The sequence below is a fragment of the Gossypium hirsutum genome, chromosome A04, assembly GCF_007990345.1.
Source record: "Gossypium hirsutum isolate 1008001.06 chromosome A04, Gossypium_hirsutum_v2.1, whole genome shotgun sequence".
Classification (NCBI taxonomy): Eukaryota; Viridiplantae; Streptophyta; class Magnoliopsida; order Malvales; family Malvaceae; genus Gossypium; species Gossypium hirsutum.
Window position 1 is genome coordinate 80,692,733 of NC_053427.1, and position 144,179 is coordinate 80,836,911.

The window sequence follows — 144,179 nt, forward strand, 5'->3', positions numbered from 1 at the left end:
GCTATGTCTATTTACAATCAAATGATAATACTGTAACAGACTAAACTAATTAGTTAACTAATACAACTAATTAGTAACCATTTAACAATTTCTCAATAAACTAGTAACCAATAACAACACGTGATGTAATAAACTACAACAATGATTAAGTCAATTGTTTGGAGGTAAAGAAATAGTTGTTTCCTTATTTCCAAATAACTTGAGTTTTTTTTTATACAATACCTAATTGTCCATAACCTCTATCCAACCCTTACACAGAATGATAAATACAGTTCAGCGTGCTTGAATCTACGTTCTTCTGCATTGAAAATAATATTGATGCCATTCGAGATAACACTTATTTGACCCAAATAACTTAAGTTTATATATAAGATATTATGCTTTGTATATATTATTACTTAAAAAGTAATAAAATTTACTCATTTGTTAGCTTTTTTTCCTAGAAAATTCAAATCTTGTTTTTTTTTTATGGTGTTCAAAATTTCTGATACTGTTTTCTTTTACACATCAACTTAGGGTCTGTTTGATTGGCAGTAAAATGTTTTCCGTAAAATGATTTCTGGAAAATGTTTTACTTTTCTGTAAAATGACTTACTGGAAAATATTTTCTGGTGTTTGATTGAATCTGTGTAAAATATTTTCCGCTGTTTGACAGATTTCCTGAAAATATTTTCCGGAAAAGTTATTTTTTACATATATTAATATATATTAATAATTTTTTATATTTTAAATTGTTTTTACATATATTGCAATGATTTATTTATAATAATACTCAATAATAAGCTACAATATTGATCGTTATAAATTGAAAAAATATTATCCACAATGAGTACTAGTAAGAATATTGAATAATTATAAATTGCTTCGAAACCATAATGAGTACTAGAAATAATATTATCCAAATACATAATTAGTAGTACACCACATAATAACAACATTGTCCAAGTGCATAATATTACACCACATAAAAGTATCAATATCTTCAACCCTGAGAAAATTTTTGAAGCCAAATTTTTCTATGCTTCTTATCCAAAAAAGTACCTCACACCAGTCCAAGCAATCAATTGCTTTAACCCTCTTAGCCTCCTCTTTTAATATCATTTTTGCACCTATAAAAGCTCTCCACATAACCAATGGTTCCCAACTAAGACCAGAACTTTTTTCAAGGACATTTCTAACAATAACAGGTTCACCTCGCATCCAATGAGTTTGAAAATGCTGAATGCTATTGTCTTCCAACTGCATTACATTCGGGCAGTACACAAAATTGTCATGACTTTTCTCTCTATGAGCTGCCTGCCTTACTTCAAAGTTTTTTGCTTCATTTCCTGCAGAGCAGGTGGTTTGACACAAAGAACAGCCTTGAGAAAACTCGATATCAGGTAACTGAAAATTAATGGTGAGCTCCTCAGCACTCTGAATCAGTTGCTCAACTGAATTAGTTTCAAATAAGCGTCTCAGTGAAAGTGTCTCACGACCACAACCACCCTTTCCATTTGGAGGACAAGGAATCCTACCATCTTCCTCAGCTCTCCAATCATTTCTTGCTGCCACTGCAGGAATCTGGTCATCTGAACCCATAGCTCGACTATTTACTCTTTTAGCAGACAGCTGGTGAGAAGATTTTGCTTCATTCCCTCCAGGCTGAGACCCTTTTCTAAGTTCATGACAGCATGATATACATAGATCATATAAACAATCAGGGCAGCTTCTATGGAAATTGACAATGGATGTATTGCAATTGTCACTGTCAAGGAAGGAAACATTCATAGTCATTATAGTAGGAAAAACAATAGCCATGTCTGCAAATTATTAATAACAATAAAAATCCCTTTTGCATATCTTTAGATGCAATTTCATAACCACATGATAATATACACGATAGTAGAAGACAACAAGATCCATCACGGTTGATGCATATCATTAACAATATACAACCCATTACTAAGTACTACAAAGAAAAGATCAACTAATAAGAGTTAAGTTTCTTAATGGTGTGAATTGGTTTTGATTTTCACAACAAAATATAAGGTAAGCTTTATGAATCAGTCTCATCAAATCGGCACTATCCTAGGATAACCCTTTTTCACATCTTCCTACTAGTTTAAATATAAGATAAGCACACAGATTAATATGGTAAAGAATGTAAGCTGTTTCCAAGTAACTAATATGACATGAGATTTTCAATTTAGGGGCAAAAACGTAACATAACATAACAAAAACCACAAGTTTCTCCTTGGTATCAAAGAGCATGAGGTGATACCAATACACTCGATCATCATCATCTATCACTGATACCATTATGTCCTGTTCTGTCAATTGCACACCTATGGCAAAGGAAGGCATACATCACTTAGCATTTCGAAGCATCATCTAGTATAAAAACCAAAACTTACAAAAACCAGACATATCACATTACAGTACCATGTATACTGGCTTCCACCTCTAGTTCAGCATGTTGCTCCTGTTGTATATGTCGAAGCAGAGGCAGAATTCCATGTAGCAAATAAAGCAACTTCTGCAGTTTAATATTTGTATCTGCTACCTCATGCTCATCCTGTCAAATTTGATAATTTTTCACCTCCAAAATGAAATTCAGAACACGAACAATCAGTTAGACCCAAAATACTAATCTTCTGGCCTTATTCGATCCAATCTGAATCACATCCATGCAAACCCAAAAGATAAAAAGAAAATCCTACCCAAAATCAATAATAATGCCAAGAAAAGCAATCATTTCTTTTTCTTTTTAATAACAAACTCAAAATGAATTAAACAACGCTGAATAGAACCGAAGCATCATCAAAGACGTGAAATCAAACCCAGAAATCTAAAATAAGTTACCATAATCAAATGCAATAATGAATCAAATAAATCACTGATAAATCAAACATTTAGCAAAGAAGCTAAACCAGCTAAACAAACAAGTGATGCTAAACAGACAAATTATGAACATCAACGAGTAAACAAAGAGTTTACCTTAAATACGAATTTGTTGGCGATTCGGGAATAAACAAACCCTTGATTTTCTGGAACTGGAACTGGGTGGAGGACCGGAGGTAGACCGGAGGTGGATCGATGGAGGACGGAGGTAGCTTGATGCCTTGATTTTGGATTTGGGAAAAAAAATGGAGGAGGGGAGATAGGGTTAGGGAAGACTGTCGGCAGTAAAACAAAACAATAATGTTGTGGATACAGTAAAATTAGCAACAATAGCAGAGGAGATGAGGCAGAGATGATGAGGAGCTATGGAAATGGTTTCAACGGTGAGAAGATGAGCTGTGGAAAATGTCTTACCGATTTCTAAGGGGTAAGACATTTTCCGGAAATATAGGGTTGATTTTCCCGTGTTTTGGAATTGATTTTCCAAAAGGAAATCATTTTCCTCCAATCAAACACCGGAAAATGGGGAAAACCATTTCCGGAAAATCATTTCCCCCTATCAAACAGACCCTTAGATTTCGTTTACCATTGAAATTTAAAAATATTTTTTAACTTCAAACCAAGATTTTAAATCAAAAGAAATAGTAGATAACCAAACCAAAAAGTTGAAAATTTGAGGTTTAGGATAAAATCACTTTCTAAGTATGATTATATCTAAAATAAACTATTTTATCCATTTAAAATTACTCTTGGAAAGCAATGATGAACATTATCAAAATTTTGAAAGAACACTAATGTAACAAGGTTGTTTAGTTTGAGAAAAGCAAGTTGATGTAATTAGGCGCTGACAAAGAAGAGAACATTGATGACGAACTCAACGCTTCAAAGTTGACCAAAACAATCTTTCCAGCCTCATCCTGACTGCTAACTATTTTTTGTATATAATTAGACTTTGACATGCCCAACTTTTGCTGACATGATTAAGCCTTAACGGGAAGAGACCATAAAAAAACAAACAAATCTTCATGGATTAAGATTATTAAATTCTACTTTACCGTTGGAGAAAAATGGAATAAGGGTTGAAAATTTAGAATTTAAGGATAATTTAATTAAAAAAATGGACACGCCTTGAGTTGAGTATTCCTAAGAGAAAACGATTCCAAGGTATCTGTTCTAATTGGGAAAAAGAATCGAATAAAAATTCTAAACCACACCTTCCTTGGAAATTAATGCAAGATTTCAAAAAAATTATTATTACAAGTAAAATGAAGAAAATGCCAGGCTTAGGTTTGGTGGTGATTGGTGAAGGGTCCAGAAGCTGACGTCAGCATGCCTCTCAGCACGGTCAGAGACCACTCGCCTTGAATCCCTAAATCCCCCTGATTTATCCACGTGCCATCATTTTCTCTCCCGCGTCGTACATCTATCCGTTAACCCTAAACTTTCTCTCTCTCTCTCCTCCCAATTACTCTCTCCTCTCTGTAACTCTTCTCCTCGAAGAAGAAGAGAAAGAGGAGGAAAAGAAAAAAGCTTAGATAGATATTCAAAAAGAAAGGAGAAAAAACAGTTATAAAGAAGGGTAAGAAGGAAAGTCAACATTTGTAAAATGGGGAAACTTCTCTGTGATCCAACCGCCGTTGCGGAGACATTTCAAACGTCTTCTCCGACGGTCACTTGGAGGGAGCCTAACGCCGCCACTCTTGAAGCCGTTGATCTAGTTGACCAGACCCTCACGGCGGCAGCCGGCACTACCTGGGACGACGTGATTGGCCTAGAGGACCAACAGAGACGGCATCTCTCGAAGCTTCACGCCAAGGGGGTGCTTTGGAAGCACCCTAGCGAGCACGGGTCCTCGGTGGTGTTCAGGCTGTCGCATGGAGGCGATGTGTCCACGGACGGGAACTGCCTGTTCACAGCCTCGAAAAAGGCCATGGCGCGTGAGGTCGACGCGCGTGATTTGAGGAAGCGGACAGTGAAGCGGTTCTTGGAGGATCTTGGATCTGCTAAAGAAGAAGAGAGGCAGATGATAAATGAGGTGATTAAGAATATGTACTCTCCAGATCTGAGAAACGGGTGGGGGGTTCATGTGGTTCAAGAAGTTAAGTTGTTAGCCAAAAAGGACGAGCGCGTTGCCTTGGACTCTGCCATTGAAGAGCTCGTTCAGCTTGGAATGCAAAGGTTTTTTTTCTTTTCTTTTCTAATCTTGGATCTATTTGTCTGATTCTAGTTTTTGGTTGAGATCTATTTACATTTTTTCCCAAGAAAAATGTAGGAAAAGTTAGAACGAGATTTTTTTTTAAAATTTATTCTTTTCATAGTGAAAGTTTAATGTTGATCATAGGCTAGGAGATTTATGTTAATATATACTATTTACATCTGTCTTTGAACGAAAAAGCAAAAAAAAAAAAAATCTCATAACTAGCTGCAGTTTATATTTTACAGCGTTAAATTGACCTTGGAAATGTTTATTTGAAATTATTTTATCAATGCTTTGTTTGATATGTTTTCTTGTCTGATTGAAGAGAATTGGTAGCCGAATCTATTTACAAAGAGAGATGCATTCCTGTGAATGATGGCTCGAGCTGGGCCAAATACATGTCGATATCTGGTTCACCTGATGATGAATATGATATCGTCACTTTGCAATATACTGAGGAGGGTTTATTATCTGTAGATGAGAATAGAGAAGGTCGTGCTGCTGCATTCGGGGATGACATTGCCATCGAATGTCTTGCAACGGAGTTCAATCGAGAGATATATGTAGTAAGTTTGAAGCTTGGTTTATATAAGTATATGGTTGTTTGGATTTTTCTGATTTGCTACTTTTAGGATGTGCTTGGTTGGGTGGAAAAGTAGAAGCATGGGAAGAAAGAAAGGAAAAGTGAGAAGAAAATAAAGTTGGATTGTGCTTGGTTGGGAAGAAAAATGAGAGGGAAGAAAATAAGAAAGATGACCATTTTCCATCCTAATTCATAAAAATCAATCATTCCAAATTGGAACAATGAGAGGAGAGAAAATGAGAGAGATTGTATGTTAGTTCAAAATTATGTATTTTTCAAATGCTTTATTTTATTTCCTTCCATTTTTCGCTTCTACCAAACAATGGATGAAAAGAATTTTTTTTCCATTTTTCATCTATCCTACCAAGCACACTTATGGAAAGAAAAATTATGTTTTTTATCCTAGTTTTCTATCTCTTGAATTTTCCGTCCTTTCAATTTTTTTCCACTCTACCAACCAAAGCCTTAATGTCTTCAAAGCATTATATTGTTTGGTTGGTACTTTCATAGTCTTTTGTATCATCACGTTGGCTGTGTATTGCATTTAATGCAGCAGTGTCCTATGAATTTTGAGACTAAGATGCTAATGGGGTATCAACTCTTAGTTTGGATTGAAGCTCATTCATTATATCAACTTATTCATTACAGGTGCAAGCACATGGATCAGATGCTATGGTTGACGAAGACAATTGTGTTTTCTTCCTTCCGCATCGTCCAAGAAGTGAAATATGCGAACCTCCCTTCTTTTTGTTTATGAAAGGAACAGGTATTGGATTTATCTTGCTTGCCAAATGAAAGACTTTTTCTCATCAGCTTGCAAGTTTGTGTTCCTAAATTTCGCCTAATGTGTCAGGTTGGTGTGGTGCTGGCGCTGATCATTACGAACCATTAATTGCCCATGCTTCTTCACTTGTTTCTTCCGAGAAGGTTGCTCTCATACTGGGGCAATGAGTTGAGTCCTACAGTTTTGCGGCGGCGTAGAGATTTAAAGTAGAAGTAGTTCATTATTTTCCCCATTATTCGGCGTGCAATGTAATGTAGTTCTCGCAATCCTTTTGTAGGGGAATTTCATTGCATTGCATTGCGCACAGCATAGCATAGCAATCTCCTTTGTTTTTTTTTTTTCCTTTTTTGGGGGTTAACATTATCTAGAACTGGGAATCCACTGACATTGAGTTTGCAGGTATGATTGAGGCCTGCAGTTTGAGAAAGTGTTAGTGGTTTTTGTAGTGATTCTGTTTTGAATATGCCGGCTTCTGTTGTGTTGTTGTGGTTGAGTTATGTAGTAGTTGGCGGCAGTTGGTGCTATTTTGTCCAAGCTGGAATAGTACCTGCCAGCCTTGTTGTATCCTACACCTGGACTTTGTTGGATTTTGCCCCTTCAATCCTCCAATTCCAAATGACCTTATTTTCGTTCAATTTTCGAATTGATCATTTTTTTTACTTCGATTAAATGAAGTCAAGGAGGTGTTTTGCATAGAAGTACATCAAGTTTTGCCAAAAATAGAGCGTTTTGATCGAAGAATGTTTATTCCCTCTGCTAATAGAATTATTTCCATTTAGATTAGTCATCTTATAATTGGCATTGTTAAGTCTTTTTGTCTGCTAATAGATATTTATTTGGTTGAAATAATATATTATCAGTAATACTTTTTACTAATGATCGAGGATGAAAAAAAGACTTAAATTTTGCTGATTCAGTTCTAGCTTTGTTGGCTCCGATGATCATAGACAATGTCGAACTTTCGTAACTAATAGTAAAGGGTAAACTACCTCCAAGGAAATTTGAGTAAGTTTTACACAAAAAGTTGCAAAATGGAAAGTTTTTATTTTAGTCATTAGGTTGTTGTTAAGTATTTTTTCAAAAGTTCAGTCGATGAACTCCAAACGACGAGTAATGGCTTGACAATTGGTATGGTGAAATAATATTTATTGACAAGTAGAATATACATTAGAAGATCCAAGTTGATTTGGTGATTGCCAAGTTGATTTGGCGATTGACATTAAAGATCGGAGTAGAAAAAAATTGTTTGGATTTTAGTTTACAAATTTGTGATATTTAAAGTCGTTTCATGTAGAAGAGAAGTAGGAAAGGAAAGCTTTCAATTGGTGCCAATATTGTGAATGGAGAAGGTCATACGACAACAACTGGTTACGATAAGGAGAGGTTAGGGTTTAAAACAAAATGATTGTTACTTGGCTGAAAACTCCTTAAAAACTTTAAAACAAAGTAATTTAGGTTAAACCAATTGATTAAAGGATAAAAAAAGCTAAATCATTTTTCCTAGTGATTAAAATAGAACTTTCAATTAGTTCAATGGTCATTTGTAACATTTTGAAGTTGAGTGACCAAGATATAAACTTACTAATAGTTTAATAACCTTGAAGGTAGTTTACTAATTAAATAACGAAAAATTTGCTTCCATAAGTAAATAAGAATAGCTGGAATATTAGTTGAGTGAATATGTAAAATTTGATTCAATAAATTTTTTATTTTAATTACAATTATAAAGCAATTCGAGTGAAAATAAATCATTAAAAGAATTGAATTGTTTATTCAATAAATTACTCAACTCCAACAAGCTAACCAAGATAAATCTGAAAGAGAACTCATACATATACGACTCAAACATAAAACCTCTAAAGTCATGTAATTTGTCGCAAATCTCTCATTATCATGTAAAATTGCTAAAGAAATAAGTGGCATCAAGATTATAAACATTTCTAGATCTAAACACATGTTATCGATTCAAGGAAAAGTTGTTGAGTTCCAAAAATAAAATCTTACATTCCAAACATCTCCTAAATGCTAATAGCTTAACCCTGGGCGTAACTAAGAGTTAAAATACAACTTTATATATTAACGTAAAGTTTTATAATTTTTTTAAGTCCTATTTGAAGGATCACATTTGAATTTAAAATTTTAATGGTTAAAATGCACATTGAATTAAGTTAAAACTTCGCATTTCTTAAAGGGATTAAGGGAACAAATTGTCATTTGAGGCTTCCCTAGCTTATGTATATGGGTAACTTACAGTAGAAGTCCTTGTACTATACCTAAAATGCATTTTAGTCCTCGATTTGAAAAATGGACAAGCCAATCCATATACATAAATAACGCAAAATAGTCCCTTCATAAATTTGTTGATAAATGCTTATTCGGAGCAAATTTTCCCTTAATCTTTCCACTTTTATTCAATTTGGCTCGTATTTTTTTTATTTGGAGCAAAATGACCCTAAACTTTTCATTTCTGATATGTATCTATTTTGACTTATATTGTCATGTCAACAAATAATTTAAAAATTATAAAATTCTATAATATATATTCAAAGTAAAAATAAAAAATATAATTTAATCTTCAAAATTTCAATAAAAATTTTAAAAATTAAAAATTAAAAATATAATTTAATCTTCAAAATTTCAATAAAAATTTTAAAAATTCTTAGGAATGCATAAGAATTAATTTAAAAATTTCAAAAAACTATATATAAAAAATCTTCTAGATTAAAAAAAAAATTGAAACTTAAAGGCTAACCTAATTATTTATATTTTACTTCATATTTTTCATAAAAATACATTAAAATTATAAAAAAAAATTCATTGTTTTTGATTTCGAAGAGCTTCCTTTCATAATATTTGCATGTGTCAAGGGGTGGCAGGTGCATAGTTTTCGCTGGTTAGCGACATTTTACTGACGATTTATTCACCACATCAGTAAGATCATGGCTCTCATTACCAACCTTTTGAAGAAGGAAGTTCCAATGCAATGAAGATGCAAAAAGAATTGTCAACCTCATTAAGGAGAAGCTGACTAGCGCCCTAGTCTTAGCTTTTCCTAGTTTTGAACAAGTTCTTGAGTAGGAATTGGATCAGTGCTTTCACGGAAAGTGACCAAATAGCTTTCTTTAATGAAAAGTTGACCCATGCTCATTAGAAGCGATCTACTTATCACAAGGAGCTTTATGCAGTTATAAGAGTTTTAAAGCATTGGGTTGGGAATATTTTGTAATTGGTAAAGAGTTTGTTCTAGATGGATCACTTTTTTTTGGAAAAGTTGAGAGTGGAGAACAAAGTATCAAAATATGTTGGCATATTGGATGCTATACATGCCAGATTGCGAACGGCTAGACTCAGAATACTGGTCTTTGCACTCCTTTCCAGTCCCTGAGCATATCTCTGAAGATTTGTCTATGGACTATCATGAACTTGTGAGTTATGGATTTAGTTTTTGTTGTGGTGGATCGTTTTTTGATGATGTCACATTTCAGTCCTTGTAAGAAAACTACAGATGCATCTAATGTTGCTCACCTATTTTCCAAAGAGATTATTAGATTGCATAGAGTCCCTAAGTCAATTATTTTAGATAGGGATACATGATTCCTTAATTACTTTTAGATGTCTCTTTAGAAATCTTTGATTCATCTTTGAAGTTTAGCAGCATTGCTCATCCACATGCTGATGGGCAAACTGAAGTTGTGAATCATACGTTGGGCAATCTTATTTGTAGCATATGTGGAGATAAGCCTAAACAATGGGATTTTGCTTTGTTCCAAGCTGAGTTTACATACAATAGTACTGTTCGCAGAGCAACTGAGAAATTCACCTTTTCCATTGTCTATGTCTAATGCCCTCAACATGCTTTGGACTTAATGCAACCTCCACACGTCCTAGGATCAAGCATAGTTGCAATCCATATGAGCGAAACAAGTACATGATATACAAGAAAAGGTCACAAAGACTTGAAAAGACCAATGCTAAATAATGTTGTTGCTGATAAGCATAAACGTTTGCAAACTTTTTTGAAGAGACAAGTATGGAAGAAAGAAGGGTGGTTGCTATGGAGGTCGATTCACTCGACTGGGGCGGAGAGTCGGAGGTTATGGATAGTAGTGGAGAAGAGAATGTAAAGGCTAAGGACTGAAAACGTGTTGGCAGATTGTAAGCTTAGTATTCTTGAAGGGTGGATCTTTTCTTCATCGCGTGGATCTTTTCTTCATCGCTCTTGGAAGTATTTATAAGTAGAGATCACGTGTAAGATGATTTTAATGCGTTGGACTTGCCATCTAACCATCATTACATAGCGTGTGGGGGGATCCCTTTCAATTTTACTCCACAATTTCTAATAAAGAAAAACTTTTCAACATCACATAATGAAATTTACTACATTCAATTAACTAAAGAAACAAATCTTTAAAAGCATATAGTGATAATTAAGGTGATTTGCATTATTAGTGCTCAAGAAATTAATTCAAAAAATATTGATAACATATTACGTACTAGTATATATTAAAATATTAATATCAAAAAATACATTTTTAACAAATAACCATCTAGAAATATTTTTGATATTTTTGTCCCTAACAAATATTACTACTTCGATTTAGGAATCCCAATAATTTTTACTTTAACAAAAAAATTATATGAACTCTAACAAAATTTTTAATTCCTAGATTTGAGTTCTCCCATTGCTTGTGCCTAAATTAGTGTTGATTGTAACACCTCAAACTCGGCTTAGATGTTAAGGTCGGATTATGAAGGTTAAAACATTCATAAAAATATTATCAATTAACTTATGTGAAGACTTAGTTATATTTCCAAAGCAATAAAGTTATTTAATTTATCAAAACACAAGTATTCAGAAGATCTCGTGTAAGCACTTTAACAAAAACCTTGTTTTATTAATTTTATAAAAATAGTCCCGAATGTATAACCAATTGAGTTGTGTAACATCGTATTTAATTTCAAAACCTTGCAGCGGAAAAACACTTTAACAATTCTTATCTCTTAAAATCATAGAGTCGTTGATTTCAAAACTCCACATCTAAACTCCATGAACTTGTCTCAGCACCAATTGGTCCGAACCTTGAACCACGTGTAACAGCCTGTTTTTTATGGTTGATCGGAACAGTGGTTTCGGGGCCACCAAATCCGAACGAGTAGGTTGGTAAATATTATATTTAATATTTACGAGTTAATTGTGATTTTAAAATTGTTTTTGATATTGTGATTTTTGTTTTATAAGCGATTTATTAAGTTCAAGTGGTATGACCCTAAGGTCAAGTGGGTTTAGAAAATGCGGTATCGGGACCTTGTTTCTATAAACCGAGTCGTAAATATTTTTATAAATATTTACGTAGTGGAAATAAGATGGTATTAAAGTTTCGTTGAAAAATTTTATCGTTTCGATAGTTAATTAAACAAAAAGGACTAAATTGTGTAAAGTGCAAAAGTTGTGTTCTATAACCTAAAGGTATTAAATAGATATAGAACTTAGAAGTAGAAGTCCTTATTTGGTAATTAGCCCAATTAAAGAGATAGTGAGATATGATGGCTTGGCATTTGGTGTAATAAATAAAGTGTATAAAGGTTAATATTGTAAATTGGTTAAAAATAATAATAAAATGAATATAATAAAAGAATCAAGGTGTCATCTTTTTCATTCTCTTTTTACCAGCCGAATATGAAGGCTTGAGAAGCCATGGAAGAAGCTTCCAACTTTCAGCTAATGCATGGTAGGCATTTCTAGTCCCGTTTTTAATTATTTTTATATTTTCGGGATCGTTGTTGCTTAATCTATCTAATGAGAGGACTATTTTGCAAAAATATTGAATAGTTTGATATTTCCATTGATGAGTATAATAGGGCTTTGAAGTTTAATGGAAGAATATGAGTCATTGTTGATAGTTAAACACATTTTGTTAAGTGAATTTTTGTGAAATTGACAATTAAGGGCTAAATTGATAAATGTGAAAACTTTGTGGTTAAAATTTCAAATAAATGAAATGTGTGGGCTTCTAGAGACACTAGTGATATTCACCTATAGTAGAATTTTACTCAATTTCGTGAATTTGCATTTTTATGGTATAGGGGCTAAATTGTAAAGAAGTTGAAATATTAGGGGCAAAACTATAATTTTGCCATAAAGTGAATTATGGACTGTTTTGATGCCATGAACATTTGGCTAAGCTTAATTATGGTTAAAAATGGTTAATTTGCATGTTTTGAGCTCAGGGACTAAAATGTATAAAAGTAAAACTTTAGGGGTAATTTTGTAAAAATGAAAAAAATGACCAAATTGTATGAAATGAGGTGTTTTAATGTCTAAATTAATATACTGAATGAAATTATTAATTTAGATCAAGATCGGGTGGAAAATCGAGAAAATGAGAAAATTACCAAAATGCCCCTGAACTTTGGTATCTCTACAATTTAGCCAGGTAAGTTCCTATGCAATAAGCATTGTTAAATTGATATTTCCAATGCTTTAATATTGTATAAATTGTATATACGTGAATATTTTAATGTCTGACGACATATCGACAAAATGTGGCACTTAGTGTGCGGGGCAATCAAATATGGTACTCAGTGTACGAAATATTGAGAACGACACTTAGTGTGCGAGGTATTGAGAATGACACTTAGTGTGCAAAATATCGAATGATTCAAAGGGAAATTATAAATTGTGACTGAATGATTAAATAGAGCAAAGTGAACAGGTATACATGCTATATTATATGAATTGTTTATGAGACGACTTTATAATGGTGATATTTGGGCTTTAAGCCTAGCAAGCTTTAAGCTGGTGAATAATATTATCGGGTTTAAAACCTAGCAGGCTAAATGCCGGTGATTTGATAAAAGTCTAAGACTATGAGACCTTGTGTTAAATCGGCAATTGAATTTGTTCAATGCATTAAGTTGGCCAGGTATGTGATATATTCTTATGCATGTTAGATCGATTGGAATTGAATCATGAATGTGAAATGAGAAGCATAGGTGAAAATGCCTATGTCATATATGTGAGTAAGGGCAAAACCATCGTAAATTATCGATAAGGGTGGACTATGTGCGGAATCATCTTATAATTGCTAATTTGAACGGTTGTGTACTTATCATTGAGCATGATGTATTGTATTGAGATTATGCTTGAGTGAAATTATAGATATGTGATGAAATTGATTGGTGATATACATGTTTAAATAATGTGAATGCAAAGAATGTGTGAAAGAGTAAATTTGTAATAAATCTGCTTGGGAGAGCAGCAGTAACGTGATTTTGGAAAATCACCATAAATTGTTGGAGTTGAGTTAGAAGCTGAATAAATTATGTAATTAAAGCTTAATGAGTCTAGTTTCTTATAAAAGAAACCGTGTAAGCAAAAGAATTTCTGATAATGAGATATTTGAAGTGGCGTGGGATAGAGTCAAATGACTTCGGGGTCCCCTGTTCTGTTTTTGGAAAATCATTATAATTTGTACAAAAATGGTTATAAGATAAAATTTATATGCTTAGACTCCTTAATGAGTCTAGTTTCAAATGAAATCAAATAGAACATATTTTGAATTATGTATGAGAAATTTGATTCGAAGTGAAGAGTGGTCAGATTAGTTAAACAGTGAAACAGGGGAAACTTTAAGAAAAATCTGGTATTGATTGGCCAAACCTAAAATTCTAAAAATTTTATGGATGGAAGATTACAAGTGCGGAATAACAGAGTCTCGTGATTGAAAGATTAGTATTGTGATCAGATAAGAGAATGAGTCCGCAAGTGAAGACAGTAATAGAAAAGATATTGGATCGTGTTGAAGGCCATTTGTAATATGCAAAGTCACTGTTAAAACAAAAGTTGAATTAAATGAAACCAAATATTCAGGTATGATATCTAAAGAATATATTAACTGGAAGTTCTTCCGAATTGGCCTCCGTTAGTGTTGGGATAATGAGAAATTAGTGATGTCAGAGATAGACAGTAGAATCATATTTGAATTATAAAGATATTTGAGCACATCAATTATAGTCGAATGGTTTACGAGAACTCTTTTGGGTATTCTATGTGTTCAATTATCCTCAGAGGTATGTGAAGCTATATTTTTTCAGATGAAATTCTTATCATATGAGAACATTATCTATATATATTGATATATGAAAGCATTGTTGGGCTGTTCGGGTTACAATCAGCATTATTATATCTTTCTCTGGTATTCTATTTCATTTTATTGAAAGAAAAGATCGACAATTAAATCTGTGTGATATTGGTATTCTGCTCCTACTGGTTGTTGATCTGCTTAGTATACATGAAGATTATATTGTTTCTGTTACTGTTGATTCCGGTGCATATAAGTGATGCTTTACTTCTGGATTTTCTCTGAAACATCATTGAGATATCTGTCATCTGATATGGGTGCTTTCTTAAAAAAGATTAGTATAGTGATATATTCGAGAATTACAGTATCTCTGCTTTCTTATGATTCTATATGGTTATCTGTGAAAAATATCTATTGAATGACTGTAACTATATTTCAATTTCTCTTATGGTCAAAATGCATTATTGATAATTGGGACATTATATATCTATACGGTTGAGATGTCAGCCTTATTATGGCACTATGATTTTAAATTATCTGATGGTTGTGGCTTCAGTATGGTTCAAAGCTTCGTTGATTAATAATTGAAAAGTTATTACTTGACAGTCGAGATCGATTCAGTTGTCTAGTTTGATTAGATTAATTGCTTGAAGGATTAATCGAGTTACTTGTATCTGAATCTATCCACAGGGTGGAAATAAAGTTTGAATGTTCACGGATAAATAGATGAATATTCTGAATGCATGATTCATATTCTAAAAGATATGATACAGAATTATATCCATCAGAATGATTTTATTGAGAAATGTTCTTATAGATCGCGATTGGGAAGTCTGAATGATGTGATAATTATCAATAAAGTGGTAAACAGTTGAAGAAATTGTTAATTGAAGCGTCAGTTCTCAGGTGAAGAGTTATTCGACACAAGAATTAAAGATGGTTTGAACTGTTGAAAGATTATGAGTCAGCGATTGATTATCAATCTGGACAAATGATTATAGTCTTTGGGTTCTGAGCGAGAATCTTTATGTGTTTTACGGCCGATAATCATGTGATTAATCTTATCAAATGATGAGTAGTTATTGGCTGAGTTAGAAACTAAATTGATGTTTAATTAGCAAAATTGATGAGTAGTTTAAAAGGGTATAACGTAAATTGATTTCTGATTTAGAATTTCAGATTGGAACCTACAATTGTTCGTTATGTCGAGATAGAGTTCGTGTATTGAGAAATCCAGAGATTTTACAACAATTGTGACATCTAGCACAGTGGTAATTATCTGTCCGTACGGGGAGTACTAAAAGAGTGCTAGTTTTCATTGTTCAAATGGAGACACGAGGATTATATCGTGTTATTAAAATAAACTACTATGAGCTTTGGGTATGGAATTACTTTGTAACACTGTGTTCTAGAACTTGAAAGCAACCGAGAAAGACATTTATTGTTGGTTAAGTTTGCATATAATAATAGTTATGAGATGAATGTTAAGATAGCATTGTATGAGTGTGGTATGGTTGCAATTATTGAACTTTGTTGTATTGAATTGAATTTTTATAAAAAGAATTTCGGGGTTGATGTGATTGGAAAGACTGAAGGGAAATGAAAGTAATTCATGACCGTCTAAAAACAGTTTCAGATTTGCAGAAAATATATGTGGGCTTGATGCGTAAAAGAATTGAATTTTTAATTAGAAAATTGAGTATTTGTAAAGGTATTATAGTGGGAATAGAATTTCTAAATTTAGCTATAAAGAGAAGTTGAGTTCGCAGTTCATCGGATTGAATGAGATTATTATCAAAACTTGAGAAGACCCGTAATGTGTTTTTTATATATATGATGTGATGATACAAATAAGATCCTTTATCTATAGTATCTCTTATAGAAGTAGAAACTCAACTTGTTATGATGTATAGCAAAGAGCAGAACATAATCTTAGCTCATGAGATTGAAAAGTTGAGAAATCTGAGGCTAGATGAGAAATTGTTGAGGTTGGTGAATGAAAATCACTAATTTATTCTCTGGCAAGATTTTCGGGGACGAAAATCCCTAACGGGGGAGAGTTGTAACAGCCCGTTTTTTTAGGGTTGATCAAAACAGTGATTTTGGGGCCACCAAATCTGAACGAATAGGTTGGTAAATATTATATTTAATATTTACGAGTTAATTGTGATTTTAAAATTGTTTTTGATATTGTGATTTTTGTTTTATAAGCGATTTATTAAGTTCAAGTGGTATGACCCTAAGGTCAAGTGGGTTTAGAAAATGAGGTATCGGGACCTTGTTTCTATAAACCGAGTCGTAAATATTTTTATAAATATTTACGTAGTGGAAATAAGATGGTATTAAAGTTTCGTTGAAAAATTTTATCGTTTCGATAGTTAATTAAACAAAAAGGACTAAATTGTGTAAAGTGCAAAAGTTGTGTTCTATAACTAAAGGTATTAAATAGATATAGAACTTAAAAGTAGAAGTCCTTATTTGGTAATTAGCCCATTAAAGAGATAGTGGGATATGATGGCTTGGCATTTGGTGTAATAAATAAAGTGTATAAAGGTTAATATTGTAAATTGGTTAAAAATAATAATAAAATGAATATAATAAAAGAATCAAGGTGTCATCTTTTTCATTCTCTTTTTACCAGCCGAATATGAAGGCTTGAGAAGCCATGGAAGAAGCTTCCAACTTTCAGCTAATGCATGGTAGGCATTTCTAGTCCCGTTTTTAATTATTTTTATATTTTCGGGATCGTTGTTGCTTAATCTATCTAATGAGGGGACTATTTTGCAAAACCATTGAATAGTTTGATATTGCCATTGATGAGTATAATAGGGCTTTGAAGTTTAATGGAAGAATATGAGTCATTGTTGATAGTTAAACACTTTTTGTTAAGTGAATTTTTGTAAAATTGACAATTAAGGGCTAAATTGATAAATGTGAAAACTTTGTGGTTAAAATGTCAAATAAATGAAATTTGTGGGCTTCTAGAGACACTAGTGATATTCGTATATAGTAGAATTTTACTCAATTTCATGAATTTGCATTTTTATGGTATAGGGACTAAATTGTAAAGAAGTTGAAATATTAGGGGCAAAACTATAATTTTGCCATAAAGTGAATTATGGACTGTTTTGATACCATGAACATTTGGCTAAGCTTAATTATGGTTAAAAATGGTTAATTTGCATGTTTTGAGCTCAGGGACTAAAATGAATAAAAGTAAAACTTTAGGGGTAATTTTGTAAAAATGAAAAAAATGACCAAATTGTATGAAATGAGGTGTTTTAATGTCTAAATTAATATACCGAATGAAATTATTAATTTAGATCAAGATCGGGTGGAAAATCGAGAAAATGAAAAAATTACCAAAATGCCCCTGAACTTTGGTATCTCTACAATTTAGCCAGGTAAGTTCCTATGCAATAAGCATTGTTAAATTGATGTTTCTAATGCTTTAATATTGTATAAATTGTATATACGTGAATATTTTAATGTTTGACGACATATCGACAAAATGTGGCACTTAGTGTGCAAGGCAATCAAATATGGTACTCAGTGTACGAAATATTGAGAATGGCACTTATTGTGTGAGGTATTGAGAATGACACTTAGTGTGCAAAATATCGAATGATTCAAAGGGAAATTATAAATTGTGATTGAATGATTAAATAGAGCAAAGTGAACAGGTATACATGCTATATTATATGAATTGTTTATGAGACGACTTTATAATGGTGATATTTGGGCTTTAAGCCTAGCAAGCTTTAAGCTGGTGAATAATATTATCGGGTTTAAAACCTAGCAGGCTAAATGCCGGTGATTTGATAAAAGTCTAAGACTATGAGACCTTGTGTTAAATCGGCAATTGAATTTGTTCAATGCATTAAGTTGGCCAGGTATGTGATATATTCTTATGCATGTTAGATCGATTGGAATTGAATCATGAATGTGAAATGAGAAGCATAGGTGAAAATGCCTATGTCATATATGTGAGTAAGGGCAAAACCATCGTAAATTATCGATAAGGGTGGACTATGTGCGGAATCATCTTATAATTGCTAATTTGAACGGTTGTGTGCTTATCATTGAGCATGATGTATTGTATTGAGATTATGCTTGAGTGAAATTATAGATATGTGATGAAATTGATTGGTGATATACATGTTTAAATAATGTGAATGTAAAGAATGTGTGAAAGAGTAAATTTGTAATAAATCTGCTTGGGAAAGCAGCAGTAACGCGATTTTGGAAAATCACCATAAATTGTTGAAGTTGAGTTAGAAGCTAAATAAATTATGTAATTAAAGCTTAATGAGTCTAGTTTCTTATAAAAGAAACCGTGTAAGCAAAAGAATTTCTGATAATGAGATATTTGAAGTGGCGTGGGATAGAGTCAAATGACTTCGGGGTCCCCTGTTCTGTTTTTAGAAAATCATTATAATTTGTAAAAAAATGGTTATAAGATAAAATTTATATTCTTAGACTCCTTAATGAGTCTAGTTTCAAATGAAATCAAATAGAACATATTTTTAATTCTGTACAATGAGAAATTTGATTCGTAGTGAGGAGTGGTCGGATTAGTCAAATAGTGAAACAGGGGAAACTTTAAGAAAAATCTGGTATTGATTGGCCAAACCTAAAATTCTGAAAATTTTATGGATGGAAGATATATGAGTTTATTTTCATGGAAAAGTAACGGCAATTGATTTGGAGTTTTGTAGCTCTAGTTATAAATAATTTAGTGACTATTGCTCAGGAAGACAACTTGTAGTGAAATTGTGATTATGTTGTAAACATTGATAAAACTTATTAATGAGTTGCTTATTGTTTTCTTATGAACTTACTAAGCGTAAAGCTTACTCCCCTTTTTTTTTCCCATATTCCCTAGGGTTTCCAGGTTAGCTCGGGTTGGAGGCCGTCAGAGATATTATCACATTGTCAAGTCTACGCTATCGGCGTAAGTAAATCTTAGTGTTTCGAGTCTATGGCATGTATAGGGTTGTAAAGTTGAGTAAGTAAATGATATAAGACTAAGATATTGGTAAATATTTAATAATGCCTCATGAATATTTTGGGCCTTGTAAGCCCGATTAAAGGATAATATACGTGTGTATGAAAAGTTTAAAATTGATCAAAAATTTTTACGGTCTGGTTTTATATAAATGGATGAGTTTAAATCTGGTAGCACCTCGAACCCTGTTCCGGCGAGGGATACGGGCGAAGGGTGTTACACCACGTGTGTTTGGTTGTACTGCATATGTACACCAGGTTACAGGCAAGTTAGATCCACGAGCTGTCCGTTGCATATTGGTTGGGTATACAGATTTCAAGAAGGGATATCGGTGCTATAATCGTAATGAAAACAAAATGTATGTAACCCGAGTTGTTACATTCATCGAAGATGTTCCTTTTTTTGGTGGTCATGAATGCTCTCTTCAGGGGGAGACAACACTTAATTTAGATGAAGATAACAAAAACAAGCAATAATTAATATACAACCAGATGTTGAAATTTCAAATATCAATACAAATCCTGAGAATGTTGATGACACTTATGAGAATTAAGATAGTACAATTTCCCAAGTCTCACTAACAGCCATAGAAATTCCGAATGTGTCTCCTTAGGTAACATCATAACCTTCATCACCTTTAATACATGATTCAACTCTTTTTAAAATGGAACCAATATATCTAATTAGGATAAATAGAGGAATTCAAAAAATTCAATATGATCCCAATTTTAAAGCTAAGACTAAATACCCGATTAACAATTACATCTCCTTTCATTGTTTGTCAAAGTCTCGTGCACTTATTATAAATAAGTTATCTATTGTATCTATTCCAAGTAATGTGCAGGAAGCTTTGATGGATTCAAAATTAAAGAAAGCTATGAATGATGAAATGGAAGCATTACAGAAGAATCATACATGGGAACTTGTATCGCTGCCCTTAGGGAAGAAAACGTTAGGGTGCAAATGGATTTTTACAGTCAAACTCAATCCCAATGGAATCATAGATCGCTACAAGGCAAGACTTGTTGCTAAAGAGTATACACAAAAATATGGAATTGATTATGGGGACACATTTGCTCCTATAGCAAAAATAAATACCATACGAGTTCTCATTTCCATAATTGCAAATCAAGACTGGCTGCTGTGATAGTTTGATGTTAAAAATGCAATTCTTAATGGAACTTTGGAAGAAGTATATATGGATCCTCCTCTAGGCATAAATTGTGATGGCAAAGTATGCAAGCTAAAAAGGGCCTTATGTAACACCCCACACTCGAGTCCTACACCGGGACGGGGCACGAGGCGTTACCTCACTTAGCATATGCATTCTAACTTTTTCGAATCATCAAGACTTGACCAAATTTAAAACTTTTTCAAACTTATTTAAAATTCCTTAACATAGGCCCATGAGGCCTCAAATGTCCATCTGAAACTATTTAGGACCAGTTCGGGTCCTTAACCAACTTTAGAAAAATAATCCTTGAAAAAGGGCACACACCCGTGTGGATAGGCAATACGCCCGTGTGGGACTTGAACATGGTCGTGCTGATGGCCCGTGTGGCACACACGGCCTAAGCACCTAGGGACACGTCCTTGTCCCATACCCGTGTAGATTTATTTTTCAAATTGAACCTACAGGGGTTTTCACATGGCTTAGCACACGCCCGTGTCCATGGCCCGTATCCCTCACACAGTCGCGACACGGCCATGTCTCAGCCTGTGTTCGAAAACCTTGACATTCTGTTTCTGACGTCAGCAATCCTTAAGGGTCATACGACCAAGGCACATGCCCGTGTACTAGGCCGTTCCCTTCACACGGCTGAGACACACGGTCATGTCTCTGCCCGTGTGTTTACTACCTTGCATACTGACTTGAAATTTTTACGTGCAGGGGACACACGACCGGACAACACGCCCACGGAGCTGGCCATGTGTCACACACGGCCTAGATACACTTCCGTGTGTCTACCCGTGTGGACAATATGAGGCTATCTACCAAGCCTTTTACCACATTGAAACATAATCTAATGCCAACCAACATATCAAAATCTAACTTAATATGATTTCTCAACCAAACAACCATAGCTAAGGCTTATGTACATTTCAAATATTCAAACATGCCATCAATTTCACATTCATGAAAGACTATTTTGCATTCATTTACTAACTTTTAATATTAGCCATTTTTCATGGCCTTATACAAAATGAATCGAATGCTAAGTTAAGCCATTACATTTGGCCAATTAACAATGACACAAAACTTAAAAGTCTAAGTTTCTATACATGCCATATTCAAAATGATAAGTCTAATTATATTGAGTGCTTTAGCTGATAGTGTGATTGATGTCTTCGATGTTTGTTGATCCTCAAACTAGCTAGGCAACACTATAAGAAAATGGAAAAGAGAAGTAGTAAACATAAAGCTTAGTAAGTTGCATGAAATAAAAATAATAACAACCTTACCATTCATCATCATACTCATAGTACTAGAGTAGGCATAAGCACAACTTACTCGTCACTAACCAATACAATTCACATATCATATATATATATTGAGCTCACTTCTCATACATTTCAAATAGGTACTTGTACCACTAACAACATGGTTATACTTTTCTCGTTTAATTGAAATTGTAACTCTCATTGTTGAACCATTTGGAATGCTATCGGATATTCATTAAGCCTCAAACATAGGGTGTAATGCCGATGCCATGTCCTAGACATGGTCTTACACTGACTATCGAAATCGAGGCCGACACCATGTCTTAGGCATGGTCTTACACTGGCTCTCACATCTACGTGACGATGCCATGTCCCAGACATGGTCTTACACTGACACATCTCGTAGCCGATGCATGTCCCATACATGTCCCATACATGTCTTACACTGGCTTACATCGCGAGGCAGATGCATGTCCCAGACATGTCTTACACTACCTCTCGTCTCAATGCCAATGCCATGTCCCAGACATGGTCTTACAATGGCTCTCATAATGTGGCCAATGCATGTCCCAGACATGTCTTACACTAACGCACAAATGACCCAAATGTCATGGCATGAATATCCGATTTGTTCCTAAGGTTCATACGGGAGTTCTACTATCTCAAAATTCATCATACATAATCATTTCCAAAAACAAGCAATTTATGCTATATCAATTCAAACACATATAATAACAATGTAGTTGTATTATTTACATACAACTTACCTCGGATTACAAACTATAGACGACTAGCTCGGCTTAGTCCCCTTGCTTCACTTTTCCTCGGTCTATTCCCAGATTTTGTAATTCTTGATTTAAGATGATAGAAATTCATTCATCTCATTAGAAAATTACTCTAGACACTCGAAAATTCATAATTGGGCAAAATAATCGTTTTACCCCTAGCTTTCACAAAATGACCATTTTACCCCTAGGTCCGAAAATCAATTTTTATCACATTTTCTCACTAAACAAGCCTAGACGATTACTTTTTATACTAGAATAAGCCCAAAATTCTCATTATTTCACACATTTACCACCTATTTTACAACTTATGCAAAATGGTCCTTAGTTAGGGTTTTCATGAAAACTACTTCACAAAAGTTGTTTATTACACTACCATAGCTCATTTTCTTACATAAAATTTCAGAAAACAAAATGAACACACTAATGGTAGATCCCTATACTTTCAACCATTTTTGCAAAATAGTCCCCTCATTTGAAAGCTTATGTTACAAGGGTTCTAAAAGTACAAAAATCATCAAGAAAAACCATCAGGATCACTTACTTGTAGAGAGATTAAATGGCTAAAATTTTCAAGCTTCAAAACCATCCTATGGCTGATATTTTCGGTCAAGAAGAAGATGGGAAAGGGATGATATCATCCTATGTTTATTTTATTTTCTTTTTTTGTCAAATAAGTCACCAACTTCACCTAACATTTGACTAAGTTAAAATCCTTGTCTCATGGCCGGACAAGCACTATTTTAGGGCCTAATTTCACTTTAAAGACCCTGATTTATGATACATGGCAATTTAATTCCCTTAGCTATCAAATTAAGACTTTTGTACTTTATGCGATTTAGTACTTTTTGCAATTAAGCTCTCAAATGCTAAAATTAATTCACCAAATTTTTCATGCACTATAATATACATGTTATTAGTCTAAAATAATAATAAAATAATTTCTCCGACTTCAAATTGGTGGTCCTGAAACTACTGTTCTGACTAGGCCCAAAATCGGGCTGTTACACCTTATATGGATTGAAGCAATCCCCTCGAGCATGATTTGGAAGGCTCTTAACTTTCATGAAGAAGATTGGGTACAAACAAAGTGATGCCGGTCATACTCTCTTAGTAAAACAAGAGTTTAAAAAGGTGACTGCTCTTGTTGTGTATATTGACGATATGATTGTTACAGGAAATGACTCAAATGAGATAGCTACCCTACAAGAAAGCCTTGCGACTGATTTTGAACTTAAAGATCTTGGGCACTTGAAATATTTCTTAGGCATTGACGTTGCAAGATCGACCAAGGGAATCTCTCTTTACCAATGAAAGTATGTGCTAGATTTACTTGCAGAAACTAGGATGCTTAACTGTAAACCTGTTGAAACTCTCATTGAGATGAACCACAAGTTAGCCATTTAACAAGGCAAAACTCCAACTAACAAGGACAGGTATCAAAGATTAGTAGGGAGGTATACTTATCACATGCGTGTCCTGACATTGCATATGCGGTAAGTATTGTGAGCCAATTAATGCATGCACCAAGTGAAGATCATATAAAGGCTATTTATCGGATTCAGTGATACCTAAAATCTTCTCCAAGAAAAGGATTATTTTTTGCTAAAAATAGAGATTAAGAAATCAAGGGATATACAGATACGGATTGGGTTGGAAGCCAAACTAATCGAAAATCTACATCGGGGTATTTTATGTTTGTTGGAAGTAACTTGGTTACATGGCGAAGTAAAAAACAAAAGGTTGTAGCAAGATCAAGTGCAGAGGTAGAATTTCGTGGAATGGCATAAGGTATCTATGAATTGCTATGGATAAAATGTGTTTTACATGATCTTGGTATGTCTCTATCAAAATCTATGAAGTTATTATGCGATAATAAGGCAACCAAAGTAATTGCAAATAATCCTGTTCAGCATGATAGAACTAAACATGTGGAAGTTGATCGACACTTCATCAAAGACCATCTTGACAAAGGAACAATTAGTCTTCCATTTGTGACATCAAAAGAACAACTAGCAGATGTTCTAACAAAGGCTGTATCTGGAAAAGATTTTCAAAGCTCACTTAACAAGTTGGGAATGATTGACATATATTCACCAACTTGAGGAGGGGTGTTGGCATGAGCAATCTAAGGGAGAAAAATTTGTTATCAGCTTTGACAGATTGTGTAAATAATTTGTTTACTTATTTGTAATATAGTATCTTGTTGTATAACAATTAGTATAAAGATGTAGATTGTAATTGCTTGAAGAAACACATAGAATTATTCTTTAGTATCTTTTTCTATAAAGAGATCATAGCTTTCTAATTTTTTTAAAAAATCCATTTTTATATACTCTCATAGAAATAATATCAGGAATTTTATCTTTTTCCAATTGCATATAGAATCGAGAATGACTTATGTTTAAAAATTTATTTATTTTCATAATAGATTGTTTGAGTTTATTTTAAAAAAAATACATATCTATTATTATTATTTTAAAAGCTTTCAACACAATAATATAAATTGATAGAAGTTATAGTGTTTGATAATTTAGATGCTTCAATAAATTTTAATACCCACAAACTAAAACTAGAGTAGACGGTTATTTTCTCACTAAAGAAAATCAAAGGATGACATGATGATAAAAATTCCTATAGGATTTAGGTATTTGAAAAGATGAAAGTTAAAGGAGGTGAAAAATATGACTCTTTTTTTTTTTCAACAACATAAAGATACAAGCTATAAATAAAATTAAAAAGAATGCATGGCAAAAATGAAAAGTATGAAAACAAAATTTTAATTATTAAATCCCTTTGCATTTTTTAATTTTTTGACAAGTACTTCTACAAGTTAAATTTATTCAATTAGCCCTCAAAACTTTTCATTCTTTCAATTATTTGAAATTATAACATTACAATTATTGCGTTAGTCATTTCACATAATAACTTTATATTGAAGTTTTTTGAATTTGTATGGAAAAATATTTTTTTAATTTCGCATAATATAATACTAATTATTGTATTAGTATCTTAATTGTATTTTCACAAAAATAATATTATATATTAATATGATCATTTAACTTACAACATATTCATAAATCTATATAACTTTAAACATTCAATTACATTATTTTTAACTTTAATCTTAATGTATTTTATTTACATAAATTACATTAATATTTTATATATACAACCTATCTAATCAGCGAACAAAAATATAAATTAACTAATAATATAATATACAATGAAATGGCAGTCCTTTTCACAAATATCGATGGATGGTTCCATGTTATTATGTGATTTAAAATAGGGATGAGTAAAATTCGATTCAACTCGAAAAAATAAAAAAAAGTTTGAATTTTGAGTTAAACGAATCGAGTTATTCAAGTTAATCGAGTTATTCGAGTCAACTCAATTTTTTTTTTGAATTTCGAGTTCGAATCGAGTTGAGTTTCGAATTCGAATAACTCGAATAATTTGAATAATTCGAATATCAAACTATAATATTTTACATTTTTACCCCAAACTCCTAAACCTTTTTACTTTTTCTTCAAAACTTTTACTCCTTCCTACTTTCCCCCAAAACTTTTACTCCCCTCCCATCCCAACCCCCCAATCTACCCAAAATCCATTTCCTACTAAAATTTTACTCTCCCATTTACTTTTTCTCAAAATTTTACTCCCAAAAACCCTCAAAACTTTTTATTTTTCCTCCAATTTTTTACTCCCTCTCACTTTCCCCCTAAAATTTTTACTTCCTTCCCATCCCACCTCCCATCTACCTCAAATCCATCCCCCCACCCCCCCAAAATTTTTTTAATATTTTTCCTCCAAAATTTTACTCCCCCTATTTACTTTCCCTCAAATTTTTATTCCCCAAAACTTTTTATTTTCCCCTAAACATTTACTTCTCACCCTTGACTCTCAAATAAAAAATCAAAATTTTATCCAAAAAAAAATCACTAAATATAAATAGTAATAATATTATTTATATCTACTATTTATATTATTAAATTAAATTTCAAATATTGTATTATTTATATTATTGAATTTTTTAGTCATATTGAATATTATATTAAAATTGAATTATTAATTATGCCATTAAATATTCATGTTAAAATTTTATATTGGTATCAATTTCACATTTTATCTTTAAAATAACTTTTATTAAAAAAATCAAATTTTTACATTTAATATATTTTTTAATTCCAAAATACATAGTGACAAGAATTTGAAGATAATTGAAATAGCTAAGCAAGCAAAGAAGCTAACCCGTATATAAAATATTAATAAATAAATTATGAGGTGATGAAAGTTAATAAAAATTTTGATTAAGGTGGACAAATTTTATTACGATGGGTGACAGTGGTTACAAGGACCCAAAATTATTTTTTAAAATTTAACTCGAACAAATATATTCAATTCGATTCGATTTGAATTCCATCTCACTCGACTTGATTTGAGAAAATTTCAAATCAAATTAGGATGATAAAATATGATTCGTCAACTCGATCAACTTGAAATATTTTCATTCGATTCGATCGAACGCTCACCCCTCAAAATGGTTCCATGTTTGTTCATGATTGCAAATAAAAAGAGATAGAACCCAAAATTCCTCTTTCACGTCGACTCCATTTCTTTAGTTTTAGATTTGGATTTTTTTTTCGACATATTTGATTTTTTTAATAGTATAGAGATTAGATCGATACATTTAATAATAGACAGACTAATTTGATCCAATCCCGATAATACAAGGACCTTCTAAGTACTTAACCTTTTCCTTACATGGTTTTGTCATTTTTTTAATAAACTCACACACGACTAACTAAAATTTAAGTATAATACTAAATTTAATCCGTAATAGTTATCTCTTTTTATCACTTTAGTTTTAATTCTTTTTTTAACACTTCGACTCTCAACTTTTAAAATTTAGTAAAATTATGTTTTTCTAAATGGAACTAGATCGTGAAAATTTTAACTTTTAAAATTTAGTAAAATTATGTTTTTCTAAATGGAACTAGATCGTGAAAATTTTAACATTTCTGTGGTAACTCATATGACTATTCACGTGTGCATAAAAATTCAGAAAAATATAAGATTATAAAGAAGTCATTAAATTTTTAAATATCATAAAAAAAATTCTAAAAATTATTCATGCCAACAATAAAGTACACGTAGTTGTTACACGAGCAACCACATTGTTATTAAAATTTTAACAGTTTAATCATTTTTCATTTCAAAACAAAGTAATTTGATTAAAACTTAAACTTAAACTGAGAGCCCAAGTTATCTAAAAAAAAAGTTCCAAGATCAAAATGATAAAATGAGTCAACTTTTAAAAACTAAATTTATCATGCATAAAATTTATCTTTGCATTTGCCAAAAACTCAATCAATCTTTTTATCAGAGTTTTCACATTTCATTGAGTAAAAGATTAAAAAATTTTAGGTACTGGTACTTCCTCCTATGTTGTTGCCTTAAGGGATTGAAACTGGAATTAGGAATTCAATTAAGGAATCAAATTAGGATCAAAATGTAAAATTCTTTTTTTTCCTATCTCTATCCCGATGAGCCGAAACTAAAACTTTTATTCTTTGTTGAGTAATAGTTCGAGTAAGTATTGAATGAGCCCCAAAAGCTTGATGCAAATAAACTTTCTATAGTAGAACCAAAAAAGAAATCCTTAGCTGTAAGAAAAAAACTTAGATTAATTTCATAATTGAGTTGTATCCTACCTTAATTGGATCTAATTTCTTTACTGGGGTTTGAAGGAAACATTTCTAGTTGATGCTGCTCACTTGAACTGACTCAATGTGGGTACAGATTCATGTAGCAGCATATGCTGCTTTGGTTTAGATAGTAAAACACACCACACTAATTTATCCACAAATAAAAGAAAAGATGGATCATTAGCTTTCATTCTGATCTATACATTAAAGCAGCATTAAATTCCCTTTCAATTCCCACAAGGAAAGGGTTAAGTAGACCTCAAAATCTCCTTGGGAAACAAACTTAAACAGAATAGCTAATTAATTAGAAAAACTAGCTAATGTATATGACAAAAATGATAAAAGATCTTGGATCATAATACATGGTTAATTATTTGATTAGGCATCTAGTTATCTGATACTATTAGTCAGAATTAGAGCCAAAGAGCTCCGGCCTCCTTGAGAAGTGGTACCAAGGATCCATTAATATGGGAAGCCATGACCCGGTCCATAGCACCTATCAGCTTCCCACCAATAAAAACAATAGGAACAGTCTGTGAGTTGCCAAGAAGTGTGGTGAGTGCCATCTCCATCTCTTTCCCTCTAGGGTCTTGGTCCAGCTCGTACACGGTTGGGTTCACCCCCATTCCACAGAACAGCCTCTTGGCAGCATGGCACATGCAGCAGCTGCTCACACTGAATATCACCACTGCGCTCTCTGAGGCCAGCTTCACCACCCTCTCCATTGGGTCCGACCCCATGCTCCTCAAGCTCATTGGCAAGTAGCAGCCCCAAGAATCACCCTCACAATACATTCTTTCTTAAGAAATAAAAAGCAACTAATTCAAAGGCAGTGATGAAGTTAAGTTAGTGAAAGCTTGTGGAGAGGAGGTTGGTAATGGGGTAAGGAAGTGATGTGAAAGCATTTTATAAGGGGTCGGTGGTGGGGAGGGCATGGTAGTAAATAAAAGTGGGGTTTGTCCGTTGTTGTCGCACCGCGTGCGTGAAGGGTCTCGTGGGATTTGCTTTAAAAGGATTTTTGTCTGCAGCATGAGGAGAGGACAACAATACAAAATAAAATCCTAGAGGAAGCTTTAGTGGAAACATAGGTGTCAGTTGTGGAAGGCGGCTAGGGGTAATTTGTTACGCCATTTACCTATGAGTTTAAAGACAAATAATGCTTTCTTTTTGTTTTTTTGGGCTTTGGTAAATCACACATTTGTATTAAAAGCAGACCCTTGTTCCATTCAGGCCAAAACTGAAGGGTTATTCTCGCATGGACGGCTTGTTTCGTCCTTGTTGTCGGGGGACCTTGAGTTGAGATTAAACTTTTGGTTTTTTGTGACATGACGCGACCCTTGGGGCGCATGTTTAGCCTTCTTCTTAGTTTTTGTGTGGAGTGAGTGACTCTCAAACATAACAAACCAACATGTTGATGTGTTCAGTCTTGGAGATGATGTTTTGATCATCCATGTTTTCTTGGATTTGTTGCTTGACCTCCTTCCTTGTATCCCCTTTTCCTATGAAAAGGGCTGTGTAGCATTGTACCCTCTTAAAGTATTCGGTCATGGTCAAACCAGAATTTCTTTTAATAATAAAAAAGAAAAAGTAGTACTAAATTGTTAATTTGTTTACTTTTGCTTAGCTAATTAGTTTCTTTTCTGGTCAGTTGCAAATTACGTGGTTTAACGTAAGATTTGCTGTCGCTGTTACATAGAAAATTGAAAAATACCAAGGCATATGATCTAACTTCCAATTTCTCCAAAGCAAAAGCAAAAGCAAACACACACATGTATATATATATATTAGTAGCACCAAAGAACAAAGTTTGCCCTACTTTCTCCATTGGGGGCCATTTTCCCAACTTGGTACGATGTACCAAACAAAAATACTTCAAACATTTTACATGTAAATGATATAGGATGTTTTTTTTAGCTAAAAGCAACAATAATATGCTCTATTACCTTTTCAATTCTTATGCAATGTCCTAATCTACTTTAGGACAAAGGTGGTCATCACTATATGGAACTAAGATTATATAGTTTCATATCAAATTATTACAACTTTGTAGCAGTCACCATCCATGCTTTCTAAAATCAGTTAAAACTTGAGGCGAAATGCCCATAGCTTGTGCGAAAACATTGTAGAGATTTGAAAAAGTTGGGGCAATAATTATAGGTACATATGTGTGTGAGTGTTGTAGATTCCACACTAGCTATATAGTGGGAAATTGGGAATAGTAACTCACAAGTTGAATAAATTAGCAAATATTAATGAGACTACATTTGTTGGGATGTTAGAAATATTAAACCGACTGAACCGATCATGTTGATGAATTAGGTACAAATTTCATGTTTGGAAGGAAAGAAATCAAAGGGAGTAACAGTGAAAGGGTGGAGAGGGAATTAAGGGGGGGGGGGCCATCTCAAGTACACAAATAACTTGTGTTGTTTTTACTGTATAACATTGCATTAATTGCGTAAAACAGTAGAGTTGGAGAGTATGTATATATATTTATATATATATGCATGGTATAAAAGAACGAGAGTGACTGTGAGGCAAGGATCAAATGTTCACCTAAAGGCAAGACACGGTGGCAGCAGTTGCTTTTTAGTGAAAGGAAAGAATAAAAAGTAGCAAAGTTGAGGCGTGACCTGCACCCACAGGCCTTACAGGGACGGCGGGTACGGTTTAGCGCCGAATACCGGCTAAATATCAGGATCCCTTTTTTTGTGGGTCGGGTAGATCCAACTACATACATGACCAATTTTTTGCTGCTATGTCGCTCTAGTCTTTCTTTTCTCACGCTCATATTATCAAACTCAATTCTATACTATTTTTCCTCAGTCTCTTTTAAGTTAGGGTTAATTCCACTATACCTCTCTTCTAATCTATTGTTCAGGTTTTAGATTATTAGTATCATATTAATTAGGTCATTCTATCAACTTGGATGATAAATACTAACTTGAATATGATGTGAAGCATATTAAAACACACTGGCTAAATTTTAAGTACTTTGAGCCTTTCACATGGAAAACCTGGATTTTATATATTAAACTGACCATTCACCATGCATGGTGATGGAGGTGGGAAGGTTGAGGCAAGTTTGATGGCTATTGTTCGATGGACGTGGGGAAATAAAGATAGGGTGGGGCTGTGTGATAAGAAGGGAGTATGATTAGTTTTTCACTTTTGCTGCTATTTCTGCAGTGGTTTATGGTTGTTGCACTCATGTTCCGAAACTGTCAGCCATGCGAGGGGCTTTGAGGTGGCATGAGTTTACATATTTAATGCTCAAGCTGAGGACTAAACTGATCAAAAGACCTGGGTGATATGATAGGTATACATTAAGGATTCAATTAAAACGTTTTAAAGTTTAGAGATCAATTTAAAATCTGGACTTAGTTTAGGGATATGTAACACAATTGACCCTTTTAATTAATTATTCCTTTTCCTTTATATGGTTGACCTTCACCCACGCATGCTGAGCAGAATCCCAGCGCTTCTTTCTGGAATTAAGCTGGTTATTAGACAAAAGATAAACTTGGTACAGTAATTTTCACTGTTTCGAAAAAGGAAAAGGCAGAGTTTTTGAAGAGTCTGGAAGTTGATTTACAGCTTTAACATACAACTGGGTGTGGGCACTGTGTTTATTCGATGATGCGATAGTGGGATATTGCTTTTGCTAGAGACGGATTCAGAGTATATTGGACTTTTTTCACAGAGTAGATAGGTGCTCTGATTCTTCCTTAAGAAATTACACATCAAGTGAAATAGACAGGAACGTGACTATAATATAAATCGTAACATATCCACTTTTATATATTTTATACAATTTTCATATATTAAGGTTGCCAAGGAACAAACTTTAACCATTTCTGTTTAGTTTAATCTGTTATTTAATCTGTTAGAGAAGAGTTTAATGTGTATTATTGTATTAAATTCAACTTTTTATAAATAAAATTTTTATTCAATTAAAGTGTAGATCATCATTTCTCTTAATTTAATATTTAGATTCCGTTTGTTTCATAGAAAATGACTTTCGGAAAACGATTTTTGGAATTGACTTACTTTTCTAAAAAATCTAATATTTTCTATTGTTTGGATAAATCTGTGTAAAATATTTTCTATTATTTCGCAGATTTCTTGAAAATATTTTATAAAAGTTGTTTTCAATGAAATAAATATACATTTAAGATTTATGGTAAAGAATATAAATGAAGTAGTGAATTTATTACAAAGTGATGTTAAGGTGAAATTATAGTAAATAATGAATATTTATGATGTTAAGGATTAAATTGTAAACTTTGTAAAATTTATAATTGAAACAAGAGAAGTGATATGCATGAAAATTTGTTATGTTAAATAAGATATTATAATGAATTATTTGATTAAAGTGCTTATATGGTAAAAAATAAATTACATGGCAATGGTACTAAATTGAAAATTGCACAAAAGATTAAGTGTGAAACAATTTAATATGTAAATAATGAAATTATGATAAAAGTTTAATGACCTTGTTATGAAATGATGAAATATGCATAAAGTATTGTAAAAGTGAAATTGTGGAAAAATATGGAATTTTTATGATAATAAGGACTAAATTGTTAAACTTGAAAAAAATATGTGGATGAAATAATAGAAATGAAATACACAGAAATTTGACATGTGAGATATTGAGATAAATTATATGATTAAAATGTAACAAAAAAGAAAATTGATTTAATATGATTAATTATTGAATATTGAATTTTTATGACAAAAGGGACTAAATTGAAAAGCTATGAAAGTTTATAAGAAAATATTTGATGTAGTAGAGAATGCAACATCTCGATGCTTTGACGTAATATTCGTGTCGGGTATTAGGGTGTTATAGTGAACAGCGTCTTATTAGTTTAGAAGATGTGTTAATATTTTTTTGATAAGATATTTTATAAGAATAATGGGGTAATTTTATGTTAACCGAAAAAACTTTTACTTTGACCATCCTATTTTATATAAAACAAACATCGGAAAATGTTGAAAAATATTTTCTATAAAAGCTTTTATGTTGAAACAAATAGAACTTTAATTTTTTTTAATGTTTTTGGTACATATTACAATACTTCAGTTGCACAAGGTGTTAATAGGGATGGCCCATACTTTAAGGGGTGTGAAAAACTTTTAGATTGGGAATGACTCACACCATATATGGTACGAAGAATTGTTAGATCAATAGCTTGATAGAGTTTTGAGATGGAATTTTGATAGAATAAAGATCATATGGATGACTCACCCTTTTCCCCTAGTACTAAGGGAGTATTTATAGAGGAGGGTGGTTGGGTGTGGACCTCAACCATTGAGTTTCTTATTCTTTATGCGTAGCTGGAAGGTGAAAGATGTTAAGGTGAAAGATGTTAACTAAGTGGTATGGTTGGAGTTGATCTAAAGGGATTGAATGAGACACTTGTCACACCTAGAAATGATATGTTGTCAGATGTTATTAGACACTCTTCATATATCTTTTAAGTATTGTATGGATCCACTTGAAATGATGAGATATTTAGGTGAAGAAGAGTATTACTTTCTTGGCAAGGTCATGAGAACAAGCTTTTTCATGCTTTATTTAGTCATTGACTGATCTAGTAAGAGGGTTGTAGGGTGAGGGTATAACAATTGCCCGAAAACAAAGAATAGGTTATGAAAGGACTTGGCTTGAGTTGATTTATTGGTGAGGATTATTGGACTCTTGACGAGGCTTGAGAGAGTATTTGAAGTCCCAACCATTACACCTTTGAATTGATTGCCTTCAGAAGTGTGCTTGCCCTTGATTGAAGGTTTTTAGAATATACATCATTTCTTTTTACCGTCATTTCATGTGGGATGTCGGTTTGCTTTCCTACCAAGCACTTATAAATGGGTCATTTGTAGGGCCTTCAAGAGCAGTGATCTTTTTCATTTCTTCTTCTATCTCTAGGCATTTCCTTTTCCTGAAAAGTTCTTTTTCTTTTCTGTGTTTGTTTTTCAAGGGTGTAAGTTCTTATCTTGATCTGCTTGAAGCACTGGGGTATTTCTCTTACTTTCCTACCATTGACTTTTTAGAAAGTCTCTTTGTCATCCTTTCCATGAGACTTTGGGGGGAATGACATGGGGCGTGCACCACTATTCTGAAAATTCATTTCTTGCATCCATCGGTCTTTGTTAGAGACAAGTTCTTGTTAGGGAAGAAGAGTCAAGAAAGCATGTTGATCAAATTAATTTGATAATTAACTAAACCTAGTCTATTCAATCAATTTTGAATCTACTATGCCACTAGACACATTAATCTCACTCTAATAATGTTTTTAAAAAAAAATCCAAATTCAAAACCAAAGAATCGATTCTGATAAACACTCATTTTCCATCGCATGAGCTCTAGAACCCAATAATCCAAAACAGAGCAATGGAAACACCCCTCACCAGAATAATATTAACGTATCAGCTTTACCCGCTCAAATTACCAGAAAAAAGTTAAATTTCATTACCATAAAAAATGCAAATAAATTGCACACTCAAATCCATACAATCCAAATCTGGCTGCCTCTTAATGACCATCCATTGCAACTCTACTTATCAAGTAGGCTATTACAAAATTTCTCTTAAAATGTTAAAAACACCCTATTATGAACAATAATGTCTCTAGCTAGTTTAATTCGCAAAACAGAAAAAGAAAATTGTTATAATATTCCAAAACTTATCTCATGGTAGTTCACAATAAATGGCTCTAGCTTGTTGAGCAGGCACGATGATCATCTTCATCTTCTAGGAGCCATTGATGCCGTATTTCCTTCAAAAAGTTGTTCAATCAACTCCTCGATGTCTTCTGGTTGATACTTTATATATTTCCCTGCTTGTTTATTGTTATCTAAGTACGACTTGAATCTCCCCAAGAATGACCTATATGCTGGAATCACCACGGATGATATCGAAACTCTAAGCTCCGATCTAAGCTTTCCGTCACTTACGATCCAACTGCTCTGCGTCTTGAGGATTTCGTCAAATATGGTGTTGAAGTTCTTGAACCTTTCTTTCAATATAGGCTTTGACACCTTCCCATTAACTTGAACACCCTCATGGCTAATACATTGCAACACATTGCTCCATGTTTCTCTTTGGTACGTCTTATGGTACCGCCTTAACTCGGATGTTCGTTTCCGTGACCAAGAAGGACCCATCATTTCATAGATCTCAGCTGACTCCTTGATCTTTTGCAGAATGTATCTTCCATTATTCATTAAGAAAACTAAGCGTAATGCCGGGTTCCTGTATAGCTTTGATTTCATCTCGATGTTGGCATCTAACAGATCCATGACCATCATTAACTTTAATGCGAAAGGGGAGAGTGGGGGGCACCGGTCGTCGTCTTCGGTGACGTCCTTAGACTCCTGCTCCACAACTTTCTGCCTGGGAGATCCCTGCACCTTGTCTTGCTTTTGAAATACTTGCTCTAGTGTGTCCTTGTACTCACAAGCATATTTTAGATAATTCATTGTGTAGCGAGTCAAGGGGTGAACTGCACCGCCTGCCACTGGGATTCTGCCTGCATTGTCATTCTTGATTGAATTCTCAAGCTGAGAGAAAATGCTCACCACGGCTCCACCGATCCTGCATTGAGCCATCGATGTCTCAGACATGAATTCCTCAGCCGATGAGTCGTTAACGATATCCAGATTCGCCAAATCGCGCAATGTCTCGTATATGTCCAAAAACTTGAATAGTTTCTCCGTGGAGTATCGTCTGGGCCACACCAAAGCATTCGGAAAATTAAGAAGCCTTATGCTCAAGGATGTTGCGAGATCGCAGAACAATCTCTGAGCAGTTAAACGATTTTCCGAAAATACAGAATCGCAAAGGTTGCTTTCGGCGGAGAAGAGATTGGTGGTGTAAAATTTCATAATGTGAATCCAATTATCAATCTCTCCTTCGAGCGATTCCCAGCTCATCTTTTGAACATCGTCCACATTGATGTTCTCGTAGCATTGCTTGCTAAACTCAACATCCAATGATTTTAGCCTAAGACCACCATAAACAGTGCAACATTCAGCCTCGTACCCTGCAAAGATCATTGCAGTGGCGATTTGGTTCATGACATGGATCGATTGGGACGAAAAATACGGGAACTCATCCTCCGGCTTCGAGCTGCCTTGGGATCCATCCGTATTGGGAGATTTAGGATCGACATTCGGATCGCCAGTGCGTTTAGGATTGTCGAGAAGAGCACGAAACTCGCATTCGAATAACAACATGGCACGAAAGTGAGCGGAGCTGGCTCGATTCAAGCAAGAAATTGCAGCTAAATCAGATGGGAATTCATCAAGATTATTTACGATCAAGGAAAGACGCCTCACAGCTTCGAAAAAAGAGTTGTCTTCGTCGATATTTAGGCCAAACTTGGCAGCGGGTTCCTTCTGTTCATAGAGAGCAATCCTGGAATCAACTAGCTCCTGCAATGGGTCAATACACTTGACAAATTTATTCTCACCAGGAACCAACTTTTGGATGAATTGGTCAACCTCTTCCAGGGTCTGATCTAGGTTAAAACCAGCTGGTTTCGATGCTTTTTCATTCTCATCAACAATCTCCAATTTGAAACTATCGTCCTTCTCCATTATTATTTTACTTTGTTTGTGGAATTTGAGAAGATGAGAGAGGGGTTCAACAAAAAAGAAAATATAACGTAAAAAGCGATGTTAGATTGATTGAACATGTTTCCGTTACGTAGAACCGTTGGTTTTTGGAAGGTAGCAGTTAGTCGTTGACCTCACAACTTTCAATTTTGGATTCTTTTATTTTTGTCTTGTTATATCATCATTTTTAATTATTACATCCAACCCACTACTTAAATTCACAATACCTCGTTATAATAAATATAAAATAATCCAAATGTTTTATTCAATTATTGTTAAATTGATTCAAATAGTAATGAATTTTAATCTAATAGGTACTTGTTCACTTGTTTGTAAGAATATTCAAAAAGTAAAATTGCTTTCATTGTTTTCAAAATCAGATTTAAAATCAATTGAAATATTAATTCGGATTAGATTAATTGACTTGCAAATTAATTAAATCTTTTTATATTTATTCAATTAAACCAGACAAACTAAACAAATTAATAATTGATAATCTATCTTGTTTAACTTCTAAAACCCTTGATCGGCCAAAACTCTTATAAATAGGTCTAGTTGATAGCTTTTTGAAAAGGATAGTGAGTTTTGAAGGTGGTAGAGAAAAATTAATTTCGTCTTCGAAGGGTGTTTAAATACCGATTAACATGCAATTCAAAACATGTATGTACTTATATACTCACATGATAGTAATATTTGGCATCATAGAAAAGGATATATATATAAAAGTAGTAAGGTTAGAATGATGCCCCATGGTTTTATTCCTAAGAATACTACATTTGTTTTTTAAGGTTTTGAAGAAGGTTAAAGGTGGTCCTATTATAGGAAACGAACCTTGAGAAATTGGTCTATCAAACAAGATATCGTTGAACTGGGCACATTGGTCGCTATTAATTAGTGTTAGGGGTGAGCAAAATTCTATCTGATTCGAAAAAAATTGAATTTCGAGTTTTGAGTTTGAGTCGAGTTGAATTTTACAATTTGAATAACTAGAATAATTCAAATATTAGATTAATGTAAATACCCCTTTGGTCCCTGTCGATTTTGAAAATTAGCAAATTAGTCACTCTCTAAAAAAAATACAGAATAATTCAAAATAATTTTTAAAATTCAACATATTTATAAAAATTCCAAATTTTATATATTTTTAAAAATTATACAAGATTTTTAATACTTCTAAATAATATATAAAGAAAGTTAAAATTTTTAAAAATTTCTAAAATAATAATTTAGGGGACTGAAATAAGTTAATTAATGATTCAAGTTTATCATACTAAAGCATCTTATTATTATTATTATTTTGCTTTGAAAAAAGTTTTCAAATATATATAGTTTAAAATTTATATGTTGTAATATGGAATTAGTTATATTGTAATAAGATTTTGATTTGACATGTTTAATTTTTTAATTTAACTCAAACAATTTCACTCGATTCGAAAAATTTTTAACAAGAGTTTAGATGATAAAATATGACTCGTCAACTTGATTAATTCGAAATTTTTTTCACTCGATTAGATCGAATGCTCACTCCTAATTGGCGTTGCAATGTGTCTTTTAAATCTTGGGAACGTTTCAACCAAAACAATCATTTAAGGATAAAGATTATTAATGATAGATTGATTAATGTCTTCAGGGAAGCAAATAGCATAATGAAAGTTGGTGTTGATAGAAGTGGGGTTAAATTTTCCTATTAGTCCCTATAATTTGTAAAAATTGTGTATTTAGTTTATGTATTTTAATTTTATATTTTTATATTTTATTTTTTATTCAATTTAGTCCTTAAATTCAAAATAACCATAACTTTCAATTTTAAACATCAGTTTAAAATCTGATTTTATAAACATTTATTAGGGTCCCTATACTTTCTATTCCTACCAAAATTTCATAACAATTTTTCATTTTATTCACTTTAGTCCCTATGTACGAAACTAACAATTAAACGTTACAATCTAGCCCTTTTCATAATCTAAGCTTACAATCTATCTATTTCAAACTAGATTCTTCAAGAAATCAACAATGGCAACTTTCAAAAACTTTAACAGTTTTACAAATTGGTACATGGGCTAGCTAAATCATGCTCTCATAACCTCAAATACATTAAAAAAAAATTCAAGAAAAGGACTTCAAATTACCTCAAAATGTATGGTCGAAAGTTTTGAAACTAAAAACCCTTTTCTCGTTAGATTTCTAAGGTTGGACGGTAGGGAAGAAGAAAAAAGATGACAACATTTCACTACTTCATCCTTTTTATACTTGGATTAAATATTAATTAACTAAGAATTAACCTTAGTTAATTAATTAAACCTTAATTACCATTAGCCAAATTAGTGGAGATTAACATCATCATCCACTATCTTATGTTGAAAAATGATTTATTTACCACTGTAGAAATTTGGCTAATTGCAATTTAAGTCCCTAAGTCTTTGGCCAATTAAAAATTTATAGTGATTGGACTTTTACAATTTAGTCCCTACACCTAAATTAACTATTTAATTGATAAAATTGATGGACGAAACATGAATATACTTTTCCTAACTCCGTAAATATTCATATTTGATATTTACGGATTCGGTAAACAAAAATGGGGTTCCAAAACCACATTTTCTGGTATCACTAAAAATTGGGTTGTTACAATTGCTCATTGGCACTGTTCATAAATTGCCTAAAGAATCTCCCCCTTTTAAAAATTTTTTGAACAAAACCATAACATGAGAACATATAGAAGAAAAGATACAAAAGCTCCTCCTAAGTAACCCCCCTTAATAAATCATTCATAACTATTAGCATAATAAAGCAAATAAATCATTAATGTTGTTAAAGAGATGAACGTATTAATAATCAAAGTACTTTAATTTATATTATAGCAAGATGAATTGAAAAAAAAATTCACCAAAATAATAAGCAAAGAAATCAATGTTCATAAAAAACATCCCAGATAAAAATAATAAAGTTTATAGATAAAAAATAATTGAAAAACACTAATAGTAGGAAAAAAAAACAACTTCAACAGCTTCGAGCTTTAGTCCCCTTTTTTGTTCAATAATTCTACCAAAGAGCTACTGAAGTTTCTTAGCCAAAAAATCATTCCCCAGGGCCTTAGCTCGACGCTCATTGGCAATTTCCTAATACTTTATTTTGTCCAATCATTTCAATACTTTTTTCTAATGTGGTATATGTGTTATTTTTTGTCTAATTTGGTACTTGTATTTGATAAAAAATTATTTTTTTTGTACCCAATGGTAATGGTGTTAACTTTTTAGTGTTCAAGTTGGATTTTAGGGTTGACTTGATGAAATTTAATTACTAATATTATTATGTCTGAATCTAGGGAAATTGTATTATTTTAGGGTACATCAATGGCAAGAAGAGAAAGCTCTTATTAAGGAACAAAATGATTAAGAAAGCACTGGAAAAATCTTAAGTAATAACTAAAGAAAGAGTTCGACGTGGTATTAACAAAAGAGGAAAGTCCATGGTACCGAAAATCTCATTAGAAGTGGTTGACTGAAGGGAACAGAAACACCCATTTCTTCCATAGTAACAATATTAATCATAGAAAAATCAACTCGATAAGGTGTTGAAGACTAGTGATAATATTTGGTGTGTTGACCAAGAAAGGTTGAAATGGTTGACGTTGGATTTTTATTTTAACCCTTTTTTTTATGGATCAATATGTTGTTAGCATCTATACTACTCGTGGTTCATGTTACAAAATTTATGAGGATGAGCTTAAAGGCTTATACACCACGATCAGCGGTAATGAAGTTAAAAATTTTGTACTTGATATGATGCCTTTAAAGGCATCAAGAATTGATGGCATGCATGCTTTCGTCACCAAAAAAATTGGAATCTAATCGACAGTAATTAATTGCTTCTCTCTCTCTCTCTCTCTCTCTCTCTCTCTCTCTCTCTCTCTCTCTCTCTCTCTCTCTCTCCGTACTCGTGAACGAATAGAGAGAGATATAAAGATCAACACTCGAGAAATAAAATAAAATGTAATTATCTCATCTTTACTGCAAGTGTGACAGGTCTATTGTAATATTTGTAGTGTTGCAATGGAAAACTAGAGTATTCCAAGGATCGAACCCAAGAGAATCGTGGATTGAACAACTTCTAAATAACATGTGTGTAAAAATAAAGTGTCTAAACAAATAATCCCAAAAAGCTATATTACGACAATTCATAAAATCAAGAAAAATTAATCTACTTTACTATCTAGCTAGCAAGGACTAAATTGTAAAACATGTAAAATTACGAAATTAACAATTAAATGACAAAAGGTGGTTGGTTGAAATTGATGTGGTTCACTAATCCTTGAATTAGGGATCCAAATCATTTAAACTTCCAGAATGGCTCCATTTTACCTCTCTGTCTCCACTTTACCAAGTTAGACAAATTTATCCGGATTATCTCTTGATCTCACCGGATCCAAATCGATAGTATTGAGAAATGTTGCTTATCGACCACAATCACACTTTGACATTTTTAACTTCCATGGCTGGCTTTGGAATAAGGGACACTTGTTCTCTATTAGGTTAGCTTATGAGTCCTTGAACAACAAAAGTGTTTCGACAATTGATAAACACTGGAAGTTTCTATGGAAGTATCAAGGTCTACAAAGAGTCAAGAATTTTCTATGCCAATAGATTACATCAACACTTAGATGATGATCCATCGTGTAGCCAATATGGTGATCAACTCGAAGATATATACCACATATTGAAGAAATATTTTCTCGTGACTGCTTTATAGCTAAGGCTTGTGAAGCATAACAAGATGCATAAATTCATGGAATTGGTGATGCATGAGTGAATTGACGTAAACATCTATCTCCAATCCTACATATTTGTGATGGAGGAAAACAATTGGGATTAGGGTTATGGAGCATTATCGAACAATCAGAATTGTTATAAAGGATCATAATTGTTAGCTTGGACAATTTGTAACACCTCTAACCCATCTTCGTCGCCGGATTATAGTTACAGAATTAGAAAAACGTTTAACATAAAATCATCTCTATAAAATCATTTAACATTAATAAAATAAACCTCATTAAAAACCAATCAGACATATGCATTTGGGCCTTAAATCGAGCCTTCAAGGCCCTAAAAATAGTTTAGAAACAATTCGGGACTAATTTGAAACAAATCAGAATATTTAGTAAAAAGTTACAAAACTTGGAAACAGGGATTACACAGCCATGTGACATAGCCCAGGCCATGAAACAATCGAATAAAGAGACACACGTCAGTGTTACAGCCCGTGTAACTTACTGAGTTGGGTCACATGGCCGTGTCGTAGGCCGTGTGCCAGACCGTGTAACTCTCTGACTTGTAACACACGACCATGTCGTAGACCGTGTAGCACACTGATTTAATGTACTAAAATTTACAAGTGACACACAATCGTGTATCCAGACCATGTATGTCACATGGCTGTGTGACAACCTATGTCCCAGGCCGTGTGATATATATTTTGACCCTAAAAAATGTCATTTTAAGGCCAAAACACACCTAATCAACCATCCCGTTTGTGCACACGTTCAATAGACCTAAGCATAATTCAAACACTCATACACATACCATTTCAAACATCCTATTTCATCTAACCAATATGCTATTCAAAGGTACCACATTTATACCAAAACATTATTAATCAAATCAAAGAATTATAGCTACATTTCAAGCACAAAACCTAGTTCCTTTAACTACCAAAGGACATCAAATATAGCCATACACACACCATCATAGACATACCAAAAGGATCATAGATTACAAGTGACTAAAAATGGCCAAAATGACCTAACTTGTCAAGGCATTAAAGTCTATCAACCAAACATGAACATCAAAAGCAAATGCATACCAAATTGATCATTACAGATTCAAAAACTACTGAATTGGTTGCTAGATCGTGTGATAGATCTCTGAAAAGCTTCCAACCGGATGAGCTTCCGATAATCTATGAAATAAAGGAAAGTAACTAAGTAAGCAACTAGTGTCACGGAGCTAGACCTTTCATCTCGCAATCCGTGCGGCCTCAAGAAATTTGCACGTCCAAACTTGCCTAAGTTAGCCTTTACACCCAAAAATGAGGATTCCTTAAGAACTCCTCCCAAGGCACCAATTTGTATAGCAGAAGCGTTTGCGCCAAAAGAATCTAAAAGTAAGCAAAAGAAAGCCAAAGAAAGAATGCACACAAGGTGTTTGAGTAAATGCCCAAGAATTCTATTACTCTTAAGAATTCAACATACAATGGATGGTTTACAAATTAGGGGGATGCTCTCTATTTATAGTTAAGCTCCCCCAAAACCGATGGTCAAGATATATTTACATCGACGGACGAGTTTAAGGGATTTACAAGATATGCCTTATCAAATATAATCTAATCTTTACAAGATATGATTCTCTCTATCTTTTAAGATTAGTTACCGAAAATAGCCTAAGTTGTCATATCTTCGCTGTTGGGCCACCCAGGCTTCAATCTGACAAGCTTCTCCAGCAATTCTTTGAATCAGGCCAGTTCTTGTGGGCTGAATGATCCCCATCTAATCGATCGACCTCCATGGGGTGCCTCTTGTGCCATGGTTACGGGCTTAAAACTTTGGCCCGTGACACTAGTGCTTAGTAAGCTCATATAAACTCAATCATAACTTACCATTTCTTTAGCATAATTTATAGAATAAGCATAATATCATTACCAAGACCATAAGCTTAGTAAAATCCTACACTAGCACCATCAGACTGACAAGTTAGTAAGTTCATCCATGATACATATGAGTTCAATCACATCATAAGTAGATTTCATATACACATCATTTAACTCATCAACTTTTTCTTAAGATCATGAACCATTTCAATTGTATACATACCATGTCATTTCCTTTACTTACCCATTGAACCATCTAGAATCACATTTGGTACTCGGGAATGCTAAAACATAGTTGCCTTTACATATAAACGTAACATTTCCTTTTTAATAGTGCTCACATGAGCTGTGACATGGGCCTACTCACACAAGTTGAGGGTCAAAATGTTAGCTACACGATGCTGCTTACACGAGCTATGATAAATCTGCAACAAATGTAGGACCTTAGCCATCGGTAGCACTGTAACACCCTTTAGCATCTATTTTCACAATTCAAGCATTCATCATTCAATCTCAATCATTTTGTCCCTATAACGAGCCTATGAGACCCTAAACATACTTTGGGAGTGGTTCGGGACTAAACCCATAGCTTAAGAAATTTTTATGAAACTTATAAAATTTTTCACAAAACAGGGGACAAATGCCCGTGTGGCCCGGCTGTGTCTCTCACATGGCAGTAGACACGCCCGTGCCACAGGCTGTGTGGACATTCGAAATGAGAGCACATGGTCGTGTCCCAGCCTGTGTCCAACCCTGTGTAAATCTCTGACTTGGGTCACACGACCAACACACACGCCCGTGTGCCCTAAAAATGGCCATACACGCCCGTGTGACAAGCCGTGTGTTAGGCCGTGCCAAACCTGTAGGGTGTACTGACTTATGCCACACAACCAAGTCACACATCGGTGTGTAAGGCCGTATGGAGCATACTGACTTGATTTTAATTTCAACACCAAGGGATACACGGCTGAGACACACGCCCGTGTCTCTGCCCATGTAGACAAAAATAGGTAATTTACTAGGCCAATTTGCCACCCAAATTTGTGCATACCTACGTCACACCAATTGGTACCAATACAATGCATAAATAAGCATTCAATCTACTTCAACCAAGCATTATTTTTTCCATTTCAATATCAACAATTACAAGGCTCATCATACCACAATATACAATTCAAATACATATCAAATTTTACCCTTTTCATTCATCAATATGGTTATTTTCAAACATGTATCAAATTACATGAACTCATAACCATACTAATTACCAATTCATCAACCATTTGATATTCACCATATCTATTTTCAACAAGCACCAAATACCATCATAACTAGCATTTATAAGGCAATTACAAAACTCAAACAAAGGTTATTTGCACACTTATATACATCATTAAATTCAACATTATAAGCCAACTCACATTGCTATATATATACATACGAAACCTAATATTTACAAGCCAACACAAATGGCCAAAAGATATATACCAAAAAGACCAAGTTCCTATACATGCCATATACTTAAAATAAAAAAGTTCATAGGTACCAAGTGATAGATGGATAGTGTGAAGCGGACTCCGACGAATCTCTGAATCCGAGCTAGCTTTGAAATCACTATAAAACATAGAAAGAAATAAACAAAGTAAACTTTATAGCTTAGTAAGCTTATATGAAATAAATTCGATATAATTATAAACACATAGATTATAAGTACATGAATTTACATCAACTAACAAACCTTTCAATTACTCTTTCACAAAACTATATACTTTCTTCACCAATTCTTTGTTTCTAAGCTAATATGGTTTACGCACATACTTGTACCATCTCGTACCAATTCCTTTCTCAACTACATCATTCATTAACCCGGTGAACCATTCAGAATAGAAGTCGGATACTCAAGAGTCTCACACACTAAGTACCTATACCATGGCCCGAAGCCAAATTAAGGTAACTTATATCCGAACTACTGATATCATGGCCCAAAGCCAAATTAGCCGATATTCATGGCCCAAAGCCAATCAATATAACTCGCACCCGAAGTAGTAATATCATGGCTTGTAGCCAAATCAATGTTCCCTAATGACATGTCACTAGTATCCTAAACTATTCTTAAGGTTCAACCAGGACTTTGAATGTCGAATTACCATTGAGTCATTATCAACTCATCCGACGTCTCGTATTCACAACTTATACAATATCAAAGCATTTAAAATTCACTTATAATAAAATTTAACACATAAAAACTTACCTCGAATGTGAAAACGACAAAATAAGTCAATTAGTTGATAACTTTAGTTTTCCCCTGATCTAGATCCGAATTCTGCTTTTCTTGATCTAAATGTATTCAAAATTAACTTATTTAATAATCTCTCTATTCGATTTAATCCAAAAAGCACATTTAAGCACATTTACACATTTGCCCCTAATGTTTCACCACTTTTATAATTTAGTCATTATTTCATAAAAACACAAATTAATGAAATTCAATGCTAACCCATGCTAGCCAATTTACAAATTAGTCCCTATTCGTTCATATTTTCCATTTATTTCACATTTTAAGCAAAAAGTTTCAACATTTCACAATTTAATCCCTAATTTGCATTTTCACTAAAAATCAATATCTCACAACCAACATTCATAATCTATCAAGAAACTTCAAAATACATGCGTATTCATCAATTAAAACATTAAAAATCTTTAACAATTTTGCAAAATAGTCTCTGGGCTGGCTAGACCTAGCTGCAACGATATCAAAAACATAGAAATCATTAAAAAGGGACAAAATCGGACTTACAATTGAGCTTCAAGATGGCCGAACCCTAGAAAGCTCCCTTGGTTCTTTATTTTCTTGAATTTTTTATGGAATGAAGAAAATATGATGATGAATTACTATTTCTTTTATTTTAACTTAAGTTAGTTTACAAATTAACATATCAACCTTGGCTTAAAACATTAAATATCTCTTAATATAGGCCCATAATTGTCCACTCAAAATTATAATGGTCTAATTACCACTTAAGGACCTTAAATTTAAGGTTCTATAGCTATTAGACACCTTTAGCTATTAGAACTGAAGTTTTACGCTGATACGTGATATTCATGACAGGTTTTAAATATTTATAATGAATCGTTCTTGAAACTAACTATTATCACGATGAATGCAAGTGTACCTATCGAATAGTAGTATAGCTTTAGCAAGACCGGATTATCGAACCCAAAGGAACTAAAAGTACTAATATTAACTTTCTTTTTATTATCTAGCTTAAAAAAATAAAAGGGTTTTGTTTATCTAACTAATTAACTAAACTAAGAAATCACAGAAAAGAAATTTAGGGAAAATAATTTTTGGAAAACTCGATTGATTAAGACAATACCTAAAGAAAAATCCACCTAGACTTTACTTGTTATTTGACGCTGAATCGAACGATTTATTCATTCAACTTGTTCCGTAGAGATCCCTAAGTTATATTATTATCTTTATCTAGACTAACAATGTCTAACCCTAGTTTGCATAATTGAAATCTCTTTCTAATTAACGCCCTAGAGTTGCATTAACTCGATCTATGGATCCCCTTATTAGGTTTCACCCTAATTCGGTAAAATCTTGTCACCCTATCTCTAGGCGCGCAACCAAATCCCTTTAATTATGACAAATTTACTCTTAGATAGGTTCTATTCCTCCTCTGAATAAAAGCTTAACTTGAATCAGTATCCTGAAATATCAAAACAAGAATTAAGAACACATAATTAAGAACAAGTCAAATATTTATCATACAATTCAGATAATAATAACAAGATCCGTCTTAGGTTTCATCCCCCTTAGGTATTTAGGGGTTTTAGTTCATAACTAAAAAGTTAAACATCTTAGAAGAATAATGAATACAAAATATAAAGAAAAACCCAAAACTCCTGAAGGGAAATTGAGGGGAGATCCTCAGTCTTGATGATGAATCCGGCTTCTGAGATGGATCAATCGGCTTTCCTTTCGCAGTTCCCTACTTCCTTCTCTGTGCCTCCCATCTAAGTGCCTCATCAGGTGTTTAAATAGGCTTTGGAATGCCTAAGAGCCCTCAAAATTGACCTTTTCTAAATTGGACTAAACTTGGACTCGACAGGGGCACGCCCGTGTGACACGCTTGTGTGCAATTACTTTAGGCCATGGTTAATCCTGTTAAATAGGCACGGGCGTGTGGGCTACCCGTGTGAGTCGTGATTCGATTCTGCTAAATTGACATGGCCTTGTGGTCTGCCCGTGTGAGGAAGTCCAAGTCGTGTTGATTTCGTATGTTGGCCCATTTTCTCCGTTTTTGGCCCGTTTCTCGTTCCTTTCACTCTCCTATGCTCTCCTAAGTATAAAACATGAAATTAAGGCATTAGGAGCATCGAATTCACCAAATCTAAGGAAAAATCATCCATAAAATGTGTTAAGCATGGGGTAAAAATATGTATAAATTGTGGTTTATCAAATACCCCTACACTTAAGCATTTGCTTATCCTCAAGCAAAATCCTCAACTCATAATTAAAATAAATTCTTCTCAACTTATAATTTCTATCGATAATATCTCAAAATAATCCATTGGTAATCATACATTGAAAATTCAACTGAAAGAACATCAAAGTTTCAAACATTCTAAGTTGAGCATTTTATCATGAAAAAAAAGTGTCTCCCATCATCTAAGTAATTATCTTTGATTCAAAATATCACAAAGTTTCACATTCTCACTAAATATTCACTCAAATCATTCGAGGTGTTTAAGGACAATAAATGAAGCACTCAATAGTTAATAATAAAAAGTCATTACCATAGGCTTGCATGAAAATCAAATTTCCACCACTATAAATTGAGATCAAACATCAATCAAAAGGTCTTTGAGGGTTGTAATGTGGCTTTGGTTAGAGGGTGTGGTTACAAACTGAAAGAAAGGGTTAAAATCAAGACTGAATTGAAAAATTGCCTAACTAGAAAAATGACTAGTCATCAATTGCGTACAACAGAGCTTTTTCTTAGAATATGGAATTTAACTTTTTTAGCTCAGAAGATCACTACTACTAATATGTATTTTTTTTTAAGAACTCATAATTACAAAATAGAACAAAACATAGCTAAGCAACTATTCCAACTCAAATCTCGACAAAAATAGGGATCAATATAATTTAGGGGATTTCAATAATAATGAGTTATGAGTTAATATTGAGGGTAAATTCATGAATGAGTTGTTAGGCTCAAGGGGGTTCACTAAGGGTTAATTGTGAAGGTAGGCTTTTTTGGAGTGAGTGGGTTAAACCTAAGTGCCTTTATCATTTTGACATATCAAATCAAATAGTATGGTCTTGACATGCATAATCAAGCAAGTTCTAGAATAACAATTCAATACTGATGCACTCATAATGAAAGTGAGCATGAAAGAAATAATAGATGCTCTAAAGGCTCAAGATCTTACAAAAAATTATGGCTTTTTAATGTTTAAATATATGAATTCCAACTCAAAATAATACCTAAACTTAGGGAAACAACCTAAAAGTTTTTAATTCTTCAAAAAATAACTTATCATGCTTGATTCCCTAATGTTTTAAAGTTTAAACAATCAATGCATAAATGTCTATGTTTTAATTCAAGATATATCAATAAACATTATAGACTAATTGGAATTCATTCTAATAATGATATGAGAAGATCGCATGAGAATAAAACAAAATTCAGGGATTTTTCTGATATAAAAGACCCCCCACACTTAAGATGTACATTGCCCTTAATGTACAAAGGTAGATATATTGAAAAAGATAGATTTAAAATCATAAGATAGTGAGAGAAGTGAAACTTACTGAATGATGAATGAATTCCTTGAACTGGAGTTTTGGAGAATAATCGGGGTGAGAGTGGAGGAGGATACTCCAGTGGTGGTAGAGGTTCATTAGTCCATAAGTTCTGCGCCAAAAGAATATTATATCTGGTAGTAGCCATGGTCGTGGTCGAGTAGGACATGGCAGTCGTGGAGAACCTTTCCCAGTGGAGTTTTTAGTTCCTATGTGATGATGAGCTTAGGAGCTCTTTATAACTGTGATAGAATCAGGAACTTTTTAAGAGGTATACTGAAGCAAAATTACTCGTAATGAAATAGCCGAAGAATAAAAATTGTAAAAAGTCAGGATGAAATAGTATTAAAAGGAAATAATAAAAAAATAATTTCAAAATATAGAGATAAAAATAAAATAAAATAAATAATAGGTGTTTATAGAGAAATTGAAGCACATGGCCGTGGGGCATGCCCAGGTGCTCTAAGCTCAGCTCGTGCGTTTTGTAATTTTTGAAATTAGACGCATTGGTATACATGGCCATGTTGCACGGCCGTGTCGATCTTCGTTCGCTTCTTCCAGGCTCGTGTATACAGGCGCATGCCCATGTTAAAATGACAGGTTTGCCCATGATTTCAAAACACGGGCGTGTTTTACGCCCGTGTTATTTTGGCAGTTTCGCCCACGGCCATGTCGTACAGCCGTGGCTACTTATCGCATCCGTGTTGAGGAAGAAATTTTTGTTCTGTTTTCACACGGCCATGTTTTATCCCGTGGTATGTGCACAGCCTACGGCATGCCCGTGTGCCTAGCCGTGTGGTTTTGAAAAGCCCATGTTCAATGATTTGGTTAGTATGTTAGATTTAAAAAACTAAAATTTAAAGAAAGTAATATTTTTATTCTCGGGTTACCTCCCGAGAAGCGTTTATTTATAGTCTAAGCTCGACTTTTCTCTCCATTGAATGGTCATGGTGGTTCGAGGAGTTTATACTCCTCATCCCTGCTACGAATCTCATCAAAGTAAGGTTTTAGGCGTGTATTTTTTACCTTAAAAGTGTCGAATTTGGGATAACTTACCTCGACTGTACCAAATGGGAAAATGCTAAGTACCGTAAGAGGAATTTCTTCATTCGGTTTGGCAGTGTCAATGTGAGGATCTGTGGCGTCTAATGAAACTTTATCTCCAACCTTAAGTTGATTTGGTGAGGCATTGAGTTCGTTCTGGCATAGTTTTGGTTCATCGTGTTTCCTCGGTTTAAATGTAAGCCATTCATCTAACTCCTCGATTTGTAACATTCATTCTTCATATGTAGATCCTTTTTTGTGGATTGAACATGGCTAATGTGTGTCCTTCAAACTTATTTCCTGCAAAATAGGTTGCACCGTATAATCTGTCTTAGTAGAACAATTTGTACAATCACCTTCAATTTTCGATGTGTTGTTCGGGTTGCGAGCTTGAAGGTTGATTGTTTTGTCTCCTAAACAAAGTGTGAGTTCACCAGTGCCAATGTCAATAATTGTTCTAGCAGTTACTAAAAAGGGCCTTCCCAAAATTAAAGGAACATTACTGTCCTCTTCTATGTCTAAAACAACAAAATCAACTGGGAATATAAAATTTTCAATTTTAACGAGTACGTCTTCAATAATACCCCTAAGAAATCTGACAGTTTTATCTGCTAATTGAATGCTCATCCTAGTTTGTTTGGGTTTCCTTACACCTAGTTGCTTAAACAATTTGTAAGGCATAGCATTGATACTAGCCCCTAGATCAGCCAACACCTTATTTACATCTAAACTACCAATTAAACAAGGAATCGTAAAACTCCCTGGATCTTTTAGTATGTTGGGTAGCTTATTCTAAAGAATGGCTGAGCAAACCGAGTTCAGCTCCACATGCGACCTTTCATCTAACTTTCGTTTATTTGCTAGAAGCTCCTTTAAAAATTTGACTGCGTTCGGCATCTACGAAAGTGCTTCAATAAACGATAGGTTAATATGTAGTTTCTTTAAAAGTTTAAGAAATTTACCAAATTTTTTGTCTCAGCGGTCTTTCTTTGTCGCATTGGGGTATGACACACGAGGTTTATATTCTGTACTTACCGGCTTTGGGTCATTTTGGTCGACCTCATCCTTACCTTTGCTTATTACCATTTCTGGGCTTGGTTTTTCAACTAACCCTTCCTCATCTTGAATGGCAATTGCGTTGAGTTGCTCTATTGGGTTAGATTCAGTGTTACTTAGTAGGCTACTTTGTGGTTGTTATGAAATTAACTTAGCGAGATGTCCAATCTGAGTTTTGAGCCCTTGGATCGATGCTTGTTGATTTTTGAGTGCCGTCGGTATTCTGAAAACGAGTCTCTAACACCGAGATGAATTTTGTTAGCATCTCCTCAAGGTTCAGCTTTTTCTCCTGCTGGCATGGTGGTTGCTGAAAGCCTGTAGGGGGTGGTGGTTTCTGATTTCCTTGGCCTCTCCATGAAAAATTTGGGTGATTCCTCCAACTTGCATTGTAAGTATTGCTATAAGGATTGTTTTGAGATCGAGGATTATTGCCCATGTAATTTAACTGATCGTTCTCCATGTTGTGGCCATAAGGTGGGTATTTTGAATTGCTCGATCCACCTCCATTTGCTTCGCACTGCATTACTAGGTGAACCTGTGAAGAACTAAGAAAACCATCAATTTTCTTATTCAAGAGTTCTACCTGATTAGAGAGCATGGTGACCGAATCAACATTATAAACACCGGTTGTTTTTGTTGGCTTTGTCCTAATGACTTGCTACTGATAGTTATTCAGTGACATCTCCTCTATAATTTCATAGGCATCTACAGGTGTTTTATTATTGATGGTTCTGCCAGCAGCTGCGTGAACCATTTTTCGAGTCGAAGGATTCAGGCCATTATGAAAAGTTTGAACCTGTAGCCAGAGTGGTAACCCACGGTGAGGGCATCTTCGTAAAATGTCCTTATATCTCTCTCATGCATCGTAGAGTGTTTCTAAATCCATCTGCACAAAAGAAGAGATATCATTACGTAATTTGGTTGTTTTAGCCGGTGGAAAATATTTTAATAAAAACTTTTCGGTCATTCGTTCCCAAGTAGTGATTGACCCTCGTGGTAACGAGTTCAACAATTGTTTAGCCTTATTCCTTAACGAAAAGGGAAACAACCGAAGGCGAATGGCGTCATCAGAAACGCCATTAATTTTAAAGATATCACAAAATTCTAGGAAATTTTCCAAGTGAGCGTTGGGATCCTCGTCCTGCAAATCATCAAACTGAACAAACTATTGTAACATTTGAATTGTGTTAGGTTTCAATTCAAAATTATTTGCAGCAATAGCAGGTCTAACTATACTTGACTCAGTTCCTGTTAAATTAGGTTTAGCATAATCGTACATAGTGCGTGGAGTAGGATTCTGATTTACTGGTTCAGCAGCAATCGTAGGAGGTAGCGGATTTTCTTGGTTTTCAGCCATCTCCTCGGTTGTGGTTAAAGTATCGTCCTCTTGCTCGTCCTCCGTGTATCTTAGGCTTCGCGTTATTTCTCTTTGGTTTCTGCGAACTATGCGATCGATCTCACTGTCAAAAAGTAATGGTCCTGATGGGTTTTTTCTAGTCATAAACTATAAGAACCTGCCAGAAAAAGGGAAAAAAAGAATTAGTAATAAAAATTAGAATAAAATTTAAATTGCAGTAAAAGTAAAGGGCTAAAGTAATAAAAATCGAATGTTCTTAATATCTTAGTTCCCCGGCAACGGCGCCAAAAACTTGATACATGACATTCGTGACAGGTTTTAAATATTTATAATGAATCGTTCTTGAAACTAACTATTATCACGATGAATGCAAGTGTACCTATCGAATAATAGTATAACTTTAGCAAGACTGGATTATCGAACCCAAAGGAACTAAAAGTATTAGTATTAACTTTCTTTTTATTATCTAGCTTAAAAAAATAAAAGGGTTTTGTTTATCTAACTAATTAACTAAACTAAGAAATTACAGAAAAGAAATTTAGGGAAAATACTTTTTGGAAAACTCGATTGATTAAGACAATACCTAAGGAAAAATCCACCTAGACTTCACTTGTTATTTAGGGAAAATATTATTATCTCTCTCGAGACTAACAACGTCTAACCCTAGTTTGAATAATTGAAATCTCTTTCTAATTAACGCCCTAGGGTTGCATTAACTCGATCTATGGATCCCCTTATTAGGTTTCACCCTAATACGAAAAAATCTTGTCACCCTATCTCTAGGCGCGCAACCAACTCCATTTAATTATGACAAATTTACTCTTAGACAGGGTCTATTCCTCCTCTAAATAAAAGCTTAACTTGAATCAATATCCTGAAATATCAAAATAAGAATTAAGAACACATAATTAAGAACAAGTCAAATATTTATCATACAATTCAGATAATAACAACAAGATCCGTCTTAGGTTTCATCCCCCTTAGGTATTTAGGGGTTTTAGTTCATAACTAAAAAGGTAAACATCTAAGAAGAATAATGAATACAAAACATAAAGAAACATCCAAAACTCCTGAAGGGAAATTGAGGGGAGATCTTCAGTCTTGATGATGAATCCGGCTTCTAAGATGGATCAATCGACTTTCCTTTCGCAGTTCCCTACTTCTTTCTCTGTGCCTCCCATCTAAGTGCCTGCTCAGGTGTTTAAATAGGCTTTGGAATGCCTAAGAGCCCTCAAAATTTGCCTCTTCCCAATTGGACTAAACTTGGGCTCGGCAGGGACACGCCCGTATGACACGTCCGTGTGCGATTACTTCAGGCCGTGGTCAAGCCTGTTAAATAGGCACGGGCATGTGGTCTACCCGTATGAGTCGTGCTTCATTTTTTCCAAATTGACACGGCCGTGTGGTCTGCCCGTGTGAGGAAGTCCAGGTCGTGTTAATTTCGTACGTTGGCCCATTTCTCATTCCTTTCACTCTCCTATGCTCTCCTAAGTATAAAACATGAAATTAAGGCATTAGGAGCATCGAATTTACCAAATCTAAGGAAAAATCATCCATAAAATGTGTTAAGCATGGGGTAAAAATATGTATAAATTGCGGTTTATCAAATACCCCACACTTAAGCATTTGCTTGTCCTCAAGCAAAATCCTCAACTCATAATCAAAATAAATTCTTCTCAACTTATAATTTCTATCGATAATATTTCAAAATAATCTATAAGTAATCATACATTGAAAATTCAACTGAAAGAATATCAAAGTTTCAAACATTCCAAGTTGAACATTTTATCATGAAAACATAGGTGTCTCCCCTCATCTAAGTAATTACCTTTGATTCAAAATATCATAGAGTTTCACATCCTCACTAAAGATTCACTCAAATCACTCGAGGTGTTTAAGGACAATAAATGAAGCACTCAATAGTCAATAATGAAAAGTCATTACCATAGAATTGCATGAAAATCAAATCTCCACCACTATAAATTAAGATGAAACATCAATCAAAAGGTCTTTAGAGGGTTGTAACATGGCTTTGGTTAGAGGGTGTGGTCACAAACTGAAAGAAAGGGTTAGAATCGAGATTGAATTGAAAAATTGCCTAACTAGAAAAATGACTAGTCATCAATTGCGTACAACAGAGCTTTTTCTCAGAACATGGAATTTAACTTTTTTAACTCAGAAGATCACTACTACTAATATGTATTTTTTTTAAGAACACATAATTACAAAATAGAATAAAACATAGCTAAGCAACCATTCCAACTCAAATCTCGACAAAAATAACGATCAATATAATTTAGGGGATTTCAACAATAATGAGTTATAGGTTAATATTGAGGGTAAATTAATGAATGAGTTGTTAGGCTCAAGGGGGTTCACTAAGGGTTAATTGTGAAGGTAGGCTTTTCTGGAGTGAGTGGGTTAAACCTAAGTGCCTTTATCATTTTGACATATCAAATCAAATGGTGTGGTCTTGACATGCATAATCAAGCAGGTTCTAGAATAACAATTCAATACTGATGCATTCATAATGAAAGTGAGCATGAAAGAAATAATAGATGCTCTAAAGGCTCAAGATCTCACAAAAAATTATGGCTTTTTGATGTTTAAACATGTGAATTCCAACTCAAAATAATACCTAAACTTAGGGAAACAACCTAAAAGTTTTTAATTCTTCAAAAATTAACTTATCATGCTTGATTCCTTAATGTCTTAAAGTTTAAACAATCAATGCATAAATGCCTATGTTTTAATTCAAGATATATCAATAAACATTATAGACTAATTGGAATTCATTCTAATAATGATATGAGAAGATCGCATGAAAATAAAACAAAATTCAGGGAGTTTTCGGATATAAAAGACCCCCCACACTTAAGATGTACATTTCCCTCAATGTACAAAGGTAGATATATTAAAAAAGATAGATTTATAATCATAAGATAGTGAGAGAAGTGAAACTTACTGAATGATGAATGAATTCCTTGAACTGGAGTTTTGGAGAATAATCGGCGTGAGAGTGGAGGAGGATACTCCGATGGTGGCAGAGGTTTATTTATCCATAAGTCCTGCGCCAAAAGAATATTATGTCTGGTAGTAGCCATGGTCGTGGTCGAGCAGGACATGGCAGTCGTGGAGAACCTTTCCCAGTGGAGTTTTTAGTTCCTATGTGATGATGAGCTTAGGAGCTCTTTATAACTGTGATAGAATCAGGAACTTTTTAAGAGGTATACTAAATTAGAATTACTCATAATGAAATAGCCGAAGAATAAAAATTGTAAAAACTCAGGATGAAATAGTATTAAAAGGAAATAATAAAAAATAATAATTTCAAAATATAGAGATAAAAATAAAATAAAATAAATAATAGGTGTTTATAGAGAAATTGGGGCACATGGCCGTGGGGCACGCTCGTGTGCTTTAAGCTTAGCCCGTGCGTTTCGTAATTTTAGAAATTAGGTGCATTGGTGTACATGGCCATGTTGCACAGCCTTGTCAATCTTCTTTCGCTTCTCCCACGCCTGTGTATGCAGGCGTACGCCCGTGTTAAATTGACAGGTTTACCCATGGTTTCAAAAACGGGCGTGTTGCACGCCCGTGTTATTTTGGCAGTTTCGCCCACGACCATGTCGCACGGTCGTGGCTACTTATCGCATCCCGTGTTGGGGAAGAATTTTTTGCCTTGTTTTCACACGGTCGTGTTTCATCCCATGGTATGTGCACGGCCTACGGGACGCCCGTGTGCCTGGCCTTGTGGTTTTGAAAAGCCTGTGTTCAATGATTTGGTTAGTATGTTAGATTTTAAAAACTAAAATTTAAAGAAAGTAATATTGTTAGTGCTCGGTTTGCCTCCCGAAAAGCGCTTATTTATAGTCTAAGCTCGACTTTTCTCTCTATTGAATGGTCATGGTGGTTCGAGGAGTTTATACTATTCATCCCTGCTATGAATCTCATCAAAATAAGGTTTTAGGCGGGTATTGTTTTCCTTAAAAGTGCCGAATTCGGGATGACTTACCTCGACTGTACCAAATAGGAAAATGCTAAGTACCGTAAGAGAAATTTCTTCATTCGGTTTGACAATGTCAATGTGAGGATCTGCAGCATCTAATGAAACTTTATCTCCAACCTTAAGTTGATTTGGTGAGGCATTGAGCTCGTTCTGGCGTAGTTTTGGTTCATCGTGTTTCCTCGGTTTAAATGTAAGCCATTCATCTAACTCCTCGATTAGTTCTTAAGATGGAATGGTTGAAACAAAATGGACCTCAACCCACTATCTAGGCAGATAGGAACCTCAATATGGAGTGTTTTGAATGCCACACTAAAAACTAGTGATAAGTTCGGTTTCATAAAAGAAATAGGTTGACGCCACTACTAGGTAGATAAGCCAACAAAATCTGAAATGAGATTAGAGAAGAAAATTCTCACAAGAGAAAAGGTTCGACTATAAATTTGGCAAAAGTCCATTTACAAAGAAATGAGTAAACTATTTATAGACTAACATGTAGTGGCCGAATGGACTAATTGACTAACTTAGAGGCTAAGCAAATTCGACTAAGAAGCACCTAGAATATTCTAAAACAAGTTGTTTAATTTGCTAAGGCTAGATTCGGCTGATAGGAACTTCAATGGACGGCTTCATGTATAAGCAAGGCATCTTGGATGAATGTGGAGACTTGGAAGCTTAATAGTTTGTCTAGGTTCGACCATGGAATGCATGAAGCTTTCAAAAGGTGTCTCTTAGCCGAATAGGTGCATAGAAACTCCAAAAGTTCACCCACATAAATTTGGTCATGCATGGAACTTGGAAGGGAGCTTGAATCTAGCCGTACATGAACTTGCAATAAATACCCTTCATACATGCATGTGTGCCGTCCAAAAGGAATGTATTCTCCACATTTGGCTGAACCTTGGTTATTTGGAGAGCCATGGCCGAATAGACACATAGAGAACACAAATGGGTAGCACACCAACATTATTTCATCCATGCTCCATGCGTCCCAAGCTATGTACCTACATGAATTAAAATCAATTCAATAAATCCCATGTGAACACTTTCAATTCGGCACAAATGTGAACAAACATTCCAAGCATTAATTCGGTTATTACATAATTAAAACATGTAATATAAAACATAATTTAATTACTAATGTGAACTTAATTAAAAGCATAATTAATTTATAACTAACTAATGAACTTATTCAAGTAAAAAGTCAACACTACTATAGTAAACTATAAATAACTTCATGAGCTACGATTAAGCTCGTGAGCTATGTTCGAGCTAAGTCCGAACTCAGGAGCTGAAGTTGAGCTGAGAACAAGCTCATGAGCTGGAGTTGACCTGGATGTGAACTTGTTGAGCTAGAACTGAGCTTGCTGAGCTGGTTGTGAGCTGGACGAGCTAGGAATAAGTTACGAAGATGACTCGGTGAGCTAGTCCACGAACTTTCGGGTAAGTTGGTGATGGATTCAGCCCAAGCTCGATCAACTAGAGCTGAGATTGCATCTTTGAACCTCTTAGCTCGGGCTCGAGTAATCGGTCCTACGGGAAACTCGAGAGGATCTACATTGGCGGCTGGAAACTCGGGAGGTGTGGCTGTATCTATTAGTCTACCAGATTACATAGTTTTAGGGTCTAGTTAGCCCTTACTGACCCTACGGCTGACCCTACGGTAGGCCTCCAGTCAATTAGGACAACCCGTGCGACCCTACGAAAAATTTCAGTATAATGGTCCCACCTAAAATTGACCAATTAAATCCCGAATTAATCTCTTAAAGCGATATTAAATCAAACTATCTCGTAAAAGACACTCTTTTAATTTACCAAATACCTTTGCCTTAGAACGAACAATGATGTTTAGGAAAAATTAAGGTGCCGACTGGAAACGTCCAACCCCTTGAACTTCTCCTAAACACGTTCACTAACCAAAGCAAGAACCACACTTACCATACTTACTGATAACGTACCAAAAATTTCAGAATAACGAGGCACGAAAAATTGATAGAGGGTAGAAAGATGAAAATAAAACTAGTACAAGAAAGAGAGAGTGGAGATAGCAGAAAACAGGAAGAGAAGAGTTCACGTCAGATTCTTGGGAATTTTGGAAGAGAGAGGAAAATTTTGGAAAAAAAATAAAAAATAAAAATAAAAATAAAGATAAAGATAAATCAATGATTAACTCCTACATCCTTCAAATCACTCCCCAGTATCCCACTACTCAGAATTCCAATTGCACTGAAACACTTACACAATACCGGGCAAAAATAAATAGCCATGCTTGCGCAGGGATTCAAACAGTAAATCTCTATCACTTTGACACTCACTCAACCACCAGACCAGCAGGGCCATTCTGATATGAAATTACAGATAAATAAATATAAGCCCACTAAACAAAGATAGGGCTTAATTCCAAAAATAAACAAAATTGCCAAAGGTAGGGCTTGAACTTGGGACCTCACACATACACCCAAAACACTTAACCACTGAAGCAGATATACATTTGTGTCAAAATTTTATAGAAGCAGACATAAGAAATTTCGGGCGTTACAACTCTACCTCCTAAAAGAAATTTTAACCTCGAAATGTACCTAATCAGAATAGATTAGGATACCGCTAACGCATTGAGTCCTCAAGTTCCCACGTGGCTTCCTCAGTGTCATAATTCTGCCACAAAACCTTCACTAAAGGGATGGATTTCCTCCTCAAAACTTTAATATCTCGAAACAAAATCTGAACCGGCTCTTTCTCAAAGGTCAAATCTAGTCTACCTCGATCTCCTCAACAGAAACAACATAAGAAGGGTCAGGCCGATACCGCCTCAACATCAAAACGTGAAATACATGGTGGGTATGATCCAACTCTGAAAGTAGCTCTAACTAATAAGCCACCGGTCCCACATGCTTCAGAATTCGATACGGCTCGATGAACCTAGGGCTCAATTTGCCCTTAGGTCAAATCTTAGAACCTTCTTCCACGGAGAAACCTTAAGAAAGACGAAGTTCTCCATAGAATACTCAATATCTCGCCTCTTCAGATCTGCATCAGAAACCAACTCAGGACCCAAAACCTGAAGCTCACCTAACTAAGTCCAACATAGTGGAGTGTGACATTTACGATCATAAAGAGCCTTGTAAGATGTCATTTGGATGCTAGTCTGGAAGCTGTTATCGTAGGCGAACTCAACTAGTGGCAAATTCTTGAAAATGATCAAAACAGACACCCCATGCAACTTCTTCCAAAATCAATATGTGAAGCGAAGATCTCTATCAGAAATGATCGAAACAAGCACATCATGCAGTCTCACAATCTCGGAAATATAGAGCTTTGCCAACTTCTGCAAAAAATAGTTCGTACGAACTGGAATAAAGTGAGTGGACTTGGTCAATTGGTCCATGATGACCCAAATAGAATCTTTCTTAGTAGGTGTCAAGGGCAACCCACTAACGAAGTCCATCGTCACTCGTTTTCATTTCATTAAGGAAATTTTAACTGGCTGTAGCAAACCCAAAGACAACTAATACTCAACCTTAACTTGCTGGTACGTTAGACAACGAGTAACAAAATCAGTAACTTCATGTTTCAAACCCGGCCACCAATACCACTCACGGAGAACGCGGTACATCTCATTACCACTGGGGTTCATAGCATAAGGGCTACTATAGGCCTCCCTTAGAACCGACTGCCTCAAATCAGGATCATTCGCATACAGATGCGACCTCAAAAACATAACACACCATCATTATTCAACCCAAAATCAGAAGTAGTACAACTCTCATCCTAATGAAACTGCAAACCTAGAGACTCATCCTCTAACTGTATAACTCGAATTTGATCAATCCAAGTCGGCTTAACTTGCAACTCAGCCAACAGACTCCCATTATCAAACAGACTAAAGCGAGCAAACATCGCCTTCAGATCAGTCATACTCTACGACTTAGAGCATCGGCCACCATATTGGCCTTATTAGGATGATACTCAATTGTACAGTCGTAATCCTTGAGCAGGTCAATCCATTGACGCTACCTAAGATTCAACTCCTTCTAAGTAAGGAGATACTTGAGGCTCTTGTGATCAGTGTAGATAATACACATTCTACCATACAGATAATGCCTCAGGATTTTCAAAGCGAAAACCACAGCAGCCAACTCGAGATCATTCATCAGATAGTTTCCTTCGTGTGTCTTAAGCTGACAGGATACATAAGCCACAACCTTACCATCCTACATCAGAACGCATCTCAAACCATTGTGCGACGTATCACTGTAAACCACAAAGTCCTTTCTAAGTTTAGGCTGTATTAGAACAGGAGCCCGAGTCAGAACAGACTTGAGCTTCTCAAAGCTCGATTTTTGTGCATCAGTCTAGATAAATAGAACACCCTTACGCAGAAGCTTAGTCAGAGGAGCTGCAATTAGAGAGAACCCCTCCCTAAAACACCGACAATAATGTGCTAGACGAAGAAAACTGTGAATTTCAGATACATTTTTAGGCTATTTCCAATCAAGCACAGCTTCGATCTTCCTAGGATCAACTCAGATCCCATCAAGAGAAACCACATGCCCTAAAAAAGTTACCTCTCGCAACCAGAATTCACATTTGCTCAACTTAGCATAGCTTCTTTTCTCGGAGTATCTGTCACGCTACTCTAAGATGCTCATCATGCTCATCCTCAGCCTTAGAGTATATCAGAATATCATCGATGAAGACCATGATAAACTGATCCAGATAAGGCTGAAACACTCGGTTCATTAGATCCATAAATGCAGCCGAAGCATTCGTTAAACCAAAAGGCATAACTAGGAACTCGTAATGTTCATATCGAGGCCTAAATGCAGTCTTATGAACCTTTAACTGATGGTATCCAGATCGAAGATCAATCTTAGAGAACATTGAAGCCCCTCGGAACTGATCAAATAAGTCGTTGATCCTTGGAAGCAGATACTTATTCTTCACGATCAACTTATTCAGTTGCCGATAGTCGATGCACATTCTCATAACAAATAGAACTGGTGCTCCCTACGGAGACATCTCGGACGGATGAAACGACAGTCTAGAAGCTCTTGCAATTGAGATTTAAGCTCAGTGAGCTCTTTCGGTGCCATACGATAGGGAGCGATAGACACCGGAGCTGTACCCGGAAGAAGCTCAATTACAAACTCAACCTATCGATTTGTAGATAAACCCGGTAACTCTTCAAGAAAAACATCCGAAAAATTCTTTACATTTCTGATATTCCCAATAGAAGACCCTCGGAATCATAAACACTGACGTAAGCCAAATACTCCTCACACCATTTCCAAACCAGTTTCTCAGCCACAAGAGCGGAGATCACATTGGACAGATAATCTCGACGCTCGCCAACTACGGCCACTTCCCTATCATTATTAGTTCTAAGAACGACCCTCTTAGTCACACAGTCCAACCTAACTCGGGGTTTGACCAACCAATCCATTACTAGAATTAAGTCGAACTCTCCAAACGGAAGCTCCATCAGATTCGCCAGAAAAATAGTACCTTACACCTCTAATGGAACACCCCTATAGAGTTTACTAACCCGGACAAACTGCCCCGACGGACTCAATATAGTAATCTCACTAAAAGTACTCTCCATAATAACCCCCAAGTTTTCAGATATAGAGTTAGCTACATAGGAGTGTGTAGAACCTATGTCTATAAGAGCAGTATAAGACATATCAGAAATTAAGAACGTACTAGTGATAACGTTTCGAGTATCTTTGTCCTCTCAGTGTCGAGCAGCATAAACAAGTGCAGGCTGCCTCGCCTCTGTCTAATTAGCATCTCTACCTGTGCTCTCTGACCATGGCCTAATCCTTTGCCACCCTAGCCGCTCCATGCCCCTAGGCGGCTGCTGAACTACCCTCTAAGGCTGCACATAACCCGGAGCTTGCGTCTGATCTGCTTGTTGTGAATAGTCTCTAATACGGTGCTCTAAATATCCACACCTCAAACAGGCCCCAATCCTCCTCTAACATTAGCTCGGATGGTGCCTGCTACAATCACCACAAGGCTGTAACCCAGCTGGAGCAACATAAGCCCCCACTCTAACTAGCCCATCAGACTTGGCCTTTTTCTTAGGCATCGAAATAGAACTAGAGGGCTCCGCGTCCCTCTTATTCTTGCCACTCTCACGGTCTCTATTCTGGCGCTCAACGCGTGATAAACCGTAATTCATACATATTTCTATCCCATGCTTAGCACATTTTATGGATGATTTTTCCTTAAAATTGGTGAATTCGATGCTCCTAATGCCTTAATTCCATGTTTTATACTTAGGTGAGCATAGGAGAGTGAAATGAACAGGAAACAGGCCAAAAACAGATAAAATGGGCCAACGTACGAAATCAACACGGCCTGGACTTCTTCACACAGGCAGACCACACGGCCGTGTCAATTTAGTAGAATCAAAGCATGACTCACACGGGTGGACCACATGCCCGTGATTATTTAACAAGTTTGACCACGGCCTGAAGTAATCACACACGGGCGTGTCCCTGCCGAGCCCAAGTTTAGTCCAATTCGAAAAATGCCAATTTTAAGGGTTTTGAGGCATTCTAAAGCCTATAAATAAACCCTAGAGGATGACGAAAAGGGGAGGCACAGGAGGAAGCAAGGAATTGCTTAAGGAAAGCCGATCGATCCATCTCAGAAGTCGGATTCACCATCAAGACTGAAGATCTTCCTTCAAATTCCCTCAGGAGTTTTGGGTTTTCTTATGTTTTGTTATTTTTATTCTTTTGAGATGTTTTCTTTCATTAGTATGAACTAAAACCCCTAAATACCTAAGGGGAATGAAACCAAAGATGAATCTTGTTAATATTATCTAAATTGTATGATAAATATTCGACTTGTTCTTAATTCTTGTTTTAATATTCCAGGAAATTGATTCAAGTTAAGCTCTTATTCAGAGGAGGAATAGACCCTGTCTAAGAGTAAATTTGTCATAATTAAGCGGAGTTGGTTGCGCGCCTAGAGATAAGGTGACAAGATTTTGCCGAATTAGGGTGAAACCTAATAAGGGGATCCATAGATCGAGTTAATGAAACCCTAAGGAGTTAATTAGAAAGAGATTTCAATTATTCAATCTAGGGTTAGACATTGTTAGTATCAAGAGAGATAATGATATAACTTAAGGATCTCTACGGAACAAGTTGAATGAATAAATCGTTCGATTCATAGTCAAATAACATGTGAAGTCTAGGTGGATTTTTCCTTAGGTATTGTCTTAATCAATCAAGTTTTTCAAAAAGTATTTTCCCCAAATTTCTTTTCTGTGATTTCTTAGTTTAGTTAATTAGTTAGATAAACAAAACCCTTTATTTTTTTAGGCTAGATAATAAAAAGAAAGTTGATACTAGTACTTTTAGTTCCTTTGGGTTCGATAATCTAGTCTTGCTAAAGCTATACTATTGTTCGATAGGTACACTTGCCTTCATCGTGATAATAGTTAGTTTCAAGAATGATTCATTATAAATATTTAAAACCTGTCACGAATATCACGTATCAACGCGCTTAACATCCTCGGTGATCTTCGCCTTCTTAACAAGAACCGTGAACTCATGCTCTCACTGTAGAGTAATTAGTACCCTCAGATTATCCCTCAGTCCATCCTCAAATCGAATGCACCTCTCACACTAAGACGCCACCATGCCTTGAGCGTAGCAGCTCAACCTTAGAAATTCAGCCTCATACTCAGTCACTGATCTTGTAACACCCCTCACCCGTATCCAACACTGGAATAGGGCTCGAGGCATTACCAGACTTAAACATTCATAAACATACAAAACCGGGTCACCAAATTTCGCCCAAAAATTAAAACTTCTAGAACATATGCATATTGTCCCTTATACAAGCCATTGAGGCCTATAATCTACATTAGGGCAGTTAGGGACAAAATCGAAAACATACGGTAAACTTTGGGCAACTTAAAAATTTCTAGCTTAGGAGTGTCACACGTCCGTGTAGAAGAGCTGTGTGGACTCACACACCCGTGTGGCTTGGGGCACGCCTATGCCCTTAGTCCATGGGAAACACTGACTTTTAAACACAGCCATGGCATACGCCCGTATGGACTGCCCGTTTTCAATACTGACTTCGGGACATGGCTATGGGACACGCCCGTGTGGCCTACCTGTGTTCTATACTAATTTATAAATTAAACATAAATGTTCAAGGCACTAATAACTTATTACCATATCACACATTTATTCCATGGCCATGACCAACTCGAATGGTCCTAAGGCATTCACCATGTACATATGCCATATACTTCTTATACATAGTGAACAAGCATAATCACATACCCACATCACAAGACAATTACACATATCATGGATGAATAGGCTTACAAGCCAAAATCATTATAAGCCACATCTTATGGCTACATCAACAGATCATTATAAGCCAATACATTTGGCTAATCACAACAACATCGATCATAGAAAAACTAAGTCCCTATACATGCTACTCACTTGAGCACGTTTAACATATAAATGTCAATACTCCAAGGGTAAAGGCTCGATAGTGTATGCTACCTCCGACGATCTCCAACCCCGAACTGACCTGTCAAAACTAGAAAAAATGGAAAGGGGGAGTAAGCTTTATGCTTAGTAAGTCCATATGAAAATAATAAGCATTATAATAACATGTTTGCTTAGGTAAAATAACTATAATTATGCTTTTATTCATATTCTGGTCAAGCTATCTACTCGAGTCATAGTCGATAAATTATTTATAACTTGAGCTAAGGAACTCTAAATTAATATCCGTTAATTTTCCTAGAAACTAGACTCATATCTATTCTTATCATAAAATTTTTAGAATTTTTGGTTTAGCCAATAAGTACAGTTTATTATTCAAAATCTCCCCTGTTTTGCTATTTGACAACTTTGAACTTTCTTCACTAAAATTTATTTATCTCCTAGTACGAGACTCGGATAATGTTTCCATCTCTTTCACCTGAAAGTAGGATCATTAAGGATTTCATTCATATGAATTTTAACTCATAATTATTTTTGTACAATTTCTAGTGATTTTCCAAATTTGAGAAAGGGGAGTCTGGAATCACTCCGACTTTGTCTCACAAGAATTCAAATATCTCATGATACAGAATTCTTTTGCTTACACCATTTCCTTTATATGAAACTAGACTCATTAATATTTAATTCCATATTTTATTCAGTCTTTAATTAAATTTCCACAATTTTTGGTGGATTTTCAAAGTCGGACCAATGCTGCTGTACCAAATCTGTCTTAGTGCAACAAGATAATAACCATCACAAATTTGTCATAGAAATTATTCTCACAAATATCATTCATTCATTTGCACTATCGTCATAAGTCCATTTCATTTCACATGTCAAACACGTGCTCATGAGTTTTGAGTACTTACCTGTACTATCATTTAGCACTACACTCGTCCAAACATGACAACTCACATGCATCATAATATTATCATATAACATACATTATGTATCATGGCAAGAACTTTTATTTCATTTCTCATATTAATCTCGTTGAATTTCTCAGAATCTCGATGGATATCCCATTCACCGTCAATTCATACAAGTGATCATTTCATATGTGCACTCCTGCGAACCTCACATCTTATGGCGGGATTACCAATCCAGGCTAAGTCCCCCGTAATATAAACTCATTGAGTGATGTCAGGTTTACCAGTCCAGGATAAATCCCTTGTAACGACAAGCACTCTCAATGAGCTCGGATCTGAATTACCAGTCCAAGTTAAATTCAAAACCCAATCGGATTACCCGTCCGGGCTAAATCCTTAATGCACACATATTCTTCGGGAGGCTCAATCACTTAAGGAACACCCGTCCGGGCTAGATCCTTTCTATATTTGAGATCAACAGATTACCTGTCCGGGCTAAATCCTTTTCTGCAACACATGCAGGATCTCAAGTCATGTAAGCCATGGTTTATCCATCAAATTTCCCTTTTTATTCAACCGAGATTTTTTTCTCTTTCCATCAAGTATCTCATTAGGCATAGCTGTTCATGCATGTACATCCAATTTAACATATTTCCATGTTTATTTAGACATTAGTCCATAAGATAAACATGGTATTGCATATAATTATAATTTGGCATTTGTTACAATATATAATCTTCATATCAACTAAATAAATATCCATCACACAATGTTAACACATCAATTTAGGTTCAAGTATGAACAATAATAATATCATTGCATTATCATTGACATATGAACTTACCTCGGTTTCGAGTACGAATATTTATTTCGAGTTTGTACTTAACCTTGTTCAACCTCGTTCTAAGCCCGAATCTTGTTTTCCTTGATCTATAATATCACATTTAGTCTAATAATTAGTCACATTATTCATAGGGGTCCAAAAATCATATTTTTACAAATTTTCATTTTGACCCCTAAACTTTTGCATATTTGCACTTTTGCCTCAATGCTCAGAAATTAAATTTCATCATATTTTCTTATGTTTTATGACATACTGATCATTTTTCATAACTATGATATCCCCCAATTTCTACTAAATCACCCATTTATTGCCAATTTTACAACTTTTACAAAACGGTCATTTCGGACGTTTTAATCTAGTAAAAGTCATTTATTAAACACGCAACACTCATTTTCTACTATTATACATCAAAATACAAGCATGTAATTCATGGATAAATTTTTAAACACAAACCCTAGCTCAAAATAATGGTAAAAAATAGCTAGAGCATGTTACCGGGATTTTAAAAATGTAAAGAACATTAAAAATGGGGCTTGGAATCACTTACTATTGAGCTTGGAAGCTTGAAAAAACCCTACACATGGCTGCCCTAGGTAAATTCAGCTGAAGCAAGAAGAAAGTGACACATTTGGGTTTTAAAATTTGTCTTTTAATGCATTTTACCCCTAAATGACCAAAATGCCCTTTTTGCCTTTCTTTGAAATTTTATCCATCCAAGGCCATTTTTTTCCAACAAGTTATACAATGGTATAATTACCATTTAAGGACCTCCCATTTAAAATTTCATAACAATTTGATACCTATAACATGTAGAACTCAACTTTTTCACTTTTTACAATTTAGTCCTTTTGATCAAATTGAGTTCCCAAACGTCGAAATTTTCAAACGAAATTTTCACAAAATCATTTCGTGAAATCATAGACCATAAAAATATAATAAAAATAAATTTTCTTACGTCAAATTTGTGGTCCCAAAACCACTGTTCTGACTAGGCCCTAATTCGGGATGTTACAGATCTATCCCCTTGCGTGAGATTCATGAACTCACACCTACGAGCATCTACATAGCTCGATCCCATATACTTACTCTGAAATGTGGTCTTAAAGAAGTCCCAAGTTAGACGATCAGACTGAGTACCCTCCTCAACTGTCAGCCACTACTGATATGCCTCGTCGCAAAGTAAGGAGACCACACCCTTCAATTTCTGCTCAAGAGTGCAGTCTAGATCATTCATGATCCTCTCAGTGGCCTCCAACCAATACTCGGCCACACTAGGGGCGACTCCAGTGACACCCCTAAATAGCTCAGCACCATTGGATCGAAGTCGTTCAGTTACCGACCCACGACCCCCAACTCTAGAATGGGGTCTAACAACCCTCTCTAATATCCTCAGCATGGCCTGAGACAGTGCGTCATCCCCAACCGAGTGACTCTGAGACCCAATATCAGTAGTAGGCGATACTAGCGTCTCACTCGTATCCAGATTCGGTATACTGCCCAGAGAGGAAGATTCAGCTCGAGCCCCTTACGGCCTCTTCCACAACCATGAGTACTACGTTCGCGGGTTCCACGAGTGCTCATAATGTAATTCAAAGTTTATCTACATTAAAAGTTTTATGCATCAGTTTCAGTTATTTATTAATAGATATTTTATGCACAATTTATCATAAATTTAAAAGTGTTTTCAGAAGTTTTTAGTTTTCTAACTATCTCAGTATAGTCTCAAAAGATACCATCTACAGTATTTTCAGAATAAACTATCTAAGTTTTAGAAATACTTACAGGATCGACACCGAAAATTTGGTGAACCACATACTTACTCAATTACTCAAATCATTTAAAAACCAATACTTTTAAAACATAATTTTGGAACCCAAAATTCATAGTCAGCCTAGACTTTATGGCCGAATCCGGAGATGTCACAGAGAATGGCTTTGATTACATACAATCATTTTAGTCTTTGATCTCATGTTCTTTATACCATTTCCGAAAGCGTTGATTAATTAGGTTATTTGTCAAAACTTGTTTTACAGTGGATGCTCTGCAAATTGATACATTTTTTAAATTCGTCTTTTGTTTTTAGGAAAACCTCTGTTCAAGTAGAAATCATCGATTTTAAAAAAAAATTATCACGGCATGCATATCATTAATAAACCAAAATCTGTAGTTAAAAACCTTAGGGTCCAAAGAGTCTCAAAATTTACAAACTCTCAAGAAATAACCCCAAATAATAAATAAACCAAAAATCAACAAGTTCAAAACAATTTTACTAAAGAGTGGTCACTGCTGAGTCTCTGCCGTACCGACCCGCCTAAGACTGTAGATTAGCTGATAGAACAGACAAACAGAGGTGAGTTTACGTAAACTTACTGTATAACCCAATAGAATTAAGCTTGAAAGCATATAACACCAAACACAAACTCAAAAACAGATATAGATACGGACTCATGTCCCTTTTCAGATACAATAACAGAATTAGATACAGATGCAGATGTAGATACAGATATGAAAAATCCTACCCTCATCCTTTACACACCATCTCTGACCATCCCATCACACCATGTGGGGTTAAAAATACCCACCCAGCCCTACACACCACGTCGTGTCATTAAGACACATCAGATATAATATGCAGCCAAGCTGCTAGAATATAGTTGTTTAATGCCGATCAGAATGCTTCCTCCTCATAACAGATCCCACCCCAAAACAGAAACAAATACAGAGCATACATACAGAATTAACAGATAAAACATACTTAACATGCTTACTTAAACAGATAACATATATACATAACACAGACATACTCAGAATAGTGTATCGGTCTAACAGATCACATAGTTTTAGTGTCTAGTTAGCCTTTACCAACCCTACGGTAGACCCGTAGTCGATTAGGATGACCCATGCTACCCAATAGAAAATTTCATTATAATGGGCCCACACGCCGAGATTGGCCTTGCCCGTGTGACCCACACAGCCTGGCCCAAAATTCACATGCCCGTGTGAGCCACACACCCAACTTGGTTGGACCTGTGTGGTCTACACGACCATACTCGAGCCACTATACGGCCGTGTGCTACGCACGGCCATGCCTTCGTCGACCACACAGCTGTGTCCTCACACACGGCCTACCACACAGGCAGCCACACGCCCATGTGGCGTCGACAGTGGCCATTTTTGACTTTTGCTAAAACCTTGATTTTTGTGTTTTGGGTACACACCTTGTATCGGTTCGATGTGAAAACACTTCCGAGATCACTAGAACCTAAAATTGACCAATTAAATCCTGAATTAATCTCTTAAAATGATATTAAACTGAACTATCTCGTAAAAGACACTCCTTTAATTTACTAAAAACCTTTACCTTAGAAAGAACAACGATGCTTACGAAAAACTAAGGTACCGATTGGAACCCTGCAGCCCCTTGAACTTCTCCTAAACACAAAACAAACTCTATCAATCTAGGGTTCACTAACCAAAGCAAGAACCGCACTTACCATACTTACTGATAACGTACCAAAAACACCGGAATAACAAGGAACGGAAAATTGATAGAATGTAGAAAGAAGAAAACAAAATCGGTGACAAGAAAGAGAGAGTGGAGACGGTAGAGAACAGGAAGAGAAGAGTTCACGTCAGATTCTTGGGAATTTTGGAGGAGAGAGGAAAATTTTGGAAAAAGAATAAAAAAAAGATAAATCAAGGATTAACTCACAGATCCCTCAAATCACTCCCCACTATCCCACTACTCAGAATTCCAACTGCACTGAAACACTTGCGCAGAACTGAGCAAAAATAAATATCCATACTTGCGTAGGGATTTGAACACTGAACCTCCATCACCTTGACACTCACTCAACCACAAGACCAGCAAGCCCATTCTAATATGAAATTACAGACAAATAAATATAAGCCCACTGCACAAAGGTAGAGCTCAATTCCAAAAATAAACAAAATTGCTTGAACTTGGGACCTCACACACACACCCAAAACACTTAACCACTGAAGCAGATACACATTTGTGTCAAAATTTTACAGAAGCAGACATAAGAAATTTGGGGCGTTACAGATTACAAGTGACTAAAAATGGCCAAAATAACCTAACTTGTCAAGTCATTAAAGTCCATCAACCAAACATGAACATCAAAAGCAAACACATACCAAATTGACCATTACATATTTAAGAACTACCATTATAAAAAGGTCCTATACATGTCATTTATAACCTTGGCCAAAATACTAAAAAATTACCGAATTGGTTGCTGGATAGTGTGATAGATCTCCGACAAGCTTCCAATCGAACGAGCTTCTGATAATTTAGGAAACAAAAGAAAGTAATTATGTAAGCAACTAGTGCTTAGTAAGCTCGTATGAACTCAAACATGACTTACCATTTTTTTAGCATAATTATAGAATAAGCAAAATATCATTACCAAGACCATAATCTTAGTAAAATCCTATACAAGCACAATCAAACTCACAAGTTAGTAAGTTCGTCCACGATACATGTAAGTTCAATCATATCATAAGTAGATTTCATATACACATCATTTAACTCATCAACCTTTTCATAAGATCATGAAGCATTTCAATTGTATACATACCATGTCATTTCCTTTACTTACCCGTTGAACCATCTAGAACCACATTGGATACTCGAGAATGCTCACACATAATGTGCCTTTCCATATAACCATAACATTTCCTTTTCAATATTGCTCACACGAGCTGTGGGTCGGAATGTTAGCTACATGATGCTGCTCACACGAGCTGTGAAGAACCCACAACAAATGCAAGACCTCAGCCATCGGTAGGACATTCAAGACCAACACTCGAAACATGAAATCCCTAATGACATGTCATTCATATCCTAAGAATTCTTAAGGTTCAAACGGGATTCGTTATCCATCAATTACTCAAAGCATCGATATACATATATTTTCAAGTCAGTTTATAATTAACACAATATAAATAATAATATCTATACGAACTTACCTCGATAGCTATAGTCGTAGAAGTAAAGTTGAAAACTAATTCGAAGCTCTCGCCTTTCCTCAATTTAAATCCAGTTGTTGTTTATATTAATCTAAATAAATAATTTTATTCAATTAAGTACTTCAAGTATTCAATTCAATCAATAATCATATTTATGTAAAATTATAAAACTACCCTTAATATTTTAACTTATCACAATTTAGTCATTAAGCTCATAACTTGAAAATTAATCATTTTAACCTAAATCCATATTAACCAATGCTACAAAGGAACTTGGAACAATCCATAATTATAAAAAAATCACAATAAAACTAATGGATTTACACTTTCAACAATTTAATCCCTATTTCAAAATTCATCAAAAATCACTTAACAAAACAAGTTTGTTTAACAACCAAGATTAATAATCTATCAAATAAATTCAAAACATATTCAAAAACAACCATGGAAAGTCCCTCAATGTTTAATAGTTTTGCAAATTAACCCCCAGGTTAGGTAGACTAAGCTAAAACGAGCTCAAAAACATAAAAAAAGGGACAAAAATTACATACCATGCATGTGTAATAAGCCTTGGCCGAACCTAGCTCCTCCTTTGCTATGTTTTTGGGTTGAAAACAAGAAAAATAAAGGTTGAAGATGGCTACTTTTGTTTTATTTGATTAGTTTACGTTATTTATTTTCATAATTACTAATTTGTCCTTTAAAAACTATTAGAATTTCATTAAAACCTATCCATAAAAATCCACTAACTTATAACATGGTATACTTACTATCTAAGTTCCTTAGATTTCCTTTCCATATCCATTTAGCCCTTTTAACTAATAGAAACCCACTTTTGCAACTTCTATGATTTGTCCTTTTTACCTAATTAACCATTTAAACTTCAAAATTTCTTAATGAAACTTTAATACGACCCTAATATAATTCCATAGACTTTAAATAAACATTAAAAATATAACTCACTCATCAGAATTGTAGTTCCGAAACTACTGTTTCTGATACCAATGAAAATGGGCTGTTACACAATTGCTAAAAAACAAGCCACGCTAGTGAAAGAGTGACAAGATAGTGGGCATTGCTTCACTACCAAATATAAATAACTGAAAACACACAGAACATAAGAATGTTGTTTTTTCTGTTCAATTTCCTTAGGTTTGCAAAGTCTAGCTAAGTGAGAAATACCCACTCTCTTCAATAATAACAACAAGTGATCCTAACCTATCACACCCCGTGACAATTTTTCTCACCTTTATACTTTGAAAACTCAATACTTGTGCCACTAAGTTCACCCCTTGTGAGCTCAACAAGTAAAACCACAACTCTAAGGTTTTACTATCAAAATACACTCATGCAATAATATTCCTCATAAAAACATATTAGGTGCTTACTTCTCTTTATACATTCACCTATACAAGTTCGAAATAGTCTCTCGATATAAAGACTATTTCGAGACTTGCTTACACATGGAGGTCTATCTCAATCCTTCTAATACAACAATAAGATAAGTTAGATACATTATAATACTAATAATTAAAGTAAATATGGACTCTTGGCAGCTCAATAGATAAAGTTTCAATCCAATCCAATGTCCACGATCCAAAGGATTGACTTGGGTAATCCGATCCAATCCAATTTCTAATATATGATTCCCCAAGTGATATGATCTTCCATAATGGGCTAGATATCATCCAGATACTCATCATAGCCTATATAAGTCATTCAATAAATTGCCAACTCTTCAAATATCGAAACTATCTTCACACATTTTTGGTGGCCAGAGAGTGGGCACTCTCTTGGCACCAAATTATCAGTTTCATATTTTTTAATAATAATGGTACATGGTTGGCAGGTTTGGGTCATCATATTAATATTTTCTCAATTATTGAAACTAAACTTTAGGGTGCACAGAAGTCCAATACGCATGGAAGCTACGTACAAGGAATGTTATTATCGAAATGGATAGTTGTTCATCTAGTGAAAGAGGAGCTAACAACCTACTCCAATAAGATGTCGAGAGACATTAACAATATGAAGAAATGGAGTTGGGAAATCAAAGCCACGCATGTTACTAGCTCATTGGGTCACCATCTTTTTTTGTGGAGCCTCCAAATTTTTCATGATGACTGGCAAGGAGTAGCTACGCGCAAGATGGTGTTGTTGTGGTTTACCTTTTGTTTTCTCTTTATTTACCAAATAAATAAACAAATGATACTCTCGGTCCTTATAATGTTTGTGTATTTGAGATTTAGTTTTTTTACTCTTTTGATTTAATAATTAAAATTCAATTGATAAGACAATCAAAAGACTGTGGTCAAATTGAATTATGTGGCATTTTTAATATTAAAAAAGTACGCATATGATCAATTTAAAATTATATGAAAACTGTAAAAGTAAAAGTAAAACTTCAATTTTCACCCAAATTATCTTAAATAAAGCTAAAAAAAAACCTTATAACCCTAGATTCAAACTAAAAACCCTTATATGTTCAGAGTCTACTTTTTTATTTGCTTATTGACCTTCCATACGTGTAATACTAACCACAGGAGTAAGTATTTTATTTTAGAAATACATATAATCTATTTTAACAAAAAAAATTAAATAGTAACATCAATTCAACTTCAATTACTAAATAAAAAAAATGCTAAAACAACTAAATTAGAGAAAATATAAATAAAGGAAGCTAAAAAATCAATTACGGTGCGATAAAAATGCTCATAACTATGAGCAACATCCATCATAGATGTCTAGGCCCAAGTCTTATAAATAGGCGTTTAGAGCAGTTAGAAATAATGTTCAACATGATATTGACTAATGCTTTATTTAGTTTATGATAAAAATTAAAATATTACGCTGTAAGATTTCGAAATTACAAATATGTATGATTGGTTAAATGTGAAATGGAAAATAAAAATACATGAATTTATTAATATGGAGATGCTGTTTGGAACACGTAACGGAGAGAGAGAGGGGGAGCATCACAAAAATCTGCCAACAAAATCATATTTCTTCAAACCAGCCAACTGGAAAAAGAAAAAGATGTTTCCCCATCTTACGTTTCTTAATTAAACAATATATGGGGTCCGTCCTCCTCCCTTCCTAACCCCATATGTATACATACCTTATTGCATCCAGCTGTGTCTTGTTATAAATTAGTGATTGGAGCCACACAGCTATACCTAGCTTGCTTGCTATACATATGGACGTCAATTTTTATGAGCTAAAAACTGGAGAAAAGGAGTCATTGTTGTATTTCAAAATAAATAAACTACATGTCCTGGATCAATGACATACATGATTATTCAACATGGTTAAAAACTGAAATACAATATTATTCATATATAATATATTATATATGTAGTCATGTTCTTTTACTAGGTCCTGGCTAGTTTCTTCCTTTGCACAAAGGCTCAGGAGGTGTATGGTGGTGGGGTTTCAGGCCAGGCATCCATGACATATCAGAGCTGGATCTTAATTTCTCAACAAATCATAGAACTCTTGTGTGTGTGTCCATTCAAACTGGACTTTCATTTGCGTCTTCCATTTTCACATCAGTTTGTTTATCAGGCTCCCCTGTGGGTTCGTTGTTTTTATTATCTTCTTCCTTTGTATCATCAGTGTGAATATCCAAAACTACGGGGTGAACTTCAGAGGCACCTAATGTGGTAAGGACGACATTGATGCTTTTCATTTGTTCAGCTGGTAGCTTCTTTTCTTCTATGTTAACCTTTTCACTGTGTCTGTAAATGGCGTAGAGAAGCATCTGGAGCATCCCCAAGATGAAGCCTAGTACGTTAGGGAGCTGTCAAATCAAATCACAAAAAACAACAACAACAAAAAAGAATCAATCTATTTGTGGCTTCAAGTGAAAGTGAAGGACGAAAAAGTAAATAAATTGTGTCCCACAAAATTGAACTTACAGCTACACAGAGGTCCTTAATAAATAGTCCATAAGCAAACCACATTACTGCACTCAATGTGAGGAAAAATGATAAGGTGAAAGGCATGAACTCAACGCTCTTTGTTCGTACAACTCTTGCCTGCATGGAGAACATAATTAGAAATTAAAGAAACTTAACTAGTTAATTAATCCGCAATTAGAAAACGGGATACTCACCATAATGTTTAAGGGTGCTGCAAAGACGGATACAGAGATGGCAACACAAATCCAGCCAAGAACTTGGATGCGAATCGAGCTTTTCAGCAGAAAGTGTGTGAGGATGAGAATGAAAGAGAAGAGCCCCAGGTTCATTGATATAAAAAGTTTCATAGCCGACATCTGCCAATTTCATACGTGAATACCATGTGAATAATTATTTTTAATATTTAATATATATAGAGAGAGAAGTACTCACCCTGCTATTCTTTGAAGCATAAGCCCAGAACATAGATATATAAATAGTCTCAACAACACATCCAAAAGAGTTGATGGTGATCAGAAGGAAAGCACCCTTTTTAATCAACGCGTAATACAGCCATAGCATGCAACTGAACAATGCAACCTGGTATGGCAGTGACTGGAAACTCTCAGTCGATTTCTTTTTGTAAATCCGACAGAATGTTGGCCTGCAGTTATTATTCATATTAATAAGAAAGGGTTATTCACTTTATTATTCGTCACCCTTGATATATATATCGGTCATTTAAGAGCCATTGCTGCTTACACTGGTGCCAGAAATACGAGGACTGAGATGATGTTACCTGCAATCAATTGAAAACAACTTCGTTGGTTATTTATAAAGTTTTTTAATTCACTGTTCAACTTTAAAAGAAAATTAATAATCTTGTAAAGAAGCATTCATGCATATAGATATACACTGTATGGTTGGGGGAGGTGGATCGATATAATTTAGGTGACAACACTAAATTTTTGAAAGCGAAATAATTTATTCTACTTTTTTGTTAAACAGAAAAACTACAAATAACCAAACATTAATCAATGTACTATTAGGTAATAAAAATTGGAGCCACTTCTAACAAAGACACTTGTTTAATATATGTACCAAACCAAAATAATGAAGAACCTAAACCAGACCCTAGCGTGTAATATGAAACTGAAATAACTTGCAACACAAGAGAACCCTGAAACTGTCTCTATATGACCATCACTCCAATATGCAAAGAGTTATGAAATGAAAGAGAAGAAGAAAGAAAAAAGGAAGCTAGCTTGTGAGCATCCTAGTAGTATATTACCTAATATACCAAAAACAACAGCCAGGGAATGGTGATCCGCCATTACTGCCATCTCTCTTTTGTTTTGTTGTTTAGTTTTTGGAGAGGGAGAGAGGAACCCTAGCTGCTATTTTCTCACACACACTCTCTAGCTTAGAGGCTTTTGCTCATGAGGGGTTGAAAAGAAGGGGTGAGAGGGGGGGGATTTATATACGAGGGGAAAAGGTGGAGGATGGTAAATTGGTGATGTAAGCTTCATTCTTTTTTGTGTGTGCGCATTTAACTCCTTTTTTATTGTATGACAAGTGCAAACGCTTAGCACAAAAATCAATTGTCTTTTTTCACCCCCTCTTAATTTATTTTTAACCAAATTAACCCACGTGTCTCATTAGTAGCATCTCCAGTTTTCCAACCTAATTGGCATCTCATCTACAAATCATTTTCTGTATTTTCACTCCAGCATTTATGTTCCTTCTTAGTTCCATAAAATATCTTTCTTCAATGTACTCAATAAAATTTTTTGCATTGAAAAAATAATGCGATAATTAGCGCAATCATAAATTTGGGTTAATGTATAATATAATATCTTTATTTTAAAAGCAATATTTAGTGATAAATCCATGCAATTTTGGTCAAATATTGTAGAATAAAAAAAAGAAAGAGCTAAGGACACGTGTTTTCACTTGGAAGTTAAAATTAAAAAATGTGAGAAAAGGGAAGACCCACGCGCCAAGAACAAGGGTGGTGGGGCACGATATCATCAAGAGGGGGAGGGGAGTTTGTAATTGTATGAGTACATAAACCAGAAATTAATTTACGTTACACACACATACACCGCAAAGGTGTCTATCCAAAAGCCTCAATTCTCGTGAAGCAATGAAAAACCGTTTCCCTCTCTCCTCTATTTTCTTTCTTTGGCCACTCATATTTTATTTATTTATTTATTTCTTCAGCATAATATCAAATTTAGTCTTTAATATTTATATATTTTTTTAATTCAATCATTTTTTTTCTTAAATTAGATTTGACTCTCAATTTTAAAAAAAATTAATTTTTTAAATATAACCATCTGCATAACTATTCACATAAATTTTTTAAACTTAAGAGTAAAGAGTAGACACCCTGTTACGCGTCAGCCCTAAAAATCCACTCTGAAAAAAAATAAAAAAGGTTTTTTTGTTTGTTTGATTGCGTTGCAGTTGTGTTGAGAGCAGCAAAGTTTTCGTGTGGCAAATGAGAATCTTGACTTTTTTCTCCTTCAAGTCTTCTTTTTTAATTTTGCCTTGCAGTTATATGAGGAAAAGGACAAAAAAGTACATATGATCTCTGCCAACAAATAATACTAATAATGAAATATTTGGGGGGACGAATTAATTTGTCAGGGAATGCTAGGTGGACATAGCTCAGCTTGCTCTACGTTAACGTATGTTTATCAAACAAGCATTCCCTTCTAATTCTTCTTTCATTCATATATGATTTTGGTTTTAAACCCCCCCCCCAATTGATGTTTCAGTTTTATGCATCATAATGCTCTATCACATTCACCCAACTTGCAAATCATTTGGGGGGGGGGGAACTTTCCATACCCCACTCTCCATTGCCTTACCAAATTACTCTCCTATTCATTTTGATGACAAAATCAACATTTCTTTCTTTTTCTCCTTATACTCTTTAAATATGGAATGAGTATAGGGAGTAGGAGCATAATTAAACCTTTATTTTTTTAGCCCTTGCATGACATCACTCCTTTTTTTTTCCTTGTCTTTTTTTGTTGTTGAGATTGAAAAAGCAGTGGGAATCAAATGAAATGAGTCGTATTTTTGAGTGCTTAATATCATCTTTAAAATTTTTTTAGTCCCTTAAATGGACTTTCTAGCTATGAAATCGTTGGAAGTGATTTAAAGCTATAACGCACCATCGTTTTCATTTGGCTAATAATCATACTCATGATTAATAGGGGAACAGATACAACACTCCTCTCGCTTTTCATCTCAATCGTAAGGTTCCTGGCGGCCGGCCACCTGCTGGCTGACTAGCCACCTTAATTTAGCTACCAAATTATTTTCATTTAAAAAAAAATAAAAAAACGAAGAAGAAATTTGTGGAGAGTTCTAAAAATTGAACGTATATGCAAAACGACTGGTAGATATTAAACGTGAGGTTTCTCCCATTCATATTTATCACCTATATCCAAAGTAATTGCTTGATATCAGCTCAACACAAAGGACACGCCATTTGCATTATTTATTAATTTGTTTTGGATCTAGAAATAGACATTGACATTCCCCTTCCTCCTATAATTGAACTAAGAGTGGGAGATATTATCATGTTATTATTGTATATATATGCATGATCGAACCAACTGGTGTTTGAAAGACCCATTTTGGTGGAGGATCATGGCATGGGGAACTTGTGGCTGCTTTGCCTTGGTTCACTAAGGTTGAGCCAGTTCAGCTTATAATTATTGGCATGGAGATTATGACAAGCACATCATATTATTGGCATATGTGGTGGGGTAAACCCACCATAAAGACGATTCAATTTTAGGAGGTCTGGTCTAGCTTACATCAAACTGGGGTCCTAAATCAGGTGCTCTTTTCGTTTTAGTTTCTTCTTATCTTCCTTCCTTCACCTTTCTTTTTGGATTCGCTCTTTGCCTAATTTTAAACTAATTTGTTGCTAATTATTATAGATGTGCCCTTTCAATTTTTCTTTTTTAATAGATTTTATTGTTACTAGCTATATAAAGTTAAGATTACTAAATCAATTTTAAGTACAACTAACCCTTATGCTATTATTATTTTATTTCTGAAAAGCAAACCTAATAATTTAAAGTTAATATTTGCAATTTTGCATGTGCTTTTAGGTGTTTTTTAGTTCATTCAATCTTATATTTTTATTTCATGTGATTAATTTAAAGTAATATTATTAAAAATAATTTGAACATATTAACTATTTTTAAATTACAACAATAAAAAAAAATTCAAACCGTAATTAAATCTCAATCAAAATAATACAATCAACACTATCTGTAATAGCTAAATTTGTTGTAAAATTGATTTTTTTTAATGTGTTATTTTTACCCTCCATAATAGCTTGGAGAAGACATAGTTGGGAGAGGCAGTCATGAATCCTGAACAAGATCATAAAATGGACATGAAAAATATAAAAAAATATATATATTTCTATTCCTAAGTAAAAAAAATAGTTCAGATATTATTTCAATAAAATAATTAAATTTTATATAAAAAATCTATTAGTCATATTTTATTAAATGAATTACATTTGTAAATTTTATTAAAAATATGAATTAAACTCACTAATTAATATTATTAATATTGTTAAAAAATAAAGAGAGATGGAGAAAATAAAGAACAAAAAAATATGAAAGTAATAGAGAAGGTACTTTATTGATCAAAAGGGGTGATTACAATACTTCAACGGAGTCTCTATTTATAAGCATAAGAAGTATAAAAGAAGCAGAGATCTAATTCTAATAACTATTAGGATTTAAAGTACATTAAAACTTTATCTTGGTCATGAGGGACATCCACTTACTAAGATATTCATAACACTCCCCCTTAGATATCCATTGGAAAATAATGTGCCTTATTAAAACCTTATTAAGAAAAACCTTGTGGGATAAAAACCTAATGAAGGAAAAAGAGTACAGAATCTATAATACACATAATATGTTGCCTCATTAAAAGCCTTACTAGGAAAATCCAATGGCACAAAATCTCGATTAAGAGAAAAAGAGTGCAACATGTATTTACTCTTCTTCATGAAAGCGTCACATATTTTCTCATATTCTACGTATTCAATCTTGACTACTAGTTTTTCAAATGACTATTTGAATGTATTTGCTAAGCATTTATATTGCTATTCTTTTAAAAGTCATGAGTGAGGGAAATTTGGGAAAATATATTTTGATCTCTTCAGGAGATTCAACAATAATCATAACAAACTTTACTCATGATTCTTTTATAAAAACACAAATAGGTATTTTAGATAATTTTATAATCTTCCTTCAATTACTATTCACTAAGTCAAATTTACCACTTGTAGCGACGTAAAAATTAATTTTAGTTTCGCTTGGTCGCTAATTGTGGCGATTTATTAAACATTTGAAAACCAACTTTCGATTTTATTAACAAAGGGAGTCGCCACCGATCCTTTTTTATAGGTGTGATCGGACACCTAATTATTTTAAAACAAAAAGAAGGCCAAATTTAGGTCTACGTGAAAGTCCAGAGAAAAATTGGGGTTCGGGAGTCAGTTACGCACGAGGAAGGTATTAGCACCCTCACGACGCCCAAAATTGGTATCTCATAAACATGTGTTGACTTGATTTTCAAAAATACGAGTTCAATATAATATTTAATCTGATCCGATTGAAAAATGAGAATTTTTAGTTTTCGATTATTTTTTAGAAAGGGTGTCCTGTTTTTTAACACAAGCCGACGAATTTCACCAAACATAGCGATGAAATCGATGGCTTAATATTAAATCGGTACATTGCCTTATTTTTGAAATTAATTAAAACATGAGAAAACAATAATAATGATATTTACAAAAAATAAAAACAAAAACAAATCATGTACTAATAATAAATAGGAAAAATGATATATTTGGTAATAATAATATAAAATAATAATATGTACAAAAAATATACATATATATAGGCATATAATAAAAGTATGTAATAATAATATCTACAATAAAAGAAAATATTAGGAAACGTACATAAAAAATATATACATAATATAAATATAATATATACAATATACACATATGATAAAAAAAAACTATTAATATGTACATGTATATCTATATACACATTAAGTAAAAGTACTAATGCTAACAATATTAATAATAAATATAATAATAGATATATATGCATATAATAGTAAGAAACGAAACATAAAGAATATATATATAGCTAAATATAATATAATAATAACAATATATAAAAATAATAGTGATAACAATATTACATATATAACATGATTAATATTTAAAGCTGAATTAAATAGAAAAATAATATGAAATCCAAGGTAAATATGAAAAATAAATGAAAAAGGACCAAAATTGGATTAAAATCAAAACTTTGGGGCTAATTTTTTTAAAAAAATATAAAGGAGAAAGGACCTATTAGAACGCGCATAAAACTGTGGGGGACCAAAAACACAATTAATCCTCCCCTCAAAACATAACATAGCAAGAGGGACTAAATCGCAAAGCGCTACATACTTTAAGGCCAATTTTTGACAAAAAAATCATTTTGAAGAGAGAAAGAAAAAAAAAAGAAGGGAGAAAGAAGAGAGAAGGGAGGGGGAAAGGAAATCCGGCCAAGGGGGCCGGTCACCGGCCAATCGTCGGCCGCCGCCCGTCGCCGGCCACCGCTGGCCACCGCCCACGATGGCCGAAAAAGGTAAAAATTTTTTTTCTTAACAATATATGTATATATAAAGAAAGAAAGAAAAACAACACAAAAAAAGAAAGAAAAAATATTCGAAAGAAGAGGAAAAAAAGAAAAAATGCAAACTTTTTATTGATGTTTCTTTTGTGTTCAAAATTTGAAGGGATTTTTGTGTTTGTCTCCTTTTTCAATCTTTGTAAAATCTCCCCCTTTACATGATTTTTGAATGGCTTTTTATAGCCATCTTTTACATGATTTTCTATTATTTCTTTTTCTATTTTGTAGGTGATGGTGGTAGACAATGGATATCAAAAATGGGAGGAAAAATGGGGCAAGTGGGAAAGTGGCTAGGTGGCTAGGGTTTCTTGGTTTTTTTGGGGGGGGTTAGGTTTTTTTTTGGGGGTTAGGTTTTTTTTTTGGGGGGCTTAATGGGCTTTTGAATTGGGTTTAATATTTGGGTTTTGTAATGGGTTTGGGTAGATGTAAATGGGTCATGGGTTAAGAGTTTTAGTGGGTTTATAGGTTTGGTTGGGTTTTGATGTAATCGGGCCCGGGCAATTTGGGCTTCTACACCACTTATGTTCAAATTATTTCAATTCATATAAATGAACAATTTCTCGAGAATTTCAATATGCTTTTTGTGTTCTAAATCCTTTAATGATTTTAATATAAACTTTACTATATAGTGATTCATAAAAAGTTGTAACAATAACCATTAGACGCAAGTTAAATCTTTTATGAATTGTCAATTTAATAATATATCTAAAGGTTATTATATCCACCACAAAAGAATATTATATCTTTTCATAATTAATGGCAGGACTTAGTGAAATACTTCTTATTTTTATTCCGCTTTTGCAAAACTACTTCAATTGCATCCTCATTGGCTTTATACTTTTGGATATTTGGACTACTAGCCCAAAAACTCCACGAATTTAATTGCACTTGAGTTGCGTCTTTCTATTTTGATTAATTTATTCCATATCTATATTTCTCAATAGATTTATTCAAGATCCTCATTTTATTTCATTATTTCAATAATAATATTGCATGCAAAATCATTGTCGACCACTTTTATTATTCGATTCCACATTTTCTTGAATTGACATAACTTATCGAGATATCTTATTTTCACTATTTTAATTTTTAGTTTCAGGTACCTAAATCTCTTCTAGAGTTTTACTTATTAGTTATGTCTTGAGTCTCTTCTAGAGCACCCACCTCCACTATATGACCATTTAGAAGAATTTTCATCTTCAGAACCAATCAGTCTATTATTTATTCTAACTGATTGTCCTATTGAGACTTTTGATTCAAATTAAAATATTAACTTGGTTATTCCCATTAATTTTGTAAATACATCTGATAGTTAACTTGTAATGAGTTATCATTATTGAACTTCTGGTTCAAATTACTCTCCCCTAACTCATTACAAGTTATTATTTCTCTCCCCCTAATGTCGGAAAAATTATCGAATCAAAATTGTAATCACAAATCATGTCATAATTGAATCTTGAATACATTCAAAACATCAATAATATAAAGAAACTTGTAATTAATATATATTGTAACACCCCAAACTTGACCTAGACATTATGGCCGAATCTGGTGATAATACAATAAAGGGGTTTTAAAAACAGTGCAAATTCGTTGAAGCTTTGTAACCTATTATCATTATTATAACTTTTATTGAAAACGTTATTTAATTAATTTACTTACCAAATCATAATTTACAGCGGTAGTCTTAAAATTGTTATATTTTGTAAATCCAACTCATATTTTTAGAAAAATACTTATTTTTGTAAAACCGAGATTTCAGTTAGACATCGCAATAAAAGATTAAAAATGATCCAAAACCTAATTAAAAACCAACAGTCCAAAGAGTCCACTAAAAACCAACAGTTCGGAGAATCCACTAAATATAAAACTCCCAGAAACAATCTTTATTTTTATTAAAACCAATAGTTAAGGTCAGTCTATGATCTTGTGGTTATCGTGAGACTCCGTCACACCGATCTGCCTAAGTCTGTAGATTACCTTAACAGAATATAGATAAACAAACATGAGTTTTCAAAAACTCAGTGTGTAACCCAACAGAAATAGACATGTATTACAAACAGATATCACATACATGATCAAATTCAGATTTAGACTCAGACTAAAGTCCTTTACAGATACAAATATAGGTACAGTTAGTAGATAAACAAAACAGAAACAGTGAGTCCTACCCCCAACCTTTAGATACCATCTTCGACCATCTCGTCATACCATGTGGGGTTAAAAACACCCACCCATCCCTACACACCATATAGTGTCGATGCGACACATTATAGATAACATGCAGTTAAGCTGCTAGAATATAGGTAAAATGTCACCACACAGATCACTTCCTCCACATATACAAACCCCACCCTAAATATAGATACAAAATACAGAAATAATATACAGATACAGAAATATCATGCTTGACATGCTCGCATTCAGATATCAGATATATATATATATATCAGTGTCCTACTCAGAGCAAACTATCAGAATATCGTATTACATAAACTAGGGTTTGGTTAGCCCTTACTGACCTTACGTAGGCCCACAGTCGATTAAAACGAACCGTGCGACCCTAGGGAAAATTTCAGAATTATAGGCCCACACGCCCGGATTGGCCTTGCCTGTATGGCCCACATGGCTTGGCCTAATACCCACACGCCCATATGGCCATGTATCGTCACATGGCTGTGTCTTGCGCACGGTCATGCCCTTGTCAAACACACGGATGTGTCTCACACACGCCCACTCATACGGCCGGCCACACGTCTGTGTAGCGTCAACAGTAGGCATTTTTGGCTTTCGCTGAAACGTTATTTTTCGCGATTTGGGAGCATACCTCTTTCGGTTTTGATGCGAGCACACACCCGAGATCACCGAACTTAAAATTGACAAACCAAACTCCAAAATTAGTCATAATTCATGATTAAATCGAAACCACCAAAATCGACAATAGTTCAATTCAAACGTTCATAACTTACCTCAACACTCCGAACGATTTCAACTACAATTTCGTAAGAGAAGAGCCCCGTTCTTCGCAATTCGTTGTTGCCAAAACACGTGTTCAACATCAACGAAAAGTTCAACACCACTATAAACAAATTAAAGAAAGACTCCCTACTCGGACAAAACATACTACCCTTACTTACCAAACGTATAACCACAATGATACAAAACACCGCAATATGGAAGAACAATTTTTGTTAAAACAAGGAAGAAAAATGAGAAAACTTCTGTTGAAAAGAAAAAAGGGAAAATAACAGAGGAGGAAGAAAATGAAACATCATTTTTTTTTCAAGAAAGGAGAGATTTTTGGGAAAATAAACTTTACCCAAATCCCACTACATCTACATCCATAACGACCCACTAACTCAAAATCCCACTACCACTGAACTTCTAACCACCACCGAAGTAAAAAAAAAATATTAGCTACATTCACACAGAGACTCAAACACAAAACCTTTAACACACTAACTCCTTACCACTCGAACCAACAAGCTCATTTTGATATGGATTAACATACAAGTAATATAAGCTCACTCAACAAGGGTAAGGCTTGAATTAGAAAAAATAACAAAATTTGGCAAAGGTAAGACTTGAACCCCAAACCTCATGCACACACCCAGAACACTTAACCATTAAAGCAGATACACATTTGTCTTAGATATTTGCAGACTTAGAAATAAATTATTCAAGGCGTTACATATATTCCCAACTTTCTTTGAGGATCCACTCATCTTTGTGCGTTGTGATGGAGCAATTAAAATATATACGCACATACAAAAATTCAAAGATGAGAAATATTTAGCTCTTGATCAAAAACCAATTGTAATAAGGAGTTATAACTTATTGGCTTAATGCATACAACACGTAAATCAACATAATCTCATGTTGAAATAAGAAGTTTAATTCTCATAAGTAATGATTTAGACATTAATCAGAGGTGTTTAATCAATAATTTCTCTAAATCATTATGCGCAACTTTTACAAAACTTTTTCAAACTCAACCAATAAAAGATTGAGATATAAAATCATTAGTATTAACAAACTGATATGAAATTAATTATTTAAATAAGCAATCTTGCAAACGACAGGTTGCAAATTGATAACACATATGTGATTATTTTGTAAATGCATCTACCAAAATCATATAATATCAAAACCATCCACATGGTGGATGAATGAGCCCATATTTATTTCAGAAATGCAAGACACTAAATCTCAACTCTAGCTAGTGAGTTTCTAATAATCAATTTTCATTGAGAACAAGCAACATATGAGGATTCTTTTAAATTAAAGAATCTTCTAGTTCTTTAATGAATGTCCATATGAATTCTTAATTAATTTTCACATCATATATGATCTAAGATGGTCTAACTGGTCACGCTAAGTAGTAAATGCATTTGTATCAGTAAACTTCTGGTTTACTTTAACATGTGTTTCAATTGTACTAAATTGTAACGAATTAATAATTTTATTATCATTTCTTTTACTTTGTATCCACATATAAGTGCTTTTGTGACATTTACTACTGTAAATGTCTAAATCAATGTGAATATTGTAATGTCACTAAGTCAACAAAATAAATATAATTTCCAAACAATTATATGCAATATTCGCTTTAAGGGAATATGCCAAAATCTTCAAATATCTAAAAAAAAAATTGCAACTTCAGGTGCATCCAACCTTAACGAGCTTTAGATAGAATTATCGTATTTTATTTGCTCATAAATAGATATTTCATAGTCAAATATTTTGATTCCAATAATGGGGATGATGACAAAAGAATATCACAAAGATCAATTATAAAATAAATATAAATTAATAATTCAATCCTCTCTTTTTCATCCTTTCAAAATAGATATTTATAGCAATGGTGATTCATATGAAATATAATATTTTCCTCATTCACAATCTCAATATAAGATCTATTATAAATATCTTTTAAAACCAATGGATTAACCATCACAATATATTAATAAATTAGCTTTTCTAAAGCTTTCAACTAATTCTGTACTACCAAATATTGGAATAATATTGGTTTTTATTTTCTTTCATGCTTGCATTCACTTCGGGGAATGCAATAGATTTACTAGGACGAACTTATAAATGTCCCAATAGATTCTTTATTTCATAATCACCATCGCAAACATGCATAGATTTGTCATTATTAGTCTCTAATTATAATAAACATGATATAATAAATAAATCATAGTAAAATATACTTGAAGATTTGAGTGGTTAAAGGCTATATGATTACCCCATAGTGCGCAGGCCTCAATAGAATATTGAAATTGCAATAGCTCTAGAAGGCAATCGGCAACAACTTGAGCAACAGATTTGGAGTGACCGTATTATAAGATAAAAAGATAATCGTGCTGATAACATGTCATAAAATAAAGAGAGATAGAGAGAATAAAGAACAAAGAAAATATGAAAGCAATAGAAAATGTACTTTATTGATTAAAAGAGGTGATTACAATACTTCATCAAAGTCTCTATTTATAGGCACAAAAAGTTAAAAGAAGTAGAGATCTAATTCTAATAACTATTAGAATTTAAAATACATTAAAACTTTATCTTGATCATGTTAAGATATTCATAACAAATATTAATATAATATAATTTGAAAATTTTTAAAAAATTTTAATACAATCTAAATCTCAAATATTATTATAGTTGTATAGCAAGCACCTCTCTATGATAAAGAATAAAAATAAGACTATTATAAAGAGGGTTCACTGCAATAAAATTCGAACATTTTAAAATTTTTTAGCTACTAATTAAATAAAAATATCTAAATGTTGAATGTTGATAAATTTATTTTATAGTGGTTGGTTTTAGTTTTATATCATTGAGATAACAGTGTAACTCGAATTTGAATAATTTAAATAAATGTGGAAGAGTTATAATATAAAGAGAATTTTGGCCTTAATAAAATATTTTTATGATGCTCAAATTTTAATAATATAAAGTATAATTCTAATGATAATATAGAAGTGAATCATCAATTAAGGGGTTTTTTTATTAGTTTAAAAGTTTGCTCAAACTTTAGCTTTTATTTACGTAATTTTACATATTTAATTTTTGGCTTAAGGTCCAAGAAGTTTTTGATCTTTTCCAAATAAATCAATAAGCCTCTTTGCAAAAAAGAAAAAGAAAAGAAAAGAAAAAACAGCTAATTAAGCCCTTAGACATTAAAAATGCATCGATTAAGTCTCTGACAGTTTCCATCACTGATCGTTACTGTGCTAATATGATTGTTAATAATCGTTGAATCAGTCAAGGTGATGATGTGGCATTCCACATTATGAACAGTTACTAACATGGTAGTGTCACGTTAACAAAAAAAATGAAAAGTATTAAAAAAATTATAAAAATATTAAAAGAATTCAAATCTAGAATAAATTTGAACATACGACCATGCCAATTTGTTTAGCTTCATTCTAGATAGCTTACTCAACAGTCATTAACAACCACATCAACATAGTAATAATCAATACAAGAGACTATTAGCAAAAGGGCTTAATTGATATTTTTTATCATTTAAATGCTTAATTAGATGCATTTTAAATGGAGAAACTTGATTGATTTTTTTTTAGAAAAAACCCTTAACCCTTTTTTCTTAATTCATTAAACGTTGTATTATAGGAATAATCTAAAGCAACATTATTTAAATTATTCAACATAATTAAAATATATTATCTATTTTAAATTACAACTATAAAAAACTTTAAAACATAATTTAAATATGAATAAAAATATTAATGAAATTCAAGTTTTTTTTTAAAATAGTTATTAAATAAATGAAACTTTTACTTATTTATGTTCGACTAAAGGTGATAACAATTAACAACCTATTGAAGTGAGTTTTATCCCACATCACCTAAATATAAAATTGTCCAAAGAATTTATATTTGAATTCAAATTGGGCGGCCTATAAAAGCATTCATGAAAGAGAGAAAAAATGAAAATCAGCATTTCTGAACAGCTTGGGGGAACATGGGAGAAAGGCAAACAAAAGTTTTGGTCCAACATTAATGCTTTTTTCACTTTTTATCTTGTTTGGTTGTGCCTCTGCTTTCTTAAGAAATTGAAACGTTTTAGGGGAAGTAAACATGATCACTTTGTGTTTAATTATTATTATTATATAAATAAAAGAGTGAAGGAAAATTTTAATGAGAAATCATGACTAAATTGAGAGGAATTCTCCACAGTTTCAACTCTGGAGTCTTTTCAATTTGGTCCACATTAGTTAAATGCGTGTTTGACCCTTGTATGTATTATGAACGTGGGTTAAAAGTTGGTACCAATAAAGAAAAGGATTGTCACGAGAAGCGTTTGCCCATGCATCAACATTTATTTTTCTTTTCATTAAACTAATCATTTTTTTCTAAAGTTGTTTCTTTTTAAAAAGATATTTGTTTTTTTGAATAAAAATTCAATTTGGTCCAAGAAAATCTTAATTTACTGTTTCATCCTTTACTCTTAGGCATGTTTAAGGGTTAAGTTATCTGTCTAAATTCGAAGGTTTGCACGATATTTGGAGGATCTGAATAAAAATATTAAGTTTGAAAAATAATTTCGAAAAAAAGATATTAGGCCTATTTAAAAATGGACTTGGCTCTATGTCCGTTTGATGGTCTATGTTTAGAGTTTGTGATTGTCTCTCCCAACAATGTCATCTCCAAGGTCCGAATCTTTATTTTCTTATTGGGAGTACAATGTGTCATACCACTGCACTCAACACTTATTGGTATGTTTTGAAGTTCATAATATGTTGTCTTTTTATGTATTATTTAATTTATATCATAATTATGGGTAAACTACACCCAAGGTCACTAAACTATTCAAAAATTTTCATTTAAGTTATTGAACTATCCGCAAGTTTTTATTTAAGTCATCGAGCTATTTAGTTTTTTATTTCAAAATCCAGCCAGCTAGCTCCAAGTGGTGATTCGATGCTTGATACGGTGGATTAGTACCCATTGACGAGTAGAAAAACATACATCATATCCAAGTTAATCTGACGATTAGTGTTAAATGTTAAAGAAGAAAGTTGTTTGGATTTTGGTTAATAGATTCGTGATGTTCAAAGTTGTTTTATGAAAAAAAAAAGATCTCTAAAAGAAAAGGGGAAGAAGAACTTTCTATTGGTGTAAGGGGTGCGAATAGAAAATGTCATACAGTAACTATTTTATCAACTAGATGACTGAAATGAAACCTTTCGAATAGTTAAGTGACCATTTTTGTAACTTTTTGAAGTTGAGTAACCAAGATATAAACTTACTAATAATTTAGTAACGTTGGGTGTAGTTTATTTATATATTATACTATAATGTAAATATTTAAAAATAGTGTAAATTGTTTATATTTAGAAATTTAATGAAAGAAGAATATATAATAATAGTAGGATGTATAACTATATATACTTGCTAAATCTCAAATAAAGATAATATATTTTTTAAAAAATAAAAATGATTAAATAAATCTAAACGGGTGCATATTAGTTATTTACAAATATAATAAAATTAAGTAAAATTTAATATTCATATTTCGAATTAAGTTAAACCTAAACAATTATGTAATTTTAAAAGAATTTTGTTATATATGATCTTATTTGATAATTTAATTTTTTTTAATGTTAATGTCATTGTAAGTTATTACTTCTTATCATATCTATTCTTTTTTATGCAATACCAAAAACTACTCATAACCCTTCTCTAACCTTTAAATAAGAGAATATTGTACTTCAATATACTCAAACCCATATCTTTTTATACTGACAATAACATCGATGTCAATCGAATCTAACCCTAAACTTTTAGCACCAATGATTAAAAGAAAAGCGGAAAGTAACAACAACATGCCATCACTATATTTTATTGACATAAAAATAACATATGAAAATTTAATTAGAAACACGTGGCTTTTTAAATAATAAATTATTATGAAAGAAAGAGGGAATTGTCATCAAAAGTAAACTCCTAAAGCAAGAAACTTAAGAAACAAATGTGGGAAATATTTTTAATGTGAGAACATTAAGGGGAATGAATCGTAATTTGATCAAAAACACTTCGCAATTCACTTAATCTATCAATTTTTATTTGAGATTTATTTTCATTTGAGTTTTTTTTTTGATTTATTTATGCTATTTTGAACTATTTGAAGCTAGTTTTCTTATTATATTAAATATTTATAACCATTCTTAATATATTGTATTTGAGCTGTAATAAAGTCAATTGTTAACGTATCATAATATTTTATTGATGTTGAATCTAAAACTTTTATTATATTTAAAAAATTTATCCCTCAATTTTTTCCCTAAATTATATAATCTAATTTATTAAATGAATTAATGATTTATTTTTTTAATCTATGATCCCATAATTTCTTTTTAACATTTCACCATTTTTCAATGGTCTAAACCATGATATACGCATAACTATAACTTGTGGTACCATATACACATGACATGACTAATTAATAAATGCACAAGACTGAGAAAATTTCTTCCAGATTCAATACTACATAAATAAACTAAAATTATATTTTTCAAATCTAACTCAATTTTTCAAGCCAAACGACAAAACCTAAAAGTTGTAGTGTAATTAATTTAGGTGGCAAATTATAAATTTATTCTTCATTTATGTTAACTATTAAAATTATTTAAAATTTATATATGTTATATATCACAATATTAATAATGTATTATCACAAATTATTTTATTATACTTGCACTGTAATTTAAGTTGAATATTTTTCAATATCAAAATAATAATAACACATGAAAATAAAGATATTTTACATTATCAAATACTATTTTTATTATAATTTAAATATATATATATCATTTATCACAATACTAATGAATTTGAGTTTAAATATTTTATATATCATAATTTTTTACTTTACAATATCATGTTTAAAATGGACATTTTATCTTCTTAAAAGTACTTTTTGACAGTAATGATAAACACTATCAAACTTTTCAAAAGCATTTTTTAACCTTAATGATAAACCAACCTTTTGTAGAATTATAATTGAAAAAAATTGTTAATTTTTAAAAAAATGAATTATTTAGTAAAATTTTAACTAAGAAAATATTAATTATTGTATTGTTATTAAGTGAATAATTGAGATAAGATAACAAAAAAAAAAAGTTAACTATTAATCCATTAGTAGTTTTTGTATTTTTTTTAAAAAACTTGTAAAACAGAGTAATAATTAAATAGTAATTCTTTTTGAATTATGTATTCTACCAATTTATATATTTTTTATACAATGTTTAAATTATTCATATTTTCACTTCAACTTTTAAATTGGATAAAAATATATTCTAGTATACTCAAACTTATATCATCTTGCATTTACAATAATACTAATACTAACTAATTTAATACTCAATCAACAAATAATATATTAATTTTAGTTTTACTTGAAATTAAAATTCAATTTATTAATGGGGTATTGATATTTTGTAAACAATTTTTAGTACACTTGGTGGGCAGTCCCATGTGCATATTAAATCATATAGATTAACAACCAAGGCTTATTTGGCGATAATAATTAAAATTTTAACTTCTAACCGAGCAAACTGAATGTATAGTGAAATTATTTAGAAGAATATAAATCACAAGTGAAACTTTTTAAAGAGAAAATATGATAAATTTTATATAATTATTTTAAATAAAGTTTTGATTAATTTGTTGTTTTTGGCATGATGTTTAGAATTATTCATAATCTTTCTTCAATCTATAAATAGAAGAATAATATATTTCAACATACTTGAACCCGTATTTTCTTACATTGACAACTATACTCATATTTAATCGAACTAAACTTAATTTTCGTTAAATAGGAGAACTTAAAATGTGATAATTATTCATAATATTTTGGTAGTATTTCATTTTCAAATTTGTTACTCTTATAAGTTAGAACTTTAAAAATAATTTAATTTCATTCATGACGGTCAACTACCATTAAATATTGAATAGAATATATCACATCAATACCATATGAAAGTCGAAAGAAAAACACATAAAAAGGGAATCCACTTAGTCACAAGAATCATTCAAATAGACTTCCACATGATGTTAATAAGATGAAAACTTTGTCTAAATTTTCCCTTAGATAATTGACGGTGCAATTTAACCGAAAAACTTAAAAAAAAAGGAGAATTAGGGTTCATTAATTGGTCCGGTAGTTGTAATTTCGTTTGTTTGCCTCAAAGGGTTGATGGTTTTCGTTATGATAGCACATGAATTCCGATTTGTTTTGTCATAGTTTTATTTCAAATAATACACGTTGAAGAAATAATTAGTATGGAGGAGGGGTTGGCCATCGATCCTCATTTTACTCAAAGGGTTTTATTCTTGGAGGATTGTAATTAAATGTTGGGTTAAATGTGTGAAAAAATCCAACCAAATCATGAAAGGATACATATTCAAAAATGTTAATGAAAGGGAGGGGGGGAGGGGGTTTACCAAAAATGACAGAGGAGGTGAAGAGAGTAGGGACAGTGGGAGTTTGCACCTAAAATGTGTAGATGCACAAAATGAAATCGTTACGTGCTGGCAGTGGTTTCTTTCAATCGGCTCTCAATTTCTGCAAATGCCAAAATGCATATATTTCCTCCCTCCACACATCATTCTCTCTTTGGTTTCAACGTTGGAAGTTTAGCCATTTACAAACCTTATTTATTCATGGTGGAATTGAGGAAACCTTGTGTGAATTGGAAGCCTTTCGATTTCAGTTTCAATCACCTCCTCCTTCCTATCTTTTGCACCTTCCTGCTATCTTTTAACCCCTACTTTTACAGAAAGAGGTAACAACATAAATAGCTAGTCAACTATAACTAATATCGATTTTAGTATTTAATATTTCATTCCGTCCATTAAAATAGTACATGTTACTAACAACATTAAATAAAATATGATTCGACATACTTCGTATAAAAGAATAAAATGATGTTAAAACGTAAAGGGGCGTGACATTTTTGCCAAAGACTGAGGTCTTAGATTTTGAAAGTTTAAGCTTAAGTTTCACTATCTACAATTACGATGTGTGCATCTTCCTCTCTCACCATGTGTATATATGTGGCTTTTGTTTAGTGCTTCATTCACTTTGTATTGCATTGGTTGGATTCCACATTTTACTTGGCCAAACAAATATTTATACTTTAATTTATACATATTAATTGTATTATCTTTATATTAGTGAAACTATAAAAATTTTACATATGACATCATAATATAACGTCACCTATCTGAAACAAATTTAATTATTTTAAATTTAAAATGTATTTTTGGAAAATAAAATATATTTCCTTTTATTTTTTTGCAATATTTTTCCTTCTCTTTATATCTTTTTCTTAAATTTTTTCAAATGCTTTCTTTTACTTTTGACAATTTTTTTAAAAATAAAATTTAATTATTTTGAAATAATTTTAAATTTTTATACTTTAAATTTATTTTATTTTTGTATTATAGTTTATTATTTTTAAAATATTTTTTCCTAAATATTTAAATTAGAATATATCAATTATCTTAAAATTTAAAAATTTTATATTCAAAATACATTTTCATTTATTCCAAACTTAATATAAATTCAAATTTTACTATTTATTTTAATGATTTTTATTTAAAAATAAAAATTATTGTTCGTTTTGGCATGCGGCATCAACAACCCGTTTGTCAGTTTTATTTTTCAAAATTAAAATAATAATTTTTTGACATAATGATTTTTTTATCCTTCAACTAACCAAAAAAAAATTTTAACATTTTATTTAAATTTTCATATTCTTTTAATTCTTAAACCTACATTTTTGTCAAATCATCCCAAAATGGATAAAAAAGTTAACAGACATGACATTCACATGGATTTCTACATAAATAACATGTTAGTATTTAATTAATTTTTATAATTTTTAATAATTTTTATAATTTTTTAAGAATTTTAATAATTTTTATTTTAAAAATATTTTTTGATATTTTTTGAATTTTTAAATTTTAAAAAAGAATTAAATATTGATGTATTTTCCATGTGACAATCCACATGTATGTAACGTCAACAAAGTTAAAAAATGTTAACTTTTTTTATTCATTTTAGGGTGATTTGACAAAATACGCAAATTTAAAAGCTACAAAAAATGAAAAATTAAATAAAAAATTCAAATATTTTTTTTATAAAGTTGAAAGGCTAAATAAATCACCATGGCTTATTTTTATAAACATGTTATCATTTTGAACCATACTATGGTTAGCCTTTGGTCCTTTCTTTTAGGACGTTATAACTTATTGTTCAACTATTTAAGTTTAAATTTGAATTTGGATTTGGATTTAGATGCTTAAATTTTTATATTTGAAATTTATAAATTTAAATTAATGGTTTTAAGATTTTTTTTGGAAGAATAAAACAATTTTAAATATAAGATTATGATTTGAGTTAGGGATAAATTTTAAAATTACATATGAATTTTAATTTAATACGTAATTTAATAGATAAATATTAATTTGGTGTAATTATGTATATAATTTTTTTTATGTTGATTCAAATTTTCATATTTAAAGAAATAAATATATTAATTTTTTATATATTAGATGAATATAATTATTTGTGTGTTTAATATATAAATATATAATTGAGATACATCAACAACGTTAGTTTGTGAAAGCAAATTAAAATTAAAATTTTATGTGTAAATTTACACAAAACCACTAAGATATTAATATTTAAAATTTAACTATAATACCAAAAAATAATATCAACATTGCTACAAAAAGTAATATCAAAATTGCACAAACAAACAAAATATTTAAATAAAGAGATAACTTTTATATTTTTTATAAGATATATAAAAGATAAATTTGTATGTTTGATATTCAAGTAAGGTTGACCATCACATATAGAAACAAAATATGATTAAATTTTTTTTAATATAAATATATCATTTGGTATTTAAACTTCTATTCTATCTTAATTGTTTTTTTTTAGAATTTGAAAATTTAGTCCAATCATACGCATTCATGTTGTGGATAAAATCATATTATTATGAAATATTTTAAAGTCAATTGACATTTTTGACTTTTTATTAAATTAAAAAATTACTAAAAATGGAAAATAAAGTAAAATAAAGATTAAAAAAAAGAAGGAAAAAAAGAAATTTACCTAAAATGGACATTAGAGACAAATGATTATCTATCGATGTTGACTAATAATATCAACTACTAACGATCAAAAGGTTTGGGAAATAAGATGAAATGAGACAGACAAATGAAAAATAGAGAATAGTAAAGAATGAGAGAAAAAAAGAAGAAAAGAAGATGAAGACTAATCAACCACAACCTCTCTGACTTAGGGTAGATACAATGTTGTTCTACCCTAAGTCAGCTAGGCTATGGTTGATTAGCACATTTTATCTTTTTCATTTATCTATTCTCCTTTCACCTTCTCTCTTTTTTTTTAATATTTTGAAATTTTAATTTTATAAAATTTAGAAAAGTAAGATAATAATATTTGTATAATAATATTTCTTATAATAAGATAAAATATTAAATTTATTTAAAATTTATATTTGTTGAATAAGTTTGAATTTATAATACTTTTTTATATTTTAAACTTTTGAATTTTAATTTTAAAAGTGTTACTCTTGGGGCTAACATGCTAACAAGATTAAAATTCGTGTACCAGATGAACATGGAAAAATCGTTAGGTACTAAAGTAAAAATTCAAAGGATATAAATGATATACTAAATCTAAAAATACATAATTGCAAATTTTTGTTTTCAAAAGGGATAAATATTAATTTTATATATAAATTTTGATGAAATGTGTAATGTCATATATAAATTTTGATTTGGTACAATAATATACATCAAACTTGAGTTACAGTTTATATGTATATATGAAACTTTGATTTTGATTCAGTTGTATACATTTAAAGAAATGAATACATACATTTATTTTCATATTTGATTTATATAATTATTTTTGTATACAATATATCAATGTAAAATGATGCTAATTCAATAATATTGTTAGTGATTTATGAAAAACTAATCAAATTTAATTTCCATATATAAAATTATACGAAATCAAATTTTATATAAAATATCACCCATTGCATCAAAGTTTATGTATGGTCTTGATATTTATCCTCTTTTCAAAATGAATTTCAAACTCTAATATAAGTTCTACAAATTTGATGTTAGATTTAGCAAATTCAAATTAATATTTTACATGCATTTTTTTAGGGTACTAAACTACAAAAATATTGACTTTTGTTTGCCACAGATTACATTTTAATCACTTATGTTTGAAATATTATATTTTAGTCACTTGCGTTATCACTTTGTTACAAAGTGATCACTCTACCGTTAAACTCTGTTACCTTCCTAACGGCAGTTTTACATGACAGTCCAAATGGGTTTTAAATGTCAACTTGGATGTCCAATTGTTAGGATGAAAATATATTTTTAATTAAATAAATTTAATTTTGATTGCCATGTAAGACATCCAAGTTGGCATTTAAAACCTATTTGGACTGCCACTTAAGACTGCCATTAGGAAGGTAATGAAGTTTAACAGTAGAGTGACTAAAATGTAATTTGAAGCAAATAAAAGTGACTATTTTTATAATTTACCTTTCTTTTACTAAATTGAAGTTTGGAATTTGGGTTTCAAAATTTAGATTTGGAATATAAAAATAGTACAAATTAAGTAATAAAATACATAAAAATAACATTTGATATTATTTCTCAAATCCGAAGATTTCTTAGATTTCTATTTAGTAGTAAATTTGAAAATTTTAAAATATTTTTGAATTTGATAGGTTCATATTTTAATATTTTTCAAATATATAAAGTAAATATTCTCTACAATAGTCTAGTTTGTCAACTAAAATTTTGGTTGTTATAAATATGTGATTATTATATATTTATACAGATTTAGATAATATTTTTAATAAAATTTATAGATGTAATTTTATTTACTAAAAATAATTTTCATTAATAAAATATTATTAATATTTTTTATATAAAATTTAAATATTTTACTGCAACAATATTTGAAACTAATTTTTTTTATTTCACTTAAAAATAAAACTAATTTCATTAAAATTTGAGAGAAGTAATAGAAAAGTAATTTATAAAGAGTATACTTTCATAGTTGTTGCTATTAATAAAAATAAAATATAAAAAATCGGTTTTACAACATAACTATTATAATAATTATAGAAAGAGCCAAATACATGAAAAATTATTTTATATACCCTCTTTGTCACATCATTTATAGTCCTTACTAATTAAAAATAAACACTTGTCTTTTTTTCACATTATCCATGGTTCCTCCTTACTAAGTGTACATGATGTAGAAAAAAAATGACGAGTTTATTTTTGTTGAGTGTTTTTGTGTGTCCCTCCAATGGGGTTAAATTCTCTATTTATATAATATACTTATTGTTCATGAATGTAACATCGTAGATAGGTTCTCATATATGCCAACACATAACCTATTCTAGAATTAACACATGTTTTCTATGTGTGGGTTCGCATGAATGGTAGTGTAAACCCACATCGCATGAGCTCATGAAAGGACATGAACACCTCACATGCGAACTCAAAATACGAACCATGTAGGCTACAAGTTGAGACCCAATCAGGTAACAGGGTAGCAGATCAATAATGACCAGCACCATAACAATTTTTAATTTATAGGTTGATAAAAAAAGTTTATAAAATAATTCCTTCCAATACATTATAGAAATAAAATCCAAATTCGATATTTTCAATTTCTTGTTGCAAAGTGTATCACTAAAGTATTTGAGATTTTGTGATACATTTCAATAAATTACCATTAAATCCATCCAAATCCTAACTAATTACTCACTTGAAAAGAACATTATGTATGTAAGTGCACTCGAAGTTAACACACATCTTAATCCAATTGCGATGTGTTCTCTCATTGGGTTTATGTGAAATTTTATTAGGGATAGAGTTGAAACTCAACACAACTCATATTAAGAGTCAGGCCTTTAAGCAAGCGCTTATGGGTTTGGATCCATGTGACCCAACTCACATTTCAACATATCTCACTTAGACATATTAAGGTTCAATTTGATGTATTTTATTAATTTTGTATCTATTTTAAAATTATGTTTTTATTTAAAATTTATTTTAATATATTTTCGTACTTAAAATAATTTATACTATCAGAATTTAAAAAACTAATAAATATATATGATGGAATTTGAACTTATGCCAATTGATTTAGCAAAACATTAAATTTATCACTCAATCAATGTTTTATTTTAATATTTTTATACATTTTGATTTTATTATGCACTTTTTTACCTCCATTAATTGTATATCTATCTCTACTATTTATAAATATGTGTTCTACATACACGGTTTCCACTTACATACGCGTGTGGTAGAGTTTCTATTATGTTTTAAAATTATGTTATTTTTATTTTATTTTGTTTTATTTTATTCATTGATTTCTTATTCTTATTTTTCATTATTTATTAGATCATTTTGTATTCTTATTTTCTTTTTGATTACCAGTTGGCTAATGTAAAAATGGAAACACCAAAAAATTTAAGATACTTGGGTGTTCAAAAAAGACAAAAATTGAATAGTTGAGCAATCATTTTGTAATTTTTTATAGTTAGGTGACCAAAAAGAAATTTGCTAATAGTTGAGTGACCAAAAAATATTTTATTAATAGTTGGGTGATTATTAGTGTCACAAGGCTAGAACTTTAGTCTAGCAAACCGTGCAGCCTTAGGCGATTCCTTTGCTTCAAATCCGCCTAAGTCAGCTTATCTCTCGAAAAGGCAAGAATTCTCAAATAAATTCTCTAAGACACAGAAACTAAGCGAAAGCAAACTCTCAAGCGAATAAGCAACGAGAGAACATAAAAGCCACAATAAAGGAATGCACACAAAAGGTTTGAATAAATTCTCTAAAAGTATTCAATTACTCAATCAGTGGATGATTACAAAAGAAGGGAAATGTCTCTATTTATAATTGAGTTCCCCTAGATCCAACAATACAATTTAAATGACATCGACGGCTAAGATTGATGCCTATCTACAATATCAAAGTCTTAAGGGATTTAAACACTATATGTAAGGACCCAAAGTTCACGAGTATCGGAAAAGTATGTTATCGGGCCTCCATCTTAGCGAAATGGGTTCGTAAATAATTATTAGAAATATTTATGAGTCTAGTGATGTGTTCAATTAGGTTTTGATTAGGTGAATTTAACTTAATTAAAAGTAATTAGCAAAAAGGACTAAAGTGAATAAAGGGTAAAAGTCTAATTTTAGATCAAAATAAAATAAAGGGGACTAAATAGGAATTATGCCCATTTTAATAGGTGAGGCTATGTATTTTCTTAAATTTTAAGTAAAAGATATTGTATATATTAAATTATTATATTAATAAAATATTATATTAATTAGATAAAAAGTATATTATAAGTTATATTATATTATATTATATTATATTATTATAAAATAAATTGAATTGTAACAAATGTATGGTAATAAAAATATACATGTGTAAAAATCATATTTGTACAATTGTAATTTAAATACATAATATACTTATAATTTAAGTATAAAAATATTTTATAATTATTAATTATTAATTAAATATAATATAATATAAAGTAAATAAGATAAAAGAAAGGAAACAAATAAAGAAAAGAAGAAACAGAATAGCCATTTCGAAAACAGAGTTGAAAGGAGAAAAAGAAAAGAAAGAAAAATAAAAGGAAAAACTAGGGTTTTAAGGTTTGAAGCTTTAATAGGTAAGTCAATTAAGCTATTTTCTTTTAATTTTGATGTTTTAGAAGCTATAGAATAAAGTTTTGTTGAATTTAAGTTGAAATTTTGGAAATTCTTAGATTTTTGAACATGATTCATCTTGAACAAATTGTTGAATTAGGGGTTTAATTGAATAAACTTTTAGTAAGAATTGATTAAAAGATTAAATTGTAAAAGAAGGTATAAGTTTTGTGATTGAGGGATTAAATTGAAAGAATTTTTTAATTAAGTTGAATTTGATAGGAATTTGAATAAGAATGAAGTATGAATTAAGTTAGTAAAGTGAATGAGTTAGTTAGGACCTGATTGAAAATAAGGTATAAATTGAATAGAAATTCAATTATTTGTTATAATGAGTGCTGTAATTAATGGTATAATTATTTTAATTTCCGTAGCTAACGTAATACCGGAGACCTCGACAAAGAAAGGAAAGAAGAAGGTTGACGAAGAGTAATTCGAGAATTACGGTTTGTATTTCTATAAACTGAACTTAATATTTAAATTGTTGTTTTTATTATTATATGTGTATGGAAAGATATTAAGGTAAGTATTAGTGTTTTGATATTGAATTGAATGTATGTGAATTTGTGATTATTGTGAAATGTATATTGAAACGATTAATTACTGTGAATTGAGAAATGAATTGGATACCCTATTAATTGTATCAGACTGAGTCGGATATAGTTGGCATGCCATAGGATTGGAAGTGTCCAGGGATACTTCGACCTTGAGTCGATGAGGCACTATAAGTGTCGTATTGTTACTTCGACTTCGAGTCGATGAGGCACATTGTGTGTCGTACTGCTACTACTACATCGGTTTAATCCGATAAGGTACTGAGTACCGTACTGTTACTGTTTACTTTGGCAAAGCCGATGAGGCACTAAGTGCCGTACTGGTGTGTTGGATGGATCCGTGTATCCGTCAATGTCTGAGTTATGTTAATAGGGGTAAACTATTATACTGAATAATTGAATGACTGTATTAGTAGACCGAATAACTGATTGTTATTAATTGATTGATTGATACTGAATAACTGATTGTTATTGAATAACAATAAACAAATAATTGTTATTGAAAAATAATAATTGATACTGAGTTTGAAATAAAATAGAGCACTGAATTGAAAGGTGAATATTTAAATAGTTATTGAATTTGAGTAGTGTTATATATGTATTTTATAATTATTTAAGTGTTGGTTTATAAAAATACCACTGAGTGCATACTCAGCGTACGGTTTGTTTTCGTGTGCAGGTTAGGTACAAAAGTGACTAACGACTCAGCATCCAAGTCAATCCCGAACTCAAATAAGTGGTGATGTATTTTCTCTTTTGAAAATGGCATGTGCCTAGGTTGTAATTTGTTGTTATTTTGATACATAAATATTAATGATAAATGATGGTAATGGTTGTTCCATACAATTACATATGTCTTAAACATAGTCTATATCATAACTTTGGGCAATTTTGTTGAATGATAATTTAAATGAATCAATTAGACATCTTATATTAGATTGTTATAAACATAAAAATGTTAGAAATTTATATTATTAGTTTGTTATAATTAGAGATGTATAAATTCATGAATTGATTTGTTTGGATTGGTCTCGATTTGAATTTGCAGGGAAGGTTATATATTTATAAAGGGGTTATATTGAGTTCGCAAAAAAAAAAATCGGAGTATCCGAACAAATCCCGATTCGATTCTAACGTGTGATTGGGACCTCGAGGGCCCATTATAAGGACTTTATAATTAAATCAAGATATGTATGTCATTTAATTTGAATTAATTGTAAATTGTCCGATAGGTCCGGTAATGCTCCGTAACCCTGTTCCGGTGACGGTTTGGGGTTAGGGGGTGTTACACTATACAATCTTATCCCTTAGGATTTACAGTGCTCACCAGGGTAACTTTAAATTACTAGAGTACTTTCACTAATCCACCAAGGCTTCAAGTAAATGAGTATGTCCACATGTTCCACGAATTTAGCCATTTCGAATGGGTCAAATGAGCCTCATTTATCAAATTAACCTTCATGGATTGTTCTGTGTGCATTCATCATAGGCTTCGATTCGTGACCTGGACATTCTGCCCTACCTATTCTCTTGATGCCCACATCACGTCCTCAGAATGACACTGGTCTAACTTGTCTCGGAACTACCACAATGCCTCAACTAACTTCCAACTATCACGCTTTAATAAACACTAGCTTTACCACCGTCTAATTCAAACTATTTCTCTCTTTTGTACATTTTAATCGTAAAGAGGTCATTACTCTTACTTACCCCTGTTGTGACTTGCCTCGATTGGAATCACCTTAATTCTCACAAAAATGCTTTGGCATATCCTGTAACACCCCTTACCCGTATTCGACGCCGGAACAAGGTACGAGGCATTACCGACCTTACCACATGAACAATCATACAATTTCGAGTCACAAATTTGCGTCCAAATTAAAATTTTTTGCATTTAATCATAAAGTCCCTAATACGAGCCTACGAGTCCCAAAACATGCATTGGAAGTGGTTCGGGACTAAACCGAGAACTTTAGAAAATTTTACCACACTTAGAAAATTTTTCACTAAACAGGGGTCACACGCCCGTGTGGGCAAGCCGTGTGGTCACACACGCCTGTGTCCCTAACCTGTGTAACTCTCTGTTTGTCATCCAAGAATAATTGAAGACACACAGCCAATTTACATGCCCATGTGCTAGGCCGTGTGGTTGATTTAAAAATTATAAATTTTCATTAAATAGGTTCAGACTTAACATGCCCAGGACACACGCCCGTGCTTGAGGCCGTGTCATCCACAGGGCTGAGACACACGCCGGTGTCTCTGCCCGTGTGCTTAATTCCAAGCATTCTATTTCTCAAAATTAAGGTACAGGGGACACATGACCTAAACACATGCTCGTGGGGCAAACCGTGTGTCACACATGGCCTAGACACAAGCCCATGTGTCTACCCGTGTAGACAAAAATAAGGTTATTTACCAAGCCTTTTTGCCACCCTTTTATGCACACACCTACACAACATAACATAGCACCAATCCAAGCATATACATACAACCAAATCAGCCACAAACAAGACATTAAAACATCATTCACATGCTACCATCTATCACACACAACCTCTCATATTTAACAACTCAAATCATGTAAATTCCTATATCCATGAAATGCATCATCATATAAATTGCTTATACCAATAGTAGTCAATTTCAAATGGCCTTATACAAAATGAACTTTTAACCAATATAAGCCAACGCATTTGGCCAAATTAATTATGACACATAACAAAATGACCAAGTCTCCTATACATGCCATAACTTAAAATGTTGAAATCATTGGTACCAAAATAATTGTTGATAGAGTGAGTGGATCTCTGATGGTCTTCGATCCCCGAGCTAGCTTGATGACATTATAAACGAGGGAAAGGAAGGGGAGTAAGCTATAAAGCTTAATAAGTTTCTATACAACTAATAAGCATTATAACTACACATTTAACATGCAATTAACATGATGAAAACTAGCCTGAATGTTATTAAAATCTTATAGTCATAAATTACTCAATCACAACCTTACCAAGGTTTCATCACATATCGAGCTCACTACGTATGAGTTTTACGTACATACATGTACCAACTTGTAACATAACCATAGTCTTTCACAACTTTGACATTCCCGTTATACACTCGGAATATTAACGGATACTCAGAAATTTTGCACATAAGTGCCATACATGTAGCCAAAGCTACCTCACATCTCATAATACATATAGGCTCATTTTCGAGCTACTCACGGGCTTGCTCACACAAGCTATCAGTCAGGACGTAGCTATACAGTGCTGTTCACATAAGCTATCAGGTATCCACAACATATGCCGGACTACCCAACCACTGGTAGGATGTATGAGAACAGCACCCGGACTATATAAACACATGGGTTCCTAGTGATATGTCACTTGTATCCTACTCTATTCCTAGGGCTCAATCGCGAATTCTCGCTTGTCAAAAATTTGTCAAATACGTCCAAGGATTCAATCACAATTCATACAATATTAAAGCATTTAAAAACATAAATATAACAATTCATTATTTACAAACGAACTTACCTAAAAATACTAGGAATGTGACCTAATCGTCAAACACTTTATTTTTCCCCCAATCTAGGTCCGAACCTCGTTTTTCTTGATCTATAATGACAAATTTAACTCATTTAATATTCACATTTTCAATTCAATCCAAAAATCATATTATGGCAAAATTTACATTTTTCCCCTAATGTTTTACATTTTTACAATTTAGTCCCTAGGCTCGTAAAATGATTTTCATCTAATTTCTTCATTACCCAAGCCTAGCCGAACCATTTTCATGCTTATACTAGCCCACATTTTCCACTTAATCACACTTTTACTACTTATTTTATAACTTTTACAAATAGGTCATTTTTGACATTTTCATAAAAAATCACCTAGTAAATGTTATTTATTTAACACCGAACTTACATTTTCTACCATTAGACATCAAAATACACAAATATTTATCATGGGTAAAAATTTATACTTTTATTATTTCTTAACTTAGTGGTAGAAATTGATAGATCGGGTTACAACGACTTCAAAAATGTAAAGAGCATTAAAAACGGGGCAAGAATGGACTTACAATCGAGCTTGGAAGATGAACAAACCCTAATTGTGGAGGCCCCTTCAATTTTCGGCACAAGGGACTAATTTGAAGAAGATGATATCTTTTCTTTTAGTTATTTTGGCTTTATTTACCAAATGACCAAAATGCCTTTAATACATAACTTTAAAAATTTCACCTAATCATGTCCATTTTTGTCCATCTAATTAACAAATGGTCTAATTATCATCTAAGGACCTTTAATCTAAAATTTCATAGCAATTAGACACCTCTAACTTCTAGAACTCAAGTTTTGCATTTTTTGCAATTTAGTCCTTTTTGCTAAAAAGGACTAAATTGAGTGCTCAAACGTCAAAATTTTCAATCGAAATTTTCACAGAATCATTCCATAAAACTGAAGACCATAAAAATATAAGAAAAATAATTTTTTCTGCATCGAATTTGTCGTCCCAAAACTATTGTTCCAATTAAACCCAAAATCGAGCTATTACAACTCTCCCCCCTTTAGGGATTTTCGTCCTCTAAAATTTTACCAGAAAATTGGTTTGAGTACTGTTTTCTCATAGCTTCCTCGGGTTCCCACGTAGCCTCTTCAACCCCATGTTGTTGCCACAAAACTTTTACTAAGGCTATCATTTTATTTCTCAACTGTTTAACTTCTCGTGCTAAGATCTTAATCAGTTTTTCACCTAAGTCATATCAGGTCGAATCTCAATCTCTGTCGGAGAAATCATATGTGAGGGATCAGAACGATATTGTCGCAACATTGACACATAAAACACATCATGAAGCCTTTCCAACTCTGTCGGTAAAGCTAACCGATATGCCACTGGCCCTATTCTTTCAGTAATCTCATACGGCCTAATGAAATGTGGACTCAACTTGTCTTCACAGCCAAATCTTAGAATCTTCTTCCACAGAGACACTTTCAGAAATACCTTATCATCGATCTAAAATTCTATTTCTTTTCTTTTCAAATTTGTGTACGACTTTTACCGATTTGAAGCGACTTTCAAGCAATCACGAATTACCTTTAATTTTTCTTCAGTTTCTTTAACCAAATCAACCCCGTGAATCTGTCTCTCACTAAGCTCTGTCCAATACAATAGAGTTCAACACTTGCATCCATACAATGCCTCATACGGTGCCATCTTTATACTCGACTGAAAACTGTTGTTATAAGCAAATTCGACTAATGATAGATGCTTCTCCCAACGACCTTCGAATTCTAGAACACAACATCGGAGCATATATTCAAGAATCTAAATTACTCTTTCAGATTGACCATTGGTTTGCAAATGAAAAGCAGTACTAAAATTTAACTTCGTACCCAAAGCCTCTTGTAATTTCTTCCAAAATCTCGAAGTAAACCTCGGATTTCTATCCTAAATAATAGAAATAGGCACTCCGTGCAATCTCACAATCTCAGAAATGTACAATTTAGCTAACTTATCAAGTGAGTAGTTAGTACGTACTGGATAAAATGAGTCAGTTTCGTCAATCTATCAACAACAACCTAGAGGACATCTTTCTTTTTCGAAGTTAAAGGCAAACCCGTCACAAAGTCCATCGTAATTCTATCCCATTTCCACTCGGGTACCATCACCGGCTGAAGTAAACCCGAAGGCACTTGGTGTTCGACTTTTACTTGTTGACATATCAAACATCTCGATACGAAATCAGAAATATCTCTTTTCATACCTGACCACCAATACAATTTTTTCAAATCATTATATATTTTCGTACTACCTGGATAAACTGATAAACAACCACCGTGTGCCTCGTGTAAAATTTTATGAATAATTTAATCATTTTTTGGTACACATACTCTATCCCAGAACATCAAAAAATCATTTGAACCGATCCAAAAGTCATTATCACTACCCGATTCACACTGCACTCTTTTAGCTTGCAATTCATTATTATTTTTTTAAGCTTCACAAATTTGCTGAATAAGTACCGGTCTAGCTCTCAACTCGGTCAAAATTGAACCATCATTAGACAATGTCAATTTCGTATTCATAGCTCTCAAAGCAAACAGGGACTTTCTGCTCAAAGCATCTGCGACTACATTCGCCTTTCCCGGATGATAATCAATCACTAGTTCATAATCCTTCAGTAACTCAAGCCATCTCCGTTGTCGCAAGTTTAGATCTTTCTAAGTCATCAAATATTTTAAGCTCTTATGATCAGTAAAGATATGACATTTCTCACTGTACAAATGATGACGCCAAATTTTTAAAGCAAAAACGATGGCGGCTAATTCCAAATCGTGCGTCGGGTAATTCTTCTCGTGCGGTATCAACTGTCTCGAGGTATTTCTCTCTTGCATCAACACACAACCCAAACCATTCAATGAAGCGTCACTATAAATTACAAATTCTCGGTGCCTCAGTCAATAATGCCTTCAACTGTTCAAAACTCTTTTGACATTTCTCAGACCATTCAAACTTAACATCTTTTTGCAATAACTTGGTCATAGGAGTATCAATCTTCAAAAATCCTTTAACAAAACGTCAATAATATCCAGCTAAACCCAAAAAGTTCTAACTTCAGATACATTCCTTGGAGGTTTCCAATCAAAAATTACTAAAATCTTACTTGGATCAACCCAAATACCATCACATGAAACAATATGTCCTAAAAATATGACTTCTCGGAGCCAAAACTCATTTTACTGAATTTAGAAAACAATTTCTTATCTTTCAACGTCTGTAATATAGTTCTCAAGTGCTCGACATGTTCAGACTTATCTCGTTAATAAATCAAAATCTCATCGATGAACACAACCACAAACTTATCTAAATACGATCGGAAAATTCTATTCATCAAGTCCATAAAAATAGCAGGTGCATTAGTTAATTCGAAAGACATAACAAGAAATTCATAATGCTCATACCTTGTCCTGAAAGCTGTCTTCAGTACATCCGACTCTTTAACTCTCAACTGATAGTAGCCAAATCTCAAATCAATTTTTGAGAATACCGTTGCTCCTTTTAATTGATTGAACAAGTCATCAATTCCTCGATAAATGATATTTTTTATTTATAGTTACCTTGTTGAGCTGTTGATAATCGATACAAAGCCTTATAGATTCGTCTTTCTTCTTTACAAATAACGCTGGAGCACCCTAGGGAGAATAACTCGGTCTCGCAAAACCCTTATTTGTCAACTCTTGCAACTGAGCTTTCAATTCTTCCAATTCAATTGGAGCCATCCTATACAGAGCGATCTATATCGGTGAAGTTCCAAATACCAAATCAATAGCAAACTCCACTTCTCTGACCGATGGTAACCTTGGCAGCTCTTCCGGGAACACATCCGAATATTCACAAACTATCGACACTGATTCAATTTTCAATTCAGACATATTTGTATTCAACACATAGGCAAGATAAGCTTCATAACCTTTCCTTATGTACCATTGAGCAGACATAGACGAAATCACAATAGGGAATTCACTTGATTCATCGATTTCAACCCAAAGAATTTTACCATTTTTACATTTCAATTCAATAGTTTTCTGCCTACAATTTACTATGGCATCATGTAGTGTCAACCAGTCCATACCCAAAATAACATCGAATTCATCAAATGGAAACAACATTAAGTCAACCGGAAAACAGTGACCTCGAATCATCAAAGGACAATTCTTACAAACTTTATCAATTAGCATATATTTGCATAAAGAATGAGTCAATCCAGGATCAATTAATGCAATAACATTAGTATCATAAAAAAGAAATATACTAGTAATCACATTGGGAGATGACGCATCCTCACGAGCACGAATGGCATAAGCTCTAGCAGGTGCTTTGGCCTCAGATCTCACGATTGTATCTTTTGTCACACTTTTACTGCTAGTTCCATTCCTGGTATTTCTCGATGGCATACCCCTATTGGTAATATTACTCGGCCTTGCACTTTGAAATTGTTTTTTCTCAACCATCTTAGGGCAACCTCGAATAAAATACTCTTAGGAACCAGATTTGAAACAAGTTAGGTTATTCATCCTACACTCGCCAAGATGTCTTTTTCCACAATGCTGACATTTAGGTCTGTTAAACCAAACATTACCCACACTTGCCATTGAAGTAGCTTGAGATTTAAAACTCGAATATTGCTTCCCGTGGTCTCTGTGTGAATACCCAGTTGATACATTCGAACAAGAATTCATTTCTCTAGATTTCTTTATCTGAGATTGAAATGACTTATTCATAGGCCTTTTTCTTACATCTCTAGCCTTACTTTCGGCTTTTCTTTTCTCTTTGCTTAACTCTTCGACTTTGCAAGCTAGTTCAACCAATAAAATAAATTCCTTTAGTTCCAAGATTCCAACTAACAATCGGATGTCCTCATTTAACCCATCTTCAAACCTTTTACACATAATAGCCTTGGAGGAAACACACTTTCGGGCATACTTACTAAGCCTAACAAATCTCGCTCATACTCTGTCATCGACATTTGGCCCTGTTTCAACTCAAAAAATTCTTTACGTTTCTAATCAATGAACCGCTGACTGATATATTTCTTTTGAAATTCCTCTTGAAAAAATTCTCATGTAACCTTCTCTCGCGGTACCACAAATACTAGTATATTCCACCAGTGATATGTTGTGTCCCTCAATAATGATATAACACATTTCAAACATTCTCCGAGTGTACATGATAACTCATCAAATACCCTGATAGTATTCTCAAGCTAGAACTCGGCTCTCTCGGGTTCATCATCTACATTAGCCCTGAATTCCTCAGCCCCTTGCTTTCGAATCTTGTCAACTTGAGGCTTATTCTGTCTTATCAAATCCACACATTGGGGAACTACGGGAATCAGTTGGGGATAAGGAGGGGGTGGAGGATGTTGAGCATTTGGGTTTATTCGAACAAACTTCGAATACAACTCATTCATGATGTGGAGGAAGGCTTTTCTAGCCCCTCTTCCCTGACTAATCGTGGGAGGTCTATTTTAAGATGACACTGCCCTTGAACGAGAGTCGATGCATTACTTTCTATATCATCAGCTACAGCTCGGTCGGGATCCATGTTCTATATGGAAACACAGTTTAAAATTGTTAGGAGTCATCACACTATCACAGTTCATATATGACATGTATAGCTAGACTCTTACACACGCTATGTTAGTTTGAGAATCGACTAAACTATAGCTCTGATACCACTAAATGTAACACCCCTTACCGGTATTTGATGCTGAAAAGGGTAAGAAGCATTACCGAACTTACCACACAAACAATCATACAATTCTGAGTCATAAATTTGAGTCCAAATTAAAACTTTTTTCATTTAATCATAAAGTCTCTAATACGAGCCTACGAGGCCCAAAACATGTATTAGAATTGGTTCGAGACTAAACTAAGAATTTTAGAAAAATTTTCACTAAATAGGGGTCACATGCCCGTGTGGGCATGAGACATGCCCATGTGGGTAGGCTGTGTGGTCACACATGCCCGTGCCCCTAACCCGTGTAACTCTCTATTTGTCATCCAAGAATAAATTGAAGACATACAGCCAAGTCATATGCCTGTGTGCTAGGTTGTCTGGTCGATTTAAAAATTATGAATTTTCATTAAATAGGTGCAGACTTCACACGCCCAGGACACACGCCCGTGCCTGAGGTCGTGTCATCCACACGGCTGAGACACACGCTTGTGTCTCTGCCCGTGTGCTTAATTTCGAGTATTTTATTTCTCAAAGTTAAGGTACAGGGGACACACGACCTTACATATTTAGCAACTCAAATCATGTAAATTCCTACATCCATGAAATGCATCATCATATAAATTGCTTATACCAATAGTAGTCAATTTCAAATGGCCTTATACAAAATTAACTTTTAACCAATATAAGCCAACACATTTGGCCAAATCAATTATGACAAAAAAAAATGACCAAGTCTCCTATACATGCCATAACTCAAAATGTTGAAATCATTGGTACCAAAATAATTGTTGACAATGTGAGTGGATCTCTGACGGTCTTCGATCCTCGAGCTAGATTGGTGACATTATAAACAAGGGAAAGGAAGACGACTAAGCTATAAAGCTTAGTAAGTTCCTATGCAAATAATAAGCATTATAACTACACATTTAACATGCAATTAACATGATGAAAACTAGCATGAATGTTATTAAAATCTTATAGTCATAACTTACTCAATCACAACCTTAACAAGGCTTCATCATATATCGAGCTCACTACGTATGAGTTTTATGTACATACCTGTACCAACTTGCGACATAACCATAGTCTTTCACAACTTTGACATTCCCGTTGTACATTCGGAATATTAACGGATACTAAAAAATTTTGCACATAAGTGCCATACATGTAGCCAAAGCTACCTCACATCTCATAATACATATAGGCTCATTTTCGAGCTACTCACGGGCATGCTCACACAAGCTGTCAGTCAGGATGTAGCTACACAGTGCTACTCACACAAGCTGTCAGGTATCCGTAACATATGCCGGACTACTCAGCCGCTGGTAGGACGTGCGAGACCAGCACCTGGATTACATAAACACATGGGTTCCTAGTGACATGTCACTCGTATCCTACTCTATTCCTAAGGCTCAACCAGAAATTCTCGCTTGTTGAAACTTTGTCGAATACGTCCAAGGAGTCAATCACAATTCATATAATATTAAAGCATTTAAAAACATAAATATAAGAATGCATTATTTACATACGAACTTACCTTGGTACAAAAATCCTAGGAATGGGACCTGATCGTCAAATACATTGTTTTCCCCTAGTCTAGGTCCGAACCTCGTTTTTCTTGATTTATAATAACAAATTTAACTCATTTAATATCCACATTGTTCAATTCAATCCAAAAATCATATTATGACAAAATTTACATTTTTCCCCAAATGTTTCACATTTTTACAATTTAGTCCCTAGGCTCGTAAAATAATTTTCATCTAATTTCTTCATTACCCAAGCCTAGCCGAACCATTTTCATACTTATACTAGCCCATATTTTCCATTTAATCACGCTTTTACTACTTATTTTATAACTTTTACAGATAGGTCATTTTTTACATTTTCATCAAAAATCACCTAGTAAATGTTGTTTATCTAACACCAAACTTACATTTTCTACCATTAGGCATCAAAATACACAAATATCTATCATGGGTAAAAATTTAAACTTTGATTATTTCTTAAATTAGTGGTAGAAATAGATAGATTGGGTTCAAAAATGTAAAGAACATTAAAAACGGGGCAAGAACAGACTTACAATCGAGCTTGAAAGATGAAAAAACCCTAGATGTGGACACCCCTTCAATTTTCGGCACAATGGACTAATTTGAAGAAGATGATATCTTTTCTTTTAGTTATTTTGGCTTTACTTACCAAATAACCAAAATGCCATTCATGCATAACTTTAAAAATTTCACCTAATCATGTCCATTTTTGTCCATCTAATTAACAAATGGTCTAATTACCATCTAAGGAACTTTAATTTAAAATTTCATAGCAATTAGACACCTCTAGCTTCTAGAACTCAAGTTTTACACTTTTTGGAATTTAGTTCTTTTTGCTAAATTGAGTGCCCAAACGTCAAAATTTTCAAAATAAATTTTCAAAGAATTATTTCATAAAATTGTAGACCATAAAAATATAAGAAAAATAATTTTTTTGCGTCGGATTTGTGGTCCTAAAACCACTGCTCTGATTTGACCCAAAATCGGGTTGTTATACACCTACGTTGAACATTGGGTTAACTTTGAGTATTATTGCTAACTCTGGTTTGTAAGCCCCTCTTCTTACCCATTTCAAAACTCTAAAAGGGACCTTGCACCTTTACTAAGCCAACGGTAAGTCATTATGTAAAACACTAGAAAAGTGTTTGAGATGTACCTTGCTCATCACATTTACTAGATTTGACTACACAATTTGCATAATTTCTTTTCCTATAAAGTTTGATGTACAACCTATCTCTCACAAAGGTGGTAGCCCCATTGATAATTCAACAGGCTTCATATCGATTTGTCGTCCCCTTATTATTTCTAAAGGGCTCTCCTTAGCACTTTGATTTACCAAGTCAATTTTCTTCCCATAATGAACACCCTTGGCTATTTGGATTGTTGATAATGCCTTGGTTCTACTTCTAATGTCTCAACTGACTGGCACAATGCATTTTTATTGTCGAGTATCCAAGATACATATGTAATCGGTAAAAGGAACCGTAACATCCCAAATTTTTTATTTATAGAGTGTAAAATTGTGTCAAGGATAAGTTATTGGCTTAGTGGTTAAAAAAAATAGGAGATGGTGTAATTAGCTCAAGGACTCGAGTTCAATTCCCTTCCTTTGCAAAAATAGCTTAATTTTTCTAATTTTCTCCTTCCCCTTATTTTTGTGCCGCCCAAACTTAGGAACCCTAGGTAGAAATACAACTTTTTCAGTTAATTATCAGCGTTTAGTCACTAATTCCACAACCCTAGTTGTTCCCCTCCTTTTCATCACTCATTTTTTTTCTGTTTCTTCTTTTTTGTGCTGCCCAGAGAATTGTGATTTTCACCATACTTGTGTCACCCTTTGTTCTTGATATTTTGATATTATTTCCCAGCCACTTTTCTAGTAATTTTAACCTTCAAATAAGCCCTTATTGCTACCCTAAAACCTTCCCTATTTCTACCTATATCAACCTCTTTTCTGCCCATTGCCACCCCTTTTCCTCCATTCGTGGTGGTGCCGATAAGTCTCCCTTTTCTCCCTTTCCCCTTCTCTTTTTGTGCCAATTTTGGCTGCTGTATTTTTAGCCAAGAAAACACATTTTTCCAGCTTAAAAATCATGTTTTTGGATGTCCCTAACTAGCCTTTAAAAACCTCTTTTTGTGCCTTGCGAAATCATCCCTTTCATGGCCAATAATGGTGGTGTGCCACTCTAAACCACCATTAGAGGCTACTGAATTTTATTATTTTACCACATTTTTCCAGCAAGTTTTTAATTTGTATTACCTTACTCTAATCAGCCTTTAATCATGTGTGATTTAGGAATAATTAATCCCTATCATTCGACAACTTAGATATGGGTAACGGGTAGAGTAAAGTGCAGATCTATGCAAGATCTTGCACTGTTTTGATTTTGTTTGGAGTTTTTGCTTTGTCAAAATTTTTTAAGGCCTTAATTTGGATTTTTTTACTGACTTTTGAGTATTAAATATGATGTAGGTGATGGTTTGAACATCTCGGATCAGCAATGAAGTTGGGTTTTGTTCGTATTCTCGTTTCACATCAAACAGTGTAAGTTGCTTAACCAAATTAGATCTGAAAATTTATGGATTTAACACTAATTTGGACAAACCCTTATAGGGATTTTCAAGGCTATTTTTAATGGTAGTTAATGTGTTAGATGTTGTTATTTGGTGTTAAGTACGTTTAAGGTGTTATATTGGAAACATAAACTCTTACAGTTTAGTGCTACGAAGGCGAAATAAGGTGTGGGTTCTAACTTATTAAAATAAGTGTTAAATTTATGTTTTTTAATGATTAAATTGATATTTAAGTTTGTTGGTCAGCTTATTTAAAATTTTAAATAAGCGATTTAAATGTGGCCGAATTAGGTACATTTCGAGCCTAATTAAATAGCATGAATACAAAGCTACTATGGTTGATATTTGTATGCTAATATTTGTGTGATTCAAAATGGTTGATTGGGATAGTAAATGTTGTTGGGTGTATGTATAGCATGTGTTGATATGAAATGATATTTGAATGCCTGAATTGTATTCTTCAGTGAAATGCCATTAAATGTTCTAATTGAAAGCTAACTATACATGCATTGAAAGGTTGCTTTAGTAGCATGATAAATTGCTGTTGAAATGATTATAATATTGAGACATGATAGAATGCTATTGAATTTGAATGTGAAATCAAATGCATGATAATTATTCCATTGAATTGAAATGATTGATATAATGAAAGCGCGTAAAACATGCAACTGAACTGAGATTGAAATGGAAGCATGTACTTACTGGTAAATTGTATAACATAATGCATGTGCATGGGGTGGGTTATTATGGATGACAGAGGAGTTCCATGGAGTACCGGTGGTAAATTAAGTCCGCATTAATATTGTCAGTGCACTACACTGGGAGTAATGAGGAGATTGGTCATTATATCGCATATTGATTGGAAATATAATTGCATTGTTTATAATGGTGGTTTAACCACATCGAGCTCAGCTCACAATATTTGGAGATTGGTAGACGGGTTCTAGAGAACTCGTGGAGTGTAGCGGATGGATGGGTAGGAATCTTTTTGCATTGCATTATGCTTATGATATACTCAAATGTTAATGTTTTATGCTTCGTATTATGCTGTATTGAATTATTGATTGTTGTCCGTATGAATGATTATGTGTTTAAACTGTTATTGAATCACACTGAGTAAGTTTAGCTCACCCCATAGTTTCAAACATCTCAAGTAATGCTTGAGACTAGGGAAAATTACTTATCCATTTAACAAAATTTGATTTACTGAAATTCATTTTCTATTTATTTATATAAAGATAATAGGGAAAATTACAAAACTAAATTATCCTTAAGTTTAGGATAAAGCATAACAATTTCCTATATATCTTGAATACCTAAAAAGAACTATTTTAGACTGGTAGTGCCCATAGTCTTCACTGACCGATGAAAAGCTTCACCATCTCCAATAAAATCTATAACTTGTATTTGAGGATAAGAAGTAGCAGCTCATAATCTATTTCTTGGTCAAACTGGTTTAGACTTGGTAGTCGATTATCATCGCTAATTAAATCTCCCCATTCATCCCTATTAGAGACAAGTTTTAACAGAGGGTTTTCTTGTATCTTTAAAGCTTTCCATTTACCGGAGTTGGAAACCGGATTTGTTAAAGAGTTGAGATAACCCTTTCTCTTTTGATTGAGGAGTGAATTTGATTCCATCTCCACCAAAATCTGATGATCATCCCTAATTAAATATGTTCATCCCTATTAGAGACAGGTGTCAATAGAGGGTTTTCTTGGATCTTCAAAGCTTTACATTCACCGGAGTTAGAAATTGAATTTCTCGAAGGGTTGAGATAACCCTTTCTCTTTCGATTGAGGAAGGAATTTGATTCAATGGTTTAATAAATCAAATTGAGTAGGTGGATCAATGAACAAGAAATTAAAAGCAAAAGACAGATAAGAGGATGCTAAAAAGCTTAGATAGATGATGAACCATTTCTAATTTGTCCACTGGTGATATTTATAAATAGATGAGAGTGGGTATGTCGGTGTATATCCCAAAATCTAGCCGTTTTAAGAGCTTCATGTTGAAAAATATGGACATCACATATATAATAAGGGTAATTACATGTTATTTTTTATAGGTTAGCCCAAATTAAAAGTGATCTAATTTGGTTAAAATTTTATTGGGCTTTAATTATTAAATAAAGTATGGGTTAAATATGTGTAGATACTCTAGTAATTAAGTTCTAATCAAATTCTAATTAATGATGGGCTAATTAGAATTTGATTAGAACTAATATGCCAAGGTTATAAATATTAGGGTTATGGTCCCCAAATTACACAAAATGTAATGGCCTAAATTCGGCAATGAATACGGGTAAGGGGTGTTACACAAAAGATATCTTTTCTAATATCACATCGTTAGGAAAGAGAGAGCAAATATTCTCTGAATTTCTTGTATGCTAATTTGGAAGATCAAATCCCCAAGATCGGGTAAAACTTCAAGAAATTCATGGATTCAGGTACGCTTCCGCATCTAGTTTTGTTCTTGATTTATTCTTGATGATTAGACATGATAGATCCTAGTTTATAGTTCTAATTTTATATTAGATATTATTTAAAATTCTAACAAGTGACATCCGAGATTTGTCATGTTGAATCATTGAGAATGAATTGATTCTTTATTAGTTTTGGATTGATTCTTTTTTCTTTTTTTAATTTTATGGATTTGATATTTTAATTATATATTATGTTGAATCTTTGAGATTCTTGATAAATTTTTGGGTTTTAATTCTTTAAATAAAGTTTTAAGATTTTATAAATATAATCTAGTTTAATATTTGCATATGCTATTCGAAAGATAAATGTTTATTTATTTATTTATAATCAATTGATAAAAATTGATTTGTGTGAGATTTTTTTCTCTTCTTTTCACACAATTATTTTATAAATTTTGGTTAAAGTTATTATTAAATTAAAATTACAGACTTACAACTTTTTTACAATTGAAGAATTCTAATTGGGTTGTATAATTGGTTTTGAAAGTTAATTTTCTTGATAATCGAATAAATGAATGTTGGTAAGATATATTTTTTTTCGCACTATTTGTTTTAAATTTTCTGTTTGTAGTTGAATATTAATTGGAATCATCATCCTTTGTCTTTATTTATGATGAATTATATTCACCATTGAATTCAATTCATATATACGAATGATTATTTTTGGTTTCTTTTATAATTATTTTATGTAAGTTTTAGTCTTTATGGAATCTAACTAAAATTAAAATATTTGAGATTATTTTTTTAAATATGGTGGCTATGAATTTTCATAGGTAGTTTTGCATATAAAGACTTTTATATAATTTGAGATTCTTATTATATTTTGTGGTTATGGATTTTTTTTAGTATTTGTGCGTATAAAGAAGTTTTATGATAATGTCTTTAGTCATGAATATAAATTTGAGTTTACATGAAATATGTAAGGCAAGCCAGTATTATTTTTATATTTGTGTGTGTATATATATTATATGCATATCAATGATTTTGAGGATTAATGCATGATTATAGTTTGTGTGAACGAGTGTTTATAACCATTATTCAATAAGATATCTTTTATAGTTCAATTGGTGAAATTAAGTTTGATAGATATCATTGAAGTTAAATTTTGTTGTTGTTGTTGTTGTTATGGTTATATATTCTATTTTATGGGTGCTTTGGTGCAAATTCATGTCAACTATATACATACTTAAATATTTTGGTTTTAAATTTGGTTATATAATCTTAGGTTTTGGCATCTTATGGTTCCAAATATTTGATTAAATTATGATGATATGGTTTATTGTATGAATTGTGGGATATGCCAACTATTATGATTTTGTTTTTTGAGATTTATTGATTTGAAAATATTTTTCAAGTATTTATGTGAATATCTGTTTAATCATAAATACAACTTTGGATTTACATGGTAAATTCAAGGTAAGTTTTTCTATTTGATTATGAATACATGTATATGCGTGAATTGCTTTGGTGTTTTTCTCTATGCCAAAATTATGAATACATATGCTTGTTAATTATTTGGCTTTAAACCATTATATTATTTCTATTTAGTTTTGATATATATGATTTTGGAACAAAAAAAAAGAAAAGAAAAGAAATAGTCAAAAAAAAATTTAAGGTTTTCGGTTTTTTATTGCATTATTAAGACAACCTTATTTTGGGTTATTTCAGAGTCTATAAAGCAATAAAAAAATAGTTTTGACATTTGACTATTGGGGAAATTTAAATTTGAATATTGGTATGTTTATATATATTTTAAAATAACTTAATTGAAGCAAAAAGTCACCAAAGTGATTTCTTTGTATAAATTATTGTGTTTTAAAATATAAAAATTTGTGTGCATGTAACTTAAGTTATGTTGATATTGATCGGCCCAAATGAAGGTTAATAATATTACATGTACAATTATGGTGATAAACATGTGACGATTATTCAGTTTTACATGTGTAATAAATTAGCCTAAAAGAAGATTTATTGTTCGACATATTCTTATTGTCAATGTTTGATTACTACACCAAGATATCACTTACAAGTTAATATTTTTTTCAAAGATGAAATATTAATGGAGTGACTGATATCTTAAGATGAGGTTTACCTTTATTTAAATTATTTTGGTTTAAATTTGAAGCCTTATGTGAGGTTGTTTATGGTTTAAGATTTATTCATCTATTATTATATTTGCCAACATCATTGTATGTTGTTTTGAGATAAATATATATATATACTATTATCTTTTAATTTGATTGAAAGATGAAATTAAAAGAAATATTTTGAAACAAATAAATTCAGATTTTGGCTTTAGGTTTTAATTAAGGATGTCTAATATTTTTAAATAAATTAGTTGAAATAAAATGTCGCCAAAGTAACCTCTTTTGTGTAGATTAGTTTATTTAAAATATCAAGATGATTATATGTTTTTGTGATTCATGCGTTTATTAATTGATCCAAAGGTAAGTTAATATTTGGCAGAATTATAACGACATCTATGGTGATAAATGTGTGACAATTATAAGGTATTTTATGTGAGCAATAAGTTAGTCCAAAGATTAGTTCATTGTTTGACATAGTTTATTGTCAAGTTAGTCCAAAGATTAATTCATTGTTTGACATAGTTTATTGTCAATGTTTGATTGCTACAACAAGAGTATCATTTGTTGTTAATATTACTGTCCAAAGACTTGATATTAATGTAGTGTTTGGTATCTTGAGATGTGATTAGCCATTATCTTGAATTTATTGTTTACTTATGAATATTGATGTAAGCTTATTTTTTGTTCTATATTCAGCTAATTCATCTTCTACTGCCACAATATCTGCTAATATAAATTCTATACACATGCTTAATGGGACTAATTTCAATGAATGGAAAAGGCACTTACTTATAATGTTTGACTGTATGAACATAGACCTTGCACTAAAGGAAGAACTACTCATACCTCTCACTACGGAAAGCACCCCCTATGTTAAAAGGGATTTTGAAAGGTGGGATCGTTCAAATTACATGAGTCTAATGATCATGAAGTACAACATTTTAGAAGTCTTTAAGGGCAAAGAATCTAAAAAGATTACTCAGGCCAAAATTTCGTTGACGAAATTGAGAAACGTTTTGTTAAAAACGATAATCACTACACCAAAATAGGGTTTTAGTGACGTTTTTAGCAGTGTTTGAAAAGAAAACGCCACTAAAAGTCGAATAGATCGAGTATTACAGGCGTTTGTTAAAAAACGTCGCTAAAGATCGAGCATTAGTGGCGTTTTTGAGAAAGCGCTGCTATAGATCAACTTATAGCGGCGTATTTTTAAAAATGCCGCTAAAAGATTAAAGAGAACGACTTTTTTTTGCTTCAATGGCATTAGCGGCGCTTTCCAAAAAACGTCGACGCCGTAATAGATCCAACATTAGTGGCGTTTTTAAGAAAGCGCCGCTATAGGTCGATCTATAGTGGCGTTTTTTTTAAAAACGCCGCTAAAAGATTAAACAGAACGACGTCGTTTTTCTTTGAGCTTCAGTGGCATTAGCCGCGCTTTATGGAAAACGCCACTATAAATCTAAACTATTTTAAGTTTTATGGATTATGGGTTTAAGGGTTAGGGTTTAAGCTTGATGGTTTATGTTTTATGATTTAAGGTTTTGGAGATTGTAGCTTAGGGTTTAGATTAATTAGTATTTTTTAATTTATATATTAAATAATCTCTTATATAATTGTAAAAGAGATCATTTTAATTTTAATATATTAAAATTATAACAAATTATTTATTGAAAAATAAATAAATAAAGTAATAAATTAATATGGATATATAACTATCTATTTTGGATAGGACAAAATTATAACAAATTAAATAAGGTCTTATTTTTATTTTGAATTCGATTTTATTTTGATCATATCTAAAACTAACTTTATAAACAATATAAATTAACTACACCATTCACTTAACTATGGGAAAGTTACTTAATTATGAAAAGTTACAGTTTGATAAATAAACTATTTAGAGGTTTTCATTTAACTAAGTTACGAAGCTGTTAAAATCAATGTTATGGCTTTCTTTAAACCTTAACCCGGCCCCTAACCCCTTAAATCAATAACCCTTTAAATTTCAAACCCTAAACCTCTAGTCATAAACCCTAAACTATAAACCTTAAACCCTAAAAATTAAACCTTAAATCCTAAGCCATAAAACCTTAAATTATAGACACTAAACCCTTAAACCCTTAAATATAGATTCCTAAATCATAAAACGGTAAACCTAAATCACTAGACCAGCTTAAGTTATAAACCCTAAATCTTAAACCATAAACCCTAAATCCAAAACCATAAAACCTTAAACTATAGACAGTAAACCCTTAAACACTTAAATACTAAATCTTAATTACCTGTAAGAATAAATTTCATATGGATATATATTGATATATAGATATTAATGTAAAAGAACGACACAAACATATAAAAAATGGGAAACCACATTTCAATATCTATTCTCTAAATATTCAAATTATATATTACCATGTAATGTTTTAATAAAAAAGTTAATAATATTAACTATTTAGATTAATTAATAATATTATAAAAATATATAGACTAAATGATATTAAAAATTAAAGTAGATGCAAATAAATCTAAAATTTAAATATATTAGAGAGACCAAATTTGTAACGTTTCGATTTTTGGGGCCTAGAAGAGTTGGGCTTTGAGTCTGGGATTCAGATAGAAGGAAACCTGAATAATTAAGAAGTTTTAAATATTACCGTTTAAGAAAAAAATTTTGAATTACTACTAGAAAGTTTTTCTATATTTATTATTACGGATATTTTAAATTTTTATGAAATTTTAATTAGTATTATGAGATAAAATTATTAGAAAAATATTACTGTATGTATGTTTGAAAATTTTTATTATTTGTTGTATTATTGGTATTTGAAATTATTATTAGATATGTTTATGAAATTATTATTATTATTATTAATTAAATATGTAACGAAGGGGTATAATATGGGGAAAGGTCCGGGGCTCGGCCTATAGCTTTAGCAAAATTCTTGAATCTTGCCTCTTAAGGGAATCTGGCCAGTAGGCTTCATTAATAAATTAGGGCTGAGTTTTAGCACAAGCAGGTATCTGGCCCAGTGGCTAAGGACGCTAGGGAGGTGATTGGGTTCAAGGTGCGGTGTGCGTAATTTGGGGTTTTTTTAATATGCAGATCGCGGTTAGAATAAGGGTTAAGAGGAGTTGCTAGTATAATTTAACACGAAGAACGCTTTGATGCAGCGGCAGCAGAGCGCTAAGGAGACCCAGGGGTCACGAGTTCGAATGCAGGGGACAGCGAAACTTGTTTTATTTCTTTTAAGTAGCCCGTGGCTGAAGCGAATAAGGCTTATAAGTAAATGCAGACATATTATAACAAAAGCGAGGTGTCGCAGCGGCAAGCAGTGTGGCTGAGCGTTCTAGAGGTTGAAGGTTCGAGTGGCATGGAAGGCGGAATTTCCCTTTTATTTTTAAACGGACTAGAGCTTCAGGAGGTAAGGTTTAAAATTAACTGTGACCGTATATTAGCAAGAATGAAAGTATGGTGCAGTGGCCAGCAGCACGAGCGTAGGTGCAAGAGTGGACTGAGGTCTGGAGTTCGAGCTGTTGTACGCGTAATGGGCTACCAATTTTGCTGCTCACGTGGGGGGGGGGGGGGGGAGTTAGAGTTTGACCGAAACTCTTCTTAGCAGCATGATGAAGCGGTGGATAAGGCTGCAGATCAGCGGTTAGGAGTTTGAATGAAATTCAAACTTCGAATTTGGTCAGGAATTAAGAAGCTAAAAGGAAGGAATTAAAATTGGAAAAGGACTTTATTTTATTCTAATCTTATCTTATTTCTTTTGCTCATATTCTTTTTTATTTTTCTCAAAAGCTGAACAAGTCCCTCCTTTTCTATTTTCTTTCCTCGAAGCCAAATTCTTTTTAAAATGACTTTCTTCTTAAATATTGGTTGCCGATTACTCCTTTGGTTGAAACCATATCTCTTTTCCTTTTAATATTTCAAAAGACCGAACCTCTAATCTTACATCTCTTCCTCTACTGATTGTTTCTTCGATGGTGAACTTATCGTCAACTATTTTTTTTCTTTTAGATCGCAATAGCCATATTCTAGGATAGATCCAAAAGCCGAAAAGCCTCATATTGTAGTGATTCGGGAATTAATATTTAGATCTATTTTCTACGCACGTTTAAGTTGGATTCACAACGAATCTGGGGTAGGAAGGTATTTGGAATGTTCTTCAACGAGTAGATATCTTGGTAAGTATTCGAACCTTCTTTCCATTTGTATCTTGTGGTTTAAAGAAAAGCCGAAAACCCCTATATGCAAAGGGTGCCTGTCGACTAAACTAAAAGGGTTTAGTTGTGTTATTTGATTTGTTTTGCTCTAGTGTGGATTAAAGGCTACTAATCGAGGGCTTGGATATTTGGAACGACCAGAATTAGATCTAGTCCATTTTTCCGGCAAACGTAAGAACTTTAGTGCCTAAGGTGTTAAGGGCCAAATATGGTAAGGGTTTGATGTGTTAAGTTGTTATGGATTCATAGTTTAACGTGTTAGTAACTGATTGTAGGCAACTTGTGTGTGGAACTCGTCAACGTTTCGTTGAAAAACATGTGTGTAAACGACACCCACTCATAGACTAGATCGGCAAAAGCCGAAAAGTCGAAATGCCGAAAAGTCGACATTTATGAACTTGCGAGCGTGCGAGCGCTAATGAGGTGGTTTGTTTGTTAATTTTGGTAATCATAAGCGGTAAGAGTGCAGAGTGCGCAATTTCGTGCACTTCGGTATATTTGGGCTTAATGGGCCGAAAATAGGGTAGTGGGCCAACGGGCCCAATTCAGTAAAAACGCTCGGTAAGTGTTTCTGTTAATGCGTTAATGGTTATAATATGAGTGTAAACTCTAGAATAGTAAATTTTACTAAAATACCCCTAAGTATGAAAATTACCATTTTACTTTTAGGTGCAAAATGACCGTTATACCCCTAGGGTTAATTTTGACTGAAATGCATGATATTCTGATTCTGTTTGTTGTATGCCATGACATGTATATCTGTTGCATAGGATCTGGGTTATGTTATAGAGGAAGAACCCCTTCTGGTGGCTATGCCACATATTCTGATATAAGCAGCTTTGCTACGGATTATAGTTAGTACCGCAACCGATGCTAACACTGTAAGTGTAGGGATGGCGTGGGTGATTTATTCCCCATAGGAAGTGTAGGGATGGACGGAGGCAAGTGCAGGTTTGGATGGGGTTATCATGCATTAATTATATGAGGCTATTTTGTTATGGGCCAACTATATTGAAATGGGCCCAACTGTGTTAATATGGCCAAGGCCCAATATATCTTGACTTGTAATAGGGCTACAGCCCAGATTGATACTGCTATGGGCTAGGCCCAATATACTCTGATACTGTAAGGGGCTATGGCCTAGATTAATATTGATATGGGCTAAGGCCCAATTAACACTGATTTCCAAATAGGGCTTAGGCCCAGTAAAGCTTGAACTGATTTGGGCTCTGGTTGGGATACTTTACACACTGAGTTTTCCAAACTCACCCCCTTTCTCTTCCATCCTTGCAGGTGAGCCTTAGTTGGTGGACTTGGAGCTAGGCGAGATTCAGAGTGGCCACGAAGATTAAGTTTCTATTTTCTTTAAAATAGCTTTCGCATTTATTATTTTGATTATTTTTATTCTAGTTTAAGTTGTAATCGGGCCGCTCTTTTTATTATTTTTAATATTTTGGTTTATTAAATTGGTTAGCTCTAGGGCGCGTTTTATAAAAGTTACTTATTTTCAAAATATCACGATTACCGAGCAAAGCTTCCGCAACGTAAATGTTTTCAAAGGAAATAAATATTTTAAATGGACTTAAATGTAATTTGTTGTTCGTGGACAAGTAATACGCTTTAAGTGTGGCAATAGATGTGTGCATGTCTAGGATTGGATCCATGAATAGCTTGGTAGTAGTCCAATAGACTCACCTCTTCTTTTCTGGCTTCCTACCTGTTGCACAGCTTCCATTCACTTTAATCTATAACGAAAATATTCTTCTCAAAGATTTTTAATTAAAACATGAGTTTTACAATAACGCTCCAATGAGTTTTACATTAAGAAGGGTTTTCAATGAAAACATGGTTTTCAAAAAACACTTCAATGTGACACGCCGAATTCGGCCGTAACGTCTGGGCCGGGTTTGGGGTGTTACAAAATTAAAATTTAACCATGTATTAATAGTAAATAATAATAATAATAATAATAATAATAATAATAAAAAGAGAAAAAAAAGGGAGGAAAAAATATTGCATACTTAGTGGCGATTTAGAAAAAAAAAACACCGCAAACATGTATTAATAGCTTAAACTATGTCGTTTTAAAGCTTTGTTATTAGTGGTGCTTTTAAAAAAATGCCACAAAAACATCCATTAAGAGAATGTAAAACGGCGTCGTTTACATCCTTGTTATTAGTGGCGCTTATATAAACGCCGCAACAGGTGTGAATTACCGGTGTTTTCACTAGAAAACGCCACAAACGTATATTAATAGATTGCAAAACGGCGTCGTTATTACCTTGTTATTAGTGGCGCTTTTTCGAAAAACGCCACAAAACATCTAAAGAGATTTTAAAACGTCGTCGTTTTATAGCCTTTTATTAGTGGCGCTTTTATAAACGCCACAAAAGGTGTGAAATATCGGTATTTTCACTAGAAACGCCACAAAAATCTATTAACAGATTGCAAAAATTGCGTCGTTTGTAGCCTTCTAATTAGTGGCACTTTATAAAAACGCCACAAATATTTATTAATAGATTGAAAATAGCGTCGTGTTTTGAAACCCCAATTTCCCTTTACTTTTCCCCAGTTCAGTTTACCCAATTGTTTTTCCCTTTACTTCGTCTATTTCAGAAATCCCCTCAAATTTCTCATTACTTCCAAACCCTGATTTCAAAAATCCCCTATAATTTCCCCTAAAGAAATATCCTTAAATCGTTTTCCCCAAAGTCCCTTTGATTTGCTCTACTATCAGTAGTTTTCCCATAACCCCAAATCAAAATTTTTAATTTTGCACCCTAACTGCGTCTGCGTCTTTCCCAACTTAAACCCGATTTCATTCCCACATTTACCCAATTTCTTTTCTCTCATTTTCCCTAACTGTGTCTGCATCTACGTATGCCTCTTCTCTCCACCGCTTCTGTTGGAATTTCGAGTCCTATAGGTATTGTTACTACTTATATGGACACTTTATTTAGTTTTAGCCTCTTTGAAAATGGATAATGCATGTCATCTTTGTGTTTATATTGATTTTGTTAGGTTGTATTTTATTACTTTATAAGCTTCGAATTTATATTTTTTTTATGAGTACAATGTGTCTTACTTGGGTGTTTAGGAAATGATGAGATCTTGAGAAAAGGGTTTTCCAGTTTGTTCATGTTATGAGATCTTGTGTTCATGTTGTTCATATACAACAGTTATTGTTGTTGACCATTTGTAAAAAAAGAATCATTTACCCGGTGATGTAAGAGTAATGAATTTTTACTGAAGTGAAATTGTATTAAAATTTATGCATATAATAGTATAAATAAAAAGATGCAGCAATATAAAAATATGATCAAAAGCAAAGTAACTCGTATAATTAAATCAGATAATCAGTACCATACTTATTTACAAATAAGTAAAGAATCATTTACTTGGTGATGTAAGAGTAATGAATTTTTACTGAAGTGAAATTGTATTAAAATTTATGCATATAATATGAGTTGGAAGCTAGTTAGTCAGTACCATACTGGTGGGCGTATCGTTTTTGCCTTAATACTAGTTAGTACCAGTACCAACATGTTTCAATGTATTAGTATTTTTAAACATTTTTCACATATATATCTTTATTCTGATTTTTAGTTTCTTAATAACTTAAATGTTATAATACATGATTTATCTCAATTACATCCATATATGATATATATACATAATATATCTCAATTACATCCATATAAATATATTTATATGTAAATATAAGTTTTAAAATTATTAATTAGGTTCAATAACTTAATTTATAACTATATTTTAATTTTAAATGTAAGTATAGAAAAATAAAAAAAGGAACATTTAAAAAGATTGGTTTAAAATATCAAAATTGTGTACCAATCGGTATGGGCTGAAATTGACTGATACAGGCTGAAACACACCGAAATATCCAAAATGCACATAAACTTTGACTGAAACAGAACATAGACTACTTTATACCGGTTTAGGACTGGAACAGTACTTACTGGCCAGTATTGGTACGGTACTGACTACCATGGTTGGAAGACTGAATTTAGTTAGGATAAACTTGAGAACTAAAGTTTTATGTGTTAGTCGCTTGAAAATCAAATTAACTATTCTCCACGATTGACCAAGCTTCTTTTTCTTGTTGAATTGGATTATTGGTTATCCTTTTTGCCTAGCGTATCTTTCTAGATGAAGATCTTTAGCTTAGAATCACGATGAAAACCATGTTTAGCTTACCAATTCATCATAAAGGATTATAACTTTGCTTTAATTTTTACTTTTGTAGATTGAGTTCATCAAAGTGCAAAATATTGAAGCCCCTTTAGTTCTTGTAAGACTAATTTCTTTCTGTTGTTTCATCTTCCTGCTAGTCGTAGAAACAATTTCTTCTTCCAAGAATATAACCTCTTGAAATGTTTTTCTTTTCCCCCGATACAAGGAGAAATATCTTTTTCATTCTTGGCATATAGTTTTCTATCTAACATTTGATAATGTTCAACATCTTTTTCAATAAGTGCCTTTTATTTGTTTTTCTGTTAAGGACACATGTTTGATTTTCATTCCTACTAGTGAACAATATTTTGGCTTGGAAAGAAACACTAAAATTTCATAAAGTGATATATTCCAAAATTCTTGCAGTTGATTCTGATTTCTAAGATTAAACTCATTGTAGATGTTTAATTTTCCATGAAGGTAGGGCACTCTATTGGTTCATATATAGCACTAGAAATGCTAAGGAGGCTGCCAAAGAAGGTGGAATGACCATTTTCAACTAATTTATTCGACATAATTTTTACCGTTCAAGTTTGTGAAACGAAAAAAATTGTTTCATAAAATTCCTCATCTGGTGTTTTAGGTATTGGTTCATATATGGTACGGTACGCCCACCAGTATAGTATCAATAGCAATGAACACATAGAGTAATGCCATTTCATTTTTCTTTACTTATTTACAAATTGATAGAATTCAACTTATAGGTTAATGATATAGGTTTAATGCATTGCTTCCTTGGATGGGATTCATCCACTTTGTTTAATGCATTTTTTTACTATTCAATTTGCGATTTTCAATATCAGATGTACGTTTCAGATGCTTTAAAGTTCACAGGCACTACGAAATAAGTCATTTTTTGGGAGCACTTTTCTCCCTAATTTTCTTTTTAAAGTGAATAATATCAAGAACTTCGAGATTCACAATCAGTTTGTTTAATGCATTTTTCCATTACACGTGTGATGATGATACTGGATAATCTATTTGGCTAATGCATATTTGATTACACATAAATTTCCCGTGTAATGAAATTGATGTTGCAAATTAGCAGGTTTATAGTTGTGAGGTTTTCTACTTATGGATTAACTTTTGATATCCATTAGCCTTGTACTTTATCAGAATGTGTTATATTTCCTCAACAATGTCTAATTTGAGTTTATAGAAGCAATAAACCCATGTTGTAAACGGTGGATGTAGTAAACCCATGTTAGTCTAATTTCAAAGGGTTTTTGAATTTCCATTTTAGTCTATAAATTTTCAAGTTTATTATTGTACATTTTTTAATGTAAAAATCAAATTACTATTCTTGTTTATCCTTGGATTATTTTTTAATTTCATGGTTGTTCGTTGTTTGCAGGTGTAATTTAATTAGCTGGAATTGACTCTACCATCCAATTTACAATTTCTATAAGGTATGTATATTTAATTTGCGAAATCTTTATTTGATGTCTCTCCATTGAAATCTGCCATGTATTCCATGAGCTAAGTAAATTTTTGCTCAATTTGCAACCTTTTAATAATATTATACCTCTCTATATGTATGCTTGCCACATGAATTTTTTCTACCCTATTTTTGTAATTTGTGATTAAATATTTCTATATTTCTATCACGATTTTTAATAAATTAAATTATTAGTATAATATGTCCCATCTCCGATACGAATATTTAATAAAATATTTTTTATATTTTTTATAATTAAATTTAAATTATTATTGAAATATTCTCGTCCGTTTTATCATTTAAGTTAAAACATTTTATTAAAAATAAATCATAGCTTTTAAGCTAAATACGGATGTTCACACAATGCTTTAACATGTACTTAAGAAAAGATGACTTGTAAAACATAAATTAAATTAAGTGTGGACTATTGTACATCTATATTTTAACTGCACATGTGATTTGTCAAATAAAAGCAAAAGATATGTCTATATTAAAACAAGGTTCAATCTTATTTTAATTAATATAATTTGGATAATTTATTTAAATATTATTTAATTAATATAATTTGGATTAATTTATTTAAATATTATTAAATTAATATAATTTTTATAAATATTATTTAATTAAAATATTTTTTTTCCATGTGATTTTCCACATCGTCAAAATTTATTTTTCTTATTTTTTTCCGAGGTATAAAAAATGGAATGTTGAAGTAATAAATTTATTGTCAAGTTTAATATATAAGAACATATTAAATCTAAGAAAATGGAATGCTGAAAATAATTAAAATATTATATCATTTTAATATATAAGAATTTATACTGTATAAATTATTACTGTGCAAAATTTATAAGATTCTAAAAATATATATACTTGAATACATCACTAGTACGTAAAATATATACTTGAACTTACATAACTAATTACTTACATAACTTACATAACTCACATAACTCACATAACTTATTTAACTTACATAACTTACATAACTCACATAACTTACAGAACTTACATAATTTACATAACTTACATAATACATAAATATATATCATATCATAACTTACATAACTTAATTAGAGTTATAAATAAACAACTTACCCGTGTAATTTATTGTCAACTTTAGAAGTCAAGAACTACGAAATGGATAGGAGTTGGATGAAATTGTCAAGGGTAAGCAACGCTTATCGAAATGGAGTACAAACTTTTCTAAATTTTGCATTTCAAAATGCAAGCCAAGAGAATATGATTCTTTGCCCGTGTAAGAAGTGTGGCAACATCAATTGGCATTTTCGTGAAGTTATTTACGAACATCTAATTGTTGATGGCTTTATTTGGGGTATAAAAAATGGATTTTCCATGGAGAATGTACATCTAGTGGAACTTCTTCAACGATTAATCTGACTTATCCTGATACTGATTACCACCAGGATGTTAGACAAGATGACATGGAAGGTATGTTGCGGGATGCATTTAATATGCACAGTCATGGTGAGCAATTGTTTCCACCTGACTTTATTGCATCCGATGATTGTAATATTGGTGGAAATATTTTTTGCGAAACGGGAACAAGTGCACCTGATGAGGAGCCAAATGAAGAAGCGGCGAAGTTTTACAATTTACTTAATGAAATGAACGAAGAACTTTACAAGGGATCAAAATATTCGAAATTGTCCTCCTGCATTCGTCTATTTCACTTAAAATGTTTGGGAGGGTGGACCGAAAACTCTTTTACAATGCTGCTAGAGTTTCTGAGAGAGATGTTTCCGTTTGCAAAAATCCCCCAGTCTTGTCAAGATATGAAGAGACTAATAAAAGATTTGGGACTTGGGTACGATAAAATTCATAGCTACCCAAATGACTGCATGTTGTACTGGGGTGATCAGAAGAACCAATAGTCTTGTCATGTTTACGGTAAGTCATGTTGGATGAATAAGAATACAGAAGATGTGAATGTGGATGAAGGTGGGGCACAGTTAAGAAAGAAGCCAGTCAAGGTTTTGCGATATTTTCCCCTAATACCAAGACTTCAAAGGCTTTTCATGTCGTCAAAGACGGCCGATTCTATGAGGTGGCATAATGATCAACGAACCGATGATGGATTATTAAGGCATCCTGCTGATTCTTTAGCTTGGAAATCGTTTGACAGTAAATTTCCAAGCTTTGCAAGCGATCCTCGGAATGTAAGGCTTGGGCTAGCAGCTAACGGCTTTAATCCTTCTAAAATCATGAGTACTTCATACAGTACTTGGCCTGTAGTGCTTGTTCCTTACAATTTGCCTCCATGGATTTGCATGAAGCAATCTTCATTCATTTTATCAATAACTATCCCTAGAGAGAAATGTCTCCGAAATGATATTGACATCTATTTGTAGCCACTTATTGAAGAGTTAAAACAGTTATGGTCGGGTGTTGAGACATATGATGTATTGAGAAATGAGAACTTTAATTTACATGCAGCTTTGTTGTGGACAATTAATGATTTCCTGGCTTATGCTAATTTATTGGGTTGGAGTACTAAAGGACGTTATACTTGTCCTTGTTATGCAGCGCAAACTTGTTCGAAGTGGTTGTATAATGGGAAGAAGTTTTCTTACATGGGCCATCGTCGGTGGTTAGATGGAAATCATAAATTTAGATTTCAGAGGACTCTATTTGACGGTACTGAAGAGTACAGAGGATCTCCTGAGCAAGCCGTTGGATCTGAAATCTTGTTTATGTTTAAAGATATCAATTTTAGTTATGGGAAGATGAATCAACCACCTAACACGCAAACAAAGAGAAGATCAAGGGATGAGTTTGATGATGAATCTGACGAAGAGGATGATCCTAATGAGGCAGACTTGTGGAAAAAAAGGAGTATTTTTTTTAGTTACCTTATTGGGAGAACAACATTTTACGCCACAATCTTGATGTCATGCATACTAAGAAAAATGTCTGCGAGAACATAATTGGGACAATTTTGAATGTCGATGGAAAATCAAAAGATAATTTTCAGAGTCGACTTGATTTAGTTGATATGAGAATTCGGCGTGATCTTTATCTTCAAGTACTTCCAAATAGGAAATATCGGTTGCCGCCTTCTATTTTTTCAATGTCAAAGAAAGAGAAAGAGGTGTTCTGCATGGTGTTGAAGGATATAAAGGTCCCAGATGCGTATGCGTCAAATATATCTCGATGTCTGAGTCTTAAATATTGAATATTATATTCATTAAAATCACATGATTACAACATCTTGATGCAAGATTTACTCCCAATTTCTTTACGGTGCTGTATGTCAAAAAATGTGACGTCCTATATAATTGACCTATCCAATGTAATGAAAGCTATTTGTGGCAAAGTTTTGGATGTTGAAGAACTTGAGAAAGTACAGGATCGAGCCGCTTTGACTTTATGCAATTTGGAGAAGATCTTTCCACCTTCCTTCTTCACTATTATGATGCACTTGGTAATTCATCTCCCTCACGAAGCAATACTTGGTGGACCGGTTTTTTATCGATGGATGTATCCTATAGAAAGGTGCTAATTTATTTGTCAAATATTCATTCATTTGCCTCTATATATTTAGTTACAGCTTTTGATAAATATTGTATATCGTGTTTAAGTTTCTAAGCAAATTGAAGTCTTATTGTCGTAATAAGCGTTATCCAGAAGGATCAATTGCTGAAGGTTACTTGGCAGAGGAGTGCATGACCTCCTATTCTAGATATTTAGAAGATGTTGAAACACGATTAAATAGACCAAATAGAAATGCTGGGCTCAATGATCATAACTTAGCCGAAACTTATTTATTCCAAAGTTATAGAGAACCAATCGGCAAAGCTAAAATTGCAGAATTAGATGATATATCGTGGATACAAGCACATCGATATGTACTCTTTCGCCAAGATTCAGTTGAACCGTTGCGCAAGTAAGTTCTAAAATTTCCTCACATATTCGTCGTTTTGATTTGTTTATCTTTTAACCAATTAAACTTGTTTTTAACATAATGAGTACAAACAAATTTTGAGATCTCGTGCACGCTCTCGAAGATTACAACATCGAGAGATTAATAAGTTATTCACAGAATCTTTTCATGAATGATTAAGCCAAACGGTATGTAACTGAAGTTAAGTTACATATAATCACGAAATTTAGTTAATCAAATAAGAATGTTTTTACATAATACATCTATAATTACTCAATTTACTTTTGATTCAATAGGTTTGGAGTGGGAAGGACGTCAATGACGAAATTAAATGGCTTTCCCAAGGTCTGAACAGAGTAATAAAAAGATATAGTGCCTTCCTCATCAATGGATACAGATTTCATACAAAATATCCCGAGAGAATGAAGAGAACTCAAAATTGTGGAATTGTTGTTAATTCTTCAATTACAAGTTATGCTAGTGCTAGGGATAGTAATCCGGTTAAAGGTAATGTGGAGTATTACGGGCTTCTTACCGACATTATTGAGTTGGAGTACTATGGCAGATGGAAAGTTGTATTATTTCAGTGTAATCAGGCTGATGTTAATACTGCTCGCAGAATTAAAAAAGATCAATTTGGTTTTACAATGGTTAATTTATCAATCTCTCGCTTGATTCACACTGGACAACAATTGATGGACGAGGCATATGTATTTTCTTCTCAAGTGAAACAAGTTTTTTATTCGAAAGATCCAACTGATGAGGGTTGGTATGTTGTACTCTGGAACACCCCTAGAGACTTGTTTGACATGGGTAATAGAAGTAGAGATGACATCGTCGAAAGATCAAAAACATTACATTTTCCAAAACAAAACTTAGATGAAAATATTCCTAGTACTAGTACACAACATCAATGGGTTCGACATGATGTGGATAAAGATATTTACGAATAATAATGTAGTAAGATTTTACAATTTTTTAATTATATGTAATATTATAATTTTAATCTTGGTCATGTTATATAATTTAACTATTTTATATGTACTATTATTGTTGTAATTTGTTACTAAAACTTTAACTATTTTATGTGTATTGCAGGAAAAATGCGTAGAAGAAGATTACGAGATTTAAGTATTGTCTAGAATACTCCAAATTCGGAAGAAGCAAATAGTGAACAGCAGACAGTTGTTGGATCTTCGAATGTGTCGGAGACACTTGACGAGCCTACAGAATTTCAAAGTAATGTTAAGTTCATTTTACATGTGTTGACTTTTATTATTGATTTATTTGTCAATTTTAATATAATAATATACCATTTTTCAGCTGAAAGTGGTGGGACGCGCAGAGGGTGAGAACGTACACTGCTTAAAGATTTATACGACTTAAATCCTATCGAGCGTGTCAAAGAAAGTAGAAACAGTCATGGTCAGCCTGTTGGATCTGAAGCTCGACTTTTAGCAGGCTATTTGGGCATTATAACACAAAATGCCAATATGTTGCCCATCAACTATGAATCATGGCATCACATGCTTGATAGCAACAAAAATCAGGCTCTCGATAATATTAATTTAACAAAACGTTAAAGTAATTTATAATACTTCGGTTTAACTTTCATTTATATTTACATTCTAAACTTGTGTTTTTTTAGGAGAGATTTTCTTTAGAGGTCTCCGATGACTATATCAAGAAGGCATTGGGTAAAAAATGGAGAGACCATAAAAGCACTTTGAAAAAATTATATTTTAAGAAAGACATGAGCCTCGAGGAAAAATTGAGAAATATCCCGCCGAGAATGCTGAGGTAGTAATGGGAAGATGCTGTTAGATTCTGGAATTCAAAGAAAGGATAGGTATTACATATTTCCAAACTCTTATATATAGTGTTTACTATATACGTAATAATAATTTCATTATGTACGACTGTGAGCGAGTTGGAACAAGCAGCAGGAAAAAAACAAAAATTTACGCACACGGCAGGGTCGAGAAGTTTTGCTTCTGTAGCTGAGGCCGAGGTATTATGAATTTATTAATTCTGTCAAATATTAATGAATTTCTACTATTAAATAATATTTTTACTACTATATTGTAGGAAGTCTCATCAGGTCAAAAAGTTGGACGCCTTCAGCTTTTTGAGATTACGCATAGGAAGAAAGATGGATCTCCTATGACATCCGAAGCTGAAGAAATTCTGGTATATTTACTTAATAAAATTTGATTTATTACAAATATTTATAATGTTTAATTATAATGGTTTAATTCGTCGTTAGTAGTTTTAAATAATGTTAAGTTATGTTGCATTCCTTTTTATTATATATTTCGTTTCTAACTCTTTGATTGATTTATTAGGAGAAACTAAAGTAGAAGAAGGCGGAGTATGAAGCGATTGCTTCGACTAATAGTTCTGTTAATCTTGAGAACATAGATAACAGAATTATCACTGAAGTTTTGGGTCCTGAAAGGTACGGTCGGGTTCGATTTCAAGGATCTGGTATTACCCCGACCCAATATTTTGGATCCGGCTCCCAGCAATACATGCCTTCCGGGAGTCAAGCTCAAGCTAAAGTTCAGAGGTTAAGGGACCAGATAGCTCAGATGCAAGCGAGCACAGTTGAGCAAATTGCCGAGGTTCAAAGAAAATATGAAGAACTCCAACAACAACTTAGAGCAGAGGCAGCAGAGAGGGAGGCAGCGGTAGCAACAAAGAGGCAGAGGCAGTAGCGATGGCAGCAGAGCAGAGCAGAAAGTAGATGAGCTCCAGCTACAGCTTCAGCAAATGATGCAGATGTTTCAGTAGTCGCAAAAGCCGCCATCTTAGACATTAGTTTTCTCCTTGTAAGAATGTTTTTAACATTTTCACATTTAACATTATTGTAAGAATATTACTTAATTTATGAATTTACATCATAGATCTTTCGTTGAATTTGAAGTATCATTTAGATTTAATATTTTTTATTTTATTTTTTATGCTACATTTGTTGTTTTTGGTTGGATTTCATGCTATATTTGCTGTTTTTTGTTGGATTTAATGCAGGAAGGGTTGGATATTGGTGAAAAATGTACATTTTAAATCTGCCAAAATTAGCGGCATTTGTGATAAAAGCGTAGCTAAAAGTCTTGATCTTTTGTGGCGTTTTTTCAGATAAATCTGCAAAATTTGGCGGCGATTCTTATAGCGACATTTTTTGCGGCGCTTTGGAAAACGCTGCTAATAGTTTTTGCGACGCTTAAAAACACCACTAAAGGCTAAAAAAATGCCGCTAAAAGTATATTTTCTTGTAGTGAATGTTGAAATGACATCACTTCTGACTTCTTTGATGTCTATAAAGTATAAGGGTCAAGGAAATTCTGAGCCATCTAAAGACTATGAGTTTTATGATCCCACAATTAGGAATATTTTTGAGACGAGAATTGCAACATTCTTTGAGGATGTTGAGTTTGGGGGGAGAAATAAGGTTAGAGACATTGCTTTTGAGGAGAAATTGGATTCTAACTCAGTTCCTACTATCACTTTTGATGATGTTTAGGTTCTCATACCTATTATTGATTAAGAAGTGAATCTAGAATCTCAATAAAACAATGTTGAACAACTCCTTATTCAAGATGAGGTAATTGTTCCAGAAGAAAAAACTCAACAACCTCAAGAATGAATGTCATTAAAAAGGTCCAATAGAGAAATGGTTATAATGGCTTTAGTGGAATATTTTGACATTAAGCTACATCAGATGAATATTAAGTTAATGGTTTCTCAATGGTAACATTGATCATATATTTATATGGTGCAATTAGAAAGCTTTGTGTTTAATGATGCAAAGTTAATGATTTGCAAAGAACTTCATCTATGGGCTTAAGCAAACTTCTCGTCAATAATATTACAAATTTTACCAAATGATTATCTTATTCGGTTTAGAGATGAGTTTTATTGATAATCGTATGTACCATAAGTTTAGTAGGAATAAGGTTCTATATTTGGTTTTATATGTTAATGACATACTGCTTGTCAATAATAAGTATAGTCTCAATCAATACCCTAAGAACGATTTTGAGATTACAAAAAAAAAAACATTTGAATTTTTACATTTTAGCAGTAGAAAGTCTAATATATGTTTAGGTTTGTATACATTAGAATATTGTGTACACTATTAGGATGTTAGGCAAATATTTTAAGTAACCCTAGTTTGGACCATTGGATAACATCCAAGATGGTTATAAGTTTTTTTCGGAGAACAAAAGATTACATGCTCACATATCGAAGGTCTAATCAATTAGAGATCATCAGGTATACAAACTCCTATTTTGATGGAATATGGATACAAGATTTTGTCACTAAGGTGCAAATTGTGAAAACAAATTGCAGTCTTTTATTCTAATAACAACAGGAGCACATCAAAGTCAAAACACATAGACTTTAAGTTCCTTGTTGTTAAAGTAAAAGTTCAGAGTGGTTAGGTGCCTATAAAGAATATTAGGACAAACTCCATGATTGCAGATCCGCTTACTAAGAAACTACACCTAAGGTTTTATAAAAGCACATCGCTCAAATGGGTGTAATGTCATTTAAAAGATATTTGGTTTTAGTGGGAGTTTGTATTTTTTAAAATGCTTTTATGTTATAGACACATTTTCAGTTTAAAGATATTAAGTTTATTTTCTGCAGAAATAAAGTTTATTTGGTTTATTTAACTCTAGTTTTGGTAAGGTTTGATCTCACTAATGAGGACTAGTTGGAAATAGACATGTTTAGATCATATTGCATGTAATTTCCATGCTACACATCCATACTTGATCTATGTTATTTGGTTGTGTTAATATACGTGATCATGGATGGGTTTAGTTACGATATATGCAACGAAAGTTGCTTTGGTTCTATGTTAACATAATTAATGGACGAGATTGTTCGGAATACCTTTTGGAAATGATAGTAAAATTTTGAGCTCATAAGGTTATATAATGACATGTAATTATAGAGAAATTAGTATGTATATGTGATCCAAGTGGGAGATTGTTGGAAAAGATGGACATCACATATATAATAAGGGTAATTACATGTTATTATTTACTATCATGATAGGTTAGCCCAAATTAAAAGTGATCTAATTTGGTTAAAATTTTATTGGGCTTTAATTATTAAATAAAGTATGGGTCAAATATGTGTAGATACTCTAGTAATTAAGTTCTAATCAAATTCTAATTAATGATGGGCTAATTAGAATTTGATTAGAACTAATATGCCAAGGTTATAAATATTAGTGTTATGGTCCCCAAATTTCACAAAAGATATCTTTTCTAATATCCCATCATTAGGAAAGATAGAGCAAATATTCTCTGAATTTCTTGTGTGCTAATTTGGAAGATCAAATCCCCAAGATCGGGTAAAACTTCAAGAAATTCATGGATTCAGGTACGCTTCCGCATCTAGTTTTGTTCTTGATTTTTCTTGATGATTAGACATGATAGATCCTGGTTTATAGTTCTAATTTTATATTAGATATTATTTAAAATTCTAACACTTCACCGCCAGGTTTCTTTCTCGCTTAGTTAAAACTACCATTGTCACCCAGTTTCAAATCTAGCCGTGAATTTCAAGAATTTACGCAGAGAGAGAAAGGTTATTGGCCTAGAATCGAGCACGATATCGATCGAGAGATCACTTTTTTCATATACTCGTATATTCAATACTCAAAAGCTCATTATTAATTGCTCATATTCTGTTTTATTATCTTTTCTTTGGAAGAGGAAATTGGGATGCCTTAAAGTAGAGGCAGAAATTATGGCTACGGACTCCATGAAAGCCAATTTTAAAGAAATTCCCAATGTAAGGTGAAGGCAACACCAAATATTTGAAAGAATGTGCAAGTGACAACTTTTTGAGGAGCTAGACATTGAAGGCCCAAAAATGGATGTTTCGGATGAAAATCATGTCTCCAACAAGGTTCACAAGTTTTATTTTGTCAAGTTTTGACCCTATAAAGATCCGAAGGGAAATTCTAAAATTGAAAAAGCCGAGAATTTTATTCAGAAAATGGATAGAGAAATAATCCCAATCCGTAAGAGTTACTGCACAAAATGGGCACAATTAGATCATGCTTATTTCGAACTAAGCCGCCTAAGACGTCAAAAGTCGGACCTGAAGGTTGCAATGAGATGGAACCTAGGACTATTGAATTGCCTTGAAGAAGCATTGGACGAGCTGCATTTTCATAACAATTCATATAAAAAAAGGTTCAACCTCTCCTAATTTTCATGTCACTCTGCAACGTCGAGTACTGCATGAAAACAATATCAACTGGGCAACAGAGAGGGAACTTTTAAAAGAGATGCCTACAACTCGAAATCAGTTACCGGCCGATTCTGATATTAATCATGATTCAACTCATTTCAAGCAAAGCCTTAACGAATTTATTCAGTTGTTTTACGAAGAAAGACAAACTGAAAGTAGATACAATAATTTCCACAAAGAGCTGAAACGTATAGAAGAGAAAACTATTGTTATTGCTTGTCTAAAGAGGAGGATATGGAACCCTTGGGCTTCATTGGCCACCATAAAAAAATTTATCACTACAATAAAAGAGCTATCAGAAGAAGTAGAAAAAGAAAATAGAGAAATAATAGGTGAGATTGAGGAAGCAAAGATGAATAAAGAGGGAGGGCATCAGAAAAGAGCTATTGAAGCTAGAAAATCAACTTAGGGATATGCGTCTCAAAAAGGAAGAAGTACATAAATGCCTTCTTAATCTCACAAAACGCCACCAAGAAGCAGTATTGTACCCTTTTAATTACTAAAATATTATTTTATTTTTATTAAAATTTGTTAGGATAATTACCATCATCGACCCAAAAAATCGAATAGGTTTGGGCTAAGATTCTATTGAGCTCGCAAAAGGAGCTCGTAGATCGAGCTTGCTCTCCTGCGAAGTTACGAGTGCATGGAATCATATAAACACATGTTAGTTCTAAAATAGAATACATGTCTGTATGCATGAAACCTACATAGTATGTCATATCAATGAACAGTACTCATATCATATAAATATTCTGACATCACCATCATAGGAGGACGAATAAAAAAGACTCAACACTCATATATATTTATTTAAAACCAAAACATGTTGAGTCTTAGCTCGATTGGCATGGACATTGTTGCCAATATAGGAAGATGTAGGTTTAAGTACGCTGAAGTGCATTATCCTCAATCAATTAATCATTACTTTAATAACCTACTAAGGTCACTTATCTAACATTAATATACCGTGAAATTACAACAACAAAATCCAGTTCCATCCAATTCCTTCCTTTACTCTTCCATCAATATTCAAAAGACCTCAATGGTCTTCATAATGTCTTATAATTCAGCTTCAATTGAGCCCACCACTTCCAATGATAAAAAGAAAGTTAAAGAATTCATCATTCTTAAAATCCAACTGATGAGAACTCAAAAAATGTACATTAAATATATTTATAATTATTTTATACTAAAATTAAATGAGAGTTTATTAGATTAGTAAAGTTGAGGTTATGAACAATATGATAGCTTGTGTTTAAATCTCACAATATATTAATTTAATTTTTTTATAGATTCTATATAAAGAGAGAGATTTTAATCATTTTTTAATTAAATTGATATTTGGATATGTATGAAATTTAATTTAATATACAGTATGATATATGAATATTTATTTTGTATATTATATATATAAACTCTTACTTTTACTTTAGTTTTAACAAATCAATTTTTTTATACAATATTTAGGTTGAGAGATGTGGGTTATATAGTTTGAATTTGTGTTAAACAAGTGTCTGACGAAAGTTTTTAACTACCACTCTATACAAGTCAAGACAAAATGAACAATATATTTATTGAATATGGAAATAATATAATTTAAATTGAAGTGTAAAAAATAAGTATTTTATAAAATATGTTCTTAAAAATATTTAAATAGTAAAAATTAATTTTATAAAGAAATCATTTATTAAAATCCAATACAACCTATGAAAACGAAGGCTGAATCACATGCATTGGATCCGTTGGGGCCCAAAGGAAGGGAAGGGCAGCCCATGCCGATGGCAATGGTTAAAAAGTATAGGTAGCTTTTGCACGCCGACAGGTAGGGGAAAAGACACGCCTACCGCAGTTGCTGCCTTTTCGCTCCTCCCTAGAAACGACCAAACATTATTATATTACTTATTCCGTCCTTTAGTTTTATAAAATTTAAAGTTATATGTTTTTTTTTTAAGAAATGTTTAATTTGATGTAATAATATATTAATATTTTTATTTTTATTTTATATGACGTAAATAATGGTATCAAGTTGTTTGTGAAAATTTAATTTAGACCAAATTTAATGCATATAATTGTATAATATTAAATTTCATTTTATATAATTTTGATCTTTTTTATATCTAATTGTTCTATTTCTAAAATGTGTTGCTCTATTACTTAGTAATTCCAACACATGTAACTAGAAAGTAAAATGAACAAATTCTCAGTCCTTTCTCCTGATTGAACAAAAAGTTTAATCTGAAAGAATGGTATCATTAATTCCTCAATATCTCGTGTTTGACTCCCACCCTAAGTGAATTATGTGTAAGTTTCTCCTAATTTATTCTTAATTAAATCTTATTATAAGTAAGTTTTCTCTAAAATTATTTTAATATAGTTCTGAATATATTCTTTTTATTAGTTCGAGAGTACTTTATAATGTTTGATTATAATTATAATTAATTTAAAAATATATAACTTATATCTAACTTATAACTTTCTTTTAATAAAATCCTCAATCAATATTATTTTAAAAAATTACTCATTCCATAATTCAAAGAACGTATTCTTTTTTAAACTTGCAAGGTTTTAGAAATACGGTAATATAGGGGCTTAGAATGATATAATTGGATAATATAATTAAATGTACAATTGAATGTATAGTATAAGATTAGAAATTGAATTTAATTAAAACGAATTTGACTCCTATAGTTTGGGTCAAGACTAAAATTTCAAAAGTAAAAAAGTATAGGGACTAAAATTAACCAAATTGAAAAGTACAAAGACTAAAATTTATCAAATTAAAAGTATAATGATTAAATCCATAACTTTTACAAAGTACATAGATTAATAGCAGAATTTAATGTTATTATCAATCGAAAATTTTAACATTTGTTCATTTTATCATATTTTGTTGATTATATTACCTCAATTTTTAATTTATTATAGGTGAATTTTTTTATTATCAATTATTTATTTGTATGAAAATTTTAAAATTTTGTATATTATTTTCATATTTCCATAGTTAATTTTTACTTCACTATAGTTTAATAAGTTTTTTATTTATATTTATAATTAAAGGTAATTTAGTAAAATGTGTTTTTTGGTAATGTTACCGTTCATCAATTAAACAATAAAATTTTACAGTCTAACTAAATAAACGAAATAAGGTAATCTGATATATTCAATAATGAACTATCTGATATATTCAATAATGAACTAAGTAATCTTAAATTCTAGTAATCATATTACAAACTATCTTAATACCACCTTTCTTCCTTAATCAATGTTACATTCTCATGATAATATTAGATTATTAACAATTCCACCCCTTATTTTAATGACTTTTTTTTTGTGAATTATAAGAGGAGGGTAAAACCCTAATAGTAACGCGACTCGAACCCAGATTACTCCTAAGGTGGTGAACACCCTAACTATCAGGTCAACACATGTATTTATCATTTTAATGACTTTGATTCATTTTATTTAAACAAAAATCAAACAATAATAAAAACTAATGAACTAAAGTTATTGATTATTTAATATATTTTTCAAGTAACATTTCAATTATATTTATCATTATAAGTATTAATTATGGAGAATTAATATTTTGACTATTTCTTTCTGTCCAAAAAGTTACATTCGTAATCACTTCATCACTGTTTTTTTATTTATAATTTTGATCAAATTTACGCTTAAATAATAATAATAAGGGTAAACTATAAAAATAGTCACTTTTGTTTATCTTATGTTACATTTTAGTCACTTATGTTTGAAATGTTATGTTTTTGCCACTTATGTTATTATTTTGTTACGAAGTGACCACTCTTCCGTTAAGTTCCGTTATCTCCCTAACGGTA

At 32.6% G+C, this 144,179-nt stretch overlaps 6 protein-coding genes and 1 non-coding gene across 9 annotated transcripts; 2 read left to right on the forward strand and 5 right to left on the reverse strand.

Moving 5' to 3' along the window:
- Positions 1 to 840: 840 nt before the first annotated feature.
- LOC121228196 (lysine-specific demethylase JMJ25) lies at positions 841 to 3,434 on the reverse strand. Of its 3 annotated transcripts, none has more exons than XM_041111468.1 (4): positions 2,980 to 3,434; positions 2,425 to 2,581; positions 2,264 to 2,327; positions 841 to 1,747 (listed from the first exon to the last, which is right to left on the reverse strand). In XM_041111468.1, the coding sequence occupies exons 3-4, from the start codon at positions 2,299 to 2,301 to the stop codon at positions 895 to 897; spliced, it is 891 nt and encodes a 296-aa protein (XP_040967402.1). In that variant the 5' UTR covers positions 2,302 to 2,327; positions 2,425 to 2,581; positions 2,980 to 3,434; the 3' UTR covers positions 841 to 894. The 3 variants fall into 3 exon arrangements, with proteins under 3 accessions (XP_040967402.1, XP_040967400.1, XP_040967401.1); XM_041111466.1 differs by having other exon boundaries at positions 842 to 1,747; positions 2,213 to 2,327; XM_041111467.1 differs by having other exon boundaries at positions 842 to 1,747; positions 2,213 to 2,327; positions 2,425 to 2,557; positions 2,980 to 3,426.
- Positions 3,435 to 4,276: 842 nt separating this feature from the next.
- On the forward strand, positions 4,277 to 7,082 carry LOC121228195 (uncharacterized). The gene is made up of 4 exons (XM_041111465.1): positions 4,277 to 5,061; positions 5,406 to 5,646; positions 6,312 to 6,429; positions 6,517 to 7,082. Exons 1-4 carry the CDS (start codon positions 4,490 to 4,492, stop codon positions 6,612 to 6,614), a joined length of 1,029 nt encoding a protein of 342 aa, XP_040967399.1. The 5' UTR covers positions 4,277 to 4,489; the 3' UTR covers positions 6,615 to 7,082.
- Positions 7,083 to 28,635: 21,553 nt separating this feature from the next.
- LOC107898368 (glutaredoxin-C1) lies at positions 28,636 to 29,370 on the reverse strand. Its single transcript, XM_041111469.1, has one exon. The coding sequence runs from the start codon at positions 29,266 to 29,268 to the stop codon at positions 28,888 to 28,890; it is 381 nt and encodes a 126-aa protein (XP_040967403.1). The 5' UTR covers positions 29,269 to 29,370; the 3' UTR covers positions 28,636 to 28,887.
- A 5,564-nt stretch (positions 29,371 to 34,934) lies between these two features.
- Positions 34,935 to 37,119, reverse strand: LOC107898997 (exocyst complex component EXO70B1). The gene has a single exon (XM_016824583.2). The coding sequence runs from the start codon at positions 37,078 to 37,080 to the stop codon at positions 35,227 to 35,229; it is 1,854 nt and encodes a 617-aa protein (XP_016680072.2). The 5' UTR covers positions 37,081 to 37,119; the 3' UTR covers positions 34,935 to 35,226.
- Positions 37,120 to 52,470: 15,351 nt separating this feature from the next.
- On the forward strand, positions 52,471 to 52,577 carry LOC121228645 (small nucleolar RNA R71). The gene has a single exon (XR_005926221.1). It is a non-coding gene; the product is annotated as a small nucleolar RNA R71 (small nucleolar RNA).
- Positions 52,578 to 61,647: 9,070 nt separating this feature from the next.
- Positions 61,648 to 62,464, reverse strand: LOC121228096 (uncharacterized). The gene is made up of 2 exons (XM_041111235.1): positions 62,235 to 62,464; positions 61,648 to 61,837 (listed from the first exon to the last, which is right to left on the reverse strand). The coding sequence occupies exons 1-2, from the start codon at positions 62,462 to 62,464 to the stop codon at positions 61,648 to 61,650; spliced, it is 420 nt and encodes a 139-aa protein (XP_040967169.1).
- A 13,018-nt stretch (positions 62,465 to 75,482) lies between these two features.
- On the reverse strand, positions 75,483 to 77,617 carry LOC107898995 (bidirectional sugar transporter SWEET15). The gene is made up of 6 exons (XM_016824582.2): positions 77,448 to 77,617; positions 76,919 to 76,955; positions 76,610 to 76,820; positions 76,372 to 76,533; positions 76,175 to 76,294; positions 75,483 to 76,056 (listed from the first exon to the last, which is right to left on the reverse strand). Exons 1-6 carry the CDS (start codon positions 77,497 to 77,499, stop codon positions 75,769 to 75,771), a joined length of 870 nt encoding a protein of 289 aa, XP_016680071.2. The 5' UTR covers positions 77,500 to 77,617; the 3' UTR covers positions 75,483 to 75,768.
- Positions 77,618 to 144,179: the final 66,562 nt, after the last annotated feature.

Bases quoted from the DNA above. Each gene is read 5' to 3' on its own strand.
- LOC121228196 (XM_041111466.1), bottom strand. From the start codon at position 2,301: ATGGTATCAGTGATAGATGATGATGATCGAGTGTATTGGTATCACCTC. The intron at 1,748-2,212 runs GTTATGTTACGT...CTTCCTTGACAG, and splicing joins AAACTTGTGGTTTTTGTTAT to TGACAATTGCAATACATCCA.
- LOC121228195 (XM_041111465.1), top strand. From the start codon at position 4,490: ATGGGGAAACTTCTCTGTGATCCAACCGCCGTTGCGGAGACATTTCAA. The intron at 5,062-5,405 runs GTTTTTTTTCTT...GTCTGATTGAAG, and splicing joins GTTCAGCTTGGAATGCAAAG to AGAATTGGTAGCCGAATCTA. The intron at 6,430-6,516 runs GTATTGGATTTA...CTAATGTGTCAG, and splicing joins TTTGTTTATGAAAGGAACAG to GTTGGTGTGGTGCTGGCGCT.
- LOC107898368 (XM_041111469.1), bottom strand. From the start codon at position 29,268: ATGTATTGTGAGGGTGATTCTTGGGGCTGCTACTTGCCAATGAGCTTG.
- LOC107898997 (XM_016824583.2), bottom strand. From the start codon at position 37,080: ATGGAGAAGGACGATAGTTTCAAATTGGAGATTGTTGATGAGAATGAA.
- LOC121228096 (XM_041111235.1), bottom strand. From the start codon at position 62,464: ATGGATTGGTTGGTCAAACCCCGAGTTAGGTTGGACTGTGTGACTAAG. The intron at 61,838-62,234 runs GTAAAGAATTTT...GACTGCATTTAG, and splicing joins CTATTGGGAATATCAGAAAT to GCCTCGATATGAACATTACG.
- LOC107898995 (XM_016824582.2), bottom strand. From the start codon at position 77,499: ATGGCAGTAATGGCGGATCACCATTCCCTGGCTGTTGTTTTTGGTATA. The intron at 76,534-76,609 runs GTGAGTACTTCT...TGAAATTGGCAG, and splicing joins ATGCTTCAAAGAATAGCAGG to ATGTCGGCTATGAAACTTTT. The intron at 76,057-76,174 runs GTAAGTTCAATT...TTGATTTGACAG, and splicing joins TTAAGGACCTCTGTGTAGCT to CTCCCTAACGTACTAGGCTT.